This window comes from Dendrobates tinctorius, unplaced genomic scaffold (assembly GCF_039654945.1).
Source record: "Dendrobates tinctorius isolate UK_male_01 unplaced genomic scaffold, ASM3965494v1 ptg000380l, whole genome shotgun sequence".
Taxonomy (NCBI): domain Eukaryota; kingdom Metazoa; phylum Chordata; class Amphibia; order Anura; family Dendrobatidae; genus Dendrobates; species Dendrobates tinctorius.
In genome coordinates, this window is record NW_027362046.1 from 1,526,175 (window position 1) to 1,666,127 (window position 139,953).

The 139,953-nt window shown below is 47.4% G+C and overlaps 1 protein-coding gene and 1 long non-coding RNA gene across 2 annotated transcripts; one reads left to right on the forward strand and one right to left on the reverse strand.

The window, feature by feature from the left end:
- Positions 1 to 60,985: 60,985 nt before the first annotated feature.
- Positions 60,986 to 70,128, reverse strand: LOC141075922 (uncharacterized). Its single transcript, XR_012227359.1, has 2 exons — positions 69,971 to 70,128; positions 60,986 to 62,454 (listed from the first exon to the last, which is right to left on the reverse strand). It is a non-coding gene; the product is annotated as an uncharacterized lncRNA (long non-coding RNA).
- Positions 70,129 to 70,205: 77 nt separating this feature from the next.
- LOC141075921 (DNA-directed RNA polymerase III subunit RPC5-like) lies at positions 70,206 to 119,567 on the forward strand. Its single transcript, XM_073563130.1, is given in 22 exon segments — positions 70,206 to 70,320; positions 90,565 to 90,655; positions 99,566 to 99,616; positions 99,877 to 99,954; positions 100,039 to 100,154; positions 100,265 to 100,347; positions 100,926 to 101,033; positions 101,117 to 101,169; positions 101,631 to 101,720; positions 101,822 to 101,907; positions 104,414 to 104,458; positions 105,365 to 105,456; positions 105,630 to 105,750; positions 106,012 to 106,093; positions 107,165 to 107,224; positions 108,503 to 108,660; positions 109,252 to 109,328; positions 113,662 to 113,811; positions 113,814 to 114,130; positions 116,477 to 116,554; positions 117,323 to 117,448; positions 118,909 to 119,567. Coding segments are annotated over 21 exon segments (2,064 nt in total). The 5' UTR covers positions 70,206 to 70,320; positions 90,565 to 90,619; the 3' UTR covers positions 118,966 to 119,567.
- Positions 119,568 to 139,953: the final 20,386 nt, after the last annotated feature.

A 139,953-nucleotide genomic window follows, 5' to 3' on the forward strand; every position in this document is an offset into this window, starting at 1 on the left:
ACAGTCTAGCCGGCTCACTACTGAAGATGCTAGACTGTATGGGCTCCTTCCAGGTCCTGACTGCAGCCCATACAGTCTAGCCGGCTCACTACTGAAGATGCTAGACTGTATGGGCTCCTTCCAGGTCCTGACTGCAGCCTATACAGACTAGCCGGCTCACTGGTGAAGATGCTAGACTGTATGGGCTCCTTCCAGGTGCCTGACTGCAGCCCATACAGTCTAGCTGGCTCACTATTGAAGATGCTAGACTGTATGGGCTCCTTCCAGGTGCCTGACTGCAGCCCATACAGTCTAGCCGGCTCACTGGTGAAGATGCTAGACTGTATGGGCTCCTTCCAGGTCCTAACTGCAGCCCATACAGTCTAGCTGGCTCACTATTGAAGATGCTAGACTGTATGGGCTCCTTCCAGGTGCCTGACTGCAGCCCATACAGTCTAGCCGGCTCACTGGTGAAGATGCTAGACTGTATGGGCTCCTTCCAGGTCCTAACTGCAGCCCATACAGTCTAGCTGGCTCACTACTGAAGATGCTAGACTGTATGGGCTCCTTCCAGGTGCCTGACTGCAGCCCATACAGTCTAGCCGGCTCACTGGTGAAGATGCTAGACTGTATGGGCCCCTTCGAGGTCCTAACTGCAGCCCATACAGTCTAGCTGGCTCACTACTGAAGATGCTAGACTGTATGGGCTCCTTCCAGGTGCCTGACTGCAGCCCATACAGTCTAGCCGGCTCACTACTGAAGATGCTAGACTGTATGGGCTCCTTCCAGGTGCCTGACTGCAGCCCATACAGTCTAGCTGGCTCACTACTGAAGATGCTAGACTGTATGGGCTCCTTCCAGGTACCTGACTGCAGCCCATACAGTCTAGCCGGCTCACTACTGAAGATGCTAGACTGTATGCGCTCCTTCCAGGTGCCTGACTGCAGCCCATACAGTCTAGCCGGCTCACTACTGAAGATGCTAGACTGTATGGGCTCCTTCCAGGTGCCTGACTGCAGCCCATACAGTCTAGCCGTCTCACTGGTGAAGATGCTAGACTGTATGGGCTCCTTCCAGGTCCTAACTGCAGCCCATACAGTCTAGCCGGCTCACTACTGAAGATGCTAGACTGTATGGGCTCCTTCCAGGTCCTAACTGCAGCCCATACAGTCTAGCCGGCTCACTACTGAAGATGCTAGACTGTATGGGCTCCTTCCAGGTGCCTGACTGCAGCCCATACAGTCTAGCCGGCTCACTACTGAAGATGCTAGACTGTATGGGCTCCTTCCAGGTGCCTGACTGCAGCCCATACAGTCTAGCTGGCTCACTACTGAAGATGCTAGACTGTATGGGCTCCTTCCAGGTGCCTGACTGCAGCCCATACAGTCTAGCCGGCTCACTACTGAAGATGCTAGACTGTATGGGCTCCTTCCAGGTGCCTGACTGCAGCCCATACAGTCTAGCCGGCTCACTGGTGAAGATGCTAGACTGTATGGGCTCCTTCTAGGTCCTGACTGCAGCGCATACAGTCTAGCCGGCTCACTGGTGAAGATGCTAGACTGTATGGGCTCCTTCCAGGTCCTGACTGCAGCCCATACAGTCTAGCTGGCTCACTACTGAAGATGCTAGACTGTATGGGCTCCTTCCAGGTGCCTGACTGCAGTCCATACAGTCTAGCTGGCTCACTACTGAAGATGCTAGTCTGTATGGGCTCCTTCCAGGTGCCTGACTGCAGCCCATACAGTCTAGCCGGCTCACTGGTGAAGATTCTAGACTGTATGGGCTCCTTCCAGGTCCTGACTGCAGCCCATACAGTGTAGCCGGCTCACTGGTGAAGATGCTAGACTGTATGGGCTCCTTCCAGGTGCCTGACTGCAGCCCATACAGTCTAGCCGGTTCACTGGTGAAGATGCTACACTGTATGGTCTCCTTCCAGGTATATTTTCTTGAAGATAGCAGACATTATGGGCTGCTGCCTGGCCCTGACTGCAGCCCATACATAACACTAGAATGTATGTGCTCCTTCAAGGTATAAATTATTAAAGCCAGCCGAATATATAGGCTCCTTCCAGGTCCTAACTGCAGACCATACAGTCTAGCTGGCTCACTACTGAAGATGCTAGACTGTATAGGCTCCTTCCAGGTATATATTACTGTAGATATAGACTGTACGGGCTCCTGTCAGGTATATATTATTGTAGATATAGACTGTATGGGCTCCTTCCAGGTATATATTACTGTAGATATAGACTGTACGGGCTCCTGTCAGGTATATATTATTGTAGATATAGACTGTACGGGCTCCTGTCAGGTATATATTATTGTAGATATGGACTGTACGGGCTCCTGTCAGGTATATATTATTGTAGATATAAACTGTATGGGCTCCTGTCAGGTATATATTATTGTAGATACAGACTGTACGGGCTGCTGTCAGGTATATATTATTGTAGATATAGACTGTACGGGCTCCTGTCAGGTATATATTACTGTAGATATAGACTGTACGGGCTCCTGTCAGGTATATATTATTGTAGATATAGACTGTACGGGCTCCTGTCAGGTATATATTATTGTAGATACAGACTGTACGGGCTGCTGTCAGGTATATATTATTGTAGATATAGACTGTACGGGCTGCTGTCAGGTATATATTACTGTAGATATAGACTGTACGGGCTCCTGTCAGGTATATATTATTGTAGATATAGACTGTACGGGCTGCTGTCAGGTATATATTACTGTAGATATAGACTGTACGGGCTCCTGTCAGGTATATATTATTGTAGATATAGACTGTATGGGCTCCTGTCAGGTATATATTATTGTAGATATAGACTGTATGGGCTCCTGTCAGGTATATATTATTGTAGATATAGACTGTATGGGCTCCTGTCAGGTATATATTATTGTAGATAGACTGCACGGGCTCCTGTCAGGTATATATTATTGTAGCTAGACTGTACGGGCTCCTGTCAGGTATATATTATTGTAGATATAGACTGTACGGGCTCCTGTCAGGTATATATTACTGTAGATATAGACTGTAGGGGCTCCTGTCAGGTATATATTATTGAAGATATAGACTGTATGGGCTCCTGTCAGGTATATATTATTGTAGATATAGACTGTACGGGCTCCTGTCAGGTATATATTATTGTAGATACAGACTGTACGGGCTCCTGTCAGGTGTATATTATTGTAGATATAGACTGTACGGGCTCCTGTCAGGTAGATATTATTGTAGATATAGACTGAACGGGCTCCTGTCAGGTACATATTATTGTAGATAGACTGTATGGGCTCCTGTCCGGTATATATTATTGTAGATACAGACTGTATGGGCTCCAGTCAGGTATATATTATTCTAGATACAGACTGTATGGGCTCCAGTCAGGTATATATTATTGTAGATATAGACTGTATGGGCTCCAGTCAGGTATATATTATTGTAGATACAGACTGTACGGGCTCCTGTCAGGTATATATTACTGTAGATACAGACTGTACGGGCTCCTGTCCGGTATATATTATTGTAGATACAGACTGTATGGGCTCCAGTCAGGTATATATTATTGTAGATACAGACTGTATGGCTCCTGTCAGGTATATATTATTGTAGATATAGACTGTATGGGCTCCTGTCAGGTATATATTACTGTAGATATAGACTGTATGGGCTCCTGTCAGGTATATATTATTGTAGATATAGACTGTACGGGCTCCTGTCAGGTACATATTGTTGAAGATATAGACTGTACGGGCTCCTGTCAGGTATATATTATTGTAGATATAGACTGTATGGGTTCCTGTCAGGTATATATTATTGTAGATATAGACTGTATGGGCTCCTGTTAGGTATATATTATTGTAGATATAGACTGTAAGGGCTCCTGTCAGGTATATATTATTGTAGATATAGACTGTACGGGCTCCTGTCAGGTATATATTATTGTAGATATAGACTGTACGGGCTCCTGTCAGGTATATATTATTGTAGATACAGACTGTACGGGCTCCTGTCAGGTATATATTATTGTAGATATAAACTGTATGGGCTCCTGTCAGGTATATATTATTGTAGATATAGACTGTACGGTCTCCTGTCAGGTATATATTATTGTAGATATAGACTGTACGTGCTCCTGTCAGGTATATATTATTGTAGATATAGACTGTATGGGCTCCTGTCAGGTATATATTATTGTAGATACAGACTGTATGGGCTCCTGTCAGGTATATATTATTGTAGATATAGACTATGAATCCTGTCAGATATATATTATTGTAGATATAGACTGTATGGGCTCCCTTCAGGTGTATATTATTGTAGATATAGACTGTACGGGCTCCTGTCAGGTATATATTACTGTAGATATAGACTGTATGGGCTCCTGTCAGGTATATATTATTGTAGATATAGACTATATGGGCTCCTGTCAGGTATATATTATTGTAGATATAGACAGTACGCGCTCCTGTCAGGTATATAATATTGTAGATATAGACTGTACGGGCTCCTGTCAGGTATATATTATTGTAGATACAGACTGTACGGGCTCCTGTCAGGTATATATTATTGTAGATATAGACTGTATGGGCTCCTGTCAGGTATATATTATTGTAGATACAGACTGTATGGGCTCCTGTCAGGTATATATTATTGTAGATATAGACTGTATGGGCTCCTGTCAGGTATATATTATTGTAGATATAGACTGTACGGCTCCTGTCAGGTATATATTACTGTAGATATAGACTGTATGGGCTCCTGTCAGGTATATATTATTGTAGATACAGACTGTATGGGCTCCTGTCAGGTATATATTATTGAAGATATAGACTGTATGGGCTTCTGTCAGGTATATATTATTGTAGATAGACTGTACTGGCTCCTGTCAGGTATATATTATTGTAGATATAGACTGTACGGGCTCCTGTCAGGTATATATTAATGTAGATATAGACTGTACGGGCTCCTGTCAGGTATATATTATTGTAGATACAGACTGTACAGACTCCTGTCAGGTATATATTATTGTAGATATAGACTGTACGGACTCCTGTCAGGTATATATTATTGTAGATATAGACTGTACGGGCTCCTGTCAGGTATATATTATTGTAGATACAGACTGTATGGGCTCCTGCCAGGTATATATTATTGTAGATACAGACTGTATGGGCTCCTGTCAGGTATATATTATTGTAGATACAGACTGTATGGATCCTGTCAGGTATATATTATTGTAGATATAGACTGTACGGACTCCTGTCAGGTATATATTATTGTAGATACAGACTGTATGGGCTCCTGTCAGGTATATATTATTGTAGATATAGACTGTATGGGCTTCTGTCAGGTATATATTATTGTAGATAGACTGTACTGGCTCCTGTCAGGTATATATTATTGTAGATATAGACTGCACGGGCTCCTGTCAGGTATATATTAATGTAGATATAGACTGTACGGGCTCCTGTCAGGTATATATTATTGTAGATACAGACTGTACGGACTCCTGTCAGGTATATATTATTGTAGATATATACTGTACGGGCTCCTGTCAGGTATATATTATTGTAGATAGACTGTACTGGCTCCTGTCAGGTATATATTATTGTAGATATAGACTGTACGGGCTCCTGTCAGGTATATATTATTGTAGATATAGACTGTACGGGCTCCTGTCAGGTATATATTATTGTAGATATAGACTGTACGGACTCCTGTCAGGTATATATTATTGTAGATATAGACTGTACGTGCTCCTGTCAGGTATATATTAATGTACAGTAGATATAGACTGTATGGGCTCCTGTCAGGTATATATTATTGTAGATATAGACTGTACGGACTCCTGTCAGGTATATATTATTGTAGATAAAGAATGTACGGGTTCCTGTCAGGTATATATTATTTTAGATATAGACTGTACTGGCTCCTGTCAGGTATATATTATTGTAGATATAGACTGTGTGGGCTCCTGTCAGGTATATATTATTGTAGATATAGACTGTATGGGCTCCTGTCAAGTATATATTATTGTAGATACAGACTGTACGGGCTCCTGTCAGGGATATATTATTGTAGATATAGACTGTATGGGCTCCTGTCAGGTGTATATTATTGTAGATACAGACTGTACGGGCTCCTGTCAGGTATATATTATTGTAGATATAGACTGTACGGGCTCCTGTCAGGTATATATTATTGTAGATATAGACTGTATGGGCTCCTGTCAGGTATATATTATTGTAGATATAGACTGTACGGGCTCCTGTCAGGTATATATTATTAAAGATATAGACTGTACAGGCTCCTGTCAGGTATATATTATTGTAGATATAGACTGTACGGACTCCTGTCAGGTATATATTATTGTAGATATAGACTGTATGGATCCTGTCAGGTAAATATTATTGTAGATATAGACTGTATGGGCTCCTGTCAGGTATATATTATTGTAGATATAGACTGTACGGGCTCCTGTCAGGTATATATTACTGTAGATACAGACTGTACGGGCCCCTGTCAGGTATATATTATTGTAGATATAGACTGTATGGGCAATTGTCAGGTATATATTATTGTAGATATAGACTGTATGGGCTCCTGTCAGGTATATATTATTGTAGATACAGACTGTATGAGCTACTGTCAGGTATATATTACTGTAGATATAGACTGTATGGGCTCCTGTCAGGTATATATTATTGTAGATACAGACTGTATGAGCTCCTGTCATGTATATATTATTGTAGATATAGACTGTACGGGCTCCTGTCAGGTATATATTACTGTAGATAAAGACTGTATGGGCTCCTTTCAGGTATATATTATTGTAGATATAGACTGTATGGGCTCCTGTCAGGTATATATTATTGTAGATATAGACTGTACGGGCTCCTGTCAGGTATATATTATTGTAGATATAGACTGTACGGGCTCCTGTCAGGTATATATTATTGTAGATACAGACTGTACGGGCTCCTGTCAGGTATATATTATTGTAGATATAGACTGTACGGGCTCCTGTCAGGTATATATTATTGTAGATACAGACTGTATGGGTTCCTGTCAGGTATATATTATTGTAGATATAGACTGTATGGGCTCCTGTCAGGTATATATTATTGTAGATATAGACTGTACGGGCTCCTGTCAGGTATACATTACTGTAGATATAGACTGTATGGGCTCCTGTCAGGTATATATTATTGTAGATACAGACTGTATGGGCTCCTGTCAGGTATATATTATTGTAGATATAGACTGTATGGGCTTCTGTCAGGTATATATTATTGTAGATAGACTGTGCTGGCTCCTGTCAGGTATATATTATTGTAGATATAGACTGTACGGGCTCCTGTCAGGTATATATTAATGTAGATATAGACTGTACGGGCTCCTGTCAGGTATATATTATTGTAGATACAGACTGTACGGACTCCTGTCAGGTATATATTATTGTAGATATAGACTGTACGGACTCCTGTCAGGTATATATTATTGTAGATATAGACTGTACGGGCTCCTGTCAGGTATATATTATTGTAGATACAGACTGTATGGGCTCCTGCCAGGTATATATTATTGTAGATACAGACTGTATGGATCCTGTCAGGTATATATTATTGTAGATATAGACTGTACGGACTCCTGTCAGGTATATATTATTGTAGATACAGACTGTATGGGCTCCTGTCAGGTATATATTATTGTAGATATAGACTGTATGGGCTTCTGTCAGGTATATATTATTGTAGATAGACTGTACTGGCTCCTGTCAGATATATATTATTGTAGATACAGACTGTATGGGCTCCTGTCAGGTATATATTATTGTAGATATAGACTGTACGGGCTCCTGTCAGGTATATATTAATGTAGATATAGACTGTATGGGCTCCTGTCAGATATATATTATTGTAGATACAGACTGTATGGATCCTGTCAGGTATATATTATTGTAGATATAGACTGTACAGACTCCTGTCAGGTATATATTATTGTAGATACAGACTGTATGGGCTCCTGTCAGGTATATATTAATGTAGATATAGACTGTACGGGCTCCTGTCAGGTATATATTATTGTAGATACAGACTGTACGGACTCCTGTCAGGTATATATTATTGTAGATATAGACGGTACAGATGCCTGTCAGGTATATATTATTGTAGATATAGACTGTACGGGCTCCTGTCAGGTATATATTAATGTAGATATAGACTGTATGGGCTCCTGTCAGGTATATATTATTGTAGATATAGACTGTACGGACTCCTGTCAGGTATATATTATTGTAGATATAGACTGTACGGGCTCCTGTCAGGTATATATTATTGTAGATATAGACTGTACGGGCTCCTGTCAGGTATATATTATTGTAGATATAGACTGTGTGGGCTCCTGTCAGGTATATATTATTGTAGATATAGACTGTACGGGCTCCTGTCAGGTATATATTATTGTAGATATAGACTGTGTGGGCTCCTGTCAGGTATATATTATTGTAGATATAGACTGTACGGGCTCCTGTCAGGTATATATTATTGTAGATATAGACTGTACGGGCTCCTGTCAGGTATATATTATTGTAGATATAGACTGTATGGGCTCCTGTCAAGTATATATTATTGTAGATACAGACTGTACGGGCTCCTGTCAGGTATATATTATTGTAGATATAGACTGTACGGGCTCCTGTCAGGTATTTATTATTGTAGATACAGACTGTATGGGCTCCTGTCAGGTGTATATTATTGTAGATACAGACTGTACGGGCTCCTGTCAGGTATATATTATTGTAGATATAGACTGTACGGGCTCCTGTCAGGTATATATTATTGTAGATATAGACTGTATGGGCTCCTGTCAGGTATATATTATTGTAGATATAGACTGTACGGGCTCCTGTCAGGTATATATTATTGAAGATATAGACTGTATTGGCTCCTGTCAGGTATATATTATTGTAGATATAGACTGTACGGACTCCTGTCAGGTATATATTATTGTAGATATAGACTGTATGGATCCTGTCAGGTATATATTATTGTAGATATAGACTGTATGGGCTCCTGTCAGGTATATATTATTGTAGATATAGACTGTACGGGCTCCTGTCAGGTATATATTACTGTAGATACAGACAGTACGGGCCCCTGTCAGGTATATATTATTGTAGATATAGACTGTGTGGGCTCCTGTCAGGTATATATTATTGTAGATATAGACTGTATGGGCTCCTGTCAGGTATATATTATTGTAGATATGGACTGTACGGGCTCCTGTCAGGTATATATTATTGTAGATACAGACTGTACGGGCTCCTGTCAGGTATATATTATTGTAGATATAGACTGTATGGGCTTCTGTCAGGTATATATTATTGTAGATATGGACTGTACGGGCTCCTGTCAGGTATATATTATTGTAGATACAGACTGTACGGGCTCCTGTCAGGTATATATTATTGTAGATAGACTGTACTGGCTCCTGTCAGGTATATATTATTGTAGATATAGACTGTACGGGCTCCTGTCAGGTATATATTAATGTAGATATAGACTGTACGGGTTCCTGTCAGGAATATATTATTGTAGATACAGACTGTATGGGCTCCTGTCAGGTATATATTATTGTAGATACAGACTGTATGAGCTCCTGTCAGGTATATATTACTGTAGATATAGACTGTACGGGCTCCTGTCAGGTATATATTATTGTAGATATAGACTGTATGGGCTCCTGTCAGGTGTATATTATTGTAGATACAGACTGTACGGGCTCCTGTCAGGTATATATTATTGTAGATATAGACTGTACGGGCTCCTGTCAGGTATATATTATTGTAGATATAGACTGTACGGGCTCCTGTCAGGTATATATTATTGAAGATATAGACTGTATTGGCTCCTGTCAGGTATATATTATTGTAGATATAGACAGTACGGACTCTTGTAAGGTATATATTATTGTAGATATAGACTGTATGGATCCTGTCAGGTATATATTATTGTAGATATAGACTGTATGGGCTCCTGTCAGGTATATATTATTGTAGATATAGACTGTACGGGCTCCTGTCAGGTATATATTACTGTAGATACAGACAGTACGGGCCCCTGTCAGGTATATATTATTGTAGATATAGACTGTATGGGCTCCTGTCAGGTATATATTATTGTAGATATAGACTGTACGGTCTCCTGTCAGGTATATATTATTGAAGATATAGACTGTACGTGCTCCTGTCAGGTATATATTATTGTAGATATAGACTGTATGGGCTCCTGTCAGGTATATATTATTGTAGATATAGACTGTACAGGCTCCTGTCAGGTATATATTATTGTAGATACAGACTGTACGGGCTCCTGTCAGGTATATATTATTGTAGATACAGACTGTACGGGCTCCTGTCAGGTATATATTATTGTAGATACAGACTGTATAGGCTCCTGTCAGGTATACATTATTGTAGATGCAGACTGTATGGGCTCCTGTCAGGTATATATTATTGTAGATATAGACTGTATGAATCCTGTCAGATATATATTATTGTAGATATAGACTGTATGGGCTCCCTTCAGGTATATATTATTGTAGATATAGACTGTACGGGCTCCTGTCAGGTATATATTATTGTAGATACAGACTGTATGGGCTCCTGTCAGGTATATATTATTGTAGATACAGACTGTATGAGCTCCTGTCATGTATATATTATTGTAGATATAGACTGTACGGGCTCCTGTCAGGTATATATTACTGTAGATATAGACTGTATGGGCTCCTGTCAGGTATATATTATTGTAGATACAGACTGTATGGGCTCCTGTCAGGTATATATTATTGTAGATATAGACTGTACGGGCTCCTGTCAGGTATATATTATTGTAGATATAGACTGTATGGGCTCCTGTCAGGTATATATTATTGTAGATATAGACTGTATGGGCTCCTGTTAGGTATATATTATTGTAGATATAGACTGTAAGGGCTCCTGTCAGGTATATATTATTGTAGATATAGACTGTACGGGCTCCTGTCAGGTATATATTATTGTAGATATAGACTGTACGGGCTCCTGTCAGGTATATATTATTGTAGATACAGACTGTACGGGCTCCTGTCAGGTATATATTATTGTAGATATAAACTGTATGGGCTCCTGTCAGGTATATATTATTGTAGATATAGACTGTACGGTCTCCTGTCAGGTATATATTATTGTAGATATAGACTGTACGTGCTCCTGTCAGGTATATATTATTGTAGATATAGACTGTATGGCTCCTGTCAGGTATATATTATTGTAGATATAGACTGTATGGGCTCCTGTCAGGTATATATTATTGTAGATATAGACTGTACAGGCTCCTGTCAGGTATATATTATTGTAGATATAGACTGTACGGGCGCCTGTCAGGTATATATTATTGTAGATACAGACTGCCATAGATACAGACTGCCAGAATGCCATAGACTGCGAGAAAGAGAACTCTGATATGCCATGGACTTCTATGGCACCCACCCTGGATATGCCCCAATCCCCCATCCACCTTCCCTATGCCATGGACTTCTATAGCCTCATCCTGGATCTGCCCCCATGCCGCCATCCACCTTCCCTATGCCATGGACTTCTATAGCCCCAACCTGGATCTGCAGCATCCACCTTTCCTACAGCCCCTTCCCAACATCCCTACAGTCCCTATCCCTATTCCCTTCTGTACACCTGCTTTGGCAAAACTAATGTGTATTTAGTCCTGCCAATAAAGCTTCTTTGAATCTTGAATCTTGAATCTACAGACTGTATAGGCTCCTGTCAGGTATACATTATTGAAGATACAGACTGTATGGGCTCCTGTCAGGTATATATTATTGTAGATACAGACTGTATGAGCTCCTGTCATGTATATATTATTGTAGATATAGACTGTAGGGGCTTCTGTCAGGTATATATTACTGTAGATATAGACTGTATGGGCTCCCTTCAGGTGTATATTATTGTAGATATAGACTGTACGGGCTCCTGTCAGGTATATATTATTGTAGATACAGACTGTATGGGCTCCTGTCAAGTATATATTATTGTAGATACAGACTGTATGAGCTCCTGTCATGTATATATTATTGTAGATATAGACTGTAGGGGCTCCTGTCAGGTATATATTACTGTAGATATAGACTGTATGGGCTCCCTTCAGGTGTATATTATTGTAGATATAGACTGTACGGGCTCCTGTCAGGTATATATTATTGTAGATACAGACTGTATGGGCTCCTGTCAAGTATATATTATTGTAGATACAGACTGTATGAGCTCCTGTCATGTATATATTATTGTAGATATAGACTGTACGGGCTCGTGTCAGGTATATATTACTGTAGATATAGACTGTATGGGCTCCTGTCAGGTATATATTATTGTAGATATAGACTGTATGGGCTCCTGTCAGGTATATATTATTGTAGATATAGACAGTACAGGCTCCTGTCAGGTATATATTACTGTAGATATAGACTGTACGGGCTCCTGTCCGGTATATATTATTGTAGATACAGACTGTACGGGCTCCTGTCAGGTATATATTATTGTAGATATAGACTGTACGGGCTCCTGTCAGGTATATATTATTGTAGATACAGACTGTATGGGCTCCTGTCAGGTATATATTATTGTAGATATAGACTGTATGGGCTCCTGTCAGGTATATATTATTGTAGATATAGACTGTACGGGCTCCTGTCAGGTATATATTACTGTAGATATAGACTGTATGGGCTCCTGTCAGGTATATATTATTGTAGATACAGACTGTATGGGCTCCTGTCAGGTATATATTATTGTAGATATAGACTGTATGGGCTTCTGTCAGGTATATATTATTGTAGATAGACTGTACTGGCTCCTGTCAGGTATATATTATTGTAGATATAGACTGTACGGGCTCCTGTCAGGTATATATTATTGTAGATACAGACTGTACGGACTCCTGTCAGGTATATATTATTGTAGATATAGACTGTACGGGCTCCTGTCAGGTATATATTATTGTAGATATAGACTGTATGGGCTCCTGTCAGGTATATATTATTGTAGATATAGACTGTACGGACTCCTGTCAGGTATATATTATTGTAGATATAGACTGTACGGGCTCCTGTCAGGTATATATTATTGTAGATACAGACTGTATGGGCTCCTGCCAGGTATATATTATTGTAGATACAGACTGTATGGGCTCCTGTCAGGTATATATTATTGTAGATACAGACTGAATGGATCCTGTCAGGTATATATTATTGTAGATATAGACTGTACGGACTCCTGTCAGGTATATATTATTGTAGATACAGACTGTATAGGCTCCTGTCAGGTATATATTATTGTAGCTATAGACTGTATGGGCTTCTGTCAGGTATATATTATTGTAGATAGACTGTACTGGCTCCTGTCAGGTATATATTATTGTAGATATAGACTGTACGGGCTCCTGTCAGGTATATATTAATGTAGATATAGACTGTACGGGCTCCTGTCAGGTATATATTATTGTAGATACAGACTGTACGGACTCCTGTCAGGTATATATTATTGTAGATATAGACTGTACGGACTCCTGTCAGGTATATATTATTGTAGATATAGACTGTACGGGCTCCTGTCAGGTATATATTAATGTAGATATAGACTGTATGGGCTCCTGTCAGGTATATATTATTGTAGATATAGACTGTACGGACTCCTGTCAGGTATATATTATTGTAGATATAGACTGTACGGGCTCCTGTCAGGTATATATTATTGTAGATATAGACTGTACGGGCTCCTGTCAGGTATATATTATTGTAGATATAGACTGTGTGGGCTCCTGTCAGGTATATATTATTGTAGATATAGACTGTATGGCCTCCTGTCAAGTATATATTATTGTAGATACAGACTGTACGGGCTCCTGTCAGGTATATATTATTGTAGATATAGACTGTACGGGCTCCTGTCAGGTATATATTATTGTAGATATAGACTGTATGGGCTCCTGTCAGGTATATATTATTGTAGATATAGACTGTACGGGCTCCTGTCAGGTATATATTATTGAAGATATAGACTGTACAGGCTCCTGTCAGGTATATATTATTGTAGATATAGACTGTACGGACTCCTGTCAGGTATATATTATTGTAGATATAGACTGTATGGATCCTGTCAGGTATATATTATTGTAGATATAGACTGTAAGGGCTCCTGTCAGGTATGTATTATTGTAGATATAGACTGTACGGGCTCCTGTCAGGTATATATTACTGTAGATACAGACAGTACGGGCCCCTGTCAGTTATATATTATTGTAGATATAGACTGTATGGGCTCCTGTCAGGTATATATTATTGTAGATATAGACTGTATGGGCTCCTGTCAGGTATATATTATTGTAGATACAGACTGATTGAGCTCCTGTCAGGTATATATTACTGTAGATATAGAATGTATGGGCTCCTGTCAGGTATATATTATTGTAGATACAGACTGTATGAGCTCCTGTCATGTATATATTATTGTAGATATAGACTGTACGGGCTCCTGTCAGGTATATATTACTGTAGATAAAGACTGTATGGGCTCCTTTCAGGTATATATTATTGTAGATATAGACTGTATGGGCTCCTGTCAGGTATATATTATTGTAGATAAAGACTGTACGGGCTCCTGTCAGGTATATATTATTGTAGATATACACTGTACGGGCTCCTGTCAGGTATATATTATTGTAGATACAGACTGTACGGGCTCCTGTCAGGTATATATTATTGTAGATATAGACTGTACGGGCTCCTGTCAGGTATATATTATTGTAGATATAGACTGTATGGCTCCTGTCAGGTATATATTATTGTAGATACAGACTGTATGGGCTCCTGCCAGGTATATATTATTGTAGATACAGACTGTATGGATCCTGTCAGGTATATATTATTGTAGATATAGACTGTACGGACTCCTGTCAGGTATATATTATTGTAGATACAGACTGTATGGGCTCCTGTCAGGTATATGTTATTGTAGATATAGACTGTATGGGCTTCTGTCAGGTATATATTATTGTAGATAGACTGTACTGGCTCCTGTCAGGTATATATTATTGTAGATATAGACTGTACGGGCTCCTGTCAGGTATATATTAATGTAGATATAGACTGTATGGGCTCCTGTCAGGTATATATTATTGTAGATACAGACTGTATGGATCCTGTCAGGTATATATTATTGTAGATATAGACTGTACGGACTCCTGTCAGGTATATATTATTGTAGATACAGACTGTATGGGCTCCTATCAGGTATATATTATTGTAGATATAGACTTAATGGGCTTCTGTCAGGTATATATTATTGTAGATAGACTGTACTGGCTCCTGTCAGGTATATATTATTGTAGATATAGACTGTACGGGCTCCTGTCAGGTATATATTAATGTAGATATAGACTGTACGGGCTCCTGTCAGGTATATATTATTGTAGATACAGACTGTACGGACTCCTGTCAGGTATATATTATTGTAGATATAGACTGTACAGACTCCTGTCAGGTATATATTATTGTAGATATAGACTGTACGGGCTCCTGACAGGTATATATTAATGTAGATATAGACTGTATGGGCTCCTGTCAGGTATATATTATTGTAGATATAGACTGTACGGACTCCTGTCAGGTATATATTATTGTAGATATAGACTGTACGGGCTCCTGTCAGGTATATATTATTGTAGATATAGACTGTATAGGCTCCTGTCAGGTATACATTATTGTAGATACAGACTGTATGAATCCTGTCAGATATATATTATTGTAGATATAGACTGTATGGGCTCCCTTCAGGTGTATATTAATGTAGATATAGACTGTACGGGCTCCTGTCAGTTATATATTATTGTAGATACAGACTGTATGGGCTCCTGTCAGGTATATATTATTGTAGATACAGACTCTATGAGCTCCTGTCATGTATATATTATTGTAGATATAGACTGTAGGGGCTCCTGTCAGGTATATATTACTGTAGATATAGACTGTATGGGCTCCCTTCAGGTGTATATTATCGTAGATATAGACTGTACGGGCTCCTGTCAGGTATATATTATTGTAGATACAGACTGTATGGGCTCCTGTCAAGTATATATTGTTGTAGATACAGACTGTATGAGCTCCTGTCATGTATATATTATTGTAGATATAGACTGTACGGGCTCCTGTCAGGTATATATTACTGTAGATATAGACTGTATGGGCTCCTGTCAGGTATATATTATTGTAGATATAGACTGTACGGGCTCCTGTCAGGTATATATTAATGTAGATATAGACTGTATGGGCTCCTGTCAGGTATATATTATTGTAGATATAGACTGTACGGACTCCTGTCAGGTATATATTATTGTAGATATAGACTGTACGGGCTCCTGTCAGGTATATATTATTGTAGATATAGACTGTGTGGGCTCCTGTCAGGTATATATTATTGTAGATATAGACTGTATGGGCTCCTGTCAAGTATATATTATTGTAGATACAGACTGTACGGGCTCCTGTCAGGTATATATTATTGTAGATATAGACTGTACGGGCTCCTGTCAGGTATATATTATTGCAGATATAGACTGTATGGGCTCCTGTCAGGTATATATTATTGTAGATATAGACTGTACGGGCTCCTGTCAGGTAAATATTATTGAAGATATAGACTGTACAGGCTCCTGTCAGGTATATATTATTGTAGATATAGACTGTACGGACTCCTGTCAGGTATATATTATTGTAGATATAGACTGTATGGATCCTGTCAGGTATATATTATTGTAGATATAGACTGTATGGGCTCCTGTCAGGTATATATTATTGTAGATATAGACTGTACGGGCTCCTGTCAGGTATATATTACTGTAGATACAGACAGTACGGGCCCCTGTCAGGTATATATTATTGTAGATATAGACTGTATGGGCTCCTGTCAGGTATATATTATTGTAGATATAGACTGTATGGGCTCCTGTCAGGTATATATTATTGTAGATACAGACTGTATGATCTCCTGTCAGGTATATATTACTGTAGATATAGACTGTTTGGGCTCCTGTCAGGTATATATTATTGTAGATACAGACTGTATGAGCTCCTGTTATGTATATATTATTGTAGATATAGACTGTACGGGCTCCTGTCAGGTATATATTACTGTAGATAAAGACTGTATGGGCTCCTTTCAGGTATATATTATTGTAGATATAGACTGTATGGGCTCCTGTCAGGTATATATTATTGTAGATATAGACTGTACGGGCTCCTGTCAGGTATATATTATTGTAGATATAGACTGTACGGGCTCCTGTCAGGTATATATTATTGTAGATACAGACTGTACGGGCTCCTGTCAGGTATATATTACTGTAGATATAGACTGTACGGGCTCCTGTCAGGTATATATTATTGTAGATACAGACTGTATGGGTTCCTGTCAGGTATATATTATTGTAGATATAGACTGTATGGGCTCCTGTCAGGTATATATTATTGTAGATATAGACTGTACGGGCACCTGTCAGGTATATATTACTGTAGATATAGACTGTATGGGCTCCTGTCAGGTTTATATTATTGTAGATACAGACTGTATGGGCTCCTGTCAGGTATATATTATTGTAGATATAGACTGTATGGGCTTCTGTCAGGTATATCTTATTGTAGATAGACTGTATTGGCTCCTGTCAGGTATATATTATTGTAGATATAGACTGTACGGGCTCCTGTCAGGTATATATTAATGTAGATATAGACTGTACGGGCTCCTGTCAGGTATATATTATTGTAGATACAGACTGTACGGACTCCTGTCAGGTATATATTATTGTAGATATAGACTGTACGGACTCCTGTCAGGTATATATTATTGTAGATATAGACTGTACGGGCTCCTGTCAGGTATATATTATTGTAGATACAGACTGTATGGGCTCCTGCCAGGTATATATTATTGTAGATACAGACTGTATGGGCTCCTGTCAGGTATATATTATTGTAGATACAGACTGTATGGATCCTGTCAGGTATATATTATTGTAGATATAGACTGTACGGACTCCTGTCAGGAATATATTATTGTAGATACAGACTGTATGGGCTCCTGTCAGGTATATATTATTGTAGATATAGACTGTACGGGCTCCTGTCAGGTATATATTATTGTAGATATAGACTGTACGGGCTCCTGTCAGGTATATATTATTGTAGATACAGACTGTACGGGCTCCTGTCAGGTATATATTACTGTAGATATAGACTGTACGGGCTCCTGTCAGGTATATATTATTGTAGATACAGACTGTATGGGTTCCTGTCAGGTATATATTATTGTAGATATAGACTGTATGGGCTCCTGTCAGGTATATATTATTGTAGATATAGACTGTACGGGCACCTGTCAGGTATATATTACTGTAGATATAGACTGTATGGGCTCCTGTCAGGTTTATATTATTGTAGATACAGACTGTATGGGCTCCTGTCAGGTATATATTATTGTAGATATAGACTGTATGGGCTTCTGTCAGGTATATCTTATTGTAGATAGACTGTATTGGCTCCTGTCAGGTATATATTATTGTAGATATAGACTGTACGGGCTCCTGTCAGGTATATATTATTGTAGATATAGACTGTACGGGCTCCTGTCAGGTATATATTAATGTAGATATAGACTGTACGGGCTCCTGTCAGGTATATATTATTGTAGATACAGACTGTACGGACTCCTGTCAGGTATATATTATTGTAGATATAGACTGTACGGACTCCTGTCAGGTATATATTATTGTAGATATAGACTGTACGGGCTCCTGTCAGGTATATATTATTGTAGATACAGACTGTATGGGCTCCTGCCAGGTATATATTATTGTAGATACAGACTGTATGGGCTCCTGTCAGGTATATATTATTGTAGATACAGACTGTATGGATCCTGTCAGGTATATATTATTGTAGATATAGACTGTACGGACTCCTGTCAGGAATATATTATTGTAGATACAGACTGTATGGGCTCCTGTCAGGTATATATTATTGTAGATATAGACTGTATGGGCTTCTGTCAGGTATATATTATTGTAGATAGACTGTACTGGCTCCTGTCAGGTATATATTATTGTAGATATAGACTGTACGGGCTCCTGTCAGGTATATATTAATGTAGATATAGACTGCACGGGCTCCTGTCAGGTATATATTATTGTAGATACAGACTGTACGGACTCCTGTCAGGTATATATTATTGTAGATATAGACTGTACAGACTCCTGTCAGGTATATATTATTGTAGATATAGACTGTACGGGCTCCTGTCAGGTATATATTAATGTAGATATAGACTGTATGGGCTCCTGTCAGGTATATATTATTGTAGATATAGACTGTACGGACTCCTGTCAGGTATATATTATTGTAGATATAGACTGTACGGGCTCCTGTCAGGTATATATTATTGTAGATATAGACTGTACGGGCTCCTGTCAGGTATATATTATTGTAGATATAGACTGTGTGGGCTCCTGTCAGGTATATATTATTGAAGATATAGACTGTATGGGCTCCTGTCAAGTATATATTATTGTAGATACAGACTGTACGGGCTCCTGTCAGGTATATATTATTGTAGATATAGACTGTATGGGCTCCTGTCAGGTGTATATTATTGTAGATACAGACTGTACGGGCTCCTGTCAGGTATATATTATTGAAGATATAGACTGTATTGGCTCCTGTCAGGTATATATTATTGTAGATATAGACTGTACGGGCTCCTGTCAGGTATATATTATTGAAGATATAGACTGTATTGGCTCCTGTCAGGTATATATTATTGTAGATATAGACTGTACGGACTCCTGTCAGGTATATATTATTGTAGATATAGACTGTATGGATCCTGTCAGGTATATATTATTGTAGATATAGACTGTATGGGCTCCTGTCAGGTATATATTATTGTAGATATAGACTGTACGGGCTCCTGTCAGGTATATATTACTGTAGATACAGACAGTACGGGCCCGTGTCAGGTATATATTATTGTAGATATAGACTGTATGGGCTCATGTCAGGTATATATTATTGTAGATATTGACTGTATGGGCTCCTGTCAGGTATATATTATTGTAGATATGGACTGTACGGGCTCCTGTCAGGTATATATTATTGTAGATATAGACTGTACGGGTTCCTGTCAGGAATATATTATTGTAGATACAGACTGTATGGGCTCCTGTCAGGTATATATTATTGTAGATACAGACTGTATGAGCTCCTGTCAGGTATATATTACTGTAGATATAGACTGTACGGGCTCCTGTCAGGTATATATTATTGTAGATATAGACTGTACGGACTCCTGTCAGGTACATATTGTTGAAGATATAGACTGTACGGGCTCCTGTCAGGTATATATTATTGTAGATATAGACTGTATGGGCTCCTGTCAGGTATATATTATTGTAGATATAGACTGTATGGGCTCCTGTCAGGAATATATTATTGTAGATATAGACTGTAAGGGCTCCTGTCAGGTATATATTATTGTAGATATAGACTGTACGGGCTCCTGTCAGGTATATATTATTGTAGATATATACTGTACGGGCTCCTGTCAAGTATATATTATTGTAGATACAGACTGTACGGGCTCCTGTCAGGTATATATTATTGTAGATATAAACTGTATGGGCTCCTGTCAGGTATATATTATTGTAGATATAGACTGTACAGTCTCCTGTCAGGTATATATTATTGTAGATATAGACTGTACGTGCTCCTGTCAGGTATATATTATTGTAGATATAGACTGTATGGGCTCCTGTCAGGTATATATTATTGTAGATATAGACTGTACAGGCTCCTGTCAGGTATATATTATTGTAGATACAGACTGTACGGGCTCCTGTCATTTATATATTATTGTAGATACAGACTGTAAAGGCTCCTGTCAGGTATATATTATTGTAGATACAGACTGTATATGCTCCTGTCAGGTATACATTATTGTAGATACAGACTGTATGGGCTCCTGTCAGGTATATATTATTGTAGATATAGACTGTATGAATCCTGTCAGATATATATTATTGTAGATATAGACTGTATGGGCTCCCTTCAGGTGTATATTATTGTAGATATAGACTGTACGGGCTCCTGTCAGGTATATATTATTGTAGATACAGACTGTATGGGCTCCTGTCAGGTATATATTATTGTAGATACAGACTGTATGAGCTCCTGTCATGTATATATTATTGTAGATATAGACTGTACGGGCTCCTGTCAGGTATATATTATTGTAGATATAGACTGTACGGGCTCCTGTCAGGTATATATTAATGTAGATATAGACTGTATGGGCTCCTGTCAGGTATATATTATTGTAGATATAGACTGTACGGACTCCTGTCAGGTATATATTATTGTAGATATAGACTGTACGGGCTCCTGTCAGGTATATATTATTGTAGATATAGTCTGTGTGGGCTCCTGTCAGGTATATATTATTGTAGATATAGACTGTATGGGCTCCTGTCAAGTATATATTATTGTAGATACAGACTGTACGGGCTCCTGTCAGGTATATATTATTGTAGATATAGACTGTATGGGCTCCTGTCAGGTGTATATTATTGTAGATACAGACTGTACGGGCTCCTGTCAGGTATATATTATTGTAGATATAGACTGTACGGGCTCCTGTCAGGTATATATTATTGTAGATATAGACTGTATGGGCTCCTGTCAGGTATATATTATTGTAGATATAGACTGTACGGGCTGTTGTCAGGTATATATTATTGAAGATATAGACTGTATTGGCTCCTGTCAGGTATATATTATTGTAGATATAGACTGTACGGACTCCTGTCAGGTATATATTATTGTAGATATAGACTGTATGGATCCTGTCAGGTATATATTATTGTAGATATAGACTGTATGGGCTCCTGTCAGGTATATATTATTGTAGATATAGACTGTACGGGCTCCTGTCAGGTATATATTACTGTAGATACAGACAGTACGGGCCCCTGTCAGGTATATATTATTGTAGATATAGACTGTATGGGCTCCTGTCAGGTATATATTATTGTAGATATAGACTGTATGGGCCCCTGTCAGGTATATATTACTGTATATACAGACTGTACGGGCTCCTGTCAGGTATATATTATTGTAGATACAGACTGTACGGGCTCCTGTCAGGTATATATTATTGTAGATATAGACTGTACGGGCTCCTGTCAGGTATATATTATTGAAGATATAGACTGTACAGGCTCCTGTCAGGTATATATTATTGTAGATATAGACTGTACGGACTCCTGTCAGGTATATATTATTGTAGATATAGACTGTATGGATCCTGTCAGGTATATATTATTGTAGATATAGACTGTATGGGCTCCTGTCAGGTATATATTATTGTAGATATAGACTGTACGGGCTCCTGTCAGGTATATATTACTGTAGATACAGACAGTACGGGCCCCTGTCAGGTATATATTATTGTAGATATAGACTGTATGGGCTCCTGTCAGGTATATATTATTGTAGATATAGACTGTATGGGCTCCTGTCAGGTATATATTATTGTAGATACAGACTGTATGAGCTCCTGTCAGGTATATATTACTGTAGATATAGACTGTATGGGCTCCTGTCAGGTATATATTATTGTAGATACAGACTGTATGAGCTCCTGTCATGTATATATTATTGTAGATATAGACTGTACGGGCTCCTGTCAGGTATATATTACTGTAGATAAAGACTGTATGGGCTCCTTTCAGGTATATATTATTGTAGATATAGACTGTATGGGCTCCTGTCAGGTATATATTATTGTAGATATAGACTGTACGGGCTCCTGTCAGGTATATATTATTGTAGATATAGACTGTACGGGCTCCTGTCAGGTATATATTATTGTAGATACAGACTGTATGAGCTCCTGTCATGTATATATTATTGTAGATACAGACTGTATGGGCTCCTGTCAGGTATATATTACTGTAGATAAAGACTGTATGGGCTCCTTTCAGGTATATATTATTGTAGATATAGACTGTATGGGCTCCTGTCAGGTATATATTATTGTAGATATAGACTGTACGGGCTCCTGTCAGGTATATATTATTGTAGATATAGACTGTACGGGCTCCTGTCAGGTATATATTACTGTAGATATAGACTGTATGGGCTCCTGTCAGGTATATATTATTGTAGATACAGACTGTATGGGCTCCTGTCAGGTATATATTATTGTAGATATAGACTGTATGGGCTTCTGTCAGGTATATATTATTGTAGTTAGACTGTACTGGCTCCTGTCAGGTATATATTATTGTAGATATAGACTGTACGGGCTCCTGTCAGGTATATATTATTGTAGATACAGACTGTATGGGCTCCTGTCAGGTATATATTATTGTAGATACAGACTGTATGGATCCTGTCAGGTATATATTATTGTAGATATAGACTGTACAGACTCCTGTCAGGTATATATTATTGTAGATACAGACTGTATGGGCTCCTGTCAGGTATATATTATTGTAGATATAGACTGTATGGGCTTCTGTCAGGTATATATTATTGTAGATAGACTGTACTGGCTCCTGTCAGGTATATATTATTGTAGATATAGACTGTACGGGCTCCTGTCAGGTATATATTAATGTAGATATAGACTGCACGGGCTCCTGTCAGGTATATATTATTGTAGATACAGACTGTACGGACTCCTGTCAGGTATATATTATTGTAGATATAGACTGTACAGACTCCTGTCAGGTATATATTATTGTAGATATAGACTGTACGGGCTCCTGTCAGGTATATATTAATGTAGATATAGACTGTATGGGCTCCTGTCAGGTATATATTATTGTAGATATAGACTGTACGGACTCCTGTCAGGTATATATTATTGTAGATATAGACTGTACGGGCTCCTGTCAGGTATATATTATTGTAGATATAGACTGTACGGGCTCCTGTCAGGTATATATTATTGTAGATATAGACTGTGTGGGCTCCTGTCAGGTATATATTATTGTAGATATAGACTGTATGGGATCCTGTCAAGTATATATTATTGTAGATACAGACTGTACGGGCTCCTGTCAGGTATATATTATTGTAGATATAGACTGTATGGGCTCCTGTCAGGTATATATTATATACAGACTATGGGCTCCTGTCAGGTATATATTATTGTAGATATAGACTGTACGAGCTCCTGTCAGATATATTATTGTAGATATAGACTGTACGGGCTGCTGTCAGGTATATATTATTGTAGATATAGACTGTACGGGCTCCTGTCAGGTATATATTATTGTAGATACAGACTGTACGGGCTCCTGTCAGGTATATATTATTGTAGATATAGACTGTATGGGCTCCTGTAAGGTATATATTATTGTAGATATCGACTGCATGGGCTTCTGTCAGGTATATATTATTGTAGATACTGAATGTATGGACTCCTGTCAGGTATATATTATTGTAGATACAGACTGTACGGGCTCCTGTCAGTTATATATTATTGTAGATACAGACTGTATGGATCCTGTCAGGTATATATTATTGTAGATATAGAATCATAGAATCATAGAATCATAGAATCGTAGAGTTGGAAGGGACCTCCTGGGCCATCTGGTCCAACCCCCTGCTCAAAGCAGAATTCGCTAAATCATCCCAGTCAGATGTCTGTCCAGCCTCTGTTTGAAGACTTCCATTGAAGGAGAACTCACCACTTCTCGTGGCAGCCTGTTCCACTCATTGATCACTCTAACTGTCAAAAAGTTTTTTCTAATATCTAATCTGTGTCTCCTCCCATTCAGTTTCATCCCATTGCTTCTAGTCTTTCCTTGTGCAAATGAGAATAAAGTTGATCCTTCTACAATGTGACAGCCCTTTAGATATTTGTAGACAGCTATTAAGTCTCCTCTCAGTCTTCTCTTTTGCAAACTAAACATTCCCAAATCCTGCAACCTTTCCTCATAAGACAGGGTTTACAGACCGGTCACCATTCTGGTCGCTCTTTTCTGAACTTGCTCCAGTTTGTTGATGTCTTTTTTAAAATGTGGTGCCCAAAACTGGACACAATATTCCAGATGAGGTCTGACCAAAGAGGAGTAGAGGGAAATAATGACTTCACGTGATCTAGACTGTATGCTTCTGTTAATACATCCTAGAATTGCATTTGCCTTTTTTGCTGCTGCATCACACTGTTGACTCATATTCAGTCTGTGATCTATTAGTATACCCAAGTCTTTTTCACATGTGCTGTCACTTAGCCCTATTCCTCCCATTCTATATATGCTTTTTTCATTTTTATTGCCCAGATGTAGTACTTTGCATTTTTCCCTGTTAAAAACCATTCTGTTTGTTGCTGCCCACTTCTCCAGTTTATTTATATCTTTTTGAATCCTCTCTCTCTCTTCTCTAGTATTAGCTATCCCTCCTAGCTTTGTGTCATCAGCAAATTTAATCAGTTTACCCTCAATTCCTTCATCTAAATCGTTGATAAAGATGTTGAACAATACAGGGCCCAGGACAGAGCCCTGTGGTACCCCACTTGAGACATTCTTCCAACTGGATGTGCAGCCATTTACGACCACTCTTTTGGGTCCGATCACTAAGCCAGTTATGAATCCACCTAACAGTTGCCTTGTCCATTCCATACTTAGTCATTTTTTCAATAAGCATTGTATGAGAGACTTTGTCAAATGCTTTGCTGAAGTCAAGATATACTATATCTACAGCATTTCCTTGATCCACCCAATCAGTGATACCGTCATAGAAGGAAATTAAGTTAGTCTGACATGACTTATTAGTTACAAACCCATGCTGACTCTGTTTAATCACTTCATTCTTATCCAGGTATTGACATACATGTTGTTTAATAATTTGTTCAAAGATCTTTCCTGGTATAGAAGTCAGACTCACCGGCCTATAGTTGCCTGGGTCCACCTTCTTCCCCTTTTTGAAGATAGGAACAACATTTGCTCTTCTCCAGTCTTCTGGCACTTCTCCTGTTCTCCAAGAATTTTCAAAGATTATGGAGAGGGGTTCAAAAATTTCTTCTGCTATCTCCTTCAGTACTCTGGGGTGTAATTCATCTGGACCTGGAGACTTGAATTCATTTAGGTTAGCTAAGTGTTTCCTCACAATCTTTCTGTTTATAGATATCCTGGATTCTTCTATTCCCTTAATAGGACAGTGAATAACAGTTGATGTTACATTTCCTTTCTGAGAGAAAACAGATGCAAAATAGGAATTTAAAAGTTCAGCCTTCTCAACATCCTGTCTTACCATTTCATCATTTTCATCCTGTAAAAATCCTATAGCATCTTTGACTTTTCTTTTACTTTTGACATATCCCCAAAATCCTTTATTATTGCTTTTGACATCTCTTGCAAGCCTCAATTCATTTTCAGCTTTAGATAATCTGATTTGTGCCCTGCAGGTTCTGCAGACAGCATTATATTCTTCTTTAGATATGCCTCCCTCTTTCCAGTTTATAAACATTTTTTTCTTCCTTTTTAGCATGTGCTTAAGTTCTGTGTTCATCCATCCTGGTTTCCTTAAATGCTTCCTATTCTTCCCTCTTTTCGGAATTGTTAACAACTGTGCTTTGAGAATTTCATTTTTCAAGATTTCCCATCCCTCCTGGACATTTTTGTCTTTTAGGATATCCAGCCATTGGATCCCTCCAATTCTCTTTCTGAATCCCTTAAAATCTGCCTTTCTGAAATCTAACCTTGACGTCTGAGTCTTCACAGGTCTTCCGCCTCTAGTTATCCAAAATTCTAAAATAGCATGGTCGCTACCTCCTAGGGTCCCAGCCACTTTTACCTCCTCAACCATTTCCTCCCTGTTTATAAGGATTAGATCCAAGGTAGCAGTTCCCCTTGTTTTCTCCCCTACCTTTTGGAAGATAAAGTTGTCAGCAAGAGAGGATAAGAATTTCCTTGACCTGTTAGTTTTGCCTGAGAGAGATTCCCAACAAATGTCTGGATAGTTGAAATCTCCCATGACAACTATGTCATATTTTTTGGAGAACTTGGCCATTTGATGCATAAAGAGTTCATCCATATCTTCAGCTTGCACAGGCGGCCTGTAGTAAATGCCTACGATGGTGTCCTTTCCATTGTTCTGTCCTTGTATTCTTACCCAAACAGTTTCCACAGAACTCCCAGTCTCTGAAGATTCAATCTCTGTGCAGACATACGCGTTTCTAACATACAATGCGACACCTCCTCCTCGTTTATCAAGTCTGTTTCTTGCAAATAAGTTGTATCCTTCTAGTCTTGTATTCCAATCATGTGTATTGTCCCACCAAGTTTCAGTGATTCCAATGACATCATATTTCTTTTCCTGTGTTAGTAGTTCCAATTCTCCTTGTTTGTTGCCCATGCTTTGTGCATTAGTATAGAAACATTTTAGTTTGTGATTGGTTTCTCTTTCTCCAATATTTTTATTAATTAGATTCTTTCGTCTTTGTTCTTCCTGTTCTTCCTTTCCACTTCTAATAGCAGAGTTCTCAATAGCATTTGTCAGGTGTATGGCTTTTTCTGGTCTTTTGCTTCCCTTCCCATGTTGTTCTAGTTTAAAGCTCTCCTTACAAGTGTAGCAAGGCGACTTCCAAATACATACTTTCCAGTCTTCGTAAGGTGCACCCCATCTCTAGCAAGTAGTCCATCGTATAAGTAGTTCACTCCGTGATCCAGAAATCCAAATCGTTGCTGACGGCACCATCGACGTAGCCAGTTGTTCACCTGCAGAATCTTATTCCACCTCCTTGTTCCATGGCCATCCACTGGGAGGATGGAAGAGAAGACCACCTGCGCTCCCAGTTCTTTCACTTTCTTGCCTAAGTCTTCAAAGTCTCTGCAGATGGTTTCCAGGTCGTTTCTTGCGGTGTCATTTGTCCCCACATGTAGTAGCAGGAATGGGTAGTCATCTGTAGGTCTGAAGAGTCCTGATATCCTGTCAGACACATCTTTAATTTTTGCACCTGGAAGACAGCACATTTCTCTTGAAGTTATATCCGGTCTGCAGATAGCGGCCTCTGTTCCTCTCAACAGGGAATCCCCCATGACCACCACTCTCCGTTTCTTCTTCACAACATTTTTCTTCTTTCTCCATCCGGGAGGACTCTGAAGGCGTACATGGTTGTTGTTTGTTGGCAAAGTCTTATCCTGATGTATTTCTTCATCGTTTTCCTGCGTGAGAGCCTGGTACTGGTTTCTGAGCAGTATGGGTGCTGACTGCCTCCTGATCCTCCTGCTTCTCTGGGTCACATGTCTCCATTCCTCTGTTTCTTCAGGTGCACTTCGAATTTCTTCTCTTTCTGTAACATGAAGAGATAATTCTGCTCTGTCTAAGAACTCTTCACCGTCCTTAATGATCTTCAATGTAGCTAACCTCTCTTCGAGATTTTGCAACTTTTCCTCCAACAGGGACACAAGCTTGCATTTGTGGCAGGTGAAGTTTGGCTTTTCCACTGGTAAATCTGTGAACATGTAGCAAGAAATGCAGCTCACCAAATGGCTCCTGGCCTCTTCCATCTTGAGATTTCTTAGAAACGATGAAAGATGAGCCAAAATTCTGTATAGACTGTATGGATCCTGTCAGGTATATATTATTGTAGATATAGACTGTACGGACTCCTGTCAGGTATATATTATTGTAGATATAGACTGTACGGGCTCCTGTCAGGTATATATTATTGTAGATATAGACTGTACGCGCTCCTGTCAGGTATATATTATTGTAGATATAGACTGTATGCGCTCCTGTCAGGTATATATTATTGTAGATATAGACTGTATGGGCTTCTGTCAGGTATATATTATTGTAGATAGACTGTACTGGCTCCTGTCAGGTATATATTATTGTAGATATAGACCGTACGGGCTCCTGTCAGGTATATATTAATGTAGATATAGACTGTACGGGCTCCTGTCAGGTATATATTATTGTAGATACAGACTGTATGGGCTCCTGTCAGGTATATATTATTGTAGATATAGACTGTACGGGCTCCTGTCAGGTATATATTATTGTAGATATAGACTGTATGGATCCTGTCAGGTATATATTATTGTAGATATAGACTGTACGGACTCCTGTCAGGTATATATTATTGTAGATATAGACTGTACGGGCTCCTGTCAGGTATATATTATTGTAGATACAGACAGTACGGGCTCCTGTCAGGTATATATTATTGTAGATACAGACTGTACGGGCTCCTGTCAGGTATATATTATTGTAGATATAGACTGTACGGGCTCCTGTCAGGTATATATTATTGTAGATACAGACTGTATGGGCTCCTGTCAGGTATATATTATTGTAGATACAGACTGTATGAGCTCCTGTCAGGTATATATTATTGTAGATATAGACTGTATGGGCTCCTGTCAGGTATATATTATTGTAGATATAGACTGTACTGGCTCCTGTCAGGTATATATTATTGTAGATATAGACCGTAGGGCTCCTGTCAGGTATATATTATTGTAGATATAGACTGTATGGGCTCCTGTCAGGTATATATTATTGTAGATATAGACTGTACGGGCTCCTGTCAGGTATATATTACTGTAGATACAGACAGTACGGGCTCCTGTCAGGTATATATTATTGTAGATATAGACTGTACGGGCTCCTGTCAGGTATATATTATTGTAGATATACACTGTATGGGCTCCTGTCAGGTATATATTATTGTAGATATGGACTGTACGGGCTCCTGTCAGGTATATATTATTGTAGATATAGTCTGTACGGGTTCCTGTCAGGTATATATTATTGTAGATACAGACTGTATGGGCTCCTGTCAGGTATATATTATTGTATATACAGACTGTATGAGCTCCTGTCAGGTATATATTATTGTAGATATAGACTGTACGGGCTCCTGTCAGGTATATATTATTGTAGATATAGACTGTACGGACTCCTGTCAGGCATATATTATTGTAGATATAGACTGTATGGGCTCCTGTCAGGTATATATTACTGTAGATATAGACTGTATGGGCTCCTGTCAGGTATATATTATTGTAGATATAGACTGTATGAGCTCCTGTCAGGTATATATTATTGTAGATACAGACTGTACGGGCTCCTGTCAGGTATATATTATTGTAGATATATACTGTATGGGCTCCTGTCAGGTATATATTATTGTAGATACAGTCTGTATGGGCTCCTGTCAGGTATATATTATTGTAGATATAGACTGTACGGGCTCCTGTCAGGTATATATTATTGTAGATACAGACTGTATGGGCTCCTGTCAGGTATATATTATTGTAGATACAGACTGTACGGGCTCCTGTCAGGTACATATTGTTGAAGATATAGACTGTACGGGCTCCTGTCAGGTATATATTATTGTAGATACAGACTGTGCGGGCTCCTGTCAGGTATATATTATTGTAGATACAGACTGTACGGGCTCCTGTCAGGTATATATTATTGTAGATATAGACTGTACGGGCTCCTGTCAGGTATATATTATTGTAGATATAGACTGTACGGGCTCCTGTCACGTATATATTATTGTAGATACAGACTGTACGGGCTCCTGTCAGGTATATATTATTGTAGATATAGACTGTCCGGGCTCCTGTCAGGTATATATTATTGTAGATATAGACTGTATGGGCTCCTGTCAGGTATATATTATTGTAGATATATACTGTATGGGCTCCTGTCAGGTATATATTATTGTAGATATAGACTGTTCGGGCTCCTGTCAGGTATATATTATTGTAGATACAGACTGTACGGGCTCCTGTCAGGTATATATTATTGTAGATACAGACTGTACGGGCTCCTGTCAGGTATATATTATTGTAGATATAGACTGTCCGGGCTCCTGTCAGGTATATAATATTGTAGATACAGACTGTACGGGCTCCTGTCAGGTATATATTATTGTAGATACAGACTGTACGGGCTCCTGTCAGGTATATATTATTGTAGATACAGACTGTATGGGCTCCTGTCAGGTATATATTATTGTAGATATAGACTGTATGGGCTCCTGTCAGGTATATATTATTGTAGATATAGACTGTACGGGCTCCTGTCAGGTATATATTACTGTAGATATAGACTGTATGGGCTCCTGTCAGGTATATATTATTGTAGATATAGACTGTACGGGCTCCTGTCAGGTATACATTACTGTGATGTACAATATCTGCAAGATATGTTTTCTGTTGCAATGTGCTAACAAATCCTCCATCCTAGGACATTGTAAACTGTCAGTAGTAGGAATTCCTTCCCCCCAGGTTTTACCAACCCTGCCACTTCCTCTGGAAGAGCAGGAATGTTAATTAGCTAGACCATCTTCCTCACACCATTTGGCTTCTCTCAGCTGAAAGAGAAAAAGTGCGGGAACTAAACTTCTTTGTTTGAAACGAATAAAACTATGAGAGACTATACCATAAGAACCAAATACCCTAGAGATATGAAAATCATATTTTTGTAACCTGAGCGGTCCCAGCTTCGAGACGCGTATGTTTCGAAGTTCTACCCTGTCCAGAACCTGAGATATGATTTGCGCCCAAATGGACGGTCATATCGCATAGATGTTTGATGTTTTCTTGATAGGCTCATTACGCTGGGTAACATGATACCACTGATGAGTCCATACCAGCTTCTCCCATAAAGTTATAGCTAATCTAAGTTTTGTAGCCAAAACATAACTCGGATGAGAGAGGAGGGATCAACCCAGAATGCATCTCTCCATGATGTCACAAAGCAAAGCCTATAAGGCCTTCCCTGGGCAAACCAGCACAGAACAGCTGCAGAGTCCGTGCTGACAAGAACTCAGATGAGCGGAGAAGTGCAGCTCCGCCTCCACCCACCTTAGCCGCATGGTCTGCCTAAGGAACAATATGGAACTGTGAGTGTAATCTCTTTGTTTTCTCCACTTTTATTTTATACCTGTACTGTACATATTTTATGTCTCAATTTTATAGCAACTTTTGTCTGTAATCACTGTCCTCTTTCGGAAAATAAATGAAATAATTATTTAGATCTGTCTCTATGCTCTAAGACTCGAACTATACGCCTTTGATAGATAATCGCTACTAATTCAAGGGGTTTGCCACGGACCCTCTTAATTTAACACTGTGAATTAAGTAACCGTGACTGGTGGCAGCGCGTTGTGTACGGCTATTACGGCTTGCTGGCAGTCTAGAAGGGTCTTATATTGCTGAGTAAGGGGCTTCAGCCACAGCATTGATAATTCCCTTACTGCAGAAGCCTAATTGCCGGTTCACAACAGGCAGCCTGTCCGGCGACTAATTATCCTAGGTGCAGTTCCCTGACTGACCTGAGGGTAAGGGGGGGCGCCGGAGAGCTGCGAGTTCCAAAGTGGAACTGAGAAAGTGGGATATACAGTGGGGCAAAAAAATATTTAGTCAGTCAGCAATAGTGCAAGTTCCACCACTTAAAAAGATGAGAGGCGTCTGTAATTTACATCATAGGTAGACCTCAACTATGGGAGACAAACTGAGAAAAAAAAATCCAGAAAATCACATTGTCTGTTTTTTTTTCATTTTATTTGCATATTATGGTGGAAAATAAGTATTTGGTCAGAAACAAGCAATCAAGATTTCTGGCTCTCACAGACCTGTAACTTCTTCTTTAAGAGTCTCCTCTTTCCTCCACTCATTACCTGTAGTAATGGCACCTGTTTAAACTTGTTATCAGTATAAAAAGACACCTGTGCACACCCTCAAACAGTCTGACTCCAAACTCCACTATGGTGAAGACCAAAGAGCTGTCAAAGGACACCAGAAACAAAATTGTAGCCCTGCACTAGGCTGGGAAGACTGAATCTGCAATAGCCAACCAGCTTGGAGTGAAGAAATCAACTGTGGGAGCAATAATTAGAAAATGGAAGACATACAAGACCACTGATAATCTCCCTCGATCTGGTGCTCCACGCAAAATCCCACCCCGTTGGGTCAGAATGATCACAAGAACGGTGAGCAAAAATCCCAGAACCACGCGGGGGGACCTAGTGAATGAACTGCAGAGAGCTGGGACCAATGTAACAAGGCCTACCATAAGAAACACACTACGCCACCATGGACTCAGATCCTGCAGTGCCAGACGTGTCCCACTGCTTAAGCCTGTACATGTCCGGGCCCGTCTGAAGTTTGCTAGAGAGCATTTGGATGATCCAGAGGAGTTTTGGGAGAATGTCCTATGGTCTGATGAAACCAAACTGGAACTGTTTGGTAGAAACACAACTTGTCGTGTTTGGAGGAAAAAGAATACTGAGTTGCATCCATCAAACACCATACCTACTGTAAAGCATGGTGGTGGAAACATCATGCTTTGGGGCTGTTTCTCTGCAAAGGGGCCAGGACGACTGATCCGGGTACATGAAAGAATGAATGGGGCCATGTATCGTGAGATTTTGAGTGCAAACCTCCTTCCATCAGCAAGGGCATTGAAGATGAAACGTGGCTGGGTCTTTCAACATGACAATGATCCAAAGCACACCGCCAGGGCAACGAAGGAGTGGATTCGTAAGAAGCATTTCAAGGTCCTTGAGTGGCCTAGCCAGTCTCCAGATCTCAACCCTATAGAAAACCTTTGGAGGGAGTTGAAAGTCCGTGTTGCCAAGCGAAAAGCCAAAAACATCACTGCTCTAGAGGAGATCTGCATGGAGGAATGGGCCAACATACCAACAACAGTGTGTGGCAACCTTGTGAAGACTTACAGAAAACATTTGACCTCTGTCATTGCCAACAAAGGATATATCACAAAGTATTGAGATGAAATTTTGTTTCTGACCAAATACTTATTTTCCACCATAATATGCAAATAAAATGAAAAAAAAACAGACAATGTGATTTTCTGGATTTTTTTTTCTCAGTTTGTCTCCCATAGTTGAGGTCTACCTATGATGTAAATTACAGACGCCTCTCATCTTTTTAAGTGGTGGAACTTGCACTATTGCTGACTGACTAAATACTTTTTTGCCCCACTGTACATAAATCCCCGCAGTGCTTGGAAGATTGATAGCAGTGGTGGGGCATCCAAATTAAACTCCCCCTGCGGCAAATTGTAGAGCGAGATTAGCTTGCTGGTTATTTTCGGTCACATGGTGCCAGTGTTGGGATAACTAAGATAAGCCCCACTGCGCCTGTGATAGCCGTGTGCCGGCATTGTGTCACGCCCCTCCGTCCGCTGATACACCCGTGTCAGTGGTGGGACTGTGACATAGTGGTGACACAGGGTCCGCTGTCCGTCACGTTTTGGTGGCAGCAGGACCCCCGTTAGTGTCGCCCGTAAGTAGACGAACGGCGGTGGGCTGTTCGTCACATATTGGTGGCAGAGCGGTGGGATAATCCTAGAGCATTAGTGATTTGGTTTGAACAATCATTCCTCTCACTAAAAACCTGCACGGTTCCTGCGGGAATCCTGCATCATAGGTTTTGGAGAACAGACTCAGTGGTTACTAGTCCTGAGACATTAGTGTGTACTTGCAAGTATCCCCCTCCCGTTTCTTCGTTTTTCTTTTTCTATCTTTTATTTGGCAACCATGGCGGCAAAAGGAGAACCTTGGTACAACCGGCAGACAAAGGAAGTTCTTGCTGGGTTATGCACGTACCAAGGCCTTGACGCCACGAACAAAAACAGAGCTCAAATGATCGCGGCTCTAGTGCAGCTGGACAACGACCAGAATCCAGCGAGCGCAGAAGTTGGCCCAAGTGGCAATGGGGCTGCAGCAGAGGCTCCACTCCTGAGCGCTGGCCCCACATTCAACCAGGACGGGGTGGACCCCTATCTGCAAATGGCCTTGGACGCACTCCCCGCCGAAGACAGTGATGGGCGGGTGAGGCTGATCCAGCAATATCGGCAGGAGGCCCAAGCCGAGCGTCAAGCCCAGGCTGAGAGAGCTGAGCGCCGAGCGGAGGCTGAGAGAGCAGAGCAGCGAGCCGAGAGGGAGGCGCAGAGGGCCCATGAACTGGAGGTACTCCAGCGGGGTGGGAATGCCCCCACAGCCCGAAGCAGTGAGCCCAGCAGCGTCCAGACTCCTAAACCCCGGCCAGAGCATTTTCCCGTGATGGAAAAGGATGGGGACTTGGACACATTTCTGCGAGCCTTTGAGAAAGCCTGCAGACAGTACCAGCTGCCTAGAGACCAATGGGCAAGGTACTTGACCCCAGGGCTAAAAGGCAAAGCCCTGGAGGCATTTGCTTCTCTTCCGCCAGAAGCCGATGACGACTATGACGCCATAAAGCAGGCGCTGATCGCCAAATACCGGCTGACACCTGAGGTATACCGAAAGAAGTTCCGACACCTCCAACGTGGCCCACATGATAGCTACAGTGATGTGGTGCAAGGACTCAGGACCCACTTTGACCAGTGGATCCATGGACTGTCCGTTGAAACCTTTGAGCAGCTACGGGACCTGATGATCAAAGACCAGTTCCTGCATCTCTGCCCAGCTGAGGTCCGACAGTTCATCCTGGACCGCGAACCAACGAACGCGGACAAAGCGGCGCAGATCGCCGACAACCACGAGGCCAACCGGAAGCCCGAGACGCGGAGGCCAGTCGCCACCAGCTGGAAAGGGGGTAAGCCAGCAACCAACCCCAATGCCCCAGCTAGCCGTCCCTCCGGAGGCCCTGTCCCTGTTGCCAACAGCAGGCCGGCTACTGACAGTCGCCTGTGTCACCACTGCCAGCGGCCTGGTCACTTCTTTTACACCTGTCCGAATAGGCCGAAGAACCCCCCAGCCAAGGCCCCCGGGCCCAACGCCTCTGTTCTTTTGGTGGGAGGTGTGGTTGGGAGGGCTGACGACAACGTTCAACCTGTTCAGGTGGGGGCCCGTCTTGCTACAGGCCTCAAGGACACCGGGGCTGAACGAACCCTCATCCGTCCTGGACTGGCGGCCCCTGAAGAGTTTGTTGAGGGGAAAACCCTGACTGTCACCGGGATTGGAGGAACCCGTTGTCCCTTGCCAGTGGCACGAGTTTTTCTTGACTGGGGTGCCGGGAGCGGGTTGAGGGAGGTGGGAGTGTCTGAAAACCTGCCCACTGATGTTTTATTGGGGACTGACTTGGGGCGGATGGTTGCGTACTACGTCCCTGACACCCTTCCCCAAACTGATAATAAGGGTAACGTTAACCCTGATGATGATGATGATGAGGAGAAACTGAATGTGTTACCTGCTAATGCCTTGATGAGTAATGATGCAACTAACAACCATTCTTTCCCAAGGTATGATGCTGATGCTGATGTGAATGTACCAAAGCAAACTGATAACCATTCTTTTCCTAGGAATGATGATGTTGATGTATCTGTGCCGACTGAACCCGTTAACCCTTTCTTTGAAGCGGTAGATGTGTCCACAGGTACCGAAGTGCTCAGCCCCGTCACTCTGCGGAGTGAGACGGCTGAGGAACCCCTGGCAGGAGTAAGCAACGGTGCTCAAGGAAATGGGGAGGTGCATGGGGACCATGAGGAAGGTAATGCCATGCAGCTGACCAGTGCCACCGAGGAAGGTAACTGGCCCATAAGTAGCACTGCTCCTGAAGTGTTGGGGGTGGATGGGGAGGTAGAGCCCAGGGCAGCACCAGCTGGTGGGTCTGAAGAAATCCCCAGGGAGACAGCATACATAGCAGCTGTCACACGCAGTCAGAGTGCCCAGATCGCAGGTAACGCACTGTCTTCTGGACCCTCTGCTGCTACAGGAGAGACTGAACCAGAGGTGAACCCAGAGCCGGTTCCAGAGGGTCCCAGTAAAGAGGGGACCCTGACGTCACTTCTGGCAGCCTCCAGCATGGAGTTCCAGGCTGCTCTGCACTCAGATGCCAGCCTGGAGAAATTGAGAGGTCTCGCCGAGACGCCCACCTCCAAGTCTGATAAGGAGAGGGTGTTCTGGGAACGAGGAAGGTTGTACCGGGAGACAGTACCCGGAGATCCTAAAAAGGAGTGGTTGAGGGAAAGACAGCTGGTCGTCCCCTATCAGTTCAGAACTGAGTTGTTGCGGATTGCCCATGAGATTCCACTCGCTGGACACTTGGGGATCAGCAAAACAAAGGCACGGCTGTCTCAACACTTCTATTGGCCCAAGATGGGGACAGATGTAACACACTACTGCCGCTCCTGTGCCACCTGTCAAAAAGTGGGTAAGGCGGGGCCTGCTCTTAAGACTCCCCTTATTCCTTTGCCGGTGATAGAGGAGCCTTTCCAGAGAATCGCGGTGGACATTGTAGGACCGCTGTCCGTCCCCAGCAGCTCCGGAAAGCGATACATTCTCACCGTGGTAGACTACGCTACCCGGTACCCAGAGGCAGTAGCTCTGTCTTCAACCAGGGCAGATAAGGTGGCTGACGCACTGGTGACCATCTTTTCAAGAGTAGGATTTCCCAGGGAGATGCTTACCGATCAAGGGCCCCAATTCATGTCTCGCCTAATGGAGGCTCTCTGTGAGAAAATGCAGGTGACGCACATGGTATCGAGTCCGTATCACCCACAGACTAACGGTTTGTGTGAACGTTTCAACGGTACCCTCAAACAGATGCTCCGCATACTGGTTGAGACCCAAGGGCGCGACTGGGAGCGGTACCTCCCACACCTGCTGTTCGCTTACAGAGAAGTTCCGCAGGCCTCGACCGGGTTCTCCCCCTTCGAGCTCCTGTATGGCAGGCGAGTCCGGGGACCCCTTGGGTTGATAAGAGAATCCTGGGAAGATGAGCCAAACCCCACAGAAGTGTCCATCGTGGATTATGTCATGCGCTTCCGTGACAAGATGCAGACCTTGACGCAGTTGGTGCATGACAACATGATGCAGGCTCAGGCTGACCAGAAGCACTGGTATGACCAGAACGCCCGGGAGCGGACCTACCAGGTGGGCCAAAAGGTGTGGGCGTTGGTCCCGGTACCAACGGATAAGCTTCAGGCAGCCTGGGAAGGCCCGTACGTCGTCCACCAACAGCTCAACCCGGTCACCTACGTGGTCACGCTTGACCATGCTCGGGGTAGGCGCAAGGCCTTTCACGTCAACATGCTGAAGGCGCACTACGAACGTGAAGCTTGCGTCCTACCGGTCTGCAATCTGCCAGAGGATGGGGAGGAAGATTCCCTCCTGGACATGCTGGCCCAGGCCAAGGCCAATGGGTCCATTGAGGACATGGAGATAAGTGGTTCGCTCACCGTGTCCCAGCGGTTGCAGTTGATGGCCACCCTGGAACTCTTCCGGCCCGTGTTCACCAACCGTCCTGGGAGGACGGAGTTAGCGGTTCATGAGGTGGACACCGGGAATCATGCCCCATTACGGCGAACACCTTATCGGATCTCTGAAACGGTGCAACAAGTCATGCGCCAAGAGGTCGATGAGATGTTAAGGCTGGGAGTGATTCGACGGTCAAAAGGTGCGTGGGCTTCACCTGTAGTCCTCGTGCCTAAAAAGGATCGAACCACCCGGTTCTGCGTGGACTACAGGGGGCTCAACGCCATCACAACCCCTGATGCCCACCCAATGCCGCGCATCGAGGATCTGCTCGAGCGGTTGACAAACGCCAACTACATATCCATCATGGATTAGAGTCGGGGATACTGGCAGATTCCCCTGAGCCCTGAGGCGCAGGAGAAATCCGCCTTTATCACCCCCTTTGGACTGTACGAGTCCACGGTCATGCCCTTCGGCATGAAGAATGCCCCTGCCACTTTCCAGCGGATGGTCAACCACCTGCTTCGGGGACTGGAGGAGTACGCGGTGGCGTACTTAGACGATATTGCCGTCTTCAGTTCCACCTGGGAGGAACACCTTCAGCACCTCCAGGAGGTGCTCAAGCGTCTTCACCAGGCAGGCCTGACCATCAAGCCGGGGAAGTGCCAGATAGGCATGCGCAAGGTCCACTACCTGGGGCACCGGGTAGGCGGGGGTTCCATGAGTCCGGAGCCAGGAAAAGTGGACGCAATCGTGTCCTGGCCCACCCCCAGGACCAAGAAACAGGTGAAGTCCTTCTTGGGCACTGCAGGGTACTATAGGCGGTTCGTACAGGACTATAGCGCCCTTGCCAAACCCTTGACTGACCTCACCAAGCAGAGGCTACCCCAAACAGTCAACTGGACAGATGACTGTGAGGCGGCTTTCCAAGCTTTGAAAGCAGCCCTGTGCAACTCTCCAGTGTTGAGAGCAGTCGACAGCAGTCGCCCGTTTCTGGTACAGACCGACGCCAGCGAGTTTGGCCTCGGTGCTGTGCTTAGCCAGGTCGACTCGGGGGACCAAGAGCACCCCGTGTTGTACCTGAGCCGGAAACTTTTGCCGAGGGAAGTGGCATACTCGACCATCGAGAAGGAGTGTCTGGCCATGGTGTGGGCACTGCAGCGTTTGCAGCCCTACCTGTATGGGCGCGCCTTCACGGTGGTAACCGACCACAACCCTCTGAGCTGGTTGCACACAGTGTCCGGAACCAATGGAAGATTGCTCCGCTGGAGCCTTGCCCTTCAACAGTACGATTTTACTGTAAAACACAGGAAGGGCAGTGAAAACGGCAATGCCGATGGGTTGTCCCGCCGGGGCGAACCCGCTGAGGTGCGCATGGCCGATTACCGAGAGGTAATGCCTCCTTAGCGCCCTCTTAAGGGGGGAGGTGTGATGTACAATATCTGCAAGATATGTTTTCTGTTGCAATGTGCTAACAAATCCTCCATCCTAGGACATTGTAAACTGTCAGTAGTAGGAATTCCTTCCCCCCAGGTTTTATCAACCCTGCCACTTCCTCTGGAAGAGCAGGAATGTTAATTAGCTAGACCATCTTCCTCACACCATTTGGCTTCTCTCAGCTGAAAGAGAAAAAGTGCGGGAACTAAACTTCTTTGTTTGAAACGAATAAAACTATGAGAGACTATACCATAAGAACCAAATACCCTAGAGATATGAAAATCATATTTTTGTAACCTGAGCGGTCCCAGCTTCGAGACCGCGTATGTTTCGAAGTTCTACCCTGTCCAGAACCTGAGATATGATTTGCGCCCAAATGGACGGTCATATCGCATAGATGTTTGATGTTTTCTTGATAGGCTCATTACGCTGGGTAACATGATACCACTGATGAGTCCATACCAGCTTCTCCCATAAAGTTATAGCTAATCTAAGTTTTGTAGCCAAAACATAACTCGGATGAGAGAGGAGGGATCAACCCAGAATGCATCTCTCCGTGATGTCACAAAGCAAAGCCTATAAGGCCTTCCCTGGGCAAACCAGCACAGAACAGCTGCAGAGTCCGTGCTGACAAGAACTCAGATGAGCGGAGAAGTGCAGCTCCGCCTCCACCCACCTTAGCCGCATGGTCTGCCTAAGGAACAATATGGAACTGTGAGTGTAATCTCTTTGTTTTCTCCACTTTTATTTTATACCTGTACTGTACATATTTTATGTCTCAATTTTATAGCAACTTTTATCTGTAATCACTGTCCTCTTTTGGAAAATAAATGAAATAATTATTTAGATCTGTCTCTATGCTCTAAGACTCGAACTATACGCCTTTGATAGATAATCGCTACTAATTCAAGGGGTTTGCCACGGACCCTCTTAATTTAACACTGTGAATTAAGTAACCGTGACTGGTGGCAGCGCGTTGTGTACGGCTATTACGGCTTGCTGGCAGTCTAGAAGGGTCTTATATTGCTGAGTAAGGAGCTTCAGCCACAGCATTGATAATTCCCTTACTGCAGAAGCCTAATTGCCGGTTCACAACAGGCAGCCCGTCCGGCGACTAATTATCCTAGGTGCAGTTCCCTGACTGACCTGAGGGTAAGGGGGGGCGCCGGAGAGCTGCGAGTTCCAAAGTGGAACTGAGAAAGTGGGATATACATAAATCCCCGCAGTGCTTGGAAGATTGATAGCAGTGGTGGGGCATCCAAATTAAACTCCCCCTGCGGCAAATTGTAGAGCGAGATTAGCTTGCTGGTTATTTTCGGTCACATGGTGCCAGTGTTGGGATAACTAAGATAAGCCCCACTGCGCCTGTGATAGCCGTGTGCCGGCATTGTGTCACGCCCCTCCGTCCGCTGATACACCCGTCTCAGTGGTGGGACTGTGACATAGTGGTGACACAGGGTCCGCTGTCCGTAATTTTGGTGGCAGCGGGACCCCCGTTAGTGTCGCCCGTAAGTAGACGAACGGCGGTGGGCTGTTCGTCACAATTACTGTAGATATAGACTGTACGGGCTCCTGTCAGGTATATATTATTGTAGATACAGACTGTATGGGCTCCTGTCAGGTATATATTATTGTAGATACAGACTGTATGAGCTCCTGTCAGGTATACATTATTGTAGATACAGACTGTAAGGGCTCCTGTCAGGTATATATTATTGTAGATATAGAATGTACGGGCTCCTGTCAGGTATATATTATTGTAGATACAGACTGTATGGCTCCTGTCAGGTATATATTATTGTAGATATAGACTGTATGGGCTACTGTCAGGTATATATTATTGTAGATATAGACTGTACGGGCTCCTGTCTGGTATATATTATTGTAGATACAGACTGTATGGGCTCCTGACAGGTATATATTATTGTAGCTATAGACTGTACGGGCTCCTGTCAGGTATATATTATATACAGACTGTATGGGCTCCTGTCAGGTATATATTATTGCAGATACAGACTGTATGAGCTCCTGTCAGGTATACATTATTGTAGATACAGACTGTAAGGGCTCCTGTCAGGTATATATTATTGTAGATATAGACTGTATGGGCTCCTGTCAGGTATATATTATATACAGACTGTATGGGCTCCTGTCAGGTATACATTATTGTAGATACAGACTGTAAGGGCTCCTGTCAGGTATATATTATTGTAGATATGGACTGTACGGGCTCCTGTCAGGTATATATTATTGTAGATACAGACTGTATGGCTCCTGTCAGGTATATATTATTGTAGATATAGACTGTATGGGCTACTGTCAGGTATATATTATTGTAGATATAGACTGTACGGGCTCCTGTCTGGTATATATTATTGTAGATACAGACTGTACGGGCTCCTGTCAGGTATATATTATTGTAGCTATAGACTGTACGGGCTCCTGTCAGGTATATATTATATACAGACTGTATGGGCTCCTGTCAGGTATATATTATTGCAGATACAGACTGTATGAGCTCCTGTCAGGTATACATTATTGTAGATACAGACTGTAAGGGCTCCTGTCAGGTATATATTATTGTAGATATAGACTGTATGGGCTCCTGTCAGGTATATATTATATACAGACTGTATGGGCTCCTGTCAGGTATATATTATTGCAAATACAGACTGTATGAGCTCCTGTCAGGTATACATGATTGTAGATACAGACTGTAAGGGATCCTGTCAGGTATATATTATTGTAGATATAGACTGTACGGGCTCCTGTCAGGTATATATTATTGTAGGTACAAACTGTACGGGATCCTGTCAGGTATATATTATTGTAGATATAGACTGTATGGGCTCCTGTCAGGTATATATTATTGTAGATATAGACTGTACGGGCTCCTGTCTGGTATATATTATTGTAGATACAGACTGTACGGGCTCCTGTCAGGTATATATTATTGTAGCTATAGACTGTACGGGCTCCTGTCAGGTATATATTATTGTAGATGTAGACTGTATGGCTCCTGTCAGGTATATATTATTGTAGATATAGACTGTACGGGCTCCTGTCAGGTATGTATTATTGTAGATATAGACTGCACGTGCTCCTGTCAGGTATGTATTATTGTAGATATAGACTGTACGGGCTCCTTTCAGGTATATATTATTGTAGATATAGACTGTATGGGCTCCTGTCAGGTATATATTATTGTAGATATAGACTGTATGGGCTCCTGTCAGGTATATATTATTGTTGATATAAACTGTACGGGCTCCTGTCAGGTATATATTATTGTAGATATAGACTGTATGGGCTCCTGTCAGGTATATATTATTGTAGATATAGACTGTATGGGCTCCTGTCAGGTATATATTATTGTTGATATAAACTGTACGGGCTCCTGTCAGGTATATATTATTGTAGATATAGAATGTACGGGCTTCTGTCAGGTATATATTATTGTATAGACTGTATGGGCTCCTGTCAGGTATATATTATTGTAGATATAGAATGTACGGACTCCTGTCAGGTATATATTATTGTAGATATAGACTGTATGGGCTCCTGTCAGGTATATATTATTGTAGATATAGACTGTACCGGCTCCTTTCAGGTATATATTATTGTAGATACAGACTGTATGGGCTCCTGTCATGTATATATTATTGTAGATACAGACTGTAAGGGCTCCTGTCAGGTATATATTATTGTAGATACAGACTGTACGGGCTCCTGTCAGGTATATATTATTGTAGATATAGACGGTACGGGCTCCTGTCAGGTATATATTATTGTAGATATAGACTGTACGCGCTCCTGTCAGGTATATATTATTGTAGATATAGACTGTACGTGCTCCTGTCAGGTATATATTATTGTATAGACTGTACGGGCTCCTGTCAGGTATATATTATTGTAGATATAGACTGTATGGGCTCCTGTCAGGTATATATTATTGTAGATATAGACTGTACGGGCTCCTGTCAGGTATATATTATTGTAGATATAGACTGTACGGGCTCCTGTCAGGTATATATTATTGTAGATATAGACTGTATTGGCTCCTGTCAGGTATATATTATTGTAGATATAGACTGTACGGGCTCCTGTCAGGTATATATTATTGTAGATACAGACTGTATTTGCTCCTGTCAGGTATATATTATTGAAGATATAGACTGTACGGGCTCCTGTCAGGTATATATTATTGTAGATATAGAATGTACGGGCTTCTGTCAGGTATATATTATTGTAGATATAGACTGTATGGGCTCCTGTCAGGTATATATTATTGTAGATATAGAATGTACGGACTCCTGTCAGGTATATATTATTGTAGATATAGACTGTACCGGCTCCTTTCAGGTATATATTATTGTAGATACAGACTGTATGGGCTCCTGTCATGTATATATTATTGTAGATACAGACTGTAAGGGCTCCTGTCAGGTATATATTATTGTAGATACAGACTGTACGGGCTCCTGTCAGGTATATATTATTGTAGATATAGACTGTACGGGCTCCTGTCAGGTATATATTATTGTAGATATAGACTGTACCGGCTCCTTTCAGGTATATATTATTGTAGATACAGACTGTATGGGCTCCTGTCATGTATATATTATTGTAGATACAGACTGTAAGGGCTCCTGTCAGGTATATATTATTGTAGATACAGACTGTACGGGCTCCTGTCAGGTATATATTATTGTAGATATAGACGGTACGGGCTCCTGTCAGGTATATATTATTGTAGATATAGACTGTACGCGCTCCTGTCAGGTATATATTATTGTAGATAGAGACTGTACGCGCTCCTGTCAGGTAAATATTATTGTATAGACTGTACGGGCTCCTGTCAGGTATATATTATTGTAGATATAGACTGTATGGGCTCCTGTCAGGTATATATTATTGTAGATATAGACTGTATGGCTCCTGTCAGGTATATATTATTGTAGATATAGACTGTACGGGCTCCTGTCAGGTATATATTATTGTAGATATAGACTGTACGGGCTCCTGTCAGGTATATATTATTGTAGATATAGACTGTACGGGCTCCTGTCAGGTATATATTATTGTAGATATAGACTGTACGGGCTCCTGTCAGGTATATATTATTGTAGATATAGACTGTATGGGCTCCTGTCAGGTATATATTATTGTAGATAGACTGTACTGGCTCCTGTCAGGTATATATTATTGTAGATACAGACTGTATGGGCTCCTGTCAGGTAGATATTATTGTAGATATAGACTGTACGGGCTCCTGTCAGGTATATATTATTATAGATACTTACTGTACGGGCTCCTGTCAGGTATATATTATTGTAGATATAGACTGTATGGGCTCCTGTCAGGTATATATTATTGTAGATACAGACTGTACGGGCTCCTGTCAGGTATATATTATTGTAGATATAGACTGTACGGGCTCCTGTCAGGTATATATTGTTGTAGATATAGACTGTACCGGCTCCTGTCAGGTATATATTATTATAGATACTTACTGTAAGGGCTCCTGTCAGGTATATATTATTGTAGATATAGACTGTATGGGCTCCTGTCAGGTATATATTATTGTAGATACAGACTGTACGGGCTCCTGTCAGGTATATATTATTGTAGATATAGACTGTACGGGCTCCTGTCAGGTATATATTGTTGTAGATATAGACTGTACGGGCTCCTGTCAGGTATATATTATTATAGATACTTACTGTAAGGGCTCCTGTCAGGTATATATTATTGTAGATATAGACTGTATGGGCTCCTGTCAGGTATATATTATTGTAGATACAGACTGTAAGGGCTCCTGTCAGGTATATATTATTGTAGATATAGACTGTACGGGCTCCTGTCAGGTATATATTATTGTAGATATAGACTGTACAGGCTCCTGTCAGGTATATATTATTGTAGATAGACTGTACGGGCTCCTGTCAGGTATATATTATTGTAGATATGAGGATACCCCGCCCACCATTCCAGGAGTAAGCAGCACTGAACATGAGCTCCTGAATTTTCATCACTTTATACCTTGTAATGAGGAAACTTTAGGACACAACCTGGAAAAATTCATCCCTGTGGAATACAGAAGTGAGCAGGACGGAGCCGGACTAAAGATTTTATGAAAAAGGAGGAAAAAATAAGTTCCAAAGGACAAAACAAGAATCCCCTGGAGGACATACAGCAACCACCAGGCAGCACCAGGTCTGACATCCAGAGGACAGCACCCGCAGGTAGGACCATCCTCAGCCTCACCACACTCAGAATCTTGCTAGAACTTAAAACTATCAGAAATAAGAATTAGAATTAGAATTATAAAAATGGAAAATGTTAATTTGGAACAAGGGAAACTGAACAAAGTAAATGTTGATAGAGAGCCGGAGACACAAGGCAGCAGGGGGTCCAAGATCGTGGAGATAACACACTCTGAAGGGCAGAAGAACAGTCATGCAAAGAAAGCCATAAAAACTGCCACAATTAGAGAAAACCCAGAGACCCTGTATGCAGACTTCACATCTAGTGAGGAAGAGAAAAGGAAAACCAATGTGTTATTCTTCACAGAGCATCTCCGAGCCTGGCACACCGCCCTGTGCAAGCAATATCAACACACAACCAAGTCTGATGCCAATAATAGCCGGCAGATCAGAGTCAGAAACCATGAAGACGACGAATGCAGCTCACTCACCATCACTCTGTACAACAGTGGCACCGTCCTGGTGCAAGGGACTGAGGACAATCTGGGGCAATTTGAAGACAGGTTCCCTCATATTAAACTCCAGGCCCAATCCCACAAAGAACAACAAACCCCAGCCACCTCTGATATCCACACCATTACAGCCACCTCTGATGTCCACAGGCCTACAGAGACCTCCAGAGACACCACTGCCCCCAATGCTTCACACCCCTCACCCCAGACCCTCAGAGACTGTTTATCTCAATTAGAAAGAGAATTTGTACAATTTAAGGAAGAACATCTGAGAAACACTGGTGACAGAAATGCGAATGACCACATAGTTACTGAGATAAGCAAACTGAAATGTGAATACAGGTCATCCCTACAGCAAATACGAGCCGCAATGTGTGAACTGCAGGAAGAAAATGCCATGCTGAGACAGGAGATAGAAAAGCTGAAAGCACCAACACCTGGACATCTGAGCCAGGAGGGGGCCATGGAAACGAGGAGTGGAGAGGACATGACCTCCACTGGCCAGGAGGCTGAGAGGCCAAACAACCCCAATATGGAGGAACCAGAGTCTAATCAAAGTGAGCCAGAAACAAGACCCATAGAGGAGAGAAGAGAACCTGCTACCAGCATAATCTCCAGCACAGACCCCCATCAGCAGCCACATCCCCCACCAACAACATCACAAAGTCCTGACACCGTCCTCATAATGGACTCAAATGGGAAATACCTGAATACAAGGCGGCTATTCCCAGGAAAAAGGGTAAAAAAAATCCGCTGTGCAACTATTGAGCAGGTGACAGCGGTCATCAATAATCCACGGTTTTCCAACCCAAACCATATCATTATACACACCGGCACAAACAATCTGCCAGACCAGCACCAGCAGATCTCAGGAGAACTGGCCCAACTAGCAAAGACGGCACAACTAAGATTCCCAGACAGCAAAATCATCCTGTCATCTCTGCTCCCAAGAAAGGACATATCCAACCACACCATCCAGAACATCAATATGGACCTAACAGAAAGAATGAAATCTGTGCCAGGAGTGATTCTGGCCCAACACCCCTCCATAAATCACCATCACCTCTATGACAGTAAGCACCTGAACAAATCAGGGGTCAGCCTTCTGGCCAAAGAGCTGAAGGACATTGTACTAAACAGAGACCACCCTAGGCCTGGAGCCAACACCAACCAGAATCCCATGAAAAGACCCCCGACAATAAGAAGGAAAGAAACAACAATTATATCAAAGGAAGCTGAAAACATACACCCTCACCCAAAATTGGACCATCAGAGGAGGAGACCACCATGGAGGAGTTCACCGACCTCACACAGAGACATGCAAAACAGAGGCATACAGAGCAGAGATATACAGAGCAGAGATATGGAGGAGATAGACTCTACTCAACACAGTGTGCAGGAAACTAATGTGACTGGACGGAAACAACACCATTAATAAACCAGTCAGAGATCCGGTGTGTCCTACACAGCCATACTCATTACAAGGTATATACACCCAAGATATATAGAAAAAAAAAAATGACCTCACTTACAATCAGCAGCTGGAATATTCAGGGTCTCAACACCTCGGCCTTTGGATGTAAAACAAATGACCCTGACTTTATACAAAGACTGAGAAATATAGACATTCAGATCCTCCTGGAAACATGGACCAGAGCCGAAGACGAATCTCTGGTGCCCATCGGATACAGGGAAATCTCTGTCCCTGCCCTGAAAAATAAAAACATCAAACAGGGTCGGAGCTCAGGAGGAATACTGATCTGGCATAAAGAGGAGCTCCACCAGTACATCAAACCGGTGAAGAGAGGAGGCAGCCACATATGGATCAGGATCAGCAGCTCCATCCTCACCTCTCAGTCTGATGTCTATCTCTGCGCCACCTATATACCACCGCCAGAGTCACCCTACTTCAATCCAGACTGCTTCGAGATCTTACAAAGAGAAGCCGCCCACTATCAGGGCCTGGGCAAAGTTCTCATCTTTGGAGACCTCAATGCAAGAACAGGGAGAGAAAACGACTTCCTGACCACGGATGGGAACATCTACATATTTGGAGCAGAGAATAACGGCCAAGACTCAGTAGTCACAGAGAGAAACAGCTATGACAGTACAGTCAACAAAAGTGGTAAAAAGCTCCTGAACGTATGCAGAAGTTTAGGACTTCATATTCTTAACGGACGAACCAAAGGAGACTCCTTAGGGAGGTGCACACTAAACTCCCATGTAGGGAGGAGTGTAGTAGATTATGCCATTACAGATATGAACCTGGCAAATATCAGCGCCTTCATAGTCTCCCCACAAACGCACCTGTCAGACCACAACCAACTTCTTCTGTACCTGAAATCTACAGAGAAACCATCCACTCAAAAGCCACAGCAGAGCGGCCTCTTCACCCGGCCTCCATCCTATAAATGGCACAAAACGTCGGCATTAAAGTATAAAGAGGTTCCCAGCAGACCTGAAATACAGCGGATGCTCCACCACTTCTACAACTACGAGTACCAGCCTAACCCAAAGGGAGTGAGTCAAGCTGCAAAAGACCTCAACAATATATTCTATGCAATGGCCAGACTGTCCGACCTTAAAAAAGTCAACTACAAGAGACCAAAAGAAAAACAGATCAATGGATGGTTTGACAGAGAATGTAAAGCCGTACGGAAGACCCTGAGAACAGCCTCAAACAAGAAACACAGAGACCCCAACCACCCGGGTCTGAGGGAAGCCTATGAAACCATACAAAGGCAGTACAAAACCATCCTCAGGAGGAAGAAGCAGAGTTACATCTCCACCAAACTTAACCAACTCCAAGACGCCCTCCAAGACAACTCCTTCTGGGAACTATGGAACCACATGGGCACAAAAGACAAGAAAAACAACATCCATATCCAAAATGGCAACATCTGGCTCCAGTACTTCAGAGACCTCTATAAAGACATTCCAAAGGAAGAACTAAGCCAAGAACAGGAAAACATAATGGCAAAACTAAAAGCAATGGAGGAAAAAGTAAAAAATTTCCAAAACCCCGTGGATGCACCTATTACATTACAGGAAGTAGCAGAGAGAATCTCTTCCATAAGATGTAGAAAAGCCGGTGGCCTGGATGGAATCCTACCAGAAATGCTGAAGTACAGCCCACCAGAAATACAGGCCGCAATGGTTAAACTCTTCAATATTGTGCTAAGTGCCGGCTACTTCCCTCCTACCTGGAATCAAGGCCTCATCACACCCATCCACAAGAATGGGGACAGGTATGACCCAGCCAACTACAGAGGAATATGTGTCAGCAGCAACCTGGGAAAACTGTTCAACAGCATCCTGAACAAGAGGATCCTCAGTTTCCTCACCGAGCACAACGTCCTCAGCAAGAGCCAAGCAGGGTTCATGCCAAACCACCGCACTACTGACCACATCTACACCCTGCACAGCCTCATTCAGAGCCACGTCCACAATACAAAGAACGGGAAGATATACGCCTGTTTCGTGGACTTTAAAAAGGCCTTTGATTCGGTGTGGCACCCAGGCTTATTCCTGAAACTGCTGGAGAGCGGAATAGGAGGAAAGACCTATGATGTTATCAAAAGCTCCTACACCGAGAACCTCTGCAGTGTGAGTGTGAACGGCAGAAGAACGGCTTATTTCCAGCAGAGCCGGGGAGTCAGACAAGGCTGCAGCCTAAGCCCAACGCTCTTCAACATTTACATCAATGAGCTGGCTACCGCTCTGGAATCTTCCACAGCACCAGGTCTCACCCTCCACGACGTGCAGGTGAAATTCCTGCTGTATGCAGATGACTTGCTGCTTCTGTCACCAACCGAGAAAGGCCTCCAAGACAACCTGAAAATCTTAGAGAAATTCAGCTCCACCTGGGCTCTACCGGTCAACCTAAAGAAAACCAACATCATGGTGTTCCAGAAGAGAAAGAGAAAATCAGACCAGCACCCTTCATTTATCCTCAACAACTGCGCCCTTACAGGAACGGACAAATATACCTATCTGGGCCTAGAGATTCACCGATCAGGGAGCTTCAAACAAGCCATAGAGACCCTGAAAGACAAGGCATGCAAAACCTTCTATGCCATCCGAAGGAAACTCTACCATCTAAAGCCACCAGTGAGGGTCTGGTTAAAAATCTTCGATTCTATCATCGCCCCAATCCTCCTGTATGGCAGCGAAGTCTGGGGTCCTCACACCTACCCAGACTGGTCAAGGTGGGATTCAAGCCCAACAGAAATATTCCACCTGGAATTCTGCAAGCACCTTCTCCAAGTCCATCGGAGCACCTCCAACAGTGCTTGCCGGGCCGAGCTGGGCAGATTCCCTCTACACCTAACGGTTCTAAAGAGGGCACTGTCATTCCGGGCTCACCTACGTAGGAGCAATCCAAGCTCCCATCACCATAAAGCCCTGACACATGTAGGGGAAACAGAAAAACCAGGACCCTCGGAACAGCTCACCCAAACCCAACCTGACCAGAAAACCAATCACAACAACCTGACAAAAGCCGGAATCAGGAAGATGGTAGACGAAGGCCAGGAGAGGTATGTAAGTGACTGGAAGAACGACATCATCAGCTCACAGAAACTGACCATATACCAGAGTCTACAGAGAGACTACAGACTGGCTCCATACCTGGAGAAACTCCAGGTCCCCAAAGACCGCAAGATCCTGAGCCGGTATAGACTCAGTGCCCACAGTCTGGCCATCGAATCCGGCCGACACAGGCAGAGCTACAAGCCCAGGGAGGAAAGACTGTGCCAACACTGTGACCAGGAGGCCCTGGAGGATGAGACCCACTTCCTGCTACACTGCTCCAAGTACTCAGCAGTGAGGGACACTCACTTCAGGAGACTCTCACATCTCTTCCCGGATTTCACCACCATGAAGGAGGAAGAGAAAACATACATCCTGCTGGGGGAAGAAGAGAGAGCAGTGGAGATAGCAGCGCAATATGTGAACGAATGCCATAGACTGCGAGAAAGAGAACTCTGATATGCCATGGACTTCTATGGCACCCACCCTGGATATGCCCCAATCCCCCATCCACCTTCCCTATGCCATGGACTTCTATAGCCTCATCCTGGATCTGCCCCCATGCCGCCATCCACCTTCCCTATGCCATGGACTTCTATAGCCCCAACCTGGATCTGCCCCATCCACCTTTCCTACAGCCCCTTCCCAACATCCCTACAGTCCCTATCTCTATTCCCTTCTGTACACCTGCTTTGGCAAAACTAATGTGTATTTAGTCCTGCCAATAAAGCTTCTTTGAATCTTGAATCTTTTGAATCTTGATATAGACTGTACGTGCTCCTGGCAGGTATATATTATTGTAGATACAGACTGTATGGGCTCCTGTCAGGTATATATTATTGTAGATACAGACTGTATGGGCTCCTGTCAGGTATATATTATTGTAGATATAGACTGTACAGGCTCCTGTCAGGTATATATTACTGTATATACAGACTGTACGGGCTCCTGTCAGGTATATATTATTGTAGATATAGACTGTATGGGCTCCTGTCAGGTATATATTATTGTGGATACAGACTGTACGGGCTCCTGTTAGGTATATATTATTGTAGATATAGACTGTACGGCTCCTGTCAGGTATATATTATTGTAGATACAGACTGTACGGCCTCCTGTCAGGTATATATTATTGTAGATACAGATTGTACGGGCTCCTGTCAGTTATATATTATTGTAGATACAGACTGTATTGGCTCCTGTCGGGGATATATTAGTGATGATATCAGAATGTATGGGCCTGTCAGGTATACAGTTGTGCTCAAAAGTTTACTTACCCCGGCAGAATTATTGCTTTCTTGGCCTTTTTTCAGAGAATATGAATGATAACATCAAAACTTTTTCTCCGCTCATGGTTAGTGTTTGGGTGAAGCCAATTATTGTCATACTACTGTGTTTTCTCTTTTTTAATTATAATGACAACCCAAAACATCCAAATCACCCTGATCATAGTTTACATTCCACATTTTTTTTAATACCATGTATAGCCCCCTCTAATATCAATTGACTGCTTGAAGTCATTTGTGGTACTTATGGATAAGGTTCTTTATTTTCTCAGATGGTAAAGCTGACCACTCTGACCACCAAAAAGTTTTGATGTTATCATTCATATTCTCTGAAAAAAGGCCAAGAAAGCAAAAGTTCTACGGCGGTATGTAAACTTTTGAGCACAATTGTATCAGTGATGACATCGGAAAGGAGTATATACAAAGAGAGAAAAATAACTCTGCATCACCATTAAAAAATAGAAATAAACTAAAAACTTTATTCAAAACATTAAAATCATGAAAAATAACGCCCACAGGTAACAGCTCTATCAGTGATCTCCCGCCCACACTGAAAAAATATTGCAACATTTGTTAATAGTGAGCTGTACTGCAGGTTGTGAGTTCAGAAGCAGAAGATATAAGTACAGAGATGCATTGCTATGTACTATGTATCTCTATGTTCCTATATTGTACCTTTGAAGAAAATATTTTCATATAAAATAAACTTAAAAAATGCCAATTTCAATAACCTTTTCATCCCCCCCAGTACTTTTTTTTGACCAGACCACTCTTAGGCCTCTTTCACACATCAGGTTTTCGCCGTCAGGCGCGATCCGGCGCTTTTGACAGAAACCGGATCCGGCGAAATGCAATGCCGGATCCGGCTTCCCCCCCATTGACTTGCATTTGCGCCGGATGGCCATGCGTTTCATCCGGTTTTCGCCGGATCCGGCAATGTGTCGCGATCCGGCGTCTGGAAAAACCGGCTACTGTAACGTTTTTTGTCTCCGGCGAAAAAGCCGGACACGCCGGATCCGGCGCGTCCGGCTTTTTCACACAATGAAAGCCTATGAGCGCCGCAATGCGCCTGATCCGGCAAAAGCCAGATCCGTTTTTTTTGGTCTGAGCATGCTCAGTAGCTCTGCCCACAAGACATATATAAAAGCAAGACAGTGGGACCCACAGCCACACCCAACATGCCACCCAAGAAAGCAACCAAGCGCAGCAGGAGAAGGCAGGAGACCACTGCAGCACCATCAGCACCACCACCACCCCAAATGGAGCAGCAAATGGAACATGCAGAGGAGGGGAGGCCAGCAGCAGATGAGAGACGGTAATTATCAAATCCCCCATTCCTCCAAACTAGGGCTATTGAATATCAAGATATTCATTGGCCCTTTGTTTCTCTTTATTCAACAGCCGCCCAATAGATGCAGCAGCAGCAGCAATGGCAGCAGCTGGAACACTACCCACAGGCATGGAGTGTGGCCACCAGGAAGACAGCACATCATCTTCTGGGAGCCCTCCCTCGCATCGTCAGCGTTTGACGGTAAGTTTTTATTTCCAAAATCCATCATCTCTGTAATATATGTCTATTCATTGCCTTTTATTTCAAAACAGGAATCACAAGATGAAGAGGAGCTCCCAGAAGAAGAAGGAAGGGGTGGACAGACACTTGGAGTGGGCTCACAATTGGTAAGTTTTTTGCATCAAACGCAGAAACACAACATCACACTACACACAACACATAGAAAACAATGTTCTGCAGACCACACACAGCAAACAAATGCCTACATCCAAAGACATAACATTTTTTGTTTTCTTCTCTAGTCTTCCCAATCTGGTGCTCGGCCAAGAGGTCCTCGCAGTGCCTCCCAGGGTCGTCGGCGACAGCAACGCGGCGGTCACCAGCGTGTAAGTATAAATATTTTTGCTTTGTTTTTTTGCACTTTTTATTTCATTTCTTTTGTGGAGGCTAATTATGTTATTTTTGTCTTTTTCTTTAACAGCCTTCACAGCGTGCTCCCGACTCTGACGGTGAGGATGGAGGGATTGATGTGGACCGCCTCATCGATCTCGTCAGAGAAAGGGAGCCGCTCTGGAATATGGCTGACCGCCGCCACGCTAACCTTATCGTTACCCGACGACTCTGGGAGGAAATCTGTTCGCTCCTTGTGGGCCGCTGGGAGGACCTCGATGTTCGGGCCCAGATTAAAGAGCGTAAGTATATACAGTACCGGTTGCTTGATGTAAACCAGTGTTTCCCGAACTCCAGTCCTCGTGGTCCCCACGGATCATGTGTTCAGGATTTCTATTTACTATGGAAATCCTGAAAACATGACCCCTGGGGACCATGAGGACTGGAGTTTGTGAAACACTGATGTTGTATACTAACCACTTTGTCCTTTCTCGTTTCAGGGAACAGAATTGTGAATCGGTGGCGGTCTGTGAGGGATCGTTTCAAGAAGGAGTTCAATAAAGAGATGCGGGCCCCGAGTGGATCTGGAGGACGCAGGAGCAAGTACAAGTACGCACAAGCCCTGTCGTTCCTCCGGGATACAATGGTCACTAGAAGGTAAATATTACACACCACATGTGAAAAAAAATGTTAGATGTAACTTTTTTTTTTCAGCCAGGGCCATACCATGTCAGTATTTTAATTGTTTTTTTTCCTCTTTATTCCACAGCACGGTGAGCAGCACTCGGGAGCCTGCACGATTGGACCCTTCTGAGGCGATCCCTGAGGAGACCGGCACCGAGGGACACTTCGACCGCCCCGGTACATCTGCACCTTCCCAGCCTTCCCACACATTCGACCCATCTGTCCCATCCACCAGCACAGGAGCATCGTGGCCGCCTACATTACATGAAGCTGCTGGTGAGGAGATCGCTTTCCCTTTACCCCACCCTTCTGCCCCTGCCACCTCTAGTACACCTGCGGGTACTGGGCGGCAGCGGCAGAGGGGTCAGGAAAAGAGTTATGCGCCAGAGTTCTTGCATCTGAATGCATCTTTCCAGAACTGTCTAAAAGTCTTGTCAGAGCAAATCTCCACAGGCTTTCAGCAGATCAACCCCAGCATTCTGGAGGTGAAGACACTTCTGCAAACCATGCATTCAGAAGCAAGATCTTCGCCAAACCACACCTTTTTCAGGTCTGTTGTGGAGCGCATGGCAACACTATCTCCTACCCAGCAGATGCATGTAATGCATTCGTGCCACGGTGCTCTACAGCAGGTTACCTCCCAACCTCCACCTCCCACCACTGTAGTTCCTCCACCTGAACCCCCTCCAGCCACTTTCCATCCTCCCCCTCCTATTACATCCTCCCCCTCCTATTACATACCAGCAACCTCACCAGTACCAGCAACCTTCCCAGTACCAGACATATCCCCACTTCCAGCAACCTGTCCCGTACCAAACTCCTTCCCCGTACCAAACTCCTTCCCCGTACCAAACTCCTTCCCCATACAACTTTCCATCAACATCATCTGCTCCTACAGTCCCTGCCCAACCCTCCACTCCACCGCCCACCACCTCTTCTGCCTCCCACATGTCCACCCATTCTGGAGCTTTTTCCACACCATCACCTCTAACTGTTCCTTCCCCACCACGATCCCAGTCCTCTCTCCACACTCCCATTGTCGAAGTGTCCCGCAGCCCCTCCAGCAGTATTTCCACCCCACACTACACCGAGTTATAATTTTTTTTTGTAATAAAAATGCCCATTTGGTTGGTTTCAAACCTTTATTAAAAAAGTTTTTTTAACTTTAAAAACAGTTTACACAAAAAAAAAATATTTTAAATAAAAGTTAAATTATCGTTTACACTGGTTGTCTGTCATTTCTTTCTGCGGCGAAATATGTTTAAAAAAAAGGTTAAATACAGGGTATTTAAAAGGTAAAAAGGTATTCAAAACCAGGTATATAACTGTGGGTAAATTTTAGCTTTTTGCCACAGTTGTGTTCCTGGTTGTGTTTGAAGCAAAGTATTTCACCTAAAAAGTTGTGTTTATTGTTGGTGATTTCCTAACAATGTACACAACTTTTGTTAAAAGGTGAAATACTTTGCATAAAACACAACCAGGTACACACCTGTGGCCTAAAGCTAAAAATAGTAAGACCATGACAAGATAGCCAACTTTGGTTGGCAAAGGTATATACTGTTGGTCCAGAAGGTACACAAGTTTAGGGCACAAATCTTTCACACTCTGTCATCCTGCCAGTGTACTCTGCCTTGAGGTGACAAAGTATAGTGGAAAATTGTCCCTCATTACTGAAACCGTCACAGAACTTCTAGTGGTAATATTTCCAATGACAACATCCATCTTCGCCAGTAACTTGCTCTTCTCTCCAACCTGCACTTTCTCCTCTACAACCTGTCAAAGAAGGGCTGTAGGAACATGCTATATCTAGTTTTCCAGTAGCCAATCCCGTTCGGAAGGCCACAAGGGTCAATTTTGAAAACCAGATCCGGCGTAATCCGTCGAAAAACGGATAGAAAAACGGATGAACCGGATGAGACGGATCCGGTTTTGTCTGTCAAGAACAAGACGGATCCGGCAGAAAACCGGATCCGGCACATCAGGTTTTACAAAACATTTGCCGGATCCGGCATTCCGGCACGACGCCGGATCGCGCCTGACGCCGAAAACCTGATGTGTGAAAGTAGCCTTAGGAAGGGTCTCACGGTGGTTCGCTGGAATAGCAAAGCTTTAGAAATGGCTTTATTACCTTTTCCAGACTGATAGATCTGAATTACTTTCCATCTCATTTGTTCATGCATTTCTTCGGATCGCAGCATGATGTCTACTTTTTGAGGATCTTTTTGTCTACTTCACTTTGTCAGGCAGGTCCTATTTTAGTGATTTTTTAGATTGAGGATAGGTGTGGCAGTAATCAGGCCTGGGTAGGACTAGGGAAACTGAAATTTGCTTTTCAAAGATGTGACAAACCACCATTAAAAAAAAAAAGTAAGGGGCAATAACTTTCACACAGGGCCCTGTATTTTCTTCCCCATTAATAATAAAGACCTTCATTTACAAATTGAATTTTGTGTTTACTTGTGCTGTCAAATATTTTAATTTGTTTGTTACTCTGAAACATTTAAGTATGACAAACATGCAAGAGTAAAAAAATCAGGAGGGGTGGGCACAAAGTATTTCACAACACTGTACACTACCGGGCCACACAGATCTTTATATTAAGTATGTACCCACCACATCTTCTGTATATACAATAATGACCCCCTACAAGTAGTGACTTAACCCCTTCACTTGTGGGGGCTCTCCAAACGCTACATGGCAACCGCTGAATATTCCAGCATATTTTCCATTCAAAAAGGCAAATGGCGCTCCTTCCCTTTTGAGCCTTGCTGTGCACCCAAACAGGTATCCATGTACTCAGGAGAAATTGCCCAACAAATTTTAGGATCCATTTTATCCTGTTGCCCATGTGAAAATAAAAAAAAAAATTGATGCTAAAAGAAAATTTTTGTTGGAAAAATTAAAATGTCCATTTTTTCCTTCCACATTGCTTTAGTTCCTGTGAAGCACCTGAAGGGTTAATAATCTTCCTGAATGTGGTTTTGAGCACCTTGAGGGTTGCAGTTTTTAGAATGGTGTCACTTTTGGGTATTTTCTATCATATAGACCCTTCAAAGTGACTTCAAATGTGAGGTGGTCCCTAAAAATAAAATGGTGTCGTAAAAATGAGAAATCGCTGGTCAACTTTTAACCCTTATAACTTCCTAACAAAAAAAATGTTGTTTCCAAAATCGAAACGTCCTCACGTGTGGCCTGAGGCACGGCCTCGAAACGTCCTCACGTGTGGCCTGAGGCACGGCCTCGAAACGTCCTCACGTGTGGCCTGAGGCACGGCCTCGAAACGTCCTCACGTGTGGCCTGAGGCACGGCCTCGAAACGTCCTCACGTGTGGCCTGAGGCACGGCCTCGAAACGTCCTCACGTGTGGCCTGAGGCACGGCCTCGAAACGTCCTCACGTGTGGCCTGAGGCACGGCCTCGAAACGTCCTCACGTGTGGCCTGAGGCACGGCCTCGAAACGTCCTCACGTGTGGCCTGAGGCACGGCCTCGAAACGTCCTCACGTGTGGTCTGAGGCACGGCCTCGAAACGTCCTCACGTGTGGCCTGAGGCACGGCCTCGAAACGTCCTCACGTGTGGCCTGAGGCACGGCCTCGAAACGTCCTCACGTGTGGCCTGAGGCACGGCCTCGAAACGTCCTCACGTGTGGCCTGAGGCACGGCCTCGAAACGTCCTCACGTGTGGTCTGAGGCACGGCCTCGAAACGTCCTCACGTGTGGCCTGAGGCAAATGTGAACATCTTATACTCACCTACAGGGCGGTCTGGTATTATGTTTGTCACTGCTGTTCTTCCAGCACAGTCCTCCTTCCCGTGGATGATGCATCCTACATCATCCACACAACCTCCCCATGACACTTCTGTGCAGGAACACGTCTCTGCCCTGCCAATCACAAAGCAAAGTACTGCAAAGCGCAGAGAGAAGTCTGCACCGGAGCGCGATGGAAGACACTGTGTGTGGATGGACTTAGGACGCGTCGTCGACTCAAAGAAAGATAGGAGGAGGCACCAGATTAAGACTAGCGAAGCTCATTGGATGGGGCTGCCCCAAGGGCAAATCTAATAAAAAAAGTTATGCAGATTGGTATTCTAGAATGTTATATATATATATATATATATATATGGGCATTCAGATAGTGGACGTGCTTTATAAAATGCTGTATATAGAGGGTATACAGGTAGTGGTCGTACTATATATACAGCATTCTAGAATGATGTATATGGCGACATACAAGTAGTGGTAGTACTTTATATGGAGGGGACATAAACAATGATTGAATCTCCTGTAGTAAACAGCAATAATGCATGAAAATATAAGGTACTTGGGTAACACGCTCGATTTAAAAAAAAAAAATTGCAGAAGCCATAAGCCATCTACCACTTCACAGTGACCCTAATTGGGACAGTGATAACTAATATTAAAAACCTTTATATATCGATGTGGTTTCCCATTCCTGTGTCCACTATTTGGGCCTAATCCTTCTCAGTCCTTATCCACAAGCACGTCACAGGACAAAGCGGTAAGGTTTTTAATATTAGTTAGGACTGTCCCAATTACGTCACCGTGAAGTGGTGGGATGGCTTTGGCTTTTTTAATAAAGAACGTGTTAACTAAATCCCCTATATTATTTTCACGCACTATGCCATTTACTGCAGGGTATTCAATCATGTTTGTGTTTTTTTTCTGTTCAGTGGCCAGTGTGAACGTGCGCTTACACGCTCCATGCACCAGTTTGTATCGTTTTTTTATGGGGAATCCAGGTGACATGTTCCCTTTAGGCAGGCTTACATCTATGCAGCTTGTACAAGTGAACTTTACTGTCTCAAAAGTGGTTTACCTGTCTAAGGCTAGTTTCACACTAGTGTATCTACACGCAGCGCCGCTAAGCCCCGCCCCCTCCGGTGATCTCCTCCTATCACACATCGCTGCATGCGATCTGCGCACCCTACCTTTAGCATAGGGTGTGCAGACCGTGCGCTAGTAGGATTTTGCGTGCGCTGCGCCCTTTTGACGGTGCACCGAACGCACCATGTTACATTTTAGTGCGCTCGGCGCACCGTCAAGAGCGCAGCGCACGCAAAATCCTACTAGCGCACGGTCTGCGCACCCTATGCTAAAGATAGGGTGTGCAGATCGCATGCAGCGATGTGCGATAGTAGGAGATGACCGGAGGGGGCGCCGTGCGCTGCGTGTAGATACGCTAGTGTGAAACTAGCCTAACCCAGCTATTACAGCACCTTCCATGTGTTACACAGATGCATCATGGGCTTGTCCATGCATGAAATAAAATGCTAAATTACAACACGGAGACTTAAATCAGAGCAATGTTTTATTTACATTCAGAACCAGTTTAAGAGGAACAAATTAAGATTTCCCACAGAAATCTCAGACTTTTACAGAAATACTGGCTAAATAACATTCTTACATATATAGAAACCTTTAATTTTATAAAAGTGCATTTTTTGCATTGAAAACTTTTGCTTGTTTCATGCAATGCATTTATGTATTGTACAACAGTAATATGCTGTTGGTTCATGCGGGCAGGACTGATGGGAGGGTCTGTGGCTCGGCCCCCCGGGGCCTGCTTCCGGTGTCTAGGACCAGATATCATAATACCAGCCTTGAATAGTGAAGGAGACGGCAGCCAACCCCGAGAGACATCCAAGGTGGGAACGCCCCGTCATGCCAAAGGGAGTCTGCTAGATCCAGGCGTAGTAGACCAGCCCTGATGGGTTTGTGGATGCCAGGAGGGGGTTGGGCCTGAAGGAAGGGGTCTTTTCCTGGCGGGTAGGAGAGTTGTCCTGTTGGTTGCTTTTTTGGACTGAACATTTCCGAAACAACCATAATTGGACTGTGCACCTCTTGGGAAGCAGGAGTTTAGTCTTCTGTTGCAGAAGAAAAGTACTCTTACTCTAATAGGTAGAGGGCAGGAAGCACTAGAAAGTTGGCGAGCATGATTGTTCAGGGTGCTGGCGGTGTGGCCCTGCCATCAGAGGCTAGATGAGAGCCTGGATTTTTTTTTTTTTAAGAGTACAGTAAGGTCACAGGAGCCTCTGTCAAACATGGAGGCCAAACGGGAGGACGAATCCAACAATTACAACTAAAGGTCATGTGTAAAATTGCTTTATTGTGATTAAGGCAAGGTACAAGCATGACATGCTATACAGCCAAGAAAAGATAATAAAAACAACGAAATAGGGACACAAGGACCCATGTGGCCAATGCTGCACTGAATAGTACATATAGTTACATAGTCAATGGTAAATCTTGCTCACTATCATAGATGGTTGCCAATGCTATACTAAATGACATATATGTTTACATAGGCAATGGTATATATTGCCAACTATCATAAATAATTGTCAGTGCTGCACTAAATAGCGCCTATGATAACATAGTAGTAATATATAGCAAGCTAGATGATAGTGAACCAGGCAACAATTAAAGATATAATTACACATGGGCATAATAATTTACCTAAACAAAGTAGCAGCTGGCAGATGGAAGAACAGGGGTCCCAGTGTCCGCCCCAACGCACGTTTCGGAACACCTTCGTCAGGGGGTGCTAAAAATAGTATGAACAGCGCTGTTTAAGTAGCGGGCATAAACCGGAAATGGGATTAACGTCAGAACCGGAAGTGGTCATGCGTTCCTATAGTAACGCATTCACAACCACGTGTGAAATGCAAAAATGAAAATAGAAGATGCCAAGCCAATGTCTGAAGGACGCCCACATCCACCCGGCATGAAATCAATGAGGTATGGCGCCAAGAACACGCGGGGCCCCGCGTGACTGGACGCACATAGCTCATGACGTCAGCACAGGAAGGACAGTGAGAGTTCACACAGGCGCAGAGTGACACTGAGGGAGACGCCGCCATATTGGAAGCTGGCAGACATGCCCAATTTTTCATGGGATACTAGATACAGCTGCCGGTATATAAGAATACAATGCTGCACATTAATTATATAGTTAGGGCTACCAATGCTTAATAATAAGGCTCTAAATAAACCAACCAGCAGCACTAAAGCTATTATAGTATAAATATCAGAGTAATGTGCATAAATGTATCCAAAAGGGGAGGGCACAAACATTCGTAAATATATGAGAAAAGAGTTATGGCCACATATCAATTAGAAAAATGTATATAAAGATGGCATAATCAACATATCTACAATGGCAACGTAACCACAAAATATTCCGTGGCCACATTACCACATCTCCATGGCAAAAAATCCCACAGATAGACAAAATACGTAACATATATAAAGAATACACAAATATTAAGGAACACACATTAAAATGAATATATCAGGAGGAATTAAGGATCCATGACAACACGTGGACATGTCCCTGAACCGGCAACCATATCAGGAAAGCATACGTTCATATGAGTAGATTCATCCGGGAATCAAAAGGTGAATCAGGGACAATCTGTGCATTAATACCAGCAGTCCATCAGTGTATACACAGAAGGAAACGACCATTTGCTGACACCTCAGTGACGGGAAGGAACTTCATGTCAATGAATCACACACCAACTGATCCATCCGAATGCCCGCAGAAAACAGACAGCTAGAAAATATAAAAAAATTAAAATCAGAAAAAGAACTAGAGACTGTACAACAAAGGGACTCCACAACTCCTATTCTAAAAAAGGAGCAAAACTTAGACATGGAGGCCGCATGAATAGGAAGGTTTCCCCAGGAGATGTCCATATTGCTCAGGGGAAAACTAGGACATATTTGTCTTGTCCCTTCATTTTTTTTTAATGGAGCCCCCTCACTACCTGGTAGGATATACCTGTCCTGAAGATTTCAAATCCTAACCTTTACACAGACTTTCCGGCGGCTGGCAGGTAACGGATTTGTCTTCCCTCCCTACTCTATCTGGCTCTGGGGGGCGAGAGGGTAGGGGGATTAGTGGCAAGGACTGTCCGCCGGAAAACCGCAAACACTCTTGATGTGTTAGGGCCCTGCCTCGTAGACCACAGATGATATGGTAGTGACAATTCTAGGTGGGAGATCAGAGTGATAACTCCACTCTGTCACCCTTAAAAGCCATATCTGAAAGAAAAAGGGAAATCATTAATAAAAAAAATCAAGACCTAAGGCAGAAACCAGCCTGGGTGGTCCGGACCCATGTCTGCCTCCTACTGACACTAAGCGAAAACGGATTAGCTTCATGCCAGTTGGTGGTGTACCCTCCAAGCATAAGCAGCATACAACCATAGTTTTTTGTGTGCCTCAATGAAGCATTCACCACCCCGCACACCAACCAGAGGGCCACACAGGGTAACCCCCCCCCTGTCAACCTCCACCTCACACTAATCAGTGGACCCCACAGGATAAACCCATCAAAGCCCAAATGCCCCTTCCCCCCCGCCCCCAAGCATAGGCCCCCCATCGGACGTCCACACGCCCCCAAGCATAGGCCCCCCATCGGACGTCCACACGCCCCCAAGCATAGGCCCCCCATCGGACGTCCACACGCCCCCAAGCATAGGCCCCCCATCGGACGTCCACACGCCCCCAAGCATAGGCCCCCCATCGGACGTCCACACGCCCCCAAGCATAGGCCCCCCATCGGACGTCCACCCCCTCCCAGCATAAGTCCCATCGGATGTCCAGCTTCCCCATCATAAACCCCGTTGGATGTCCACCCCCCGCCGGACCCCCCCCCCCCGGGGGAGGATTAATGCACGCTTGAGAGGTCTGGTTGGGCCCTGCATTAGACCCCCAAAGAGCCCACCAGACCATGCATTAACCCCCTCCCCGTGAGCCCAACCAGACACACAAGCGTGCATTAAACCCTCCGTGCTTGTGGGATCTGGTGGGCTTCTGGGGTGTGATAATGCAGGGTCCACCCAGACCCCGCAAACGTGCATTAACCCCCCCCGGGGCCCAACTAGACCCCAAAAGCATTCATTAACCCCCCCTGGAGCCCAACCAAACCACAAAAACGTGCCCTAATCCCCCCACAGTGAGGAGCCCACCCAGACCCCACAAGCATTCATTAATCCTGCAGAAAACCCAAACAGAACCCACAAGCGTACATTAACCACCCCTGGGATCCAACCAGAACCCATAAGAGTGCATTAATCCCCCGGGAGCCCAAGCCGACCTCACAAACGTGCATTAACCCCCCTCCCAGGACCCAACCAAACACGGCAAGTGTGCATTAACCCCCCCCCCCGGGACCCAACCCTCCTGGGAGCCCAAGCAGACCCCACAAGCATGTATTAGTACCCCCCCGAAGTACAACTAAAGCGTGCATTAACCCCCAACCAGACCCCACAAGCGTGCATCATTAATCCCCCTCTCCCGGGACTGCCAGACCCCACAAGCGTGCATCATTAGCCCCCCTCTCCCGGGACTGCCAGACACCCCGAGCGTGCATCATTAATCCCCCTCTCCCGGGACTGCCAGACACCCCGAGCGTGCATCATTAACCCCCCTCTCCCGGGACTGCCAGACACCCCGAGCGTGCATCATTAACCCCCCTCTCCCGGGACTGCCAGACACCCTGAGCGTGCATCATTAACCCCCCTCTCCCGGGACTGCCAGACACCCCGAGCGTGCATCATTAACCCCCCTCTCCCGGGTGTGACGAACAGCCCACAGCCGTTCGTCCACTTACGGAGGCGACTAACGGGGGTCCCGCTGCCACCAAAACGCGACGGACAGCGGACCCTGTGTCACCACTATGTCACAGTCCCACCACTGACACGGGTGTATCAGCGGACGGAGGGACGAGACACACTGCCGGCACACGGCTATCACAGGCACCGTTGGGGCTTATCTTAGTTATCCCACCACTGGCACCATGTGACCAAAAATATCCAGCAAGCTAATCTCGCTCTACAATTTGCCGCAGGGGGAGTTTAATTTGGATGCCCCACCACTGCTATCAATCTTCCAAGTACTGCAGGGATTTATGTATATCCCACTTTCTCAGTTCCACTTTGGAACTTGCAGCTCTCCGGCGCCCCCCTTACCCTCAGGTCAGTCAGGGAACTGCACCTAGGATAATTGGTCGCCGGACGGGCTGCCTGTTGTGAACCGGCAATTAGGCTTCTGCAGTAAGGGAATTATCAATGCTGTGGCCGCAGACCCTTATTCAGCAATATAAGACCCTTCTGGACTGCCAGCAAGCCGCAATAGCCGTGCACAACGCGCTGCCACCAGTCACGGTTACTTAATTCACAGTGTTAAATTAAGAGGGTCCGTGGCAAACCCCTTGAATTAGTAGCGATTATCTATCAAAGGCGTATAGTTCGGTTCTTAGAGCATGGAGACAGGTCTAAATAATTATTTCATTTATTTTCCGAAAGAGGACAGTGATTACAGATAAAAGTTGCTATAAAATTGAGACATAAAATATGTACAGTACAGGTATAAAATAAAAGTGGAGAAAACAAAGAGATTACACTCACAGTTCCATATTGTTCCTTAGGCAGACCATGCGGCTAAGGGGGGTGGAGGCGGAGCTGCACGTCTCCACTCATCTGGGGTCTTTCTAGCACGACGACTTGAGCTGTTCTGCTCTGGTTTTGTCCAGGGAATGCTTTATAGACTTGCTATGTGACATCACGGAGAGATGCATGCTGGGTTAATCCCACCTCTCCCTTTTGGATGTAGAATTACACTAGAAAACTTATACTAATCATAACTCCGTGGGGGCAGCCAGCACAGACACATATAGGGCATCATTGGTTGTGAGTTGTTGAGTACAATGATTCAAGACCAAATATGCAGTAGTTCTGATACACCGTTTAGAAGGAACCCATATTTCAGGTTCTGTAAGTCTGAGAACTATGCCACAGGCGCCGTAAGGACGCCGGGATCGCGCAGATCACAAAAATATGATTGTTATATCTCTGCTGGGTATGGTTTTCGTAATATGACTTATTTTTAGGTTTCCCATATACCGGCATACAGCCTGTGTTTTTCCGAACAAAGGGATCCCTTCCCCCTGCTCTTCGAAAGGAAGTTGGTTTAAGGTTTCAGAGCTAGCCCAGGCAGGGGCCACTGGTCAGTGTGTGAGTGAGCCATGGGCGAAAAGAGGAGGGGGGAAGGTGCTGCATGAGCTGACAGCCTGCATTATCATAGAGGGCTGGATTTTCTAGAAAGTTCCAACAGAAAAACCTATTTTGCAGACATTGTATATCACACCGGGACTGCCAGACACCCCGAGCGTGCATCATCAACCCACCTCTCCCGGGACTGCCAGACACCCCGAGCGTGCATCATCAACCCCCCTCTCCCGGGACTGCCAGACACCCCGAGCGTGCATCATCAACCCCCCTCTCCCGGGACTGCCAGACACCCCGAGCGTGCATCATCAACCCCCCTCTCCCGGGACAGCCAGACACCCCGAGCGTGCATCATCAACCCCCCTCTCCCGGGACAGCCAGACACCCCGAGCGTGCATCATCAACCCCCCTCTCCCGGGACAGGCAGACACCCCGAGCGTGCATCATCAACCCCCCTCTCCCGGGACTGCCAGACACCCCGAGCGTGCATCATCAACCCCCCTCTCCCGGGACTGCCAGACACCCCGAGCGTGCATCATCAACCCCCCTCTCCCGGGACTGCCAGACACCCCGAGCGTGCATCATCAACCCCCCTCTCCCGGGACTGCCAGACACCCCGAGCGTGCATCATCAACCCCCCACTCCCGGGACTGCCAGACACCCCGAGCGTGCATCATCAACCCCCCTCTCCCGGGACTGCCAGACACCCCGAGCGTGCATCATCAACCCCCCTCTCCCGGGACTGCCAGACACCCCGAGCGTGCATCATCAACCCCCCTCTCCCGGGACTGCCAGACACCCCGAGCGTGCATCATCAACCCCCCTCTCCCGGGACTGCCAGACACCCCGTGCGTGCATCATCAACCCCCCTCTCCCGGGACTGCCAGACACCCCGAGCGTGCATCATCAACCCCCCTCTCCCGGGACTGCCAGACACCCCGAGCGTGCATCATCAACCCCCCTCTCCCGGGACTGCCAGACACCCCGAGCGTGCATCATCAACCCCCCTCTCCCGGGACTGCCAGACACCCCGAGCGTGCATCATCAACCCCCCTCTCCCGGGACTGCCAGACACCCCGAGCGTGCATCATCAACCCCCCTCTCCCGGGACTGCCAGACACCCCGAGCGTGCATCATCAACCCCCCTCTCCCGGGACTGCCAGACACCCCGAGCGTGCATCATCAACCCCCCTCTCCCGGGACTGCCAGACACCCCGAGCGTGCATCATCAACCCCCCTCTCCCGGGACTGCCAGACACCCCGAGCGTGCATCATCAACCCCCCTCTCCCGGGACTGCCAGACACCCCGAGCGTGCATCATCAACCCCCCTCTCCCGGGACTGCCAGACACCCCGAGCGTGCATCATCAACCCCCCTCTCCCGGGACTGCCAGACACCCCGAGCGTGCATCATCAACCCCCCTCTCCCGGGACTGCCAGACACCCCGAGCGTGCATCATCAACCCCCCTCTCCCGGGACTGCCAGACACCCCGAGCGTGCATCATCAACCCCCCTCTCCCGGGACTGCCAGACACCCCGAGCGTGCATCATCAACCCCCCTCTCCCGGGACTGCCAGACACCCCGAGCGTGCATCATCAACCCCCCTCTCCCGGGACTGCCAGACACCCCGAGCGTGCATCATCAACCCCCCTCTCCCGGGACTGCCAGACACCCCGAGCGTGCATCATCAACCCCCCTCTCCCGGGACTGCCAGACACCCCGAGCGTGCATCATCAACCCCCCTCTCCCGGGACTGCCAGACACCCCGAGCGTGCATCATCAACCCCCCACTCCCGGGACTGCCAGACACCCCGAGCGTGCATCATCAACCCCCCACTCCCGGGACTGCCAGACACCCCGAGCGTGCATCATCAACCCCCCTCTCCCGGGACTGCCAGACACCCCGAGCGTGCATCATCAACCCCCCTCTCCCGGGACTGCCAGACACCCCGAGCGTGCATCATCAACCCCCCTCTCCCGGGACTGCCAGACACCCCGAGCGTGCATCATCAACCCCCCTCTCCCGGGACTGCCAGACACCCCGAGCGTGCATCATCAACCCCCCTCTCCCGGGACTGCCAGACACCCCGAGCGTGCATCATCAACCCCCCTCTCCCGGGACTGCCAGACACCACAAGTGCGCATTAACCCCCCAGTACCCAGCCAGACCCTGGGAGCGTGCATCATCAACCCCCCTCTCCCGGGACTGCCAGACACCCCTAGCGTGCATCATCAACCCCCCTCTCCCGGGACTGCCAGACACCCCGAGCGTGCATCATCAACCCCCCTCTCCCGGGACTGCCAGACACCCCGAGCGTGCATCATCAACCCCCCTCTCCCGGGACTGCCAGACACCCCGAGCGTGCATCATCAACCCCCCTCTCCCGGGACTGCCAGACACCCCGAGCGTGCATCATCAACCCCCCTCTCCCGGGACAGCCAGACACCCCGTGCGTGCATCATCAACCCCCCTCTCCCGGGGCTGCCAGACACCCCGAGCGTGCATCATCAACCCCCCTCTCCCGGGGCTGCCAGACACCCCGAGCGTGCATCATCAACCCCCCTCTCCCGGGACTGCCAGACACCCCGAGCGTGCATCATCAACCCCCCTCTCCCGGGACTGCCAGACACCCCGAGCGTGCATCATCAACCCCCCTCTCCCGGGACTGCCAGACACCCCGAGCGTGCATCATCAACCCCCCTCTCCCGGGGCTGCCAGACACCCCGAGCGTGCATCATCAACCCCCCTCTCCCGGGGCTGCCAGACACCCCGAGCGTGCATCATCAACCCCCCTCTCCCGGGACTGCCAGACACCCCGAGCGTGCATCATCAACCCCCCTCTCCCGGGACTGCCAGACACCCCGAGCGTGCATCATCAACCCCCCTCTCCCGGGACTGCCAGACACCCCTAGCGTGCATCATCAACCCCCCTCTCCCGGGACAGCCAGACACCCCGTGCGTGCATCATCAACCCCCCTCTCCCGGGACTGCCAGACACCCCGAGCGTGCATCATCAACCCCCCTCTCCCGGGACTGCCAGACACCCCGAGCGTGCATCATCAACCCCCCTCTCCCGGGACTGCCAGACACCCCGAGCGTGCATCATCAACCCCCCTCTCCCGGGACTGCCAGACACCACAAGTGCGCATTAACCCCCCAGTACCCAGCCAGACCCTGGGAGCGTGCATCATCAACCCCCCTCTCCCGGGACTGCCAGACACCCCTAGCGTGCATCATCAACCCCCCTCTCCCGGGACTGCCAGACACCCCGAGCGTGCATCATCAACCCCCCTCTCCCGGGACTGCCAGACACCCCGAGCGTGCATCATCAACCCCCCTCTCCCGGGACTGCCAGACACCCCGAGCGTGCATCATCAACCCCCCTCTCCCGGGACTGCCAGACACCCCTAGCGTGCATCATCAACCCCCCTCTCCCGGGACAGCCAGACACCCCGTGCGTGCATCATCAACCCCCCTCTCCCGGGGCTGCCAGACACCCCGAGCGTGCATCATCAACCCCCCTCTCCCGGGGCTGCCAGACACCCCGAGCGTGCATCATCAACCCCCCTCTCCCGGGACTGCCAGACACCCCGAGCGTGCATCATCAACCCCCCTCTCCCGGGACTGCCAGACACCCCGAGCGTGCATCATCAACCCCCCTCTCCCGGGACTGCCAGACACCCCGAGCGTGCATCATCAACCCCCCTCTCCCGGGGCTGCCAGACACCCCGAGCGTGCATCATCAACCCCCCTCTCCCGGGACTGCCAGACACCCCGAGCGTGCATCATCAACCCCCCTCTCCCGGGACTGCCAGACACCCCGAGCGTGCATCATCAACCCCCCTCTCCCGGGACTGCCAGACACCCCGAGCGTGCATCATCAACCCCCCTCTCCCGGGACTGCCAGACACCACAAGTGCGCATTAACCCCCCAGTACCCAGCCAGACCCTGGGAGCGTGCATTAATTCCCACTTCCCTCCGGGAGCCCAACAGCTCCCAGCTAAGGCCCCAAGTATCAGCCCCCATCAACCAAACATCTAAGAAGACACCAACCTGTTACTCACTAAACTCTCCTGCCTTTCACTGACGCAGGCACCAGAGAGACAGCTGAGACACATGTGTAACGGAGGCTTCTCCTCCGGCACCAGAGGGCAGAGACAATGGCGTCTTCTCTTCCTGCCTTTGCTGTCAGAACACGCCCACTCCGTATGACACGCCCCCAGAAATGACATCACACCTGGAAGGAGCCCATACAGTCTAGCATCTACCACTGCTGCACGCGCCGGACTAAGGAGGTCCCGCCCCTTCCGGTGACGTCATGATTTCAACAAATCACTCCTCCCCCCACAAGAATTCAACTCCTAACTAGACGCATCCATACACTCTAGCATCTACCGCGGCAGGTAGGCCGGAGGGGGATGTACAGGCCTCTCCCGGGCTGTGGTGTATTAGGTGCCCACATCCATGTCTGCGACCATCATCCCACAGCTGCCGCCGGGAACTTCTCCCCAATAACAACCGTGTGATTACATCATCCAACTGTCACTGCTCTGTATTCTGCTGCCACCCTACTCATTGCTACCACCATAACTACTGCTGCCCCCTGCTAACCGCTGCCCCTTGTCCCTGCCTCCTGCTGCCCCCTGCTAACCGCTGCCCCTTGTCCCTGCCTCCTGCTGCCCCCTGCTAACCGCTGCCCCTTGTCCCTGCCTCCTGCTGCCCCCTGCTAACCGCTGCCCCTTGTCCCTGCCTCCTGCTGCCCCCTGCTAACCGCTGCCCCTTGTCCCTGCTGCCCCCTGCTAACCGCTGCCCCTTGTCCCTGCCTCCTGCTGCCCCCTGCTAACCGCTGCCCCTTGTCCCTGCTGCCCCCTGCTAACCGCTGCCCCTTGTCCCTGCCTCCTGCTGCCCCCTGCTAACCGCTGCCCCTTGTCCCTGCTGCCCCCTGCTAACCGCTGCCCCTTGTCCCTGCTGCCCCCTGCTAACCGCTGCCTCTTGTCCCTGCCTCCTGCTGCCCCCTGCTAACCGCTGCCTCTTGTCCCTGCCTCCTGCTGCCCCCTGCTAACCGCTGCCCCTTGTCCCTGCCTCCTGCTGCCCCCTGCTAACCGCTGCTCCTTGTCCCTGCCTCCTGCTGCCCCCTGCTAACCGCTGCCCCTTGTCCCTGCCTCCTGCTGCCCCCTGCTTACCGCTGCCCCTTGTCCCTGCCTCCTGCGGCCGCCCCCTGCTTACCGCTGCCCCTTGTCCCTGCCTCCTGCTGCCCCCTGCTTACCGCTGCTCCTTGTCCCTGCCTCCTGCTGCCCCCTGCTAACCGCTGCCCCTTGTCCCTGCCTCCTGCTGCCCCCTGCTTACCGCTGCCCCTTGTCCCTGCCCCCTGCTTACTGCTGCCCCTTGTCCCTGCTTACTGTTGGCCACTGCCCCCTTTCCTGCTGCTCCTTACTGTTGCCCATTGCTGCCGTTTCCTGCTGCCTGCCTCTCTGAGCAGTGACCCCACAGTGTCCTGCAGTGTAAATCCGCCCAGGTTCCTGTGCTCCCTCTCCCACCATGACCCCCGTACATCTCTATCTAATCTATATAATATAAATACGCTGCTCAACATGACAGCAACAAGAATTAAATTTTGTGGAATCCTGCATATCACAGGACGGACACGTTACTGATCTGCAAATGTGGAAAACATGTTCAGAGCGTCCTGATGTATTCAGTACGATCCTCCCGTGCCACCCTTGCGCACTTACAGCCTTGGCCGCTACCAGTGAGGCTATTATGGATTCCGCCGCTCTGTACTTGGGAAGGTAAATCATCAGTGTCCGCTGCTGGCAGCTACTTTTGCAGCTGCCGATCAGTGATGCCACAGATGTTCTCGATTGGAGACGCTGCAGCCGTGGGAGCACGATCAGGCCACGCTGGCCAAAGCAGTAGCACGAGCAACATGTGGCCTGGCGGTTTCGTGTTGAAAAAACCTCGCTGTCCTTTGATAGCGGCCGTGTGAGGTCACGGTTTCTGGACGCCTGGTTCGTAGCCTAGTGGGGGTGCAAATGCCTACTGATGGTTTGTGTAGACACTGATGCCGGAGGTTTGGCGTGTGACATGCAAAATGGATCGATCGTGGAACCGGTGGTGTGGCTATTTCTCCACAGTGTCCCAGGAGCAGTTCTCCAACACAACAACGCCAAGCCATATATTGCTCGTGAGCGGCCTGTGTGACCTGACCGTGCTCCCACGGCCTGCAGCGCCTCCAGACTTGTCTCCCATCTCACACATTCGGGACATCACTGGTCGGCAATTACACAATAAGCTGCCAGCAGAGGATTTTGATTTCTGGGTCCAACCATATTCATGGTATTACATGATGCCTAAAATTGCACGTCTTTCTCAGCTTTCAGGATGTCATTAATCCTGAAAATTCACACAAACATTAGACCCTACCTTGTGAATTAAAGTGTCTGATGAGTGGCGCAAAGGTCATTGGAGCGAATGGAGGCGAAGCAGGTTCGTCTGTCTCATCAACTATTGTGAATGGTGGATCCCGTGTTTTCAGCTGTGTATAGAGACGTTATCTGTCATTGTGAACCTGCCTGGGATGATAATGAGACTGCTGAAAGCTGGTCTTGAAAGGAAGCAGGAGTCTAAATAAAGTCCCAGTGTAAAAATGCCAGATTACAATTTTTATTTCTTCTGCGTAAAAAGAAAAAAATAATATTCTAGCTTCTCCTACCCATTAGGGCTCGTAGGAGGGTATAACAGACCCGTGTGCACTATGTCAGAGCGGGTATAACAGACCCGTGTGTGCTATGTCAGAGCGGGTGTAACAGACCCGTGTGCGTTATGTCAGAGCGGGTGTAACAGACCCGTGTGCCCTATGTCAGAGCGGGTGTAACAGACCCGTGTGCGCTATGTCAGAGCGGGTATAACAGATCCGCGTGCACTATGTCAGAGCGGGTATAACAGACCCGTGTGCACTATGTCAGAGCGGGTATAACAGACCTGTGTGCGCTATGTCAGAGCAGGTATAACAGACCTGTGTGCGCTATTTCAGAGCGGGTATAACAGACCCGTGTGCGCTATGTCAGAGCTGGTATAACAGTCCTGTGTGCGCTTTGTCAGAGCAGGTATAACAGACCCGTGTGCGCTATGTGAGAGCAGGTGTAACAGACCCGTGTGCGCTATGTCAGAGCGGGTGTAACAGACCTGTGTGTGCTATGTCAGAGCGGGTATAACAGACCCATGTGTGCTATGTCAGAGCGGGTGTAACAGACCCGTGTGCGCTATGTCAAAGCGGGTGTAACAGACCCGTGTGCGCTATGTCAGAGCGGGTGTAACAGACCCGTGTGCTCTGTCTCACAGGAACCAGTACCAGGCTCTCACGCAGGAAAACGATGAAGAAATACATCAGGATAAGACTTTGCCAACAAACAGCAACCTTGTACACCTTCAGAGTCCTCCTGGATGGAGAAAGAAAAATGTTGTGAAGAAGAAACGGAGAGTGGTGGTCATGGGGGATTCCCTGTTGAGAGGAACAGAGGCCGCTATCTGCAGACCGGATATAACTTCAAGAGAAATGTGCTGTCTTCCAGGTGCAAAAATTAAAGATGTGTCTGACAGGATATCAGGACTCTTCAGACCTACAGATGACTACCCATTCCTGCTACTACATGTGGGGACAAATGACACCGCAAGAAACGACCTGGAAACCATCTGCAGAGACTTTGAAAACTTAGGCAAGAAAGTGAAAGAACTGGGAGCGCAGGTGGTCTTCTCTTCCATCCTCCCAGTGGATGGCCATGGAGCAAGGAGGTGGAATAAGATTCTGCAGGTGAACAACTGGCTACGTCGATGGTGCCGTCAGCAACGATTTGGATTTCTGGATCACGGAGTGAACTACTTATACGATGGACTACTTGCTAGAGATGGGGTGCACCTTACGAAGACTGGAGAACATGTATTTGGAAGTCGCCTCGCTATACTTGTAAGGAGAGCTTTAAACTAGAACAACATGGGAAGGGAAGCAAAAGACCAGAAAAAGCCATACACCTGACAAATGCTATTGAGAACTCTGCTATTAGAAGTGGAAAGGAAGAACAAAGACAAAAGAATCTAATTAATAAAAATATTGGAGGAGAAACCAATCACAAACTAAAATGTTTCTATACTAATGCAGAAAGCATGGGCAACAAACAAGGAGAATTGGAACTACTAACACAGGAAAAGAAATATGATGTCATTGGAATCACTGAAACTTGGTGGGACGATACACATGATTGGAATACAAGACTAGAAGGATACAACTTACTTGCAAGAAACAGACTTGATAAACGAGGAGGGGGTGTCGCATTGTATGTTAGAAACGCGTATATCTGCACAGAGATTGAAGCTTCAGAGACTGGGAGTTCTGTGGAAACTGTTTGGGTAAGAATACAAGGACAGAACAATGGAAAGGACACCATTGTAGGCATTTACTACAGGCCGCCTGTGCAAGCTGAAGATATGGATGAACTCTTTATGCATCAAATGGCCAAGTTCTCCAAAAAATATGACATAGTTGTCATGGGAGATTTCAACTATCCAGACATTTGTTGGGAATCTCAGGCAAAACTAACAGGTCAAGGAAATTCTTATCCTCGCTTGCTGACAACTTTATCTTCCAAAAGGTAGGGGAGAAAACAAGGGGATCTGCTACCTTGGATCTAATCCTTATAAACAGGGAGGAAATGGTTGAGGAGGTAAAAGTCGCTAGGAGGTAGCGACCATGCTATTTTAGAATTTTGGATAACTAGAGGAGTAAGACCTGTGAAGACTCAGACGTCAAGGTTAGATTTCAGAAAGGCAGATTTTAAGGGATTCAGAAAGAGAATTGGAGGGATCCAATGGCTGGATATCCTTAAAGACAAAAATGTCCAGGAAGGATGGGAAATCTTGAAAAATGAAATTCTCAAAGCACAATTGTTAACAATTCCGAAAAGAGGGAAGAATAGGAAGCATTTAAGGAAACCAGGATGGAGGAACACAGAACTTAAGCACATGCTTAAGTGCTAAAAAGGAAGAAAGAAATGTTTATAAAATGGAAAGAGGGAGGCATATCTAAAGAAGAATATAATGCTGTCTGCAGAACCTGCAGGGCACAAATCAGATTATCTAAAGCTGATAATGAATTGAGGCTTGCAAGAGATGTCAAAAGCAATAATAAAGGATTTTGGGGATATGTCAAAAGTAAAAGAAAAGTCAAAGATGCTATAGGATTTTTACAGGATGAAAATGATGAAATGGTAAGACAGGATGTTGAGAAGGCCGAACTTTTAAATTCCTATTTTGCATCTGTTTTCTCTCAGAAAGGAAATGTAACCTCAACTGTTCTTCACTGTCCTATTAAGGGAATAGAAGAATCCAGGATATCTATAAACAGAAAGATAGTGAGGAAACACTTAGCTAACCTAAATGAATTCAAGTCTCCAGGTCCAGATGAATTACACCCCAGAGTACTGAAGGAGATAGCAGAAGAAATTTTTGAACCCCTCTCCATAATCTTTGAAAATTCTTGGAGAACAGGAGAAGTCCCAGAAGACTGGAGAAGAGCAAATGTTGTTCCTATCTTCAAAAAGGGGAAGAAGGTGGACCCAGGCAACTATAGGCCGGTGAGTCTGACTTCTATACCAGGAAAGATCTTTGAACAAATTATTAAACAACATGTATGTCAGTACCTAGATAAGAATGAAGTGATTAAACAGAGTCAGCATGGGTTTGTAACTAATAAGTCATGTCAGACTAACTTAATTTCCTTCTATGATGGAATCACTGATTGGGTGGATCAAGGAAATGCTGTAGATATAGTATATCTTGACTTCAGCAAAGCATTTGACAAAGTATCTCATACAATCTTTATTGAAAAAATGACTAAGTATGGAATGGACAAGGCAACTGTTAGGTGGATTCATAACTGGCTTAGTGATCGGACCCAAAGAGTGGTCGTAAATGGCTGCACATCCAGTTGGAAGAATGTCTCAAGTGGGGTACCACAGGGCTCTGTCCTGGCCCTGTATTATTCAACATCTTTATCAACGATTTAGATGAAGGAATTGAGGGTAAACTGATTAAATTTGCTGATGACACAAAGCTAGGAGGGATAGTTAATACTAGAGAAGAGAGAGAGAGGATTCAAAAAGATATAAATAAACTGGAGTAGTGGGCAGCAACTAACAGAATGGTTTTTAACAGGGAAAAATGCAAAGTACTACATCTGGGCAATAAAAATGAAAAAGCATATACAGAATGGGAGGAATAAGGCTAAGCAACAGCACATGTGAAAAAGACTTGGGTATACTAATAGATCACAGACTGAATATGAGTCAACAGTGTGATGCAGCAGCAAAAAAGGCAAATGCAATTCTAGGATGTATTAACAGAAGCATACAGTCTAGATCACGTGAAGTCATTATTGCCCTCTACTCCTCTTTGGTAAGACCTCATCTGGAATATTGTGTCTAGTTTTGGGCACCACATTTTAAAAAAGACATCAACAAACTGGAGCAAGTTCAGAAAAGAGCGACCAGAATGGTGACCGGTCTGCAAACCCTGTCTTATGAGGAAAGGTTGCAGGATTTGGGAATGTTTAGTTTGCAAAAGAGAAGACTGAGAGGAGACTTAATAGCTGTCTACAAATATCTAAAGGGCTGTCACATTGTAGAAGGATCAACTTTATTCTCATTTGCACAAGGAAAGACTAGAAGCAATGGGATGAAACTGAATGGGAGGAGACAGATTAGATATTAGAAAAAACTTGTTGACAGTTAGAGTGATCAATGAGTGGAAAAGGCTGCCACGAGAAGTGGTGAGTTCTCCTTCAATGGAAGTCTTCAAACAGAGGCTGGACAGACATCTGACTGGGATGATTTAGCGAATGCCCGTGTGCGCTATGTCAGAGCGGGTGTAACATGCCCGTGTGCGCTATGTCAGAGCGGGTATAACAGACCCGTGTGCGCTATGTCAGAGCGGGTATAACAGATCCGTGTGCGCTATGTCAGAGCGGGTATAACAGATCCGTGTGCGCTATGTCAGAGCGGGTATAACAGATCCGTGTGCGCTATGTCAGAGCGGGTATAACAGACCCGTGTGCGCTATGTCAGAGCGGGTATAACAGACCCGTGTGCACGATGTCAGAGCGGGTGTAACATGCCTGTGTGCGCTATGTCAGAGCAGGTGTAACAGACCCATGTGCACTATGTCAGAGCGGGTGTAACAGACCCGTGTGCGCTATGTCAGAGCGGGTGTAACAGACCCGTGTGCGCTATGTCAGAGCGGGTGTAACAGACCCGTGTGCGCTATGTCAGAGCGGGTGTAACAGATCCGCGTGCACTATGTCAGAGCGGGTATAACAGACCCGTGTGCGCTATGTCAGAGCGGGTGTAACAGACCCGTGTGCCCTATGTCAGAGCGGGTGTAACAGACCCGTGTGTGCTATGTCAGAGCGGGTGTAACAGACCCGTTTGTGCTATGTCAGAGCGGGTATAACAGACCTGTGTGCGCTATGTCAGAGCGGGTGTAACAGACCCGTGTGCCCTATGTCAGAGCGGTTATAACAGACCTGTGTGCGCTATGTCAGAGCGGGTGTAACAGACCCGTGTGCGCTATGTCAGAGCGGGTGTAACAGACCCGTGTGCCCTATGTCAAAGCGGGTGTAACAGACCCGTGTGCGCTATGTCAGAGTATAACAGACCCGTGTGCGCTATGTCAGAGCGGGTGTAACAGACCCTTGTGCGCTATGTCAGAGCGGGTGTAACAGACCCGTGTGCCCTATGTCAGAGCGGGTGTAACAGACCCGTGTGCGCTATATCAGAGCCGGTGTAACATGCCCGTGTGCGCTATGTCAGAGCGGGTGTAACATGCCCGTGTGCGCTATATCAGAGCGGGTATAACATACCCGTGTGCGCTATGTCAGAGCGGGTATAAGAGATCCGTGTGCGCTATGTCAGAGCGGGTATAACAGATCCGTGTGCGCTATGTCAGAGCAGGTATAACAGACCCGTGTGCGCTATGTCAGAGCGGGTGTAACAGACCCGTGTGCACGATGTCAGAGCGGGTATAACAGACCCGTGTGCACTATGTCAGAGCGGGTGTAACAGACCCGTGTGCGCTATGTGAGAGCTGGTATAACACACCCGCTCTGACATAGCGCACACGGGTCTAACAGACCCGTGTGCGCTATGATAGAGCAGGTGTAACAGACCCGTGTGCCCTATGTCAGAGCGGGTGTAACAGACCCGTGTGCGCTATGTGAGAGCAGGTGTAACAGACCCGTGTGCCCTATATCAGAGCGGGTGTAACAGACCAGTGTGCGCTATGTCAGAGCGGGTGTAACATGCCCGTGTGCGCTATGTCAGAGCGGGTGTAACAGACCCGTGTGCGCTATGTGAGAGCTAGTATAACACACCCGCTCTGACATAGCGCACACGGGTCTAACAGACCCGTGTGCGCTATGTTAGAGCAGGTGTAACAGACCCGTGTGCCCTATGTCAGAGCGGGTGTAACAGACCCGTGTGCGCTATGTGAGAGCAGGTGTAACAGACCCGTGTGCCCTATATCAGAGCGGGTGTAACAGACCCGTGTGCGCTATGTGAGAGCGGGTGTAACAGACCCGTGTGCGCTATGTGAGAGCAGGTATAACACACCCGCTCTGACATAGCGCACACGGGTCTAACAGACCCGTGTGCGCTATGTTAGAGCAGGTGTAACAGACCCGTGTGCCCTATGTCAGAGCGGGTGTAACAGACCCGTGTGCCCTATATCAGAGCGGGTGTAACAGACCCGTGTGCGCTATGTGAGAGCGGGTATAACAGACCCGTGTGCGCTATGTCAGAGCGGGTGTAACAGAACAGTGTGCGCTATGTCAGAGCGGGTGTAACAGACCCGTGTGCCCTATGTCAAAGCGGGTGTAACAGACCCGTGTGCGCTATGTCAGAGCGGGTGTAACAGACCCGTGTGCGCTATGTCAGAGCGGGTGTAACAGACCCGTGTGCCCTATGTGAGAGCGGGTATAAAAGACCCGTGTGCGCTATGTCAGAGCGGGTGTAACAGACCCGTGTGCGCTATGTCAGAGCGGGTGTAACAGACCCGTGTGCGCTATGTCAAAGCGGGTGTAACAGACCCGTGTGCGCTATGTCAAAGCGGGTGTAACAGACCCGTGTGCGCTATGTCAAAGCGGGTGTAACAGACCCGTGTGCGCTATGTCAGAGCGGGTGTAACAGACCCGTGTGCGCTATGTCAGAGCGGGTGTAACAGACCCGTGTACGCTATGTCAGTGCCGGTGTAACAGACCCGTGTGCGCTATGTCAGAGCGGGTGTAACAGGCCCGTGTGCGCTACGTCAGAGCGGGTGTAACAGACCCTTGTGCGCTACGTCAGAGCGGGTGTAACAGACCCGTGTACGCTACGTCAGAGCTGGTGTAACAGACCCGTGTGCGCTATGTGAGAGCGGGTGTAACAGACCCGTGTGCGCTATGTCAGAGCGGGTGTAACAGACCCGTGTGCACGATGTCAGAGCGGGTATAACAGACCCGTGTGCACTATGTCAGAGCGGGTGTAACAGACCCGTGTGCGCTATGTCAGAGCAGGTGTAACAGACCCGTGTGCGCTATGTGAGAGCGGGTGTAACAGACCCGTGTGCGCTATGTCAGGGCGGGCATAACAGACCCGTGTGCGCTATGTCAGAGCGGGTGTAACAGATCCGTGTGCGCTATGTCAGAGCGGGTGTAACAGACCCGCGTGTGCTATGTCAGAGCGGGTGTAACAGACCCGCGTGTGCTATGTCAGAGCGGGTATAACAGACCTGTGTGCGTTATGTCAGAGCTGGTATAACAGATCCGTGTGCGCTATGTGAGAGCGGGTATAACAGACCTGTGTGCGCTATGTGAGAGCGGGTGTAACAGACCTGTGTGCGCTATGTCAGAGCGGGTATAACAGACCCGTGTGCGCTATGTCAGAGCGAGTATAACAGACCCGTGTGCGCTATGTCAGAGCGGGTATAACAGACCTGTGTGCGCTATGTGAGAGCGGGTGTAGCAGACCTGTGTGCGCTATGTCAGAGCGGGTGTAACAGACCCGTGTGCGCTATGTGAGAGCGGGTGTAACAGACCCGTGTGCGCTATGTCAGAGCGGGTGTAACACACTCGTGTGTGCTATGTCAGAGCAGGTGTAACAGACCCGTGTGCGCTATGTCAGAGCGGGTGTAACAGACCCGTGTACGCTATGTCAGAGCGGGTGTAACAGATCCGTGTGCGCTATGTCAGAGCGGGTGTAACAGACCCGTGTACGCTATATCAGAGCATGTGTAACAGACCCGTGTGCGCTATGTCCGAGCGGGTATAACAGACCCGTGTGCACTATGTGAGAGCGGGTATAACAGACCCGTGTGCGCTATGTCAGAGCAGGTGTAACAGACCCTTGTGCGCTATGTGAGAGCTGGTATAACAGACCCATGTGCGCTATGTCAGAGCGGCTGTAACAGACCCGTGTGCGCTATGTTAGAGCAGGTGTAACAGACCCGTGTTCCCTATGTCAGAGCGGGTGTAACAGACCCGTGTGCGCTATGTGAGAGCGGGTGTAACAGACCCGTGTGCCCTATGTCAGAGCGGGTGTAACATGCCCGTGTGCGCTATGTCAGAGCGGGTGTAACAGACCCGTGTGCCCTATGTGAGAGCGGGTATAAAAGACCCGTGTGCGCTATGTCAGAGCGGGTGTAACAGACCCGTGTGCGCTATGTCAGAGCGGGTGTAACAGACCCGTGTGCGCTATGTCAAAGCGGGTGTAACAGACCCGTGTGCGCTATGTCAAAGCGGGTGTAACAGACCCGTGTGCGCTATGTCAAAGCGGGTGTAACAGACCCGTGTGCGCTATGTCAGAGCGGGTGTAACAGACCCGTGTGCGCTATGTCAGAGCGGGTGTAACAGACCCGTGTACGCTATGTCAGTGCCGGTGTAACAGACCCGTGTGCGCTATGTCAGAGCGGGTATAACAGACCCGTGTGCGCTACGTCAGAGCGGGTGTAACAGACCCTTGTGCGCTACGTCAGAGCGGGTGTAACAGACCCGTGTACGCTACGTCAGAGCTGGTGTAACAGACCCGTGTGCGCTATGTGAGAGCGGGTGTAACAGACCCGTGTGCGCTATGTGAGAGCGGGTATAACAGACCCGTGTGCGCTATGTCAGAGCGGGTGTAACAGACCCGTGTGCGCTATGTCTGAGCGGGTATAACAGACCCGTGTGCGCTATGTCAGAGCGGGTATAACAGACCCGTGTGCACTATGTCAGAGCAGGTATAACAGAACCGTGTGCGCTATGTGAGAGCGGGTATAACAGACCTTTGTGCGCTATGTGAGAGCGGGTGTAACAGACCTGTGTGCGCTATGTGAGAGCGGGTATAACAGACCTGTGTGCGCTATGTGAGAGCGGGTATAACAGACCCGTGTGCGCTATGTGAGAGCGGGTGTAACAGACCCGTGTGCGCTATGTCAGAGCGGGTGTAACAGACCCGTGTGCGCTATGTCAGAGCGGGTGTAACAGACCCGTGTGCGCTATGTCAGAGCGGGTGTAACAGACCCGTGTGCGCTATGTCAGAGCGGGTGTAACAGACCCGTGTGCGCTATGTCAGAGCGGGTGTAACAGACCTGTGTGCGCTATGTGAGAGCGGGTATAACAGACCTGTGTGTGCTATGTACGAGCGGGTATAACAGACCTGTGTGCGCTATGTAAGAGCGGGTGTAACAGACCCATGTGCGCTGTGTCAGAGCGGGTGTAACAGACCTGAGTGCGCTATGTCAGAGCGGGTGTAACAGACCTGTGTGCGCTATGTCAGAGCGGGTGTAACAGACCTGAGTGCGCTATGTCAGAGCGGGTGTAACAGACCTGTGTGCGCTGTGTCAGAGCGGGTGTAACAGACCCGAGTGCGCTATGTCAGAGCGGGTGTAACAGACCCGTGTGCGCTATGTCAGAGCGGGTATAACAGACCCGTGTGCGCTATGTGAGAGCGGGTATAACAGACCTGTGTGCGCTATGTCAGAGCGGGTATAACAGACCTGTGTGCTCCATGTGAGAGCGGGTATAACAGACCTGTGTGCGCTATGTCAGAGCGGGTATAACAGACCCGTGTACGCTATGTCAGAGCGGGTGTAACAGACCCGTGTGCGCTATGTCAGAGCGGGTGTAACAGACCTGTGTGCGATATGTGAGAGCGAGTATAACAGACCTGTGTGCGCTATGTCAGAGCAGGTATAACAGACCTGTGTGCGCTATGTCAGTGCGGATATAACAGACCTGTGTGCGCTATGTCAGTGCGGATATAACAGACCCGTGTGCGCTATGTGAGAGCAGGTATAACAGACCTGTGTGCGCTATGTCAGAGCGGGTATAACAGACCTGTGTGCGCTACGTGAGAGCGGGTATAACAGACCTGTGTGCGCTATGTGAGAGCGGGTATAACAGACCCGTGTGCGCTATGTCAGAGCGGGTATAACAGACCTGTGTGCGCTATGTCAGAGCGGGTATAACAGACCCGTGTGCGCTACGTGAGAGCGGGTATAACAGACCTGTGTGCGCTATGTGAGAGCGGGTATAACAGACCCGTGTGCACTATGTCAGAGCGGGTATAACAGACCCGTGTACGCTATGTCAGAGCGGGTGTAACAGACCCGTGTGCGCTATGTCAGAGCGGGTGTAACAGACCCGTGTGCGCTATGTCAGAGCGGGTGTAACAGACCTGTGTGCGCTATGTCAGAGCGGGTATAACAGACCCGTGTGCGCTATGTCAGAGCGGGTGTAACAGACCCGTGTGCGCTATGTCAGAGCGGGTGTAACAGACCCGTGTGCGCTATGTCAGAGCGGGTATAACAGACCCGTGTACGCTATGTCAGCGGGTGTAACAGACCCATGTACGCTATGTCAGAGCGGGTGTAACAGACCCGTGTACGCTATGTCAGAGCGGGTGTAACAGACCCGTGTGCGCTATGTCAGAGCGGGTGTAACAGACCTGTGTGCGCAATGTCAGAGCGGGTATAACAGACCCGTGTACGCTATGTCAGAGCGGGTGTAACAGACCCGTGTGCGCTATGTCAGAGCGGGTGTAACAGACCCGTGTGCGCTATGTCAGAGCGGGTGTAACAGACCTGTGTGCGCTATGTCAGAGCGGGTATAACAGACCCGTGTGCGCTATGTCAGAGCGGGTGTAACAGACCCGTGTGTGCTATGTCAGAGCGGGTGTAACAGACCCGCGTGTGCTATGTCAGAGTGGGTATAACAGACCCGTGTGCGCTATGTGAGAGCGGGTGTAACAGACCTGTGTGCGCTATGTGAGAGCGGGTATAACAGACCTGTGTGCACTATGTCAGAGCGGGTGTAACAGACCCGTGTGCGCTATGTCAGAGCGGGTGTAACAGACCTGTGTGCGCTATGTCAGAGCGGGTATAACAGACCCGTGTACGCTATGTCAGAGCGGGTATAACAGACCCGTGTGCGCTATGTCAGAGCGGGTGTAACAGACCCGTGTGCGCTATGTCAGAGCGGGTGTAACAGACCTGTGTGCGCTATGTCAGAGCGGGTATAACAGACCCGTGTACGCTATGTCAGAGCGGGTGTAACAGACCCGTGTGTGCTATGTCAGAGCGGGTGTAACAGACCCGCGTGTGCTATGTCAGAGCGGGTATAACAGACCCGTGTGCGCTATGTGAGAGCGGGTGTAACAGACCTGTGAGCACTATGTCAGAGCGGGTATAACAGACCTGTGAGCACTATGTCAGAGCGGGTGTAACAGACCCGTGTGCCCTATGTCAGAGCGGGTGTAACAGACCTGTGTGCGCTATGTGAGAGCGGGTGTAACAGACCTGTGTGCGCTATGTCAGAGCGGGTGTAACAGACCCGTGTGCGCTATGTGAGAGCGGGTGTAACAGACCCGTGTGCGCTATGTCAGAGCGGGTATAACAGACCTGTGTGCGCTATGTCAGAGCGGGTGTAACACCCGTGTGCGCTATGTGAGAGCGGATATAACAGACCTGTGTGCGCTATGTCAGAGCGGGTGTAACAGACCCGTGTGCGCGATGTGAGAGCGGGTGTAACAGACCCGTGTGCGCTATGTCAGATCGGGTGTAACACACTCGTGTGCGCTATGTCAGAGCGGGTGTAACAGACCTGTGTGCGCTATGTCAGAGCTGGTGTAACAGACCCGTGTGCGCTATGTCAGAGCGGGTATAACAGACCCATGTGCGCTATGTCAGAGCGGGTATAACAGACCCGTGTGTGCAATGTCAGAGCGGGTGTAACAGACCCGTGTGCCCTATGTCAGAGCGGGTGTAACAGACCTGTGTGCGCTATGTCAGAGCGGGTGTAACAGACCCGTGTGCGCTATGTCAGAGCGGGTATAACAGACCCGTGTGTGCAATGTCAGAGTGGGTGTAACAGACCCGTGTGCCCTATGTCAGAGCGGGTGTAACAGACCTGTGTGCGCTATGTCAGAGCGGGTGTAACAGACCCGTGTGGGCTATGTCAGAGCGGGTGTAACAGAACCGTGTGCACTATGTCAGAGCGGGTATAACAGACCTGTGTGCGCTATGTCAGAGCAGGTATAACAGACCCGTGTGCGCTATGTGAGAGCGGGTATAACAGACCTTTGTGCGCTATGTGAGAGCGGGTGTAACAGACCTGTGTGCGCTATGTGAGAGCGGGTTTAACAGACCTGTGTGCGCTATGTGAGAGCGGGTATAACAGACCCGTGTGCGCTATGTGAGAGCGGGTGTAACAGACCCGTGTGCGCTATGTCAGAGCGGGTGTAACAGACCCGTGTGCGCTATGTCAGAGCGGGTGTAACAGACCCGTGTGCGCTATGTCAGAGCGTGTGTAACAGACCTGTGTGCGCTATGTGAGAGCGGGTGTAACAGACCCGTGTGCGCTGTGTCAGAGCGGGTGTAACAGACCTGAGTGCGCTATGTCAGAGCGGGTGTAACAGACCTATGTGCGCTATGTCAGAGCGGGTGTAACAGACCCGTGTGCGCTATGTCAGAGCGGGTATAACAGACCTGTGTGCGCTATGTCAGAGCTGGTATAACAGACCCGTGTGCGCTATGTGAGAGCGGGTATAACAGACCTGTGTGCGCTATGTCAGACCGGGTATAACAGACCTGTGTGCGATATGTGAGAGCGGGTATAACAGACCTGTGTGCGCTATGTCAGAGCAGGTATAACAGACCTGTGTGCGCTATGTCAGTGCGGGTATAACAGACCTGTGTGCGCTATGTCAGAGCAGGTATAACAGACCTGTGTGCGCGAAGTGAGAGCGGGTATAACAGACCTGTGTGCGCTATGTGAGAGCGGGTATAACAGACCTGTGTGCGCTATGTGAGAGCGGGTATAACAGACCTGTGTGCGCTATGTCAGAGCGGGTGTAACAGACCTGTGTGCGCTATGTCAGAGCGGGTATAACAGATCCGTGTACGCTATGTCAGAGCGGGTGTAACAGACCCGTGTGTGCTATGTCAGAGCGGGTGTAACAGACCCGCGTGTGCTATGTCAGAGCGGGTATAACAGACCTGTGTGCACTATGTCAGAGCTGGTATAACAGATCCGTGTGCGCTATGTGAGAGCGGGTATAACAGACCTGTGTGCGCTATGTGAGAGCGGGTGTAACAGACCTGTGTGCGCTATGTCAGAGCGGGTATAACAGACCCGTGTGCGCTATGTGAGAGCGGGTATAACAGACCTGTGTGCGCTATGTCAGAGCGGGTGTAACATACCCGTGTGCGCTATGTGAGAGCGGGTGTAACAGACCCGTGTGCGCTATGTCAGAGCGGGTGTAACACACTCGTGTGCGCTATGTCAGAGCGGGTGTAACAGACCCGTGTGCGCTATGTCAGAGCGGGTGTAACAGACCCGTGTGCGCTATGTCAGAGCGGGTGTAACAGACCCGTGTACGATATGTCAGAGCGGGTGTAACAGACCCGTGTACGCTATGTCAGAGCGGGTGTAACAGATCCGTGTGCGCTATGTCAGAGCGGGTGTAACAGACCCGTGTACGCTATATCAGAGCGTGTGTAATAGACCCGTGTGCGCTATGTCAGAGCGGGTATAACAGACCCGTGTGCACTATGTCAGAGCGGGTATAACAGACCCGTGTGCACTATGTCAGAGCGGGTATAACAGACCTGTGTGCGCTATGTGAGAGCGGGTATAAAAGACCCGTGTGCGCTATGTCAGAGCGGGTGTGACAGACCCGTGTGCGCTATGTCAAAGCGGGTATAACAGACCCGTGTACGCTATGTCAGTGCGGGTGTAACAGACCCGTGTGCGCTATGTCAGAGCGGGTGTAACAGACCCGTGTGCGCTATGTCAGAGCGGGTGTAACAGACCCGTGTGCGCTGTCAGAGCGGGTGTAACAGACCCGTGTGCGCTATGTCAGAGCGGGTGTAACAGACCCGTGTGCGCTATGTGAGAGCGGGTATAACAGACCCGTGTGCCCTATGTCAGAGCGGGTGTAACAGACCCGTGTGCGCTATGTGAGAGCGGGTATAACAGACCTGTGTGCGCTATGTCAGAGCGGGTATAACAGACCCGTGTGCGCTATATGAGAGCGGGTATAACAGACCTGTGTGCGCTATGTCAGAGCGGGTGTAACAGACCCGTGTGCCCTATGTCAGAGCGGGTGTAACAGACCCGTGTGCGCTATGTCAGAGCGGGTGTAACAGACCCGTGTGCGCTATGTCAGAGCGGGTGTAACAGACCCGTGTGCGCTATGTCAGAGCGGGTATAACAGACCTGTGTGCGCTATGTCAGAGCAGGTATAACAGACCCGTGTGCACTATGTCAGAGCGGGTGAAACAGACCCGTGTGCCCTATGTCAGAGCGGGTGTAACAGACCCGTGTGCGCTATGTCAGAGCGGGTATAACAGACCTTTGTGCGCTATGTGAGAGCGGGTGTAACAGACCTGTGTGCGCTATGTCAGAGCGGGTATAACAGACCTGTGTGCGCTATGTGAGAGCGGGTATAACAGACCTGTGTGCGCTATGTGAGAGCGGGTATAACAGTCCTGTGTGCGCTATGTCAGAGCGGGTGTAACAGACCCGTGTACGCTATGTCAGTGCGGGTGTAACAGACCCGTGTGCGCTATGTGAGAGCGGGTATAACAGACCCGTGTGCGCTATGTGAGAGCGGGTATAACAGACCTGTGTGCGCTATGTGAGAGCGGGTATAACAGTCCTGTGTGCGCTATGTCAGTGCGGGTGTAACAGACCCGTGTGCGCTATGTTAGAGCGGGTGTAACAGACCTGTGTGCGCTATGTGAGAGCGGGTGTAACAGACCTGTGTGCGCTATGTGAAAGCGGGTAGAACAGACCTGTGTGCGCTATGTGAGAGCGGGTATAACAGACCTGTGTGCGCTATGTCAGAGCGGGTGTAACAGACCCGTGTACGCTATGTCAGTGCGGGTGTAACAGACCCGTGTGCGCTGTGTCAGAGCGGGTGTAACAGACCCGTGTGCGCTATGTCAGAGCGGGTGTAACAGACCCGTGTGCGCTACGTCAGAGCCGGTGTAACAGACCCGTGTACGCTACGTCAGAGCTGGTGTAACAGACCCGTGTGCGCTATGTCAGAGCGGGTGTAACAGACCCGTGTGCGCTATGTCAGAGCGGGTGTAACAGACCCGTGTGCGATATGTCAGAGCGGGTGTAACAGACCCGTGTGCGCTATGTGAGAGCGGGTATAACAGACCCGTGTGCGCTATGTCAGAGCGGGTATAACATACCTGTGTGCGCTATGTCAGAGCGGGTATAACAGACCCGTGTGCGCTATATGAGAGCGGGTATAACAGACCTGTGTGCGCTATGTCAGAGCGGGTATAACAGACCCGTGTGCGCAATGTCAGAGCGGGTGTAACAGACCCGTGTGCCCTATGTCAGAGCGGGTGTAAGAGACCCTGTGATGTACCATGTCTACAAGATATGTTTTTTGTTGCAATGTGCTAACAAATCCTCCATCCTAGGACATTGTAAACTGTCAGTAGTAGGAATTCCTTCCCCCCAGGTTTTATCAACCCTGCCACTTCCTCTGGAAGAGCAGGAATGTTAATTAGCTAGACCATCTTCCTCACACCATTTGCCTTCTCTCCTCTTCAGAGCGGGAAAAACTTCTTTGTTTGAAACGAATAAAACTATGAGAGACTATACCATAAGAACCAAATACCCTAGAGATATGAAAATCATATTTTTGTAACCTGAGCGGTCCCAGCTTCGAGACCGCGTATGTTTCGAAGTTCTACCCTGTCCAGAACATGAGATAGGATTTGCGCCCAAATGGACGGTCATATCGCATAGATGTTTGATGTTTTCTTGATGGGCTCATTACGCTGGGAAACATGATACCACTGATGAGTCCATACCAGCTTCTCCCATAAAGTTATAGCTAATCTAAGTTTTGTAGCCAAAACATAACTTGGATAAGAGAGGTGGGATCAACCCAGAATGCACCTCTCTGTGATGTCACATAGGAAAGTCTATAAGGCATTTCCTGGGCAAACCAGCTCAGAACAGCTCAAGTCGTCGTGCTAGAAGGACCCCAATGAGCGGAGAAGTGCAGCTCCGCCTCCACCCACCTTAAAGCCGCATGGTCTGCCTAAGGAACAATATGGAACTGTGAGTGTAATCTCTTTGTTTTCTCCACTTTTATTTTATACCTGTACTGTACATATTTTATGTCTCAATTTTATAGCAACTTTTATCTGTAATCACTGTCCTCTTTCAGAAAATAAATGAAATTATTTAGATCTGTCTCCATGCTCTAAGAATCGAATTATACGCCTTTGATAGATAATCGCTACTAATTCAAGGGGTTTGCCACGGACCCTCTTAATTTAACACTGTGAATTAAGTAACCGTGACTGGTGGCAGCGCGTTGTGTACGGCTATTACGGCTTGCTGGCAGTCTAGAAGGGTCTTATATTGCTGAGTAAGGGGCTTCAGCCACAGCATTGATAATTCCCTTACTGCAGAAGCCTAATTGCCGGTTCACAACAGGCAGCCCGTCCGGCGACTAATTATCCTAGGTGCAGTTCCCTGACTGACCTGAGGGTAAGGGGGGCGCCGGAGAGCTGCGAGTTCCAAAGTGGAACTGAGAAAGTGGGATATACATAAATCCCCGCAGTACTTGGAAGATTGATAGCAGTGGTGGGGCATCCAAATTAAACTCCCCCTGCGGCAAATTGTAGAGCGAGATTAGCTTGCTGGATATTTTTGGTCACATGGTGCCAGTGTTGGGATAACTAAGATAAGCCCCCACTGCGCCTGTGATAGCCGTGTGCCGGCAGTGTGTCTCGTTCCTCCGTCCGCTGATACACCCGTGTCAGTGGTGGGACTGTGACATAGTGGTGACACAGGGTCCGCTGTCCGTCGCGTTTTGGTGGCAGCGGGACTCCCGTTAGTGTCGCCCGTAAGTGGACGAACGGCGGTGGGCTGTTCGTCACATATTGGTGGCAGAGCGGTGGGATAATCCTAGAGCATTAGTGATTTGGTTTGAGCAATCATTCCTCTCACTAAAAACCTGCATGGTTCCTGCGGGAATCCTGCATTATAGGTTTTGGAGAACAGACTCAGTGGTTACTAGTTCTGAGACATTTGTGTGTACGTACAAGTATTCCCTCCCATTTCTTCGTTTTTCTTTTTCTATCTTTTATTTGGCAACCATGGCGGCAAAAGGAGAACCTTGGTACAACCGGCAGACAAAGGAAGTTCTTGCTGGGTTATGCACGTACCAAGGCCTTGACGCCACGAACAAAAACAGAGCTCAAATGATCGCGGCTCTAGTGCAGCTGGACAACGACCAGAATCCAGCGAGCGCAGAAGTTGGCCCAAGTTGCAATGGGGCTGCAGCAAAATCCGATGCCGGCCTTCAGGTTTCTGCTGCGGATTTGTTGTATGACGCTAAACTACAAAGGGGGAAATCCATAATGAAAATCCTCAGCATAAAAGGGAAAGGGCATCATTGCAGATCCGCCATATCGGTCAATTTAGGCAGAATTTCACGGCAGTGTGTGGATACGATTTTGACACCAACAATGGTACCGTAATATGCTGACTCACTGATGTTCCAGGAAGTCCGGGCTCTCTGGCTCTGGGCTCGGCCGGCTACTGAGATTATTTACCTTGCACAGAAACAATGGCTAACAGGGTCCGTGTGCTCTGACATAGCGTACACGGGTCTGTTAAACCCGCTCTGACATAGCGTACACGGGTCTGTTACACCCGCTCTGACATAGCGCACACGGGTCTGTTACACCCGCTCTGACATAGCGCACACGGGTCTGATTTTGCTGCAGATTTGGATACTTGGCCTAATTGCTGCAATGTGCGGAGTGTACCTTGATTTGCCAATTTGTTTTTTCCTTTACTCGCTTATATAGCGCCATCATTCCACAGCGCTGTACAACATCATCGCTGTCCACATCGGGGCTCACAATCCACATTCCCTTTCGGTATCAGGTTTACTTTGCAAATATTCATTATTTTTGTGTTTTTGTTTTTTCACTTTTACCAATTTTTTCAGGCAGAATCTGCCTGAAAAAGACGACGTGTACATATAATGTAAGTGAGAAAACTGTTTTACATGGGACCTCAATGTATACCACGATGTGTTTAGGTGCCATCGTTCTGTCCGGAGCGGAGCGCAGGGCGTTGGTTTGTCTGACAGTAGTATGGAAAATGAAGATGACGACCCAATTGTACAGGAGGTAAGTGGAGCCATCAGTATATCGCCATTATTAATAATCCTGTATGTGCGGAAGTTTGGGCAGCTGGGACCCCGTTCTGATGGTAGTCGGTGTGTGACGAACAGCCCACGGCCGTTCGTCCAAATACGGGCGACTGACGGGGGTCCCGCTGCCACCAAAACGCGACGGACAGCGGACCCTGTGTCACCACTATGTCACAGTCCCACCACTGACACGGGTGTATCAGCGGACGGAGGAACGAGACACACTGCCGGCACACGGCTATCACAGGCGCAGTGGGGGCTTATCTTAGTTATCCCACCACTGGCGCCGTGTGACCAAAAATTATCCAGCAAGCTAATCTCGCTCTACAATTTGACGCAGGGGGTATTTTGGGTGCCCCACCACTGCTATCAATCTTCTAAGTACTGCAGGGATTTATGTACATCCCATGTTCTCAGTTCCACTTTGGAACTCGCAGCTCTCCGGCGCCCCCCTTACCCTCAGGTCAGTCAGGGAACTGCACCTAGGATAATTAGTCGCCGGACGGGCTGCCTGTTGCGATCCGGCAATTAGGCTTCTGCAGTAAGGGAATTATCAATGCTGTGGCCGCAGCCCCTCATTCAGCAATATAAGACCCTTCTGTGCTGCCAGCAAGCCGCAATAGCCGTACACAACGTGCTGCCACCAGCTCCTGGTTTCTCCGCTTAAGTTATAGACTCAAGGGAGGGGTTTGAAGCCAACCCACAAAATAGTAGCGATTATCTAACAAAGGCGTATAGTTCGATTCTTAGAGCATGGAGACAGGCTAAATATTAAATCATTTATTTTCCGAAAGAGGACAGTGATTACAGATGAAAGTTGCTATAAAATTGAGACATAAAATATGTACATTAGACAAGTATAAAACAAAGTGGATGAAAGAAGAAGGTACACTCACATTTAGTCAGTTGTTGTTAGGCATCCCATGTGGCTTTAAGGGGGGTGGAGGCGAAGCTGCACGTCTCCACTCATCTGGGTTCTGCTCAGCACAAGGATTGGAGCTCTTCTGAGCTGGTTTTGCCAAGGGAATGCCTTATAGGCTCTGCTTTGTGACATCACGGAGAGATGCATTCTGGGTTAAGCCCACCTCTCTCTTTCCAATGTAGGAATCTTGCAAACACTTATAATCCTCAGAACTCTATGGGGAAAGCTAGTATGAACTCATCAGTGGTATCATGTTTCCCAGCGTAATGAGCCCATCAAGAAAACATCAAACATCTATGCGATATGACCGTCCATTTGGGAGCAAATCATATCTCAGGTTCTCGACCCGTTAGGACTTCGGAAGTGACACTGTAGCGGAGCTGGGACCGCTCGGATCACAGAGATATGGTTATTCTCTATGTTGTACGGTTTTCGCAGGGCAGGCTCTTAAAGGTTTACTTCTAACCTTTATTTCAAACAAAGACCTTTTTCCCGCACTTTTTTTCCTCTTTCAGCTGAGGCTGAGAGAAGCCAAATGGTGTGACAGGAAGTTGGTTTATAGCACTTGGGGGGGAAGGGAAGCTGCTGCAGTGTGCAATGTAACTGAGACACTGGCAGGCAGCTTCTCACAAAATGGAGGATTTGTAGCACATTCCAACAGAAAACATATCTTGCAGACATTGTACATCACACCTCCCCCCTTAAGAGGGCGCTAAGGAGGCATTACCTCTCGGTAATCGGCCATGCGCACCGCAGCGGGTTCGCCCCGGCGGGACAACCCATCGGTATTGCCGTTTTCACTGCCCTTCCTGTGTTTTACAGTAAAGTCGTACTGTTGAAGGGCAAGGCTCCAGCGGAGCAATCTTCCATTGGTTCCGGACACTGTGTGCAACCAGCTCAGAGGGTTGTGGTCGGTTACCACCGTGAAGGCGCGCCCGTAAAGGTAGGGCTGCAAATGCTGCAGTGCCCACACCATGGCCAGACACTCCTTCTCGATGGTCGAGTATGCCACTTCCCTCGGCAAAAGTTTCCGGCTCAGGTACAACACGGGGTGCTCTTGGTCCCCCGAGTCGACCTGGCTAAGCACAGCACCGAGGCCAAACTCGCTGGCGTCGGTCTGTACCAGAAACGGGCGACTGCTGTCGACTGCTCTCAGCACTGGAGAGTTGCACAGGGCTGCTTTCAAAGCTTGGAAAGCCGCCTCACAGTCATCTGTCCAGTTGACTGTTTGGGGTAGCCTCTGCTTGGTGAGGTCCGTCAAGGGTTTGGCAAGGGCGCTATAGTCCTGTACGAACCGTCTATAGTACCCTGCAGTGCCCAAGAAGGACTTCACCTGTTTCTTGGTCCTGGGGGTGGGCCAGGACACGATTGCGTCCACTTTTTCTGGCTCCGGACTCATGGAATCCCCGCCTACCCGGTGCCCCAGGTAGTGGACCTTGTGCATGCCTATCTGGCACTTTCCAGGCTTGATGGTCAGGCCTGCCTGGTGAAGACGCTTGAGCACCTCCTGGAGGTGCTGAAGGTGTTCCTCCCAGGTGGAACTGAAGATGGCAATATCGTCTAAGTACGCCACCGCGTACTCCTCCAGTCCCCGAAGCAGGTGGTTGACCATCCGCTGGAAAGTGGCAGGGGCATTCTTCATGTCGAAGGGCATGACCGTGGACTCGTACAGTCCAAAGGGGGTGATAAAGGCGGATTTCTCCTGCGCCTCAGGGCTCAGGGGAATCTGCCAGTATCCCCGACTCAAATCCATGATGGATATGTAGTTTGCCTTTGCCAACCGCTCGAGCAGATCCTCGATGCGCGGCATCGGGTGGGCATCAGAAGTTGTGATGGCGTTGAGCCCCCTGTAGTCCACGCAGAACCGGGTGGTTCGATCCTTTTTAGGCACGAGGACTACAGGTGAAGCCCACGCGCTTTTTGACCGTCGAATCACCCCCAGCCTTAACATCTCATCAATCTCTTGGCGCATGACTTGTTGCACCGTGTCAGAGATCCGATAAGGTGTTCGCCGTAATGGGGCGTGATTCCCGGTGTCCACCTCATGAACCGCTAACTCCGTCCTCCCCGGTTGGTTGGTGAACACGACCCGGAAGGGTTCCAGGGTGGCCATCAACTGCAACCGCTGGGGTACGGTTAGCAAACCACTTATCTCCATGTCCTCAATGGACCCATCGGCCTTGGCCTGGGCCAGCATGTCCAGGAGGGGATCTTCCTCCCCATCCTCTGGCAGATTGCAGACCGGTAGGACGCAAGCTTCACGTTCGTAGTGCGCCTTCAGCATGTTGACGTGAAAGGCCTTGCGCCTACCCCGAGCATGGTCAAGCGTGACCACGTAGGTGACCGGGTTGAGCTGTTGGTGGACGATGTATGGGCCTTCCCAGGCTGCCTGGAGCTTATCCGTTGGTACAGGGACCAGCACCCACACCTTTTGACCCACCTGGTAGGTCCGCTCCCGGGCGTTCTGGTCGTACCAGCGCTTCTGGTCAGCCTGAGCCTGCGTCATGTTGTCATGCACCAACTGCGTCAAGGTCTGCATCTTGTCACGGAAGCGCATGACATAATCCACGATGGACACTTCTGTGGGGTTTGGCTCATCTTCCCAGGATTCTCTTATCAACCCAAGGGGTCCCCGGACTCGCCTGCCATACAGGAGCTCGAAGGGGGAGAACCCGGTCGAGGCCTGCGGAACTTCTCTGTAAGCGAACAGCAGGTGTGGGAGGTACCGCTCCCAGTCGTGCCCTTGGGTCTCAACCAGCATGCGGAGCATCTGTTTGAGGGTACCGTTGAAGCGTTCACACAAACCATTAGTCTGTGGGTGATACGCACTCGATACCATGTGCGTCACCTGCATTTTCTCACAGAGAGCCTCCATTAGGCGAGACATGAATTGGGTCCCTTGATCGGTAAGCATCTCCCTGGGAAATCCTACCCTTGAAAAGATGGTCACCAGTGCGTCAGCCACCTTATCTGCCCTGGTTGAAGACAGAGCTACTGCCTCTGGGTACCGGGTAGCGTAGTCTACCACGGTAAGAATGTAGCGCTTTCCGGAGCTGCTGGGGACGGCCAGCGGGCCTACGATGTCCACCGCTATTCTCTGGAAAGGCTCCTCTATCACCGACAAAGGAATAAGGGGAGCCTTAAGAACAGGCCCCGCCTTACCCACTTTTTAACAGGTGGCACAGGAGCGGCAGTAGTGTGTTACATCTGTCCCCATCTTGGGCCAATAGAAGTGTTGAGACAGCCGTGCCTTTGTTTTGCTGATCCCCAAGTGTCCAGCGAGTGGAATCTCATGGGCAATCCGCAACAACTCGGTTCTGAACTGATAGGGGACGACCAGCTGTCTTTCCCTCAACCACTCCTTTTTAGGATCTCCGGGTACTGTCTCCCGGTACAACCTTCCTCGTTCCCAGAACACCCTCTCCTTATCAGACTCGGAGGAGGGCGTCTCGGCGAGACCTCTCAATTTCTCCAGGCTGGCATCTGAGTGCAGAGCAACCTGAAACTCCATGCTGGAGGCTGCCAGAAGTGACGTCAGGGTACCTTCCTTACTGGGACCCTCTGGAACCGGCTCTGGGTTCACCTCTGGTTCAGTCTCTCCTGCAGCAGCAGAGGGTCCAGAAGGCAGTGCGTTACCTGCGATCTGGGCACTCTGACTGCGTGTGACAGCTGCTATGTATGCTGCCTCCCTGGGGATTTCTACAGACCCACCAGCCGGTGCTGCCCTGGGCTCTACCTCCCCATCCACCCCCAACACTTCAGGAGCAGTGCTACTTATGGGCCAGTTACCTTCCTCGGTGGCACTGGTCAGCTGCATGGCATTACCTTCCTCATTGTCCCCATGCATCTCCCCATTTCCTTGAGCACCATTGCTTGCTCCTGCCAGGGGTTCCTCAGCCGTCTCACTCCGCAGAGTGACGGGGCTGAGCACTTCGGTACCTGTGGACACATCTACCGTTACAAAGAAAGGGTTAACGGGTTCTGTCGGCACAGATACATCAACATCATCATCATCCTTCCTAGGAGAAGAATGGTTATCGGTTTGCTTTGGTACATTCACATCAGCATCAGCATCATACCTGGGGAAAGAATGGTTGTTAGTTGCATCGTTACTCATCAAGGCATTAGCAGGTAACACATTCAGTTTCCCATCATCATCAGGGTTAACGTTACCCTTATTATCAGTTTGGGGAAGGGTGTCAGGGACGTAGTATGCGACCATCCGCCCCAAGTCAGTCCCCAATAAAACATCAGTGGGCAGGTTTTCAGACACTCCCACCTCCCTCAACCCGCTCCCAGCACCCCAATCAAGAAAAACCCGGGCCACTGGCAAGGGACAACGGGTGCCTCCAATCCCGGTGACAATCAAGGTTTTCCCCTCAACAAACTCTTCAGGGGCCGCCAGTCCAGGATGGATGAGGGTTCGTTCAGCCCCGGTGTCCTTGAGGCCTGTAGCAAGACGGGCCCCCACCTGAACAGGTTGAACGTTGTCGTCAGCCCTCCCAACCACACCTCCCACCAAAAGAACAGAGGCGTTGGGCCCGGGGGCCTTGGCTGGGGGGTTCTTCGGCCTATTCGGACAGGCGTAAAAGAAGTGACCAGGCCGCTGGCAGTGGTGACACAGGCGACTGTCAGTAGCCGGCCTGTTGGAAACAGGGACAGGGCCTCCGGCGGGAAGGCTAGCTGGGGCATTGGGGTTGGGTGCGGGCTTACCCCCTCTCCAGCTGGTGGTGACTGGCCTCCGCGTCTCTGGCTTCCGGTTGGCCTCGTAGTTGTCGGCGATCTGCGCCGCTTTGTCCGTGTTTGTTGGTTCGCGGTCCAGGATGAACTGTCGGACCTCAGCTGGGCAAAGATGCAGGAACTGGTCTTTGATCATCAGGTCCCGTAGCTGCTCAAAGGTTTCAATGGACAGTCCATGGATCCACTGGTCAAAGTGGGCCCTGAGTCCTTGCACCACATCACTGTAGCTATCATGTGGGCCACGGTGAAGGTGCCGGAACTTCTTTCGATATACCTCAGGTGTCAGCCGATATTTGGCGATCAGCGCCTCCTTTATGGCGCGATAGTCATCATCATGCGCTTGCGGAAGAGAAGCAAACGCCTCCAGAGCTTTGCCTTTTAGCCCTGGGGTCAAGTACCTGGCCCATTGGTCTTCGGGCAGTCGGTACTGTCTGCAGGCTTTCTCAAAGGCTCGCAGAAACGTGTCCAAGTCCCCATCCTTTTCCATCACGGGAAAATGCTCTGGCCCGGGTTTAGGAGTCTGGACGCTGCTGGGCTCACTGCTTCGGGCTGTGGGGGCATTCCCACCCCGCTGGAGTACCTCCAGTTCATGGGCCCTCTGCGCCTGGCGCTCGGCTCTCTCATCCTCTCTTTGACGCTCAGCTCTCTCCTGAGATTGCTGGATCAGCTGCAGACGTCCAACATGGTCTTCGGCAGGGAGTTGCTGTAGAGCCAATTGCAGATAGGGGTCCAGGACTTCCCGGCTGGCGGTCTGCACCATCTGGACCCCTGCGGCTGCACCATCGGCACTGGTGCTGCCTTCTGCACCCTGGCTCTCTTCCCATTGCACTAGAGCCGCGACCAACTGGGCTTTGGTCTTGTCGGCGACATCAATCTGCTTTGACGTGCACAGGGACCTCAGGGTGTCCTTATTAAGCTGCTTATAATAAGATTCTCCCCACGTAGCCATGGTTGCCAAATAAAAGATAGAAAAGAAAAACGAAGAAACGGGAGGGAATACTTGTACGTACACACAAATGTCTCAGAACTAGTAACCACTGAGTCTGTTCTCCAAAACCTATGATGCAGGATTCCCGCAGGAACCGTGCAGGTTTTTAGTGAGAGGAATGATTGCTCAAACCAAATCACTAATGCTCTAGGATTATCCCACCGCTCTGCCACCAATATGTGACGAACAGCCCACGGCCGTTCGTCCAAATACGGGCGACTGACGGGGGTCCCGCTGCCACCAAAACGCGACGGACAGCGGACCCTGTGTCACCACTATGTCACAGTCCCACCACTGACACGGGTGTATCAGCGGACGGAGGGACGAGACACACTGCCGGCACATGGCTATCACAGGCGCAGTGGGGGCTCATCTTAGTTATCCCACCACTGGCGCCGTGTGACCAAAAATTATCCAGCAAGCTAATCTCGCTCTACAATTTGACGCAGGGGGTATTTTGGGTGCCCCACCACTGCTATCAATCTTCTAAGTACTGCAGGGATTTATGTACATCCCATGTTCTCAGTTCCACTTTGGAACTCGCAGCTGTCTGGCGCCCCCCTTACCCTCAGGTCAGTCAGGGAACTGCACCTAGGATAATTAGTCGCCGGACGGGCTGCCTGTTGCGATCCGGCAATTAGGCTTCTGCAGTAAGGGAATTATCAATGCTGTGGCAGCAGCCCCTCATTCAGCAATATAAGACCCTTCTGTGCTGCCAGCAAGCCGCAATAGCCGTACACAACGTGCTGCCACCAGCTCCTGGTTTCTCCGCTTAAGTTATAGACTCAAGGGAGGGGTTCGAAGCCAACCCACAAAATAGTAGCGATTATCTAACAAAGGCGTATAGTTCGATTCTTAGAGCATGGAGACAGGCTAAATATTAAATCATTTATTTTCCGAAAGAGGACAGTGATTACAGATGAAAGTTGCTATAAAATTGAGACATAAAATATGTACATTAGACAAGTATAAAACAAAGTGGATTAAAGAAGAAGGTACACTCACATTTAGTCAGTTGTTGTTAGGCATCCCATGTGGCTTTAAGGGGGGTGGAGGCGGAGCTGCACGTCTCCACTCATCTGGGTTCTGCTCAGCACAAGGATTGGAGCTCTTCTGAGCTGGTTTTGCCAAGGGAATGCCTTATAGGCTCTGCTTTGTGACATCACGGAGAGATGCATTCTGGGTTAAGCCCACCTCTCTCTTTCCAATGTAGGAATCTTGCAAAAACTTATAATCCTCATAACTCTATGGGGAAAGCTAGTATGAACTCATCAGTGGTATCATGTTTCCCAGCGTAATGAGCCCATCAAGAAAACATCAAACATCTATGCGATATGACCGTCCATTTTGGAGCAAATCATATCTCAGGTTCTCGACCCGTTAGGACTTCGGAAGTGACACTGTAGCGGAGCTGGGACCGCTCGGATCACAGAGATATGGTTATTATTCTCTATGTTGTACGGTTTTCGCAGGGCAGGCTCTTAAAGGTTTACTTCTAACCTTTATTTCAAACAAAGACCTTTTTCCCACACTTTTTTTCCTCTTTCAGCTGAGGCTGAGAGAAGCCAAATGGTGTGACAGGAAGTTGGTTTATAGCACTTGGGGGGGAAGGGAAGCTGCTGCAGTGTGCAATGTAAATGAGACACTGGCAGGCAGGTTCTCACATAATGGAGGATTTGTAGCACATTCCAACAGAAAACATATCTTGCAGACATTGTACATCACACAGTCGGGTTAATCAGATGTATGTGTTGGAGCAGAAGCTATATACTTAGTTCACCAGTCTCCTAAATATTCCCATGGTTGATCCCCTAACAAGTCTGTAGATCCAATGTCGGCAGGATTCCCTGATGCATCTTTCTTCTCATCATCCCTACTGTTTAGCCAATGTTCCCCCCTTTTTCATCAAATTTTGGGGCCTTGCCTATTATAATTATTTGTTCTAGTCCACCAGGTGCTCAGTGAGGATCAGCCCAGCTTATCTTGCCAATGTCCTCCTCGTCGCTCCTCAGCTCCGTGTCTGCAGAGCTCTTGCAGAGTTGGGCGAGTGTGCGGAATTTGTGGTGCAGGGAGGACACAGCGAGGGCTTTGCTTGGTCATCAATCGCGCCACCGTGGGCATACCATCGGTAGGATGAACTAGACAGAACCACAGATGTGGCCTCGCGCGTCAGATGACACGTTACTGCCTTATTGTAGCCATACGTTATCCCCTTACTGACCCTCGTTATTTTGCAGCTTGACGTGTATCTGGCCAAAAGCCTGGCGGACAAGCTGTACTTATTCCAGGTAGGCTCCTAGGCTCGATCACATATCAATAACGGGTTACGTCTTTTGTATTTGCGGCCGCTTATCCACCATCACATTGTCTGTCGTCTAGTTATTACATGTAGTGGAAACCTATGGCGGCCATGTATGTGGAGGGGACTGTAGGAGCAATCTCTGGTATTGTAGTGGACTTATTAAAGCTGTTAAAAAGAAAAAAAACAAGTCTTCACCCCTGGACATGTACCGAGCTCGGTGGAACGTTGTTTCTTTCCTGTTCCCAGTATCCGATCCGACCGTCGCTGATGAACTATGATGGCGTCCCGCACGTCTCAGCGAGGATTAAACCGAAGCAACAGAAGGTGGGAGATACAGACGGAATCTGCCCTCTTTAGCGACTCCTCCAGAATTTGACAGCACTTACATCGCCTTGTGCATTCTTTCAGGTGGAAATTGACATGGCCATTAATACAGTCAGCCCGAATTACTGTCGTAGTAAAGGGGAACAGATTGCACTGAATGTGGATGGAACCGGCAATGACGAGACCAGCACCTACTCCTCGTAAGCACGCCATTTATTATTCTCACCACTTACATTTCTCTGTGTGTGTAATAGTTATATGAATTTTTTTTTCCTTTTTTTTTTATCTTATGTCTCTAATTTCCTTCTAGAAAACTTATGGACAAACAGACGTTCTCCTCCATACAAGCTGCAGACAGCACCTCTCGCTACGCAGTTGGATTTTATCGAAAAGGTAAAATTGTCATTGTATAGTCTTTCTCTTTCAGGTCAGCTCAGTGGGCGTCTGACATCTTGGACCCCCACAATTAGCTGTTTGCACCTTTTTATTAAATGGGCACAGAGCAGAGAAATCCATGAATTAATATACTTAAACTCTAGTGATGAGCGGACTTGCTGGGATAAGGTGTTATCTGAGCATGCTCTGGTGCTAACCGAGTGTCTTCGGCGTGCTCGAACATAATATTCAAGTCCCCGCAGCTGCATGTCTCGCAGGTGTTAGACTGTTTGTTAGACAGTCCCTGCATGTATTGCTTCTGTCAAACAGCCACGAGACATGCAGCTGCGGGGACTTGAATATTATGTTTGAGCACGCCGAAGACACTCGGTTAGCACCAGAGCATGCTCAGATAACACCTTATCCCAGCACGTCCGCTCATCAATATTCCCGCACTACCGCCACATTGTTTACAAAAAACAGCTATAACAATCTTGCAGTAATATTCATCCGTATAGTCCTTAAAGGGGTCGTCCACTCCTTTTAAATGTCCTTGTTCTTTGTGCAATTATTTTTTGTTTTTCTCTTCAATGCAGGTGAAATTCACGTGACCCCTCTGCACGGGATTTTGCAGTTACGTCCCAGTTTCCCATATTTAGATAAAGCGGATAGCAAATATCGAGAGCGAGAAGCTGCAAATGACGGTAGGCCGCAGTGATGCCGCGTGCACGGCAGATGTGACCACTTGCTTCCGGCGTTCTAACCATTACTTATTGCTTTGTCTTAGCTGCTGGTGATTCCTCCCAGGATGAAGGTGAGGATGACGTCAAGCAAGTAACTGTAAGTCTTATGGCGACGCTTCTTATTCTTAGTGTTATAAACTGATCCTAACACTTTATACATCTTTGTCTTGGTTTCCATTGATTTGTGCCAGACCCTGTTCTGCGTCATGATGTCTGTCAGACGGGACCTACTAATGGTGCTCAGTGGAGGCCATTGACTTGTATCAGGCTCTGTCGGTTCCGCCAACTAGTCCGTGGCTTTACGGTCTTGGACGCAGTTTGCAGATGTCTGCTTTTTCCATTTCTGGCAGGTTTTCCTGGCTACATGATGTTATATGAGAAATCTCTTAATGAAATGATTGGGATATTTCACGATGAAGGTGTAACGGCGATGCAGACATGAGTTATGCTGTGTTTCTTCTCAGTAGCCGCTACGATCAGTGTTTTTTTTGTTTTTGTTTTTGTAAATGTTGCTTTATCCTCTTGCACATACGTTTTTCCTGCCCTGAAACTGAGCAGGCGAAGCAGAGGAGGGCGCAATCCTATGAGTTTCTGCAGAAGAAGCAAGCGGAGGAATCCTGGGTAGATCTGCACTACTGTGGCATCAAGGTAAGGGGTAGACGGCGGGGTTTCTCCAGCGTAACCTAAAAGATGCAACTAAGTTTGTTGAGTAGAAGCTAATTTTTTTTACACATTATTCTTATTTTTAGGACAGTCGATCAGAACATGAAAAACAATATCTGCTTTGCCAAAATCAAACGATGACCAAAAACCAAGAATTAATGAAATCTTCCAGGTAAGCATCTGTGGGTTCTGCCCACGCTGAGCGTGTGCGGCTTCTGCTCTGCCCGCGCTGAGCACGTGCGGCGTCTGCCCTGCCCGCGCTGAGCGCGTGCAGCGTCTGCCCTGATCGCGTGCGGCGTCTGCCCTGCCAGCGCTGATCGCGTGCGGCGTCTGCCCTGATCGTGTGCGGCGTCTGCCCTGCCCGCGCTGAGCGTGTGTAGCGTCTGCCCTGCCCGCGCTGAGCGTGTGTGGCGTCTGCCCTGCCAGCGCTGATCGCGTGCGGCGTCTGCCCTGATCGTGTGCGGCGTCTGCCCTGATCGTGTGCGGCGTCTGCCCTGCCAGCGCTGATCGCGTGCGGCGTCTGCCCTGATCGTGTGCGGCGTCTGCCCTGATCGTGTGCGGCGTCTGCCCTGCCAGCGCTGAGCGCGTGCAGCGTCTGCCCTGATCGCGTGCGGCGTCTGCCCTGCCAGCGCTGATCGCGTGCGGCGTCTGCCCTGATCGTGTGCGGCGTCTGCCCTGCCCGCGCTGAGCGTGTGTGGCGTCTGCCCTGCCCGCGCTGAGCGTGTGTGGCGTCTGCCCTGCCCGCGCTGAGCGTGTGTGGCGTCTGCCCTGATCGTGTGCGGCGTCTGCCCTGCCAGCGCTGATCGCGTGCGGCGTCTGCCCTGATCATGTGCGGCGTCTGCCCTGCCCGCGCTGAGCGTGTGTTGCGTCTGCCCTGATCATGTGTGGCGTCTGCCCTGCCCGTGCTGAGCGTGTGTGGCGTCTGCCCTGCCCGCGCTGAGCGTGTGCGACGTCTGCCCTGCCCGCGCTGAGCGTGTGTGGTGTCTGCCCTGCCCGTGCTGATCGTGTGCGGCGTCTGCCCTGCCCGCGCTGAGCGTGTGTGGCGTCTGCCCTGATCATGTGTGGCGTCTGCCCTGCCCGTGCTGAGCGTGTGTGGCGTCTGCCCTGCCCGCGCTGAGCGTGTGTGGCGTCTGCCCTGCCCGCGCTGAGCGTGTGTGGCGTCTGCCCTGCCCGCGCTGAGCGTGTGTGGCGTCTGCCCTGATCGTGTGCGGCGTCTGCCCTGCCAGCGCTGATCGCGTGCGGCGTCTGCCCTGATCATGTGCGGCGTCTGCCCTGCCCGCGCTGAGCGTGTGTGGCGTCTGCCCTGATCATGTGTGGCGTCTGCCCTGCCCGTGCTGAGCGTGTGTGGCGTCTGCCCTGCCCGCGCTGAGCGTGTGCGGTGTCTGCCCTGCCCGCGCTGAGCGTGTGTGGTGTCTGCCCTGCCCGTGCTGATCGTGTGCGGCGTCTGCCCTGCCCGCGCTGAGCGTGTGTGGCGTCTGCCCTGATCATGTGTGGCGTCTGCCCTGCCCGTGCTGAGCGTGTGTGGCGTCTGCCCTGCCCGCGCTGAGCGTGTGTGGCGTCTGCCCTGCCCGCGCTGAGCGTGTGTGGCGTCTGCCCTGCCCGCGCTGAGCGTGTGTGGCGTCTGCCCTGCCCGTGCTGAGCGTGTGTGGCGTCTGCCCTGCCCGCGCTGAGCGTGTGTGGCGTCTGCCCTGCCCGCGCTGAGCATGTGCGGCGTCTGCCCTGCCCGCGCTGAGCGTGTGTGGCGTCTGCCCTGATCGTGTGCGGCGTCTGCCCTGCCAGCGCTGATCGCGTGTGGCGTCTGCCCTGATCATGTGCGGCGTCTGCCCTGCCCGCGCTGAGCGTGTGTGGCGTCTGCCCTGCCCGCGCTGAGCGTGTGTGGCGTCTGCCCTGCCCGCGCTGAGCGTGTGTGGCGTCTGCCCTGATCATGTGCGGCGTCTGCCCTGCCCGCGCTGATCGCGTGCGGCGTCTGCCCTGATCATGTGCGGCGTCTGCCCTGCCCGCGCTGAGCGTGTGTGGCGTCTGCCCTGCCCGCGCTGAGCGTGTGTGGCGTCTGCCCTGCCAGCGTTGATCGCGTGCGGCGTCTGCCCTGATCGTGTGCGGCGTCTGCCCTGCCCGCGCTGAGCGTGTGTGGCGTCTGCCCTGCCCGCGCTGAGCGTGTGTGGCGTCTGCCCTGCCCGCGCTGAGCGTGTGTGGCGTCTGCCCTGCCCGCGCTGAGCGTGTGTGGCGTCTGCCCTGAGCGTGTGTGGCGTCTGCCCTGCCCGCGCTGAGCGTGTGCGGCGTCTGCTCTGATCGTGTGCGGCGTCTGCCCTGCCCGCGCTGAGCGTGTGTGGCGTCTGCCCTGCCCGCGCTGAGCGTGTGTGGCGTCTGCCCTGCCCGCGCTGAGCGTGTGTGGCGTCTGCCCTGCCCGCGCTGAGCGTGTGTGGCGTCTGCCCTGCCCGCGCTGAGCGTGTGTGGCCTCTGCCCTGCCCGCGCTGAGCGTGTGTGGCGTCTGCCCTGCCCGCGGTGAGCGTGTGCGGCAGCAGGAAACGCACAATATGAAAGCGTTTTTTTCCTTTTTAGTCACTACAGGTGCTGTGATAAAGTAGCATATATAATAAAACAATATATTCTTACAGGAACAATATAGCTTTTCTGTATATTCAGTTTGTACAGTCTTTTCCCTCTGTTTTGTGTTTCAGTGAGTATCTCCAGATGCTGATGCCTCCCAGCGTTCAGGAAGAAATGTAAGTACTTTGTCGTTTCTCGATTTCGTATACCATGAATGTTTTATCATTTGGTGTCTGACTGCTGGATCGCATGTGGTTCCCACCTGGGAAGTGGATGGGACCTGAAAACTGATGGGATCAGGATGCCATGGCGCCCATTGGATTTCACATAATGTCCTGTATGGATATTAGAGCGATTTTTACTAGACCGATTACTGTCTGTCTACAATTGGCAGTCATGTTTATGACATTGGCCTGAATGGGGGCGGTGGAGTAGCAATCAGCAGTGGGGAAACTCGGGTCTTTACATGGTTATGAGAGGATGGGGCCAGTCGCGTCCACAACTTTCTGTGCTGACGGCAGCGGCTTCCATCTGTGTCATGCATTAAGATGGTGTCCAGAACCGGGTCAGACTACCGAATACTGTGCTTTGGCAACGATTGCTCCGTGTTCAGTTCATTGTGCATGAAGACCGAAAATGTACTTGTCTGAACGAGCTCTTACACTCAAGTTCATGAGCTGGTCATTTTGGCCATTTTGCATGGGACTGGCGGAAATTAAAACCATGTGCAGCGCCCATCCTCTCCATGGTGAATGAATGGAACGGCGGTCAAGCATATGTGCATTGCCGATCATTGCAGGATTGAAGGGTCCGCTTTCCATTTATCAACATGTTGTCACCAATCCTGTGGACAGGACAGAATTATTTTCATTGTCCAACCCCTTTAAGTTCAGTTTATTTATATTTGCTGTAAATGCCTTTATAAAGAAATGTCGGTCACTCATGTCAGCGAGGATATACCTCTGATTTAGAAAAAAAACTATACATCCTCCCCCTATAATCAGTGCACTGCAGTATGTCAGGATTGAAAAAAATGTATTTGATTTCTGATTAATTCTGTATTTTTTTTTCGCCCCGTACAGTGAAATGCCGGCAGCTCCGAGCAACGTGTTGTCCATGGCTCACCTGAGGACTTTACCACTGGCCGATCAAATCAAGATCTTGATGACAAACGGTATGTCTGACCTAGAATGCAGGAGCGGAAAGCCACAACGTAACGTGTCACGAGGTCCTAGTTCAGGGTGGGGTACCTGACAAGGTCACAACTCTCAATATCTATTGGATTCAATCATTTTTACAATTGTTTTCTATATATATTTGTTTTATAACTTTTTTTTTTCTCTGCAGTTAAAGTAATTCCGTTTGCAAACCTGATGGGGTTAATGGCTGCGGGAATGGAATCTATTGCAGTTCTGCGGTGCATCCAGCAGGTGGCGATGTTGGTGCAGGGAAACTGGGTGGTTAAGAGGTGAGCGCCGGCGCTTCCAGCGATCTGCGGCTGATCCCCCTTGTTGATGTACATTAATGGAATAATATTTGTGATCTTGGCAGATTCTTTTCTCCTAAAGCACGATTCTGTCTTTGTAGAATTTTCCTACTTTAATGGAATGTTGTCCTTCACCGTAGTGCCAGAAATCTGCCTCGTTACCCAAAGAATCCAATCTGTTTTTTTGTTTTTTCTAAGCTGTTCTGGACAATAATAAATCTTTATTCTATGATTTTACTCCAGTGATGTTGTGTACCCCAAAGAGTCGTCCAGCCCTCACAGTGGGGTCTCCGCTGAGGTTTTGTGCCGTGGAAGAGATTTTGTTGTAAGTATAGGTGGGATATAATACAGAGCAATACAGTGACCGGCGATAGAAAGGGGGAAACCCTTCAGATGATGACGTAAGTGGTCACTTCCATAAATTTAGACAACTTGTGCCGGCCACTTGCTGTCTTCCATCTCTGTGATTTGCTGTGAGTGTCACATGTAATCCGTCTCCGGCAGCAGAGACCCTCAGACGGATTGCAGGAAGAGGGACTGATATTTGTCTATCTGCTACCAAGTTTTTAAACTACAGAGAGGCAGCGGAGGGCAGGAGCGCTGCATTATGGAGAGTAAAGGAGAGGATGTTCCAGCACCTATAGTGCCAGCAGAATGCTGATTTAAGGGGAACCCACACACTCAAAAAAAAATGGAGAGCAAGTTAGGGTATGATAACCTTGACATATTGGAGTTGTCTTAGTTGTGGGGGATGAGGGCAGTAAGACATGAGGCTTTTTGACATAGTTTGTGAAAATGGACTCATGCGCTTTCAATATTGCAGAGACTTGATTCATATTGGTCGCTGCATTTTGTATATGTGGCTTTTTGCCTTCATTTTGTTACCTATTTGCAGCTGCATAGATCCCTTAGGGGCACTCCTGTCTCAGTCAGTGATGGCGTGTAGTTAGATTCCCCATCTGGGACCCCCACACGTTGTTGAGGCTGCAGCCCCTTAAGTTTTTTTTCCTGTTCTGATCGCCACAGCTGTAAGACCTCTCCAGTCAGATGAATGGGGACTGCTGCAATTCCTTTCACAGCCACGTGGTAGGGAGGGGGCTGCTGAGCAGGAAAAACATTGGCAATTGCCCTCTTTATTTTTAGTATTGATCCTGGAGATCATGAAGTCATTGGCATGTCCAAGCCAGAAGCTGTCATTTAATAAGATGGGAGTCCTCCTTAAAGATGGACGTTTGCTAATCAGTTTAATTCCCGTGCGAAAATTAAATTCACAGTATACGATCCACAGAAGTGCAGGGCTACAGAATGTCATATACGTCCAAGCAACAAAAAATCAATATGGATGCGGCATCTAGACTCAGAGCAAATCCTCGTCACTACTGATTGTCTTTTCTAGATGTGGAAGTTCACACAAGATCGCTGGGTGGTGCGGAAGGAGGTGGCCACCGTGACAAAGGTAAGACCACTATAAGTCTACATCCTTGCGGAATGGGTATGATGGACGTATTCTCACCATTGTGTTCTCTGTGTTGGGTAGCTGGCACATGTCAGTAGGATCGCCCCTCCTAAGCCATCTATTTGGCTTCTAGGTTATAGGAAGCTGAATAAAATGACACCTTGATGTCTGTGATCCAATGTCTTATTCCAGAGAAATCAACGGTTTTTCTTATATGTAAATGAGCTGTTAAGATCTATGGGCCGGACATAGATCTCCCCGAGGATCCGCCTCCAGAGATTATTTTACAGGTTCTGGTATAGCGTCAGTTTCTGTAATTTGATCATGTCGTTCCTCCAGACGCTGAGATGTTCCTCTTTGCCTTTCTGTACCGTCTCCCTGATTTCGCCTTTTGCCAGGCGTGCAGGTTGGTGGCTTGGTCAGGCTGGTTTTGGTTGATTTGTGTTGGGGGCGCTTTGCGATGGTAGGAGCTGGGACTACTACTTTGTAGATGAGCCTTGAATGATGGCGCCCTCTTCTGGATCACAAGGTGTAGTGGGAATCTGCCCAGCTCCGGACGGCAGGCGCTGTTGTGCTGCGATGGACTTGGATGAGGTGTTAGCAGAACTCTAGGTGGAATATTTCAGTCGGCCCAGCGTTCCACTGTGACCAGTTTGGGAATGAGACTGGACCCCAGACTTTGATTGGGGCAATGATGGTGACAAAGATTTTTCATCATACGGTTACAGGTGCCTTGAGAGATGGTACAGACGTCTTCTGTCTGTCTGTCCCTCCCTTGTGTGGCGTTCAGCACCCGGCTTGCTCATCGCTTGTTATAATCACACTCAGCAGAGCTGATCTGTGTCTCAGTACAAACACATCTGTAACTGTAGCTCTCATAGTGCTGTCCGCTCTGCTGCAGAGCTGTGCTGCAGCTAACACTTTGTCAGTTTCCATCTCGCACAGCCCGTGCGGAGGGCGGAGAATGGACCCTAGTCCAGCGACCATGTCAGTGAACCATGGCCTTCGTACAGGAGCCCGTGCGAAGCACCTCAAAGCTCCGGAATCCTCGGTGCCGCCTCTGAGTTGTAGGCTTTTAGTGACTCGCATGACCTTGTCCCGACCTATTGGGCACAGGAGGCCCCAGAGATTCCCGCCGATAGGAGGTTGGCCGACGGCCCTGGATCACTGACAGGGTTCTGCAAATCACTTTACCCATATTTTATAGTAAGCATAGTATGTATACTGCTAAGTATTAATGCTATGAACGTAGGTTGCACACTTGTTTTTTTGTCCTAGCTCTGCCAAGAAGATGTGAAGGATTTCCTGGACCAGATGGCCATACCCAGAATTAACAAAAGCTGGGAGTTTATGCTGCCTTTTGATGAACATTTTATGAAGAAGCATCCAGACGTGGTCCAGAGACAGTCTATGCTGTGGAAAGGTATACAGTCCAAGTAAGTACAGCGTCACATCTGATGGCACGTACCTACGTTGGGGACCACCGGTAAGGAGATAATGCCACTCGAGGAAGTGCATGAGCTGGGAGTTCTCGTAAGAGACCTTGGATGGGAAACTCCGTTCTGTAGACACCGTTCCCCCATTCTGGAAAAACTAACTCGTGGACTCATCCTCTGCAGGGTTTGTCCTATCAGAGTGTCCTCTGGTGTCCTCTGGGATACTTTAGAAGAAGTATTCTTCTAAGGCCCCAGAGATGGGCAGTCTCTTTACATCTGGGCTCGCGGGGCGCCATCACTATTGTCGCCATGCCAGAAAATGTATATATCTGGACTATAATGTGCGGCATCAGGTGACATGAAATGAACCGCTCATTATTAGAAGGGAATTTACATTATTTTTACAGCAAATTCTATGTGAGTTGTGTATGTGCGATCTTAGCAGTGCAAGTAATGGCGATGGGGCTCAGGATCTCCCATACAAAAAGGATCCTGCCCATTGAGACGGCTGAAGTCCGGTGATCTTCCCGTCCTACACGGATGTGCAAGCTTCTACATTTGGTCCTACATGATGTCTGTCTCCTTTTGCAGGTTAGAGAAAGTGTTCAGTTTGTCTAAAGAAGATCTGATGTCCAAAAAGACAGAAACATCTTCAGGTAATGTTGTGGGTCCAAAATGGACGGATGGAGGGGTACACATCTACTATATTTTCTAGCGACGTACATTACTCATGCCTTATAACATCTGATGGTTGTCTCCTAGTTTTTATCTGGATTAAAACGTAAGAATTGGCTCAAAATGGTATCCCTGAGCTTCTGTTTATGGATGTGTCCTTGAAGACAATGCTGCCATGGAAGCTGATGCTCATTGATGGATCCACCGGAGGAAACTAGGATCTAAAGTCATCTTATTTTCCCCCCTCCCTGTTATATTCTTTGCCGGCGATTATCTTCTGTGGAATAATCTCTCCTATTTGGCTTGCCTTAAACCTCATAAGAGGATATACACAGGCTCAATTAAGGATTTTATTTCCGATGTATAATCCCACTTTATTAACGCATGGTCGCTGTATTTCGGGTGTAGTGTCCGTGTGAAGTTTGATCTCTCTGCCTTCACAACTTCTTCGTTGGAGGTGCCGTTACATATTCTTTCATTTTAGTAGCAACGTCATTCTTCTGTTTAAGACAGACACTTACCCACTAACCTATCATAAGGCTTTGGGCGCCATTGGTGTCTATAGTATGGCGGATCGGGAACGGCATTTGTAACGGACACTGTGACGCGGTTATGAACCGAATGTAAAACCTCTATAATAATTACCTCCAGGTATACCCTGCATACCGTACATCTACATCCTTTATCACTGGCTGACTCTTTTCTCCGGCTAGCCATACACCTATTTTTGGAATTGGGTGGGATTTTGAGTGGCCATCTAGGCCAGTGATGGCGATGCTTTCTGAGACCGAGTGCCCAAACTGCAACCTAAAACCCAATTATTTATGACGAAGTGCCACCAGGGCAGTTTTGTGTGATGAAAAATGTGTAGTGGCGTCTCAAGGTCCTGCAGCGCTGAAAGTGAATGAGAACTACTCAGCAGTGACCGTCATAAGCGCTGCACAGGAGGAGAGTCCGCAGCTGCCAACTCTCTTCCCTGTACAGCGCTTGCCGTCCCTAAACCCTGATGATCAATTCTATTATGTAAACTATTCATTGATTTTAAACTTACCTTTGCAGTCTTCTCTTTTGTTCAGCAAGGGGGCTTCAAGCTCATGATTGCTTATCACACAGTGAAACTGATCAACTCACACTGCCCTTTCCAGACACAGCAGTTGGGTTTATCTTTAGGGGAAAAAAATGCAGATTAGATAGATAGATTTTAGCATGGAATGCAAGCAGATTCTACCCTGAAATATGCCCCATCATTGTGCCCTTCTTGTAGTTATGTGCCCCATCATGATCCCCTTCATGTAGAAATATCCCATCACGATCCCCTTCATGTAGAAATATCCCATCACAATCCCCTTCATGTAGACATGTCCCATCACAATTCCCTTCATGTAGAAATGTCCCATCCTGATCCCCTTCATGTAGAAATTGCCCATTCCACCACCTCCATCATTTCCTCCTCACCACCCCATCATTGCCCTCTCCCCCATCATTGCCTTCTCCATCACTCCCATCATTGCCTTCTCCCCCATCACCCCCATCATTGCCTTCTCCATCACTCCCATCATTGCCCTCTCCCCATCATTGCCTTCTCCATCACTCTCATCAGTGCCCTCTCCCCCATCACCCCCATTATTGCCTTCTCCATCACTCCCATCATTGCCCTCTCCCCCATCACTCCGATCACTGCCTTCTCCCCATCACTGCCCTCTCCCCATCACCCCCATCATTGCCTTCTCCATCACTCCCATCATTGCCCACTCCCCATCACCTCCGTCATTGCCTTCTCTATCACTCCCATCATTGCCTTCTCCATCACTCCCATCATTGCCCTTCCCCCATCATTGCCTTCTCCCCCATCATTGCCTTCTCCATCACTCCCATCATTGCCCTCTCCCCCATCACCCCCATTATTGCCTTTTCCATCACTCCCATCATTGCCCTCTCCCCCATCACTCCCATCACTGCCCTCTCCCCATCACCCCCATCATTGCCTTCTCCATCACTCCCATCATTGCCCTCTCCCAATCACCTCCGTCATTGCCTTCTCTATCACTCCCATCATTGCCTTCTCCATCACTCCCATCATTGCCCTTCTCCCCCATCACCCCCATCATTGCCTTCTCCATCACTCCCATCATTGCCCTCTCCCCCATCATTGCTTTCTCCCCCATCAACCCCATCATTGCCCTCTCCATCACTCCCATCATTGCCTTCTCCCCATCAACCCCATCATTGCCTTCTCCGTCACTCCCATCATTGCCCTCTCCACATAATTGCCTTCTCCGTCACTCCCATCATTGCCTTCTCCATGTCTTTGCCTTCTCCATCACTTGCCTCGTTGCCCTCTCCCCATCACCTCCGTCATTGCCTTCTCTATCACTCCCATCATTGCCTTCTCCATCATTCCCATCATTGCCCTTCCCCCATCTTTGCCTTCTACCCCATCACCCCCATAATTGCCTTCTCCATCACTCCCATCATTGCCCTCTCCCCCATCATTGCCTTCTCCCCCATCACCTCATCATTGCCTTCTCCCCCATCACCCCATCATTGCCCTCTCCATCACTCCCATCATTGCCCTCTCCACATCATTGCCTTCTCCATCACTCCCATCATTGCCCTCTCCCCCATCACTCCCATCATTGCCTTCTCCATCACTCCCATCATTGCCCTCTCCCCATCCCCCTCATTGCCTTCTCCATCACTCCCATCATTGCCCTCTCCCCCATCATTACACACACACACACACCTTTTACCTCTCACTGGCACAGCGGTCGCGGACCTGAATGATGATGTCATCCCGCCGCGCCGCTGACTGCCAAGCGAGGCAGGAAGCTGCAGCTCCGGAGCGAGGACACTTGTAGATGAGGCGATGCTGCTTGCCAGCAGAGAGGGCTCTGCGTGTCCTCTCTGGCACGCGTGCCATAGGTTCGTCATCACTGATCTAGGCCAACTCTGTGAACGTTGGTTATGTAACGAGCATGACTGGTGCTGACCGAAGACAGGTTTTTTGGGGGGAAAAAGATGATCTATCGTCTTGGAATTTTTACGTCCATTGTTTGGTGCTGTAGTTGGGTTCGCATGAGTTGATCATGGATGATCAGCTACCATGGTCTCCAATAGATGGAAACCTAGATCAGGCAACAGATCATAGAAGTGATCGATCAGTGATTTCTAAACTTGGCATTCAAAATGACAACCTTCAGTGTAAAAACTAAGGAAAAAGAAAAGCGCAATAGGGTCTTATCTGGGTGGAAAATGGAATAAAAACTGATGAAATCTACTCACCCTTTCCAGGAAAGATTTAGGCATATAAACCAATGTCAGCTTGCTGCACGCCCAAAGGTCCACTCTGTGACCACCAATATAAATCCTTTTGGATAAGTGTCTATCTCAGGCTTACTGTGCGCTGCTTGACCAGGATAAAATTACTACCACATAAGAAGTTTAACCATTTAATTCCCAACGCGTTTCAAAGTGTAAACCACTTCTTCCTCAGGGGATGACATGTAGTGAACAGATACAGCCTTCTCTGGTTAAATACATACAGTGTTTGAATTTAGGCGCCAAAGAAAACACACGTGATGAAAGGACAGATGTCAGAGTTCAAGGGTTAATAGTGCGCAAGATGCATTTAAAATTATTCTTGTTAGTTTTAATTTTAACCTATTTACAATTCTGTTATAGACAGTGTATTAAAAAGAAAGAAAAAAGAAAGAAAAACGAAGAAAAACCTTCAATTGTGCCGAAAAAAAAGGGTTACACAGAGTCAATACCACTAGGCTGGAGGGGATTTCGTTTGGGAGAGGAAGATATATTTCTGGGAAGGAATAATTTATTAAAAATATATATTTGATTGGAATATATTAAAAATGTGAAAAAATCACCTTTATTAAAGAATGCAAATATATATAATAAAAATATATATAATAAAAATATATAATAAAAATGTATTAAAAAATATATGTGTGTGAATAAAAATTATTGTGTGAAATTGTATCTGAAAAAACATCAAGATGATACGTGGTACACGGCAAAGAGAACGGACTCACAAAAACATCAATCAGAAATCACTTCATGAAAATGAGAAATGACACTTATCCAAAAGGATTTAAAATGACAACCTTGACATATGAGCAGTGAGTGACAAGTCAATCAGAAAATGTCCGACTACTCGGCCAACTTTATAATCTAAAGGTTACATCAAAAGTATCAGGGTTCTAGAACTCATTACTATATGAAGTGGTGTCATTAGTGTACAGGACAGTAGATGTGCGATTGTTACCAGATCTTGGTCTTCATTTCTCGTTACATTTGCTTTGTATTCCGGAGCTCCATCCACTGTGATCACAGGGGACCAAGTGTTGAGCTTAGCCAGAGCCAAAGCCAAGGAGAACCAGGAAAGGTTGGAAAAGGATTTACTGAAAAAGAAAGAACAGACCAAACTGACCTCCAGCGTGACCGTAGTGGCAGACGTCCACATCAGCCGATGAGCGACGACGAAAGCATGGACACCTCGACCTACGAAAGCTTCAATAACCGGATGGTCAATGGTGTCCATACAAACGAGAACTCAGAAGAGTCCGTGAACAGAGAGAAGGATCTGGTGACTGAAGAACTCGTGGCATTTGTAGAGTCCACGTTTAGGAGGCAGTATGTTCTGACTATGAATGAACTTAAACGATTATTTAATCTCCACTTGGCCAGTCTTCCTCCTGGACATATTCTGTTTAGCGGCATCTCGGATGAAATGCTGCAGGAAACGGTTTTAAGTTCTGGCTGTAAACAGATCATGGTGCCTGTAAGTACTTTGCAGCAGTTCACACTTGTCTATCTGCAGTTTCTTGGCTTGGTAACACTTATCTCTGCCCAAGCCCATTTTGGTGGAGCCAGAGGTTTGGCTTACCGACTGCACAGCCCTGCCTGCGGCTGCAGGTTTTGCGGCAGTAGACAGCCGCAACACATACGGGGATTATCTAACAAATGGAATCCCTGCATGTATTGCAGCTGTCGAACAGCCATGAGACATGCAGCCGCAGGGACTGGAACATATTTCTTGAGCTCAAGCATGCTCAGATAACACCTTACCCAATCACGTTCGCTCATCACTAAAGACTTAATGAAAACTGAAAATAGCCATGGCGTGAAGGGGTAAAGAAAAATCAGTGTTTTATCAGCAGATTATATCACTATATGACTAGTTGTCTTGTGCTATGTAGTCCTCCTGCTCGGTGTAACCCCGCCCCCTCACTAATTGGCAGCTTTCTGTGTACACTGTCAGCAATCTGCCAATCAGTGGTGTGGGCGGGGTTATACAGGGCTCAGCATTTAAGGCACTGCTAGATCTGCAGCTGAGAAAACTGATTTTTATCAAAACTACACCAAGAGCCTAGTAAGTGATACATCGCTGGAATCAAGGACTAAGCGCCTACATCCTGCTGCTTTCAGAATACATAGCAAAACCTACTGACAGATTCCCTTTAATTCAGTCCACAGTTGTATTTATGTAGGAGGTTACATACCAGAATGAGAAAGGAATAGTACCCAGGTCACTTGAACACAGGAATGTTTTTCTTACAGAGGCTTTTATTGTTCAGTGCACCTTCTCTTATAATCCGGTTAATTAGGTCACTGACACAAAAGAATTCCCTGCATTCGTCTTTACATGGTATTGATTACTGAATAATGACTCAGTTAATCCTTTATTTTCCTGTAGATTTGGGTAACAGTGCACCTATTCAGAGGCTGTAACTCGGCAACACTGAGCTGCAAATCAAGAGTCAGTGTGTTATAGAGGGGTGATATATAATAACCAGTGATGAGCGAATGTGCTGGGATAAGGTGTTATCTGAGCATGCTCGGGTGCTAACTGAGTGACTGGTGTGCTCGAAAACTATGTTTGAGTCCTCGCGGTTGCATGTCTCACGGCTGTTTGACAGGCACAACACATGCAGGGGTGCTGTCGGACAGCCGCAGGACATGCAGCCTCCGGGACTCAAACATATTTTTCGAACACGCCAAAGTGATTCGGTTAGCACCCGAGCATGCTCAGATAACACCTTATCCCAGCACGGTCGCTCATCACTAATAACTTACTGCTAATTTTGTATTTACCTCCATGAAAAAAAATGTAGGGGGTTATACAGAATGTGATGTTTTGGGCTACAAGTTTTGTGGCTAGTACAAAACAAAAATGGTCAGAATCAGAATTCAGTTTTCTGTTTAGTTCAATAAATATTACCCAGAAAAATCACAATTCTGGGTAGTGACGCTGAGGAGTGGGGGGGCCGCTGGTAGTGATGCTGAGGAGTGGGGGGGCCGCTGGTAGTGATGCTGAGGAGTGGGGGGGCCGCTGGTAGTGACGCTGAGGAGTGGGGGGGCCGCTGGTAGTGATGCTGAGGAGTGTCGGGGCTGCTGGTAGTGACGCTGAGGAGGGGCAGGAGATCAAGTGAGAATGTCTGTAAATTTTTTTTATCACTACACGAGATTCACTTTAAAACGAACCTGTCACCTGTTTTGGCAGATATAAAATGCGGCCACCGCCTTTCAGGGCTTATCTACAGCGTTGTAGATAAGCCCCCGATCTAACCTGAAAGATAAGAAAAATAATTTTTATTATACTCACCCGGGGGGCAGTCCGGTGCGGTCCAATGGGTGTTGCAGGTCCAGGTCCGGCGCCTTTCATCTTCTTGCGATGCCGTCCTCCTCCTTGCTTCATCACTCCCGGCATCACACTTCTGCGCAGGTGTAATTCTCTGCCCTGTTGTAAGATCAGTACACCTGCGCAGAAGTGCGATGCCAGGGAGCAGTGAAGCAAGGAGGAGGACGGCATCGCAAGAAGATGGGAGGCGCCAGACCCGTACCTGCGCCACTCATCAGACCGGACCCTTCCCCCCCGAATGAGGATAATAAGACTTATTTTTCTTATCTTTCAGGTTGGACCGGGGGCTTATGTACAGTATTGCAGAATGCTGTAGATAAGCCCTGAAAGGCGGTGGCTGCATCTTATATCGGCCAAAACAGCTGACAGGTTCCCTTTAAAAAGCAGGCGGGAACCCCTTACTTGGGCTTTGGCCTAGTAAAAACCAAAGTACCGCTAATGACTTGACATTTGTCTTCGGCATCTGAGGCTTTTTTCTGTTCTTAGTTCCCTCCTCAGAGCACGGCTACACCTGAGGAACAAAAAGTGTTTGCACTCTGGACCTGCGGGGACCCTTATGACAAGGTAAGATGGAGTACAGTGTCTGGTGTGAACTGCTGACACCTCTCCATTTAATAACCTGTAATAAACAGTTTTACACTACAGCTACACACAAAGGAATATTCCAGCCTAAACAAGATATTACCTATCAGCTAGATACATGGTAACTGTTGGGATTACTGTGGATCCCACCAATGGGGCTCCCATCGATTGCCAGAACGGGGGACTTATGCCCCTTGTTCCCCCTTGGCCAGGAGGAGTGGAGTGGTGTCTGGTCACTTATGCACCACTGGGTTTGCTGGGTCAATTTTTGCACCTCTCTAATAGCTAGGTCACTTATACACGAGATAGGTGATAATTTGCAGATTGATGGGGGGTCTGACTGCTTGAGCCCACAAGAGGTTTTTTTTTTTTTTTTTGATGGGTAACTTTTACCCCCATTATAATGGAGTGGCGGGTTGGACGCCTGACTGCTGCTCCATTCATTCTCTATGGGTTTCCTGGAAAAAAGCAGATCGACGCTCAGCAGCTCCAGAGGGAATGCAGTAGAGGTCGGGCAGGTGCGCTGCTGCCACAAAAAGCTTCCTTGTTTTGCCAATCACTTGAGTGTTCTCAGCGCCGCTGTCAGACTTCTCGACTTATCTCCCAAAGAACATAAAAGGATTGTCACTCTGAAATCGGATATGCCAGATCCTTCTCTCCACTGATGAGTTTGTCCGCCATTAGGGCTTCAGTGTTACGTGGTCACCGGTCTCCACGCTTATAAATGTTCATGTTATGTTTGTCCCTTAGGAAAGACAAACCCTGCTGGAACTGTTCTCCAAGGGCCACAGGTTGCGTAGGAATGCCATCCAGACCAGGATGAGCCAGGAGTTTGGGGAAAGTGTCAGTAAGCTGCAGCTGGACAAGGTGCTGAAGGTAAGACGTGTGCAAGGAATGAACCCTCTTTGTAAGCGCCGTTCCGGCAGAGCTTGGTAATTGGCTTAACACCTAGTTCTCTGTGTTTACCAGTGATTTCTTTAACCCTGCTCAGGACAAGAGGCTTCTCTTTGATTTTGAGTCCATCTGTAACCAAACAACAGTCCAACTAGCTCATTTTTGATAATACCAGCCCAATTCAGTGCCCACCTCCACATTGCTGGTGTCGAACTGGAAGTGGAGATGTGTGCCCATTACTAATCCAACCACAGGGCCCATCCGTCTGGTCCATCAAGAGTCACTCTCATCTCATCAGTTCATAAAGCCGTTGAACAATATGTCTGCAAATGTTAATTGGCTGAGTCTTGACATTTCTCTTCTGTGTCTTGCTCAGTGATGGTTGGGTTTCTGCCTTCCTTACCTCAGCTGTGTCTCTGAGCAATGAAGGCAGAAACACAACCACCACTGAGCAAGACACAGAAGTACAACGTGTTCCTCCGTACCTCGGCCATGTGTCTGAGCACCTTGTACTTCTCTGTCTTCCTCAATGGTGGTCGGGTTTCTACCTTCCTTACCTCAGCCGTGTCTCTGAGCACTGAGTACCTTGTACTTCTGTGCCTTGCTGTCAGTGGTGGTTGGGTTTCTGCCTTCCTTACCTCGGCCATGTCTCTGAGCACTGAACACCTTCTACTTCTGTGTCTTGCTCACTGGTGGTTGGGTTTCTACCTTCCTTACCTCGGCTGTGTCTCTGAGCACCTTGTACTTCTGGGTCTTGCTCAGTGGTGGTTGGGTTTCAGCTCTCCTTACCTTGGCCGTGTCGCTGAGCACTGAACACATTGTACTTCTGTGTCTTGCTCACTGGTGGTTGGGTTTCTACCTTCCTTACCTCGGCTGTGTCTCTGAGCACCTTGTACTTCTGGGTCTTGCTCAGTGGTGGTTGGGTTTCAGCTCTCCTTACCTTGGCCTTGTCGCTGAGCACTGAACACATTGTACTTCTGTGTCTTGCTCAGTGGTAGGTTTCTGCCTTCCTTACCTCGGCCATGTCTCTGAGCAATGAGCACCTTGTACTTCTGTGTCTTGGTCAGTAGTGGTGTGGTTTCTGCCTTCAGTGCTCAGAGACACGGCCGAGGTAAGGAACACCTTGTACTTCTGGGTCTTGGTCAGTGGTGGTTGGGTTTCTGCCTTCCTTACCTCAGCCATGTCTCTGAGCACTGAACACCTTGTACTTCTGGGCTCCAGGGAGGTTGCAGTTCTGGAACATGACAGCAATGGAGGATAATGGCTTCCTGGTCTCTTCACAAACCTTTGTCAGTTAATGTTTGTTTTTTGTGACCCTGTTGACTAGCTGCAATAAAAGCTAAAATAATATGACCAAAATACTTGTCTGATAATTGTGCACAAAGAGTATTAGGAAGAGCGTAAAAAGGAGACACTACATTAATTTCAGATTCTCTTCCTAGGACTGTTGTGTGTGTTACGGAGGAATGTGGTATCTTAAAGGTACAGTACAGTCCTGATGGTTCCAGGGAACAGGCAGTAGAATAATCCAGTGGCCTAAGCCAGATTGGATCTGTTCTGGATGACACCCCGTTGGACCCTTGCACCATCACAAAATCGTTACCAAAGGCAGAGGATGAAGCACGCTGTATGGTCTGTGGAAGGAAGACAGTTCCCAAGAAGAAAGCTGCTCTTTTGAGGTCTTTATTTGCTTTTTTTAAAATCCCTTTTGTTCTCTAATCTCACATTCATTTGCACACCCAGTTGAGAAAAAAGATTGGGTGAATTTTGGGTTTACACACGTGCCAACGTCAGAATCTGGACGATGTCCACAAACGCGGCTTTGACTGCAATAACGGCCTGAATCGATTTGCTCATAAGGATGAACTGTAACAAGGAGATGTGCGCATGCGCCTCTATAAGGAAGGACGATGCCCCGCGGCTCTGCCGCGGTCAGCCAATAGGGTTGTCAAGTGCTGGGAGCGGACGCGGAGGAACCAATAAGAGAACTGGAACTGGTGACATCACTGGGAATGAGGTACCGCGTGATGTCACTGTCTCCTATTCATGTAATTATTGGCAAGCACACAATAATAGAAATAAAGGTGACGAGTAGAGTTGAGCGAAACGGGTCGAAAAAATTCGAAAGTCGCCGACTTTTGGCAAAGTCGGGTTTCATGAAACGAAACCCGACCCTAGGATGAGGTCGGCCACGAGGTCGGCGACTTACGCGCCAAAGTCGCGTTTCAAAAGTTTGTTTTGCGCTCTTTTTCAGCCAATCAGGATCCACGGACACTGTGGGCAACGTGATGACCTAGGCACGGGTCACCACCATCTTTCAGAAGGGCATGCAAGTGATTGGCTTGCTTTGGTGGGCGTCACAGGGGGTATAAAAGGGCGTGCACGCCGACCGCCATCTTACTTCTGCCGATCTTAGTATAGGGAGAGGTTGCTGCTGATTCTGTAGGGAGAGCGTTAGGCAGGGAAGAAGACAAAAAAACTGCTTCTGCTGCTAGCGATTTGGCCTGCACAACACACAAGTCACTGTGTGTGCAGTGCAAGGGGAGGCTATATTGTGGTGTATCAGTGGTGTTGGTTGTTGGGTTGCCTTTTAAGGCTTCCTGACACGCTGGCATTGCTGTTTACCCACTGCTCCGCAAACTGCTTTTTTAAAAGCAATCCAATCTCCCTTATCCTCTAGTCACTTTTGTCACAGCTGTGCCATCGAGCGTGTCACATAGCGCTCAGATATCAGTGGGCCTCACACAATCCACAAGTGTCCAGTGTCCAAAAGTGTACGCAGAGATTCAAAATCTCCATTATCCTCTCGTCACTTTGGTCACAGGCAGCTGTGCCATCGAGCGTGTCACATAGCGCTCAGATATCAGTGGGCCGCACACAATCCACAAGTGTCCAGTGTCCAAAAGTGTACGCAGAGATTCAAAATCTCCATTATCCTCTCGTCACTTTGGTCACAGGCAGCTGTGCCATCGAGCGTGTCACATAGCGCTCAGATATCAGTGGGCCTCACACAATCCACAAGTGTCCAGTGTCCAAAAGTGTACGCAGAGATTCAAAATCTCCATAATCCTCTCGTCACTTTGGTCACAGGCAGCTGTGCCATCGAGCGTGTCATATAGCGCTCAGATATCAGTGGGCCTCACACAATCCACAAGTGTCCAGTGTCCAAAAGTGTACGCAGAGATTCAAAATCTCCATTATCCTCTCGTCACTTTGGTCACAGGCAGCTGTGCCATCGAGCGTGTCACATAGCGCTCAGATATCAGTGGGCCTCACACAATCTACAAGTGTCCAGTGTCCAAAAGTGTACGCAGAGATTCAAAATCTCCATTATCCTCTCGTCACTTTGGTCACAGGCAGCTGTGCCATCGAGCGTGTCACATAGCGCTCAGATATCAGTGGGCCGCACACAATCCACAAGTGTCCAGTGTCCAAAAGTGTACGCAGAGATTCAAAATCTCCATTATCCTCTCGTCACTTTGGTCACAGGCAGCTGTGCCATCGAGCGTGTCACATAGCGCTCAGATATCAGTGGGCCGCACACAATCCACAAGTGTCCAGTGTCCAAAAGTGTACGCAGAGATTCAAAATCTCCATTATCCTCTCGTCACTTTGGTCACAGGCAGCTGTGCCATCGAGCGTGTCACATAGCGCTCAGATATCAGTGGGCCTCACACAATCCACAAGTGTCCAGTGTCCAAAAGTGTACGCAGAGATTCAAAATCTCCATTATCCTCTCGTCACTTTGGTCACAGGCAGCTGTGCCATCGAGCGTGTCACATAGCGCTCAGATATCAGTGGGCCTCACACAATCCACAAGTGTCCAGTGTCCAAAAGTGTACGCAGAGATTCAAAATCTCCATTATCCTCTCGTCACTTTGGTCACAGGCAGCTGTGCCATCGAGAGTGTCACATAGCGCTCAGATATCAGTGGGCCTCACACAATCCACAAGTGTCCAGTGTCCAAAAGTGTACGCAGAGATTCAAAATCTCCATTATCCTCTCGTCACTTTGGTCACAGGCAGCTGTGCCATCGAGCGTGTCACATAGCGCTCAGATATCAGTGGGCCTCACACAATCTACAAGTGTCCAGTGTCCAAAAGTGTACGCAGAGATTCAAAATCTCCATTATCCTCTCGTCACTTTGGTCACAGGCAGCTGTGCCATCGAGCGTGTCACATAGCGCTCAGATATCAGTGGGCCTCACACAATCTACAAGTGTCCAGTGTCCAAAAGTGTACGCAGAGATTCAAAATCTCCATTATCCTCTCGTCACTTTGGTCACAGGCAGCTGTGCCATCGAGCGTGTCACATAGCGCTCAGATATCAGTGGGCCGCACACAATCCACAAGTGTCCACTGTCCAATAGTGTACGCAGAGATTCAAAATCTCCATTATCCTCTCGTCACTTTGGTCACAGGCAGCTGTGCCATCGAGCCTGTCACATAGCGCTCAGATATCAGTGGGCCTCACACAATCTACAAGTGTCCAGTGTCCAAAAGTGTACGCAGAGATTCAAAATCTCCATTATCCTCTCGTCACTTTGGTCACAGGCAGCTGTGCCATCGAGCGTGTCACATAGCGCTCAGATATCAGTGGGCCTCACACAATCCAAAAGTGTCCACTGTCCACAAGTGTGTGCAGAAATTCTAAATCTCCCCTGTCCTATAGACACCTTGTACCTTGTTTTACATTATTATATAGTTTGTTGGATTTTGTCTACATTTCTACCAAAAATGAGGAAGGCTGGTGGAAGAGGCCGTGGAATTGGGCGGGGGTTGGCAGCTGGTAATGATGGTGTTGGTGGTGGATCTGATGGTAGTGGCAAGAGCAAAATAGGACCGAATGCAGGAGGTGCTGACCCTGCGTCATCGTCTGGCTACATAAGGCCTCGAACGCTTAGTTTTCTAGGAGTTGGCAAACCGCTTTTAAAGGCAGAGCATCAGGAAAAAGTTTTGTCTTACATTGCTGACTCAGCCTCCAGCTCTATCGCCTCCTCTTCTTCAGTTGTAAAAAGTAAAAGCACTGAGTCGTCATTGGAGGCTCATGTTCATGAACCACACCTTTCCTTGTGTCCTTCACCCCAACCAAGATTGAAGGATGACGCAGGCCATACTACTGATTACTCCATGGAGCTGTTTTCACATACCATGCCTGGATTATCAAGTCAAATGGTGAATTACCCAGGCCAAGATGAATCTGACATGGAGTGCACTGATGCACAGCCGCTGATGGATGATTCTGCTGGTACATTCACTCAGAGCACTACATTGTCCTCGCAGTGTACAGAGCCAGATTTTGACCCTGATGAGACTCGGGTGCCCCTTCCCGCACACTATACCACCATACACGGTGACACAGAGAAAGGTGCACATGACATAGAAGAGGAGGTGATGGATGACCCAGTTGTTGACCCAGATTGGCATCCATTGGGGGAAGAGGGTGCTGCTTCCAATAGCTCAGATGAGGAGCATCCACAGCAGACATCGACATCGCAACAGCTGTTATCTGGCAGGCCCGGAGCACTCCAAAGACAGGTTCCAAACATCAAAAGAGTTGCTGGACAGCTTGTCCAGAGGGTCAAAAGATCACAGCGTGCTAGGCCGCAAAATGTCTGCCAAAGTAGGAAGAGTGCAGTGTGGCACTTTTTTGAACAAAATCCTCATGATCAGGCCAAGGTTATCTGTAAGAAGTGCGCAAAGACCTTTAGCCGAGGGAAAAATCTGAAAAATTTGAATACCAGTTGCATGCTTAGACATTTAACCAGCATGCACTTGCAAGCGTGGACACAACACCAAACCTCAAGTGCCACATGTGCAACTGATCACAACGAAGGTAGTCAGCAACGCTACATTGTTTCCCCCACTGTAAGCCCACCGGTTAGCACAGCAGCAAATGTTGAGGTGTCGTTGCAAGGCCACAGCAGTCAGGGAATCCCACTGTTATATCAACGAAAGACTGATTCTAGGCCATCAGAAAGAACACCAACTCCATCACCATCATCAACCCTCTCTCAGTCCGCCCTGTCCACCGCTACTTCCACCATATGCAGCTCTCAAGTCCAGCTCACCCTCCCAGACACTATGAGTAGGTCAAGAAAGTACTCAGTCTCTCATCCGCGTACACTGGGTTTGAACGCCCACATTGCCAAACTAATCTCGTTTGAGATGATGCCCTTTCGGTTGGTGGAAAGCACAGCTTTCCGCGAACTCATGGCCTATGCAGTACCACGCTATGACCTACCCAGTCGTCACTTCTTCTCTCGCAAAGCCATCCCAGCCCTCCACCATCATGTGAAAGACCGCATTGTCCATGCACTCAAGCAGTCAGTGAGCGGAAAGGTGCACCTCACAACTGATGCATGGTCCAGTCGGCATGGCCAGGGCCGTTACGTGTCCATCACTGCGCACTGGGTTAATGTGGTGGATGCAGGGTCCACAGGGGACAGCGGTGGTGGGACAGTGCTGCCTAGCCCACGGTATAGGAAACAGTTGGCTGTAGGCGTTTGACCCTCCTCCTCCTCCAGAAGCGAAAGCTCGTCCACAGAGCGCAGTCGTACGAGCACTCCATCTTCAGCTGCCACTGTTGCACACGATGTGTCCCCCTATCGAGCAGCTAGTGGAAAGCGTCAGCAGGCTGTGTTGCAGATGATGTGTTTGGGCGACAGACACACCGCCGAGGTGCTGGCCGAGTACTTTCAGCGACAAACTGAGTCATGGCTGGGCAGTGTACATCTTGAGGCAGGCAAGGTAGTTAGTGATAACGGCCGTAATTTTGTGGCAGCCATAGCCCTTTCAAAACTCAGCCACATACCTTGCTTGGCTCACACCTTGAACCTGGTGGTGCAGTGCTTCCTCAAAAATTATCCGGAGTTAACAGCCCTGCTCCAGAAGGTGCGAAGACTGTGCGCGCACATCCGCCGGTCGCCTGTACACTCCGTTCGTATGCAGAAGCTGCAGCGATTGCTCCACCTTCCCAACCACCGCCTCATTATCGACATTGCAACAAGGTGGAACTCCTGCACATGGTGGAGCGACTGTGCGAGCAGAGGCAGGCCATAATGCATTTGTGGGAGGATACACGGCCAGGCACTTTGAGAGCAGACATGGAGTTGACAGGCGTGCAGTGGTCGAAGCTGAAAGACCTTTGTAAAGTCCTTCAGTGTTTTGAGGAATGCACACGGCTGGTAAGCGCAGACGACGCCATCCTAAGCATGAGCATCCCACTTATGCGTCTGCTCATGCAAACTTTGACGCACCTTAAGGAGCAGGCGTCTGCAGCCAATGTTGATGAGGAGGAAGAGGAGGAGGGAATCCTTGATGACATTCAGCCATTGTCTGTTCAGGGACCTCTCCTGGACGAGGTGGAGGAAGAAGAGGAGGAGGAGGAGGAGGATGATGGGGATGATTACTTAGGGGAGGAGGATGCATCTCGTGGGGCAAGTGAAAATGTTGGCGTGGCAAGGTCTGGTACAGGGTTTGTGCGTGACTGGAGGGATGTGGATTTGCCAGAAAGTGCTCCTCCACCCAGCACTCGCAGTGCATCATTGACACCGGGAACATTGGCCCACATGTCAGATTATGCCTTGCGGATCCTAAAAAGGGACCCCCGCATTGCCAAAATGATGAACGATGATGACTACTGGTTGGCCAGCATCCTGGATCCACGCTATAAAGGCAAATTACAAAACATCATGCCACAGTAGAACCTTGACCTAATATTGGCTAATAAACAAGCAACTCTGGTAAATCGGTTGCTTGAGGCATTCCCAGCACACAGCAGCGGTGATGGTTCTCACACGAGCCGTACGGGCCGGGGGCAGCTTGGCAGAGGTGTTCGTGGTGCACACAGCAGAAGTGGCGTTGGAGACAGGGGTTTCATGACAATGTTGTGGACTGATTTTTCAAATACCGCTCACACAACTGGTAATACTGCATCGATGGAAAGTGACAGGAGACAGCAGTTGTCAACTATGGTTACAAACTACTTTTCCTCCCATATCGATGTTCTCCCACACAGGTCATTCCCCTTTGACTATTGGGCCGCTAAACTGGACACCTGGCCTGAATTGGCCCAATATGCCTTACAGGAGCTCGCTTGCCCAGCTGCAAGTGTGCTATCGGAAAGAGTCTTCAGTGCAGCTGGATCAATCCTGACAGAAAAAAGGACCCGTCTGTCAACCCAAAATGTGGATGATCTAACCTTCATTAAAATGAACCACGCATGGGTTTCCAAGGATTTTGTCCCACCTTCCCCTGATGACACATAGGGTGACAGAAAAATGGCTTGCTTTGGTCCACCTCTTCCTGGTACTTCACCTATTTCGCCTTTTGCATCAGCTGAATGTCCAACATCAACATATGCCACTTTCTAAAACTCCCTAACTGTGCTGCCTCCCCCCCCATGGCCGGGGTAACCACCTAGCGCACGACACCGTGCGAGTGCCGTTGCCCTGGACAGGTGGGTAGGCCGACTCTTGGGCGCGGGCACTGGCACAGGGTCCCTCATAGTGCAATCAAGTGTCTCTGACGGCGGTGGTGCACACCAGCCGTCAGACACACCGCTGTACTATGAGGGGCCCAGTGCCAGTACCGACGCCCAAGAGTGGGCCCCCCTTGCTTGGGCAGGGCCCCAGCATTTGCAATCTTTACCTCTCCCTGCTCCTCCGCTGTGTAATCTGGGCTGTCAAATCCATACTTTTTTGAATATAAAAAACGTAGAGTAGGACTCCCCATATGAGACTGCCTTGACGTGGCGGGGTAGCTCAAACAATTGATCAATTTTTTGCTAAATGTCTCATTTTTGAATACAGATTGAAACCTATGTGTGTTTTCACACTTCTTGTATTACGTTCTGACCACAAGCAGCGCTGGCTTCTCCCCCTCTTTTTTCTTGGTGTTAGGCCCAGTATGGATTGCACGAAGGTTAGAAAGGGTACCATATCCCCGGATAACATGTATGGATAGCGTACACATTCAAAATATATGTCTATACAGCATGAGGCAGGCTCAGACGGTGTTAGGCCCAGTATGGATTGCACGTCATTGCACAAAGGTTAGAAAGGGTACCGTATCCCCGGATAACATGTATGGATAGCGTACACATTCAAAATATATGTCTATACAGCATGAGGCAGGCTCAGACGGTGTTAGGCCCAGTATGGATTGCACGTGATTGCACAAAGGTTAGAAAGGGTACCGTATCCCTGGATAACATGTATGGATAGCGTACACATTCAAAATATATGTCTATACAGCATGAGGCAGGCTCAGACGGTGTTAGGCCCAGTATGGATTGCACGTGATTGCACAAAGGTTAGAAAGGGTACCGTATCCCTGGATAACATGTATGGATAGCGTACACATTCAAAATATATGTCTATACAGCATGAGGCAGGCTCAGACGGTGTTAGGCCCAGTATGGATTGCACGTCATTGCACAAAGGTTAGAAAGGGTACCGTATCCCCGGATAACATGTATGGATAGCGTACACATTCAAAATATATGTCTATACAGCATGAGGCAGGCTCAGACGGTGTTAGGCCCAGTATGGATTGCACGTCATTGCACAAAGGTTAGAAAGGGTACCGTATCCCCGGATAACATGTATGGATAGCGTACACATTCAAAATATATGTCTATACAGCATGAGGCAGGCTCAGACGGTGTTAGGCCCAGTATCGATTGCACATGATTGCACAAAGGTTAGAAAGGGTACCATATCCCTGGATAACATGTATGTATAGCGTACACATTCAAAATATATGTCTATACAGCATGAGGCAGGCTCAGACGGTGTTAGGCCCAGTATGGATTGCACGTCATTGCACAAAGGTTAGAAAGGGTACCGTATCCCCGGATAACATGTATGGATAGCGTACACATTCAAAATATATGTCTATACAGCATGAGGCAGGCTCAGACGCTGTTAGGCCCAGTATGGATTGCACGTCATTGCACAAAGGTTAGAAGGGGTACCGTATCCCCGGATAACATGTATGGATAGCGTACACATTCAAAATATATGTCTATACAGCATGAGGCAGGCTCAGACGGTGTTAGGCCCAGTATGGATTGCACGTGATTGCACAAAGGTTAGAAAGGGTACCGTATCCCTGGATAACATGTATGGATAGCGTACACATTCAAAATATATGTCTATACAGCATGAGGCAGGCTCAGACGGTGTTAGGCCCAGTATGGATTGCACTTCATTGCACAAAGGTTAGAAAGGGTACCGTATCCCTGGATAACATGTATGGATAGCGTACACATTCAAAATATATGTCTATACAGCATGAGGCAGGCTCAGACGGTGTTAGGCCCAGTAAAAAGAGGGGGAGAAGCCAGCGCTGCTTGTGGTCAGAACGTAATACATAAAGTGTGAAAACACACATTGGTTTCTATCTGTATTCAAAAATGAGACATTTAGCAAAAAATTGATCAATTGTTTGAGCTACCCCGCCACGTCAAGGCAGTCTCGTATGGGGAGTCCTACTCTACGTTTTTTATGTTCGCTGTGCCATTGCGGCCTCCTAAATGTATAAAAGCAAGACCTCATTACATGCACACTGTACCTCAAGCATTTCAAAATCGTTCCTATGGCACCAGAGGACAAGCGCAGATAAAGGTTAGCCAGGTCCATGCAGACATTTCAGGTCCAACCTCCACACTGCCTGACCAGCACCACAGATAAAGGACGATCCAGGCCCAGATACAGGTGCGTAATCAAATAAAGCCTAGGGCAGGGCAGGGCCGCTGTTAATGTGAACAGCAGCCTAGATCAATCACTAAGAAAACAGAAAGAATAGCGTACATGACCCAGCGCGCACGGCTACAGTGGTGGTCAGCCACAAAACCAATATCAAGAAAAAAGAGGGGGAGAAGCCAGCGCTGCTTGTGGTCAGAACGTAATACATAAAGTGTGAAAACACACATTGGTTTCTATCTGTATTCAAAAATGAGACATTTAGCAAAAAATTGATCAATTGTTTGAGCTACCCCGCCACGTCAAGGCAGTCTCGTATGGGGAGTCCTACTCTACGTTTTTTATGTTCGCTGTGCCATTGCGGCCTCCTAAATGTATAAAAGCAAGACCTCATTACATGCACACTGTACCTCAAGCATTTCAGAATCGCTCCTATGGCACCAGAGAGGACAAGCGCAGATAAAGATTAGCCAGGTCCATGCAGACATTTCAGGTCCAACCTCCACACTGCCTGACCAGCACCACAGATAAAGGACGATCCAGGCCCAGATACAGGTGCGTAATCAAATAAAGCCTAGGGCAGGGCAGGGCCGCTGTTAATGTGAACAGCAGCCTAGATCAATCACTAAGAAAACAGAAAGAATAGCGTACATGACCCAGCGCGCACGGCTACAGTGGTGGTCAGCCACAAAACCAATATCAAGAAAAAAGAGGGGGAGAAGCCAGCGCTGCTTGTGGTCAGAACGTAATACATAAAGTGTGAAAACACACATTGGTTTCTATCTGTATTCAAAAATGAGACATTTAGCAAAAAATTGATCAATTGTTTGAGCTACCCCGCCACGTCAAGGCAGTCTCGTATGGGGAGTCCTACTCTACGTTTTTTATGTTCGCTGTGCCATTGCGGCCTCCTAAATGTATAAAAGCAAGACCTCATTACATGCACACTGTACCTCAAGCATTTCAAAATCGTTCCTATGGCACCAGAGGACAAGCGCAGATAAAGGTTAGCCAGGTCCATGCAGACATTTCAGGTCCAACCTCCACACTGCCTGACCAGCACCACAGATAAAGGACGATCCAGGCCCAGATACAGGTGCGTAATCAAATAAAGCCTAGGGCAGGGCAGGGCCGCTGTTAATGTGAACAGCAGCCTAGATCAATCACTAAGAAAACAGAAAGAATAGCGTACATGACCCAGCGCGCACGGCTACAGTGGTGGTCAGCCACAAAACCAATATCAAGAAAAAAGAGGGGGAGAAGCCAGCGCTGCTTGTGGTCAGAACGTAATACATAAAGTGTGAATTCAAACTGGGCGTGAGAACGGCTGGCGAGCTGTTAAGCAAGCTACAGCACCTGTCCAGACAAGTACAGGGATTCCCTAGCGAGGAGACTTATTTGATTGTTTTCAATGTTGGGACAGCAATTTTTGGGGAGCACTATACTCTGGAGAATGATAGATGGGGCCCACCATACACTGGAACATTCCAAAGGTGGACATCAGACACTGGAGCAGCATTTACAGGGCCCATTATACACTAGAACATTAGAAATGGGGCCCATTATGTTTGGAGCATTATTTGGGCCCATAAGACAGTGGAGCTTCATCCATGGGGACCAACATATACTGTAGCATTATGTGGAGCTCATCATATACTGTTTCAAACATTATATGGGACCAATGATTCTGTATGGAGAAATAGATGGGCCTCGTCATGAGATGTAAAAAGTGAGGTATTTTTCATTGTACTATACCGCTATTTCTCTGCCGTATCGGAGCATGATGAGTTGTGGTATGTGTTAAAGGGGCGCTCTTTCGCCCAGGGCACATGAAAACCTGCAGCCAGCCCTCCCCCCCCACAACTTTAGCCAAATAACCCCCATTTTTCAGTGCGTAACTTATATTATGAAGTTAATTAAGGTTGACACGCTTAAGTAAGAAGAATTGATGCTTTTGGCATTCAAATGGGCACTGTAGGTGTGTTTCCTGTCCTCTCACTGCCGACTTTTATTCCCCATTGACTTACATTGGGTTTCGTGTTTCGGGACGACCCCGACTTTTCCCTATAATCGGACGATCTTGCTCGACCCGACTTTTGGAAAAGTTGGGTTTCACGAAACGAAACGCGACCCTAAAAAACCAAAAGTCGCTCAACTCTAGTGACGAGGCCTGATCAATTACTGCTGTTTCATCATTTGCCTTACCCCCCTCACTGTGTCCAGTTTACACTGAATTGTTCTAGACATGCGGATAACATGGGTCCCCCTTGTATGATGTGTCAACCCCCAGGAGCAGCGAGACAGGATTTTTGGATATGTTGTGTAAGGATTGTCCTTTAATACTTCTTTCTCCTACGCCTCATTGGGGGTCACAGACAGTGGGTGTTATGCTGCTTGCCACTAGGAGGACACTAAGTAAACCAGAAAAAAAGTTAGCTCCTCCCCTGCAGTATACACCCTCTCGCTGGCTGAGATTTCCCCAGTTCTTGCTTAGTGTCTGTAGGAAGCACTTGGGTCTGGCTTCAGACCCCACCGTTTTTATTTTCTTATTAACAGAGTGAAGGGGGCGACGGTTCCTTTCAACGGCCTGCTCTCCCCCGAACCAAAAACAGGCAAGCACGTGGAGTATACCTCCCCGTACACTTTCCTGCGACGACTGGGACATACCTGATTCTTCTGGGCGACGGTTCCTTTACGGTCCCAGTCTCCCCGCACGAATACGAGGGCGAGCGCACGGAGAAGTTTTCAGAAGCGCTCTTTGGATGCCCTGAATCAGCCCCAGAGCTCTCCTTCCCCCTGCCCATAGGGAGGATTGATTGAGCAATACCCCTTAAAGAACTCCTCCAGCTCTGGTACATCGCCCAGGAGGATGAGAGACCTGCAGCTGGAAGGCCCCGGACAGCGCGGCCTGCCTGAGCACTGGCGTGGAGGTATGGGGTCGGGTCCCGGTCCCCGGGAGAAGCGCTGACTTAGTGTCAGCAGCGGCACACTGGCGCCCCGTCGCGGCCCCCCTGTCCGGCGCTCACCGAGGGTAGGGCCAGAAATTTAGTCCCCGGCTTTTAGGCCTACAAGGCCGCAGTTTACATAGTGCCGCCCACTGTTAGAGCCACCACCCACGTCTTTCACGCTTCTCGCTCTGTGCGAGAGGCGCCCTGCTAGTCTCGGGGGCCATGTCTTTTACCTCAGCCTGATCTGGGACTGATGCGAGGCGCGCACACTGACGGACAGCACCTGGTGACACTACAGGGCCACCGCTATTCCTCCCGGGGACACAGCATAGGACTGTGGGTAAGCTGCATCTGCCCTCAGATTAAAGCTTAACCTCTTCTCTGCACATTCCCTGCAGCCCAGGCTCTGCCTTTAACCCTTTCAGGGGCGCTATGTCTCAATCTAAGGAAGCTAAGAGGGCTACTAAGAAGCAAACTGCGTTCTTTACCACTTTCAAGGCTGCCTTACCCTGTGCCCAGACTAATCCGTTTTTGCACGGATTGTGACCCGGCTCGTGCTCAAACGCCACCTGCCACCGCTGCGACAGGTCTCCCTGCGTTTAGTCCCCCTGAGTGGGCTGTGTCCCTGTCATGGTCTGTGGAATCACTGACCAAGGCTATAGACTCCCTCCGGGAATCCTCTTTAAGTCAGAACGTGTCTTTACCGCCCGAGCAGGGCTCTGGCGAAGGCCGGGAACCGTCCACCAGCAGGGGCCGTATGCGTTCAAGGGATGGTCAGGTCTCTAGAAAGCAGACCCATGATGCGTCCCCTAGTCACGCTTGCGCTTCAGCAGTGGCGAGTTCTGTCTCTCGCTCTCCCTCTCCTAATGTTTGCAGCGAGCACGACTCTGAAATCGAATCTGTCACGTCAGACCCTCAGAATCCCCCAACTGACCAAGAGTCACTTGATTCTCTTATAGAATCAGTCAACAGGATTCTGAAGTTGTATGAGGAGAATATTCTCGCTCCGGAACACGCTATCTCCTTTAAGAGGACTAAACGTGTGCACAGGTTATTTGCCAGCCATCCGGAGTTTAAGGACATTGTCCAAAGACATAGGGACCGACCACATAAGCGTTTTACAGGGTAAAAGCCTACCGAGGCTAAATACCCTTTTGCTCCAGATCTAATGAAGGATTGGTTACAATCCCCTTCGGTGGACCCTCCTGTTTCGCATCTTGCTTCTAAAACGCTTCTATCCATTTCTGATGGCTTTTCAGTCAGAAACCCCTCCGATCGTCAAATTGACTACCTCGCTCGCTCAGTGTTTGAAGCTTCAGGAGCGGCACTTTTTCCATCTTTCGCGGCGACTTGGGTGGCTAAGGCAATGGCCGCTTGGGCAGAAGTCTTAATTACTGCCTTCAAAGGTAGCAATCTTCCTCCGGAGGCAACCAGTGTCGCCAGGCAGATAATTCACGCAGGGGACTTTGTAGTGGACGCTTCTTTAGAAGCCGCCAATTGCGCTGCTCAGGCTGCCGCTAATGCAGTCTCCATTAGAAGAGCCTTATGGCTCCGCGACTGGCGGGCAGACTCCACTTCAAAAAATTATTGACTTCCCTGCCCTATCCAACTGGTCGCCTATTTGTAGAGAAACTGGACCAGCTCATTTCGGACTCTACCGGGGGAAAAAGTAAATTCCTTCCCCAACAAAAGGCTGTCCGGTCGTTTCGGAATCAACAGCCAACTCGTTTTCGACCTTTTCGCAACAATTCCAGTTGGTCCTCCTCAACCTTCTCTTCCAGACCAAGTCGGGCCCCGCATGGAGACAGAGATCACCAGGTCTCATACAGACCTAACCACTCTTGGAAGCCCAGGCCAAGGGCATCTGGATCTAGAGGAGCCAGATTCCATAGATCCTCTACACAATGACTTGTTGCGGTATCCGGCGGACACCGACAAACTAGGCGGTTGTCTACTTTCATTCAGTCAGACCTGGCTCACGGTCGTTCACGACGAGTGGGTCAGGGAGCTGGTGTCCTCCAGATACAACATAGAATTTACTCCCCCCCCCCCCCCTCCGACACGTTTCTTCTGATCCTCTCCTCCCAAGAAAAAGACAACAGCCTTCCTTCGGGCCGTTCATGCACTGGAAAGGGACGGAGTCATCATTACGGTCCCTCAAGGCGAAAGGTTCAAAGGTTTTTATTCAAACCTTTTTGTGGTTCCAAAGAAGGACGTAAAGATGCGGCCCATACTGGACCTCAAGCTGTTAAATCAGTTTGTCAAGGTACGGCGATTCCTTCCAAATGGAATCCCTCCGATCTGTTGTCGCCTCCATGTAAAAAGGAGAGTTCCTAGCATCCATCGATATCAAGGATGCCTACCTTCACATCCCGATTTGCTAGTCCCACCTACAGTTCCTGCATTTTGCAATTCACGAGGAACACTTCCAGTTCGTTGCCTTGCCCTTCGGACTCACCATCGCCCCAGGGTATTTACCAAGGTCATGGCGGCTGTCATGGCCATTCTTCACGCTCGGGGAGTGGTGGTATTGCCGTATCTAGATGATCTGCTGATCAAGGGTCCGTCTCTTCCAGCCTGCGAGGAATCCGTGGATATCACAGTAAATACTCTCTCGCCTGGGTTGGAAGATAAACTTCGGAAAGTTTTCCCCAACACCGGCCCAGCAAATTTCCTTTTTGGGAATGGTCTTGGACACTTCCTGCGGGGTTGGTCATTCTCCCTCCAGAAAAGGCCCAAGCTTTGCGACAGGCAGCGTGGACTCTTTCCCGTCTGGTTTCTCACTCTATTCGTTTCAGCATGAGAGTTCTCGGAAAGATGGTGGCAGCAATGGAAGCAGTCCCAATCGCACAGTTCCATCTCCGCCCTTTGCAACAAGCCTTGCTGTTGACTTGGGACAAGGACCCTCCCTGGACCGTCGGTTCCTACTCTCCCTGTGGGTCAGACAAGCCCTCAAGTGGTGGACACTGAAATCCTCCCTGAGTCAAGTGAGGTCTTTTCTCCCAGTACGATGGCCGGTAGTGACCACCAACGCAAGTCTTCTGGGCTGGGGTACGGTGTTTCGTCACCAAACGGCACAGGGTTGTTGGTCAATTCGGGAGTCACGTCTCCCCATCAACATTTTGGAGATACGAGCGATCAGATTAGCCCTACTGAGCTTCAACCATCTCCTCGTGGGTCACCTCATCAGTATCCAATTCGACAACGGCTGTAGCGTATATCAATCGTCAGGGGGGTATTCGTAGCAGGCTGACCATGCGCAAAGTGAGTCACATCCTCCGTTGGGCCGAGAGCAACCATTCGCCCATCTCAGCGATCCACATCCCCGGCATAGAGAATTGGGCGGCAGATTTCCTCAGTCGCCAAGGCCTTGCCTCGGGAGAGTGGTCTCTTCATCCGGAAGTCTTTCAGCAGATTTGCCATTGCTGGGGCACTCCGGATGTGGATCTCATGGCCTCAAGACTAAACAACAAGGTTCCTCGATTCATTGCCCAATCGCACAACTCATGCGCCATCGGAGCGGACGCCCTAGTTCTGCCGTGGCACCGGTTCCGGCTCCCGTACATTTTTCCCCCTCTCCCATTGCTCCCAAGGGTCATCAAGAAAATCAGAACAAAGGGAGTACCGGTGATCCTAGTCGCGCCAGGGCCGCGCTGGGTTTTCTCACGACGTGATTTCCACCATGATTAGCGCTAGGAAGCGTGTCCACCGGACCTGGAAAACCTTCTTTTCGTGGTGCAAGGATCATGGTCGATCCCCTCTGGTGTTTTCCATTCCTTCTATATTGGAATTCCTTCAATCCGGATTAAAGTCAGGCCTCGCGCTTAGCTCGCTCAAGGGCCAAATTTCAGCCTTGTCAGTGCTATTCCAACGCAAAATTGCCAACAAACTTCTGGTCAAGACGTTCATTCAGGGAGTTTCCCATGTGGCACCTTTCTATAAAAGGCCATTGGAATCATGGGACCTTAATTTGGTTCTCGGGGCCTTACAGGAGGCTCCTTTCAAACCGCTGCAGGACGTACCACTAACTGTTCTCTCTTGGAAGGTGGTCTTTCTAGTGGCAATTACGTCAATCAGACGAGTTTCGGAATTGGCGGCCGTCCTGCCGTCCTCTGTTCCTGAATTTATCAGGACAAGGCAGTTCTCAGGACGTCCCCATCTTTCCTGCCCAAAGTCGTATCCTCTTTCCATCTCAATGAGGAAAATGTTTTGCCTTCCTTCTGTCTGGCACCAGTCCATCGCATTGAGAAGGCTCTCCACACCCTGGACGTGGTTAGGGCTCTGAGACGGTACATCTCGCGGACAGCTCCATTCCGCAAGTCAGATGCCCTGTTCATACTTCCAGAGGGGCATAGGAAGGGTCTAGCTGCTTCAAAAGCAACGCTAGCCAGGTGGATTCGCTTCGCTATTCAGGAATCCTACCGTGTCAGGAACGCGCCTGTCCCAGCAGGGATTAAGGCGAACTCTACCCGCTCAGTGGTCGCCTCTTGGGCCATTCAGCACCAGGCGTTGGCAGAACAGGTCTGCAAGGCTGCAACTTGGTCCAGTCTGCATACCTTTACAAAACATTACCAAATTTATTCTCAGGCCTCTGCGGATGCAGCTCTTGGCAGACGCATCCTTCAATCGGCAGTACCACAGTGTTGAGTCAGTAGTACAGGGGGTATTAGCAGTTGTATGCTCCCCACCCAGGGACTGCTTTAGGATGTCTCACTGTCTGTGTCCCCCAATGAGGCGTAGGAGAAATAGGGATTTTTGTGTACTCACCGTAAAATCCTCTCCGAGCCAATCATTGGGGGACACAGCACCCACCCTGTTTAGCCTATTGGTTTATTGCATTATTCTTAGGTTATGACATAGTTATTGTTATTTGTTTAATGCTCCTACTGCTTGTTCACCGAACTGGAGAAATCTCAGCCAGTGAGAGGGTGTATACTGCAGGGGAGGAGTTAACTTCTTTTCTGTATTCACTTAGTGTCCTCCTAGTGGCAAGCAGCATAACACCCACTGTCTGTGTCCCCCAATGATTGGCTCAGAGAAAAGGATTTTACGGTGAGTACACAAAGATCCCTTTTTTTTTTTCTTTTAATAACAGTAGGCACTTCTGATATTGATGACGTTTTACAAAGATAGGCCATTGATATCAGAACATTGGGGGTCTGACGTCCTGCAACTTCATATGACCAGTTTACAGAGTGGTAGCTCACTTCTCATGCACATTAAAGGGAAGCGATCATCAGAAAATGACCTATACAAATCAGATGGGTTTACACATATTTTTTCTAAATTTGTAATTGGGTTTTATTCATATCACAATCTGTATTACAAGAAAAACACATTTTCACATTGGGGCTTCTTTTTTTAGACTTGTACTGCGGTCTTTTTAGAAAGAATTTTCAGCAGCCTCCTTATCATCAGAGGCAGGATTACAATGACAGATAATCCTCTCTACACAGCTCCCCCACTAGAATCCACCAATCACAATAAGTGATGTCACAGCTCCCCCTCCCTTTGCAATGATCTTTGCACACGCTCATTAGATGCTTCATCACAAAAGCTAGGGTCAGCATGTGTTCATTGTGGCTAATGTACATGTGTTGACATCCTTCTTCATGGATATCAAAGTGGAGGCATATGAAAGCTTGCCTAATTTGAGTAATTTTGTTTTACATGAAAAAAATGAAAATTATTACCTTATGTAAATAAAGGTGCCAGAATAGTATGTCTTATTTGATTCTTATAAAATCAGCTGGAGATTTACAGATTTTTTTTTTATTTAAAATATTACTCCCCCCTACCCCACCCCCCAAAAAAAAAAAAATCTTGGATGATATGCTGCTAGAACCCATGTTTCAAGAACTGGGCTCTGCTCCATTCATTATCCATGGGACGGATAGAAATAACTGAGCATTGTACGTGGCAGTTCCAAAGAGCTGAGACTGCCAATGATTGACCAATCTGATTATTGATGACCCCTTTAATTTTTTTTTGTGTATTTTAGGTAAATTGTGTATTACCTCGGTACTTGCTGAATGACATTTCTTATGGATGACCATTAACATTGACCATGCAGTATCACTTTTTAGCACTAGAATATTACCTTATACTCCTTTAGCGTCCCCAGTTGTCAGAGCAGATTCTAGCTTTTCTGCTGCCTAAGGGTATGTGCCCACGATCTTGAGTTCCTGTGTCAAACCTGCAGCGGCCAGATGTTACAGCATAGTGGCTGGGATTTCCAGAAGTCCCACGGACACCCTGTCTATTTTTCTTGTGGAGGACACTAGTTTCTTTCACCCAATGTATTGGATGTGGTGAATCCGCACGGTTCAGCGAACCTATGCGGAGTCGCCTGCATTCAACAGACGGCAACGCTAAGGACACAGCGAACGTGCACTGCGTCCAAAGTGTTGCTGGTTCCAGATTGTGGGCACCCGGACTAAAGCCAAAACGGAAATGCAGTGGGCTGGAATGTTTTCTTGTGTGTGGCTATTACAGTAATCATTATTTGGTCCCCTCCAGAGTCTTGAACCCTGAATAGTCTGATTGCAAAATATAGAACAAAACACGGTCTCTTAAAGGGAATCTGTCACCTCATTTTTGCTCTATGAGCTGCCGGCACCGCCATCAGGGGCTTATCTGCAGCATTCAGTAATACTGTAGATAAGCCCCCCATTTAACCTGAAAGAGAAGAGAGATAAGTTATATTATACTCACCCAGGGGTCCGGCGCCTCTTATCTTCTAGCGATGACGTCCTCCTTCTTACTTCTGCTGCAGCTCCTGCGCAGGCGCACTTTATCGGCCCTGTTTAGGGCAGAGTACTGCAGTGCAAAGGTGCCGGATCTGACCTTTCCCGGCGCCTGCGCACTGTAGTACTTTACTCTGCCCTCAACAGGGCCGATAAAGTACGCCTGCGCAGGAGCTGCAGCAGAAGTAAGAAGGAGGACGTCATCGCTAGAAAATAAGAGGTGCTGGACCGGACCCCGGGGTGAGTATAATCTAACTTGTTTTTCTTCTCTTTCAGGTTACATCGGGGCTTATCTACAGCATTACAGAATGCATTACTGAATGCTGTAGATAAGCCCCTGATGGCGGTGGCCGCAGCACATAGAGCAAAAATGGGGCAACAGATTCCCTTTAAGTTACAGCACCGGACTCACCATCAGTACTGGAATACAGCACCAAGCTTAGTATGGCAATCCATTAGGTCAGCCCCTACAATCTTCATTGGTATCACATGTACCTACAATTCCAAGTACAGTATGTCCTTTATGATGGGAAATAGTTTGTTTTTTACCTGTTAATGTTATCATAAGACAGTAGATTGTACAGGAGAGACACAGGCAGTATCAAAAATACATTTACACAAAGGTATCTGATGGTAAAAGCAGACAACTGATAGGGGAACCACACTAGGCATAGATTGATACTCTTGTAAAATATACTTGGAATGTACAGGATTTTCTGCTTTGCATCTTTCGATAAAGAAGGGAAAGCCAGAGTACGATTAGCCTGTATTCTGATGAGGCTGACCACAGAAGACCTGAAGAAATGGCTGAAGATTTTGGCTCTGGCTCATTATCAGTGTTAGAGCGGCCTCATTTATCTGTCAATGAGTGAGAATCGTCTGATAAGTGGTGTGTGCCGCCACACATCTTACTCCAGTCAGGGACTGGCATAAGAAATACCATCACTTGGCAGAGCTGGGGGCATGATACCACAGATTTTTTTTTTTTTTTTTTTTGGTGGGTCTGGATTCAAAGAAAAAAAAATAAGTTGCTAAATTTGAGTTGTGCAAAGATTTTGTAATTAAAGTATTTTATGCTAGAATTCTGGCAAAGCGCTGCTGACTTGGGGGTCTTCTTGTATGATAATTGGTGCGTTTCTTGTGTGCGCTGGATGACAGCAGAAAACCACATAAGGAATGTCTTTATTGTGCGGATCAGATTGAGTAAAGGACGGATCACGGAACACAGCAGCCGATACCGGACGGCGTACAACTCCGTCATCATTTAGTTTTCCTCCCATCAGTGACCGTGGTACACAGACTTTCTACAGCGAGCCGCCATCATTAACACTGTCTTCTATAACACTTCGTTAGATACGATCATGTACTTCTGGCTTCATATAGCAGTCTCATTCATACCATAACACCAAATCTGACTCCACCTAACTTGCCTTTCCCTTTACTACCGCCATCCCCTCCCCACATAAGCCGTCTTCTTACGCTTCATTCATACCAACGTTTATCTGCATTATTCCTAGAAACACCTAAGTATGGGATAATCTCCATCATACTAGAGCCAAACAAGCGCGCACTAGTTCACTACAGACCTAATGGGTTTATGGATTTTTTTTTTTCACCAACCTGCGATTCGCCATGTGGAGAACTCAAAATGCCATCTTGCCCCGGGAGCCAAGTGTAGAGCCAAAAAGGTCGGCAATCACTGGCCTAGAATTGTATGCTTGTCTGAACAGCCCCATAACATATAATTTGTCCATGTGCACGTGGACTGATGGCCTGCATGGAGGAAAAAAAAATGGCGCCGTGTCCTCCTGTGGTCCATTTTACAGACCAGAATAAGGCATGAAAGGCAGCACGGTACCTGTGTGCAATGCGGATGAGCACTCGGGCCAGTCACAGCCACAATTTGTCATCTTGGCCAGTCCAATTTCCAATACAGACATCCCAACCCCGGCCTTAAAGGGGTTGTCCAGTGTAAAGCTACAAGTCTGCAGGCACTGTGACTGTAGACTTGTAAATCCTCACATGTTCACAGTGCGTGCACTAGGGGGAAGTGACTGCAGACTTGTAGCTTTACACCTCTTTAAA